Genomic DNA, 144,179 nt, shown 5'->3' with positions numbered 1-144,179 from the left:
GCTTTCTTCTTCCCTTACCTCTCCTCCACTCTTCCTCTTCCTTTCCTACCCTCTCTCCTTCTCTTTCTCTCCCTTCCACCCACCTCTCCTTACCTCTTTCTTCTTCCCTTACCTCTCCTCCACTCTCCCTCTTCCTTTCCTGCCCTCTCTCCTTCTCTTTCTCTCCCTTCCACCCACCTCTCCTTACCTCTTTCTTCTTCCCTTACCTCTCCTCCACTCTTCCTCTTCCTTTCCTACCCTCTCTCCTTCTCTTTCTCTCCCTTCCACCCACCTCTCCTTACCTCTTTCTTCTTCCCTTACCTCTCCTCCACTCTCCCTCTTCCTTTCCTACCCTCTCTCCTTCTCTTTCTCTCCCTTCCACCCACCTCTCCTTCTCTTTCTCTCCCTTCCACCCACCTCTCCTTACCGCTTTCTTCTTCCCTTACCTCTCCTCCACTCTCCCTCTTCCTTTCCTATTCTCTCTCCTTCTCTTTCTCTCCCTTCCACCCACCTCTCCTTACCTCTTTCTTCTTCCCTTACCTCTCCTCCACTCTCCCTCTTCCTTTCCTACCCTCTCTCCTTCTCTTTCTCTCCCTTCCACCCACCTCTCCTTACCTCTTTCTTCTTCCCTTACCTCTCCTCCACTCTCCCTCTTCCTTTCCTACTCTCTCTCCTTCTCTTTCTCTCCCTTCCACCCTCCTCTCCTTTCCCTTCCTTCTTCCCTCCCTTCTCTACTTCCTTCCTTCCTCCTCTCCTTCCCCTTCTTTCTTCCCTTACCTCTCCCCTACCCCTCTCTCTTCCCCTTTCCTGCCCTCTCTCCTTCTCTTTCTCTCCCTTCCACCCTCCTCTCCTTCTCCACGCCACCTTTCTCACACCACCCTTGGAAGAACAGCTCTCGAAAGCTGGGCCGGGTAGGGGGGGGGAAAGAGAGAGGAGCGGCGGGACTACGAATCCCACAATGCAGCGGGGCGCGGGGCGCGCGTGCGCGGGGACGGCGCTCTCTCGGGGGAGCGGGTGAGTTTGAAGCTGCAAGGCGAGCTCCATGGAAACCAGGCCGCGGGGGACACACCAAGGGTCTGCCGGGTGAGCTCCTGCGCTCCCGGGAAGGGGCTGAGGAGGGCGGCTTGCAGGCTCGGGCGGAAGAGCTTGAGGCTGTGAGGGAGAGAGCGAGCAATAAAGATGGACTCCAGGCGCCTTCTGACCCCCTCGGAGCTCCTTTAGCCCTGCTAAACTAATCCCCTTTTTTGGTCGATTTTTAGGACTGAAGATCCGAAGGGGCTTCCAGCTTGTCCGCTCTTATCGAGGCCGAAAGAGCTGCCTTTTTTTTTTCAGGGAAGATGACCGGCGCTGAATCCGGAGCCTCCAGCTGCAGGCGGGCTTGATGACTGAGATGCGGAACCCTCCCTGGGTAAATCAAGCTTTGAAGGGCGATAAGATCCCTGCACGGTGCACGGACGCTGCTCTAAAATTATAGCCGGTGGCCCGGAGGAAGACTTGTCACGATCCCGTTTAATGTCTAATATAATGGAAAGAAGGACTAGGGCAGTGTTTCTCAACCTTGGCGACTTTAAGACCTGTGGACTTCAACTCCCAGAATCCCCCAGCCAGCATAGCTGGCTGGGGAATTCTGGGAGTTGAAGTCCACAGGACTTAAAGTCGCCAAGGTTGAGAAACACTGGACTAGGGAAGACGTGACAGCAGTCTTCCAATATCTCAGGGGTTGCCACAAAGAAGAGGGAGTCAAGCTATCCTCCAAAGCACCTGGGAGTAGAGCAAGAAGCAATGGGTGGAAACTAATCAAGGAGAGAAGCACCTTAGAAATTCTCCGAATGTGAGAAAAATGAATCAGGGGAAATAGCAATAGCAGTTAGACTTATATACCGCTTCATAGGGCTTTCAGCCCTCTCTAAGCGGTTTACAGAGTCAGCATATTGCCCCCAACAATCCGGGTCCTCATTTTACCCACCTCGGAAGGATGGAAGGCTGAGTCAACCCTGAGCCGGTGAGATTTGAACAGCCGAACTGCAGTACTGCAATCAGCTGAAGTAGCCTGCAGTGCTGCATTTAAACACTGCGCCACCTCGGCTCCAGAATAACTTGCCTCCAGAAGTTGTGGGTCAGTGGTGGGTTCCGGATCCCATTGCAACCAGTACGGTTGCAACAGGGCCCAACATCCTCCACATTAACGCTCCATTAAAGAGTTTAGAAGATTGGATTGGATTGGATTTATTACATTTATATGCTGCCCTTTTCCCCCCGAAGGGGACTCAGGGCGGCTCACAATTCAATCAGGGAAGGGGGTACAAACAGGGGGATAAAAAAGACGAGACATAACAATACAAAATTTAAAAACGCACAACAACCATACCATTCGAGAAGCGGGGCAAAAACTCTTTAGCCCCAGGCCTGTCGGAACAGCCAGGTTTTATGGGCTTTGCAGAAGGCCTGGAGGGTGGTGAGGGTTTGAATCTCCACGGGGTTCCAGAGGGTCAGAGCAGCCACAGAGAAGGCTCTCCTCCGGGTAGTCGCCAGTCGGCATTGGCCGGCGGATGGAATTCGGAGGAGGCCTAATCTGTGGGATCTGATCGGTCTATTGGAGGTAAGATTGACCTTGCCACGCCTGCAATATTTTCACCAAGTTTCTTCTGTGCAGTAGAATGGGTTATTTTTAATCAGTTTTGGATTTTTACTTTTTTTAAGGGAAAAAAAAACAAAAAAACCTCAGAATTGACAGATATGTCAGTTTTTAAAACAAGCTGAATTGTGAGCGAATCCCACGGCTTTGATAGGGATTTAATATCAAATGAAATGTACACCAGAGAGTTAAAGTCAAAGCTGGATGGTTCAGTATATCAGACAAAAGGGATGAGTCGTCATGATGTTAGTGATAATATATCTTTGGAAATAATTCTCTGTGTTGTCAGTCTTCTCTTTCTGCTCCAAGACAAGGAAGGCTTCTAGTGAAATTATTCACTGCAAACAATAGTAATTTCACAAAAAGCCTTAGCTGCCTCTCCTTTTTTTCAGAAGTTTTGTTTGGAAAATCTCTATTGGCATTCATTGGCTTATATTACACTTATTGAATTATCCAAGAAAATTAGGAAAACTTATCCTTTTAACTCAGCTTCAAGAAAAGAGATACTCTATTCCCATATTACAGAGAGCCGAGGTGGCGCAGTGGTTAGAGTGCTGAACTGCAGCCACTTCAGCTGACTGTTATCTGCAGTTCAGCGGTTCAAATCTCACCGGCTCAAGGTTGATTCAGCCTTCCATCCTTCCGAGGTGGGTAAAATGAGGACCCGGATTGTTGGGGGCGATATGCTGACTCTGTAAACCGCTTAGAGAGGGCTGAAAGCCCTATGAAGCGGTATATAAGTCTAACTGCTATTACAGAATAAGAGTAGATAGCCTAAAGCTCTTGGGACACACGTAACCCCCAGACCTCGCTCTTGAAACTCCTTCTGACTGAAAAAGCTAAAACTTTATAGAAGTTTCTTGCTATTCTGAGTCGGGAAACATAAAAATATAGTGTCCTACAACTGACATTTAAATGAAAATGTCAGTTGAAAAAAAAATTAGAAATCTTAGTACTGTCTAATTTTTCTCACACCTATTTCATTTCCCAGACATGCAAAAAATATTGTGCGGCAGCCGACTATAAAAATTATCTATTTTCACTACTTTTAAAATACGTGAACATTATAGAAACCATTTTATTATTTCTCTCTGCAGTTATCACGTCTTTATTATTATTTTTTCAGTGATTAATGAGCTGGTTTGAAGAGCATTCATTACTACTACCTCTAAATGTAATTGTTTTTAAATCAGATACTAGTTGAAAACTGAGATTGGGATGGCAAGACCAGTGATTTCCCCAATGGATGTTCACCCAACGGCTCCCGAAACCTTTGTTGTGCTGGACCAAAGAATGAAAGTAGTTGAAGAGGAGACAAATGAACTGTTGAAAGATCTGCAGAAAATGGGAGTGAACGGACACAGGTATGATTGAAATGGATCTTGCACAATCTTGGATAGGTTTGCTTAGAAGTAAGTTCCGCAGTAATTTAGTGAGACTTTTTTTTTAGGAAAATTTATTTAAGAACGCTAGTTTAATTCTGAGTTTGCCTTCTTCCGTATCCGTTTCTCTTTCTCAGCTTCATGTTGCTTCTTCCCTTAGTATTTAATTATTAGCAGAGTTTTTCTATTCTAATTTAATCTGGTTGCTGAATTAATATAATTTGGGAAATGAGAAATAGATTTTGTGGCTTTGTTGTGTTCCAGATTGTAGCTAATTATATTAAATATTGATGAGATGCCAGTGATGATTCCAAACAAGTAGGTATTCCTTTTGTCTTTTCCTAGCATGGAACGCTTAGCTGCAAAATACCCGGTGAATTCTGAGGACCACCAATCCATCAGCCCTGTCCAAGTTCGAACAGCATTTGGTGAAGCAAATAACTCACTGTGGAGAACCTGCGAAACTCTGGTGAATCGAGTATGCCGGCTCGAGAGTGTCATCCAGACCATAAAACTGAACATGTTTCGATTACAAACAGAAAAGGAATTGAATCCAAAGCATGCAGGTATTATAGAAAGACAATGGAAAACTGTAGCAATATACATATCTGTTCTAACCCCACCCCGCCCCTTGGCCCACACCAAAGCACTCCGAGCCAAAGATACTTTACAGAATTTATTCACAGACAGGCAGGTCCTTGGCAGCAAACCAGTACAGACAGGCCTTGGTAGGAATCCAGCACAGATAAGCCTTGGCAGCAATCTAGCACACACAAGCCTTGGCAGCAATCCAGCCTGCCTAACACCACAGTTCTCCAACATTAGTTAATGCGTTGACTTCTGCAAAAGGGGCGTGTGCACAAGCATTCCTTTTATAGTCTGGAGAGGAGCCTAATTACCACCAGCTGAGTGCACTTACCTCCTGTAACTGTTCTTTACGCCTATTAGCTTTCCGGTGCCGGGCATCTAGGAACAACTCCCTTGGCTCCTCCCCACTGCTGACGTCTGGATCACACTCCCTTGTCTCCTCCCCACTGGTCCCAGGCTCAGGGGCCTCCTGGTGGCCAACCAGCCTCTCTGCGCCCTGCTCGGAGTCGGAACCGTGTCCAGGGTCCTCCACATCCTCCAAAGCTGACTCATAGGGTCCCTTGTTGTCAGAGTCTGGTGGCAGCTCCAACGGCTCCTGCTGGGCCACAACACATATCTATTGGAGGTAGTCCTCAACCTTAAACCATTCATTTAGTGACTGTTCAAAATTACAACAGCACTGAAAAAAGTGACTTATGACTATATTCACACTTTCGACCATTGTAGCATCCCCTTGGTCACGTGTTCAAAATTCAGATGCCTGGCAACTGGCATGTATTTAAAACAGTTGCAGTGTTCTTGGGTCATGTGATCACCTTTTTCACCTCATCAGCAAGTCAATGGGGGAACCAGATCCACTTGACAATCATGTTACTAACTCAGTGTTTCTCAACCTTGTCAACTTGAAGATGTCTGGACTTCAACTCCCAGAATTCCCCAGCCAGCTGGCTGGGGAATTCTGGGAGTTGAAGTCCAGACATCTTCAAGTTGACAAGGTTGAGAAACACTGTACTAACTTAATGACTGCCGTGATTCACTTAGCAACTGTGTCAAGAAAGGTTGTTACATAGAGGCAAAACTCACTTAACTGTCTTGCTTAGCAGTGGAAATTTTGGGCTCAGTTGTACAGGTAGTCTTCTACTTACAACCACAATTGAGCCCCAACTTTATGTTGCTAAGTGAGAAAATTGTTCAGTGAATTCCCCCCCCCCCCCCGTTTTAGGACTATTCTTGCCACATTTGCTAAGTAAATCAGTGCAGTTGTTAAATTAGTAACACGGTTGTTAAGTGAATCTGGTTTCCCCATTGACTTTGCTTGTCAGAAGGTTGCACAAGGGGATCCCATGATCCTGAGGCGCTGCAGCCGTCATAAATGTGAGTCAGCTGTCAAGCATCTGTATTTTGGGGATGCTGCAAAGGTCATAAGTGAAAAATGGTCATGTCACTTTTTTTGGCGTTCTAACTTTGGATGGTCACTAAGAAAACTGTTGTAAATCGAGGACTACCTGTATACCTTCTTTCCTTTGTGCCACGCCTATAGTCTCCACAGCAGCAATTCCCTTTGTAACTATGATCGGCTTACTTTAGGCCTAACTCCACATATATTTTTATATGGAACTTATAATTGTTTCCCATCATAATATGGGGAGAAAATGTGCTGTCAGCTTGTAGCAATCTTGAATTGAGGGATTTATGAGGACTATAATAAAGAGAGCTTGGATAGGCAATTTGAGAGCCCCAGTCAACAACTTTACTGCTGTTTTTATATGATTGGATATAGGAGAACTTATTACCATCCAAAATAGCACATCAGATAATAGCAATAGCAGTTAGACTTATATACCGCTTCATAGGGCTTTCAGCCCTCTCTAAGCGGTTTACAGAGTCAGCATATTGCCCCCAACAACAATCCGGGTCCTCATTTTACCCACCTCGGAAGGATGGAAGGCTGAGTCAACCCTGAGCCGGTGAGATTTGAACAGCCGAACTGCAGAACTGCAGTCAGCTGAGGTAGCCTGCAGTGCTGCATTTAACCACTGCGCCACCTCGGCTCATAATCTGTGATCTAGATCTCCAATTCAGGATAATGCTTCCTATCAAATCATGATAAGTGTTTTTTGGATAATGGGCAGCTTCTTTTCATCTTATAAACCTTTTTGAGTGCTTCTTATGGGAAGTTTGGGCAATTTTATTGAGTACGACTATGCCTCCATTCCTCCCTTGCTATTTTATAGCCAATTTAGAACAGCGCCTGAATACAATACAGGAGGAGCACATGGAAGAGCTAAAGGTGCTGCAAATGGAAGGGAGAATGCTGTGCCAGCAGCTGAAGGAGTCTCAAGAAGAGGAAGAAAAAGCCAGAGCACACGTGCAGAAGCTAAGCGCTGCCCTAGAAATTGCAACCACAACAAAGGTATCCTTTTTCTTTCTGTTGCTTCTTTAATCTCCAGTTCAATGTAAATCACTGCTACTACATTACTGGTCTTAAATTCTGAATTCACACCATGTCATAAGCCATGATTTCTTTCCTAAGGCATAATTGGCTCAATTCATTCATCTGCATTAATCTTTTTCTAACTACAGTACAATCACACACTAAACCAGTGCAAATAATTGTAGCTTGGTACTTGCATGGACCCAACTTAAAGGAAATAGCTCATAGTATTCTTCTAACAGAAGAGAATATGAGAAGTCTCCTTACCATGAGTCAGTGAGGATCCCCGCCGCCTGGAATCACCCAAAAATCCGACGCGTGGACCAGGTGAGCAGGCTACATTCGGAGTATAAGATGCATCTAGATTTTCACCCTCTTTTGTGGGGTAAAAAGGTGTGTCTTATACTCGGAAAAATATGGTAATTCCTGACAGATTTCCCTAATTCATTGTGTGAAGTTATAATACTATTAGGTTTAATGCTTTGTGGTACAATCTACCTGTTGTGTATGCACATACATCTATTTATTCACACTCATAAATATTAAAATCCATAAAGTTTGGCAATAGTGGCAAGGGGAAATCTGTTCAACAATTCAAAATAAGATATGGTATTATGAATCCAATGCTTAGGTGTTCCTAGTATGATTCTGTAGAAGCCCTTCTTAATCTTTGGGAATATGAAGGTAATGAAGTCTCATAGTAAGATAGCTCTTCTATTCAGTGATTGGGAGCAGCTCCTTGGCTTACTGAGAAACTTCACGTGAGAAACTGCCAAAAGATATTCTAGGGTAATACTGACAGAAAACTAAGAGCAAATCTGAGTGGGCAAGTGTGAGTCTACATTCAGGTTTGTGTCTTCACTGGTGGCAAAGGTGTTGAGTTCAATTATTTATCTGTCTTTCCTGGATTTGTGAAATACTGTCGGTCCACTGATGCTCTTTATAATGGTTCACCGACAGCGCGCCCGACAAAACCGCGGTGACAAAACCGCGAGTTCTAAACCGCGCCGACGAATGAGCGCTGAAGCGCGCCGACAACAGCGCACCGACAGAAGCACGCTCTAAACCTAACCCTAAACCTAACCCTTACCTTAACTTAAATTGAGCTTCTGTCGGCGCGCTGTTGTTGGTGCGTTGATGATGTCGTGGTTTTCGCACCGCGGTTTTGTCAGCGCGGTTTTGTCATGCGCGCATTTGTTGGGTCACGCTTTATAATGGCTTGGAATTGTTTGGAGAAGGATAGCCAGAGGAACTAGAAATGGGCTGCAGTGACCTGACAGCTAGTCATTGTGCAGCTAAAATTTGCTTGAATGTAAAAACCAGCTGGACAGAAGTCAAACAGTTAGGAAGGGGTGATGTTTTGTAATGTCAACTCAGAGGAATTTGAGCCTAAGGATCCTGATGAAGAAGATGATAAGAGGAACTCTTATCAGCTGTAGGCTGGATCCCTACCCTTTTTGGCTGGTGCACACAGCTAGGGAGAAGCTGGGCTCAGATTGTGATAAATATCTTCTTGTTGGAAGTAGAATTGCCATTGTCTTTACTTCCTTAAGTGACCGGCCCTACCTAGCCATATTAGCCAGGTCTCCAACATCCAGGGGGTGGTGGTGGGGATTGCTAAGAATGTGGGATGGTATCAGATTTAGCTTTAGATGAGGTCATGCTGTTCCAGAAAGAGCTGTTCTGCCGCTTTAAGGTCTTTCTCCTGTTTGGAGGAAGGTAGAGCAGGTAGAAGCCATGGCAATGAATTTTCTGTGCCAGCACTGCTGGCTGCCAGCCAACAAGAGAGCATGCTGGGGAAATTCAGGCAGAATTTTTAGAAGCAAACAGTCCTTTTTAACTATAAAGTTGGTCAAGGCTTGGCCTGGGTCATGACTTTGAATCCAATTTTAAAAAAAAGACAAATCCAAGGGAGAAGATAATAGACACCATGGGGTAGGATCCAGAGTTCAAACCATGGCAGAACAAGGCAAACATGACAGAGCTGAGGCTTGAAAAGTTATTCTCGGCATATTCCCTCAGGGATTGAGCCATGCTGAGCCATCACCCAGATGTACAGCTGAGGCACATTACTCATTCGATGCTAGCCTACTTCTTGGACGGTGTATCTGATGTTCGGTATCCTGCCCTGCAAATGGTGTCGCATTTTAAGTATATTTCTGCTCTCAGAATCCAAGAGGCTATGAATGAGTTCAAGCAGGTAGTCCTGGGGGTTTGCTGGATCCACCTCAGGCAGGGTGGAGTTACTGGCTTTGACTTTACTAAAATCACCCCTCCAGGACAGTTATCCTTAGAAGCCTCTGGTTGGATTTCCTTTTCCTTCTCATGAGAAGTATCCAGCAGGGCCACAACAATGAGAGCCTTTCTTCAGTTTTGTGCCAATTCCAGCCTTTCTTGGAATGGATGGTGCAATGGCCGCTATGTCACTTCATCCTTGGATTATCTATCTTGTCCTTCCATGGGACTGCCCTTGAGGGCCACTTAGAAACAGGAATGACCTGTTATTGTCATTGTACAGCGGTATTTCAAGAGCTGCATTGGTTACTGGTTTGCTTCCCAATACCATTGAGGTTGCTGATCATAACTATAAAGCCCTAAATGGCTGAGAGTCCAGTTAAATGGAAGTCTGCTTCCTCTTGGTAGACTCTGCCTGCCCAAAAGATTTGGGCAAAGAATGTAGCAGTTAGACTTAGCAACAGCAGTTAGACTTATATACCGCTTCATAGGGCTTTCAGCCCTCTCTAAGCGGTTTACAGAGTCAGCATATCGCCCCCAACAATCTGGGTCCTCATTTCACCCACCTCGGAAGGATGGAAGGCTGAGTCAACCTTGAGCCGATGAGATTTGAACTGTTGAACTGCAGATAGCAGTCAGCTGAAGTGGCCTGCAGTACTGCACCCTAACCACTGCGCCACCTCGGCTCTCATGTATGCTAAAAGTCCTCAGTCCCATGAGGGAAGAAAGCCTTCTTTGTTGGAGTTTCCCTGTGGTGGAATAAAATATCCCTAGAAAATAAGAGTAGCCCAGGGATATTGGCAATGAGTGGTCAAAAAAGTCAAGATGATGACGGCAGCGGTGTGATCAAGGTTCTGCCTGTTCTTTATGTGCCTTGCATAGGTTATGCATATTAAAAATAGGTGGTATTTCAGCTACACCTTTGCAGCCCCCACTTTTTTTTTTTGAAAACATCCCATGGATACTTGTGGAATACAGATAGTCCTTGTTGTGACCCGACAAATGCGCGCCCGACAACAGCGCACTGACAAAACCGCGGCGATAAAACCATGACGTCGACAGCGCGCCCACAAAGGCGCGCCGACAAAAGAGCGCCGACAGAAGCGCGATTACGGTTAAGGTAAGGGTAAGGGTTAGGGTTAGGTTCAGGGTTAGGTTCAGGGTTAGGTTTAGGGTTAGGCTTTAACGTTTTAACGAGTTGACAGCGTTGACATTTAAACATGTGTGTGCGATTGCGTTGGCACACAGATGTTGGCGCGCTACTATCGCATAATTAGCGCTTAAGATGGCACGGATTTGACCTCTGCGGTTCTGTCGGCGCGGAAAAGGCTTTCGCGCATTTGTCGGTGAACCAGTCCTTGTTTAATGAATATAATTAGGACTAGCAATTCCATCAATTAGCAAAGTAGCTGCTAAGCGAACTGACTATGCCAACTTACAATGGGCCGTTCTAGGAGTCCCAGTTGCAGTCATTAAAAAAATCACCCCTATTTGTTAAACAAGGTATCGTATGACTGCAATGTGTGACCTCCTACTGGCTTCCCCATTGACTTTGCTTGTCAGAGGCCAGCTGGAAAGGTCACAAATGGCCATCACATGATCCCAGGATCATGCTGCAAACGTGATTGCCAAGGGTCTGAATCACAGTCATGATCATGGAGATGCTACGATGAGCACAATTGTGAAGACTGGTTGTAAGTCACATTTTTCTGGACTGTTGTAACTTCAAACCATCACTAAACAAATGGTTGTTAACTGAGGATTACCTGTAGTCCAAAACATAACATTTTGATTTTTCTGAAGCAAGTAAAAAATCAATCAAGTAAATTAAGTAAAAAATCAAGTAAAAAAAAAAAGGTTTCAGGGAGCATTGTGGAATAAGTTATGAGTGAAGACTGCTGGCAATAGCCTTGTTTATTGATTATATACTTTGCAATTTATAGATACATTTTTAATTTTGTTCATATTCCTATACGATTCTATATTGGTGAAACCTGTATACTGTGTAGATTTCATTGATTTAAATGATATTGAAGTTGTAGGTTCAAGAATGAATTACTGTAATGGGAAAGATAGAGATTTGACTATTAAAAAGGACTTTAAGAAAGCTAAACTGTATCCCATAAATCCAAATGTCAGAGGTTTATTGGAACTGCAGACAAACATCACAGCTAAAAGCTATAAAAAGTACTTTGAAAAATGTTTGCGCATTCTGTTAGAGTTGCCTAAATGTGCTATTTTGATCTTTGTAGAGAGATATAACTATTTCAGCTGAAGAATTGAGAGCAGCAAAAGAAAAAATGAACAATAAACTCCAAGAGGTAAGAGCAGGAGAAAATCAGAGAGTAGTACATTTTAAAAAGTGCAGGGCTATAGGCATAAGGCAATGGATGAGTTGAAGATTCTTAGAATATTCTCCAAGTGATCGTGTATTGTTTGGGAAGAGGTTTTCAATCGAAAGGCCAGCATTATTTTTGCAGAAATAAGATAAAACCATGTCAGACTAAGAACATATGAAATCATGTCCATCAAGTGTTGTGGCCCGGCAGGAGCCGTTGGAGCTGCCGCCAGACTCCGACAGCGAGGGGTCTTATGAGTTGGCCCTGGAGGAGGTGGAGGACCCTGGACAGGGTGCCGACTCCGAGCAGGACGAGGAGAGACTGGTTGGCCACCAGGTGGTGGCGGAGCCTTGGATCAGAGGGAGTGTTCCGGAAAACACTTGTGAGTTGTTTCGGGATGCACGCCGTCGAAGGGCTACTCGGCGGCAAGAACTGAGTAATTGTAGGAGATGATTATGTTTAACTGATGCTTATTAAGATCCTCTCCTGATTATAAAAGAGACTGCTTGTGCCATGCCCTTTTGCAGAAGTCAACATTCGCGATTCAGAGAAACCAACTTGGAAAAGTGGTTTGCTGTGAGAGCTTGTTTGCATTGCCTAGTTTTGTAGGACTTGCTGCCAGAGTGCTTATCTCTTTGTTTATTTTGGGCTTGCAGCCAACGAGAGTCTGGACTGATTAAAAGTATTCTTACCGTATATACTCGAGTATAGGCCGACCCGAATATAAGCCGAGGCACCTAATTTTACCACAAAAAACTGGAAAAGTTATTGACTCGAGTATAAGCCTAGGGTGGGAAATGCAGCAGCTACCGGTAAATTTCAAAAATAAAAATAGATACCAATAATGTTTTTGAATATTTATTTCAAAGAAAAACAGTAAACTAGTGGTGTATTCAATGAAATACTTCACTCACCTCATGATGCTGATGTCCCGCTGTGATGATGATGTCCCGTGCAGCCGCGGGAGCGATGTCCCGCCTCCTATGACACACGGCACAGTGATTCCTATCATTGGATCACTGTACCAGAGGAGGTGGGACATAGCTATGTGGCTGCTTGCCATAACAAGGAGGAGGTGGGACATCGTTGCAGAGCGGCAGGAGGGGGAGGAAGGGGAATCGTAAGACAGCCCTGCATTACATTAGAACGTGAGGAGGGGGGATGGTGCGGTGCGCGCTGCGCGGCAAACTGACACAGAGGGAGGGGAAACTCACAGGGGCACTGGGCCATTCACGAGTGTCACCCAGCGGCATGGCCCCGCCCCTTTTTCTCCTCCATTTCGGGCAAATTTTTCACTGACTCGAATATAAGCCGAGGCGGCTTTTTTCAGCCCAAAAAGTGGGCTGAAAAACTAGGCTTATACTCGAGTATATACAGGATTTACTTTTGTTTGTGGCGTTCGTTCCTGGGTGGAGAAGGGTGGGGGGGGGTCAGAACAATCAAGTATATTGTGGAAGTCTCTGTATTGTGACTTGCAAAGTGAGACTCCCAGATTTGTTTTCTGTGTTGCCTTTCTGCTTTACATTTGTTTCTTTTTTCCAGATAACGGAGAAATTATCCAGAGAGTCCAGCTCAAGGGAGTCTTTGGAACAAGGCCAGGTTGTCCTTCTTTATCAAATACGTGACATGGAAGCAATGGTGGAAAAAGAACAGACGCAGGTAGTAGACGCCTTTCTGCTAGAATATGACCAAAGAATGTGCTTGCAGGATGCCGATGGACTGATATTGACATGTAAGGTTGCAACAGCATACCACTAAAGCAGAATATTAAATTACTATTGCTCTTACAACCAGCCTTATTAAGAGAATTTACTAATGCAAACATTGGTGTATATAAATGTTCATTTTCCCTCTATTAAGCAGAATGCTGGAAGGCTATCTGTAACGTGCACATGATTGCATGCCATTAAGAAAATATTCCTTTGCCAGCCCTTAATCACCTATATCTTACTCTTATTCATGCAGTTTATGAGAATAGTCGGCATGCTGCAATTTGGAAAATGTATGCTTTTTTTGACTAGCAAGAAGTAATCAGAGAATGTGAGTAATGGATGGTTGTCCAGAATTGTAGCTTACATTACCTGGCTAATATGCCAGATTTTGACAGAGGTTATATAGGCTGCCTCATGACAATCAACTCAATTCAATAATGAACAAATTCTATGTGTATATTTTATTCCATTAGTAATCCATCAGATACAGTGTTAGTGTCAGTCTAAATGATGGGTCAGCTGTCAATGGAAGTAGGTGTCCATATCCGAGGTGGATAACAAATTCCAGTCCCCATTTTGCAGTTTCCAAATGACTGTCAAAATTTGATGGCCACCCCAATGATTTTCAATAGCAAGGTATTCCTGCCACCCATCAAAATCTTCCAAAACTCCCCCCCCCCCAAAAATCTTTCTCTTCCCATGACATCAATACATACCTATTTGGACACTGTTTTTTTATTTTATTTTAAAAATGTAGCCATGAGCCAGCATTCAAATCTGCTCTTGAATTATTCTTCAAATTTGTTGGTATTCCCATCCTGATCCTCAAGGATAATAATCTACATGATAAGCTATTTGACTGAATAATTTAATTTCATTAAATTTAATTTCATTAAATTATTAGCTTGCTCACTTTTTGGTATTTCTTAATTGTTTTAAGAAAGGCCTGTATTTTACAAAATGCATGTTTCAAATGCCATTACAGGTTCAAATTCTGCAGCAGGATTGTAACATTCTACGGCACGATATTCAGCTATCTCAGGAGAGACTACAGGAAGAACAAGAGAAGTTCGTTCAATTAGAGGAGGAATGTCTACATCTTAAAGCTGATCTAGGTATTGGAATCAAAACCTTGGATGTTTTATATTTCTTAAACCAACTTTGGTTATCACTTGATGATCAATGATAGATAAGCTAATTAGAAATATCTTTAATTGTTTTTTTCTTCTTGATTTCTTTAAAACTGTAACTGTTTTTCAAGGGAACAAAGGACCAGTTTTGTTGAACAAAGAACGTATAGGTCAAAGGTCTAAGATAGTTGTATGAAGTTTATCTCTAGTCAGTGAAGTGGGAAATATATTTTATCAGGCATGAAATCCAAACATAGGAAGGCTTGTATATTTAACCAAAAATAAATGCTAGTCCACATTTAGAATGAAATGACTACAAGAGGAATATCTGAGTAAACGGAAAAATCACAGTTAATTGCTGCTTTTTGGAAAAAGAAAATTATAATATACTTGCAAAATCATTCATGAAATAAATGAGAAATTGATTATTAGCCACTCAATCATAAAGTCTACTGGAATTCCAGAGGTAGAGTATTGTCACAAAAATAATATCTAGTTTTCACTGGAAGGTCTTCATTGAGGCAAGCTATTGCTCCTCTTGTAAACTGATTGCATTGTACATCTGCTATTGCAATAATTTAAAAATGGTTTCATGATGGAACCAGCTATCTACGGTGTAGTGATCTATTGATGTAGGTCTTCAAAAAAATAATAATAATAACTACGCCACCTGTGGCAGATTGAAATAGGACAACATAATCATTCATATAAGTAGCTATAAATGTTACAGGAAATGCCTTAGAGATGCTCTCAACAAATCAGCTTGCAAGTTTAAATCTACATGCAGAAAAATGTTACTTTGGATTTCATAAATACATACAGTAATCTAGGCAAATCCTGAGTGTATTACTTAAAAATACAGCTTGCTCGGAGTGAACAAGCTTTACATCTGTTTTGTTGTTGTTATTGTTATTATTAGGGAAGAATATTAGTTAAACAGTTAATGTCTAATTAAAACAGCTGCATTTTGATTTTTTTGTAGAATCCCGAGACAAGATGATTTCCAAGCTACAGGAAGACATCCAAGTAAGTATAAAAAGAAAATCAGTGAGTCTAAAATATATTATAGAAATTCTTTTTATAAGTGTCTTGACTTTAACTACACAACAAAAGCTTTTTGTTAATACATAAAGAGCTGTGCCAAAGAGAATAATTATGTTTTAATACCTGTTTTAAAATATTTTTTTCCTAAAGACAATTAACCTTATTTTCATCTAGACTACACAGCTATGTTTGAACACGGCAGAAGAAAAGAATACAAAGTTTCGGTCAAAAATATTTACTTTACAAGAGGTAGCAAGTAAGGCACAGGTAGGAAATATTCAAACTAAATTACTGATAGTCCTCTTTTAATGTCTGTAACTGGGACTGGCAATTTGGTCATTAAGCAAAGCAATGAACAGTGCTTATGGTTCAGCTGTGCTTTGCTTTATAGACCAGTGAAGATGGTAAATGTACGAACTGGTTGTAATTTTATTTTTCATGGTAATTGCAAGTGGTTGCTAAGTGAGGCAATTGCTAAATGAAGACTACCTGTATATAGGACACAAGAGACAAATGTCTGTAAAATCTAGTTATTTTTTTCTTTGTGCTGTTCTAATGTGTTTCTGAGAAAGGAGATTAGATTAGATTAGAGGTTTATTTATATGCCGCCCTTTTCCCTGGGGGGACTCAGGGCGGCTCACAATCCAAAGGAAGGGGAAAAACAGACTTTTACATATAAGACAATACATGATTAAAACACAACATTCATACCATTCGGGCGGGTTACAATCTTTAGCCCCAGGAGCTTTCAGTTCTTAGGAAAATTGGAGATGTGAGGTTTAATGGTCAAATGATGGGAAATGGTCATCACAAAACATTGCTCCTGAAATGTTGGGAAACTACCAGCCAGGCAAGGGGGATGGGGACGGGGTGAGGGAAGACCAAGATCAAGCGGGGGTGGGGGGTTTGCACAGCTACTAGGGACCTAAGATTCACAAACACACACACATACACACACACACACACACCCTTCAATTCCATGGAATCATTTCTGCTTATTGTCAGAAGAAGGCAAGCAGCTTGGGAAGCTTCTTATAGGTAAAATACAAGAAACAATATCTATCAAAAACAATATCTGTTTGTTTGTTTTTTAAAGATGGAAGCCAAAACTAGTCATCTTGTCAGGGAACTTGTGTCTGTTGCTGCAGAAAATCTGTTTTCTTTTTCAGAAACTTAATGGGCAGTTGGCTCAACAGTGCACAGAACTAAGTGGTGCTCTTCAAAAAGCTACTGTGGAAAATGCTCAAGTTGCTTCAGATCATCAGGTTGCTCTTCAGGTATGGAGTACATATATATATATATATATATATATATATATATATATATATATATATATATATATATATATATATATATATATATATATATATATATGTGTGTGTGTGTGTGTGTTTTTATTTGTGCTGATAAATAAATAAAGGACTTTATATAATAAATGACTTTAAATATATATATATATATATATATATATATATATATATATATATATATATATATATATATATATATATATATATATATTCATTCTGAGGTTTTCGCGGGTGTTAGTATGTAGGTCTCTAGTTATTCGGGTTTTCTCCCGCGTAAAATTGGAGATGTCTTGGTGACGTTTCGACGAAGTCTCATTCGTCATCTTCAGGCTACTTCAGGCTTGGTGCTTCCAGGAGCAATTGTCACCAAGACATCTCCAATTTTACACGGGAGAAAACCCGAATAACTAGAGACCTACATATATACATATACATATACATAGCAATAGCAATAGCAGTAGACTTATATACCGCTTCATAGGCCTTTCAGGCCTCTCTAAGCGGTTTACAGAGAGTCAGCATATTGCCCCCAACAATCTGGGTCCTCATTTTACCCACCTCGGAAGGATGGAAGGCTGAGTCAACCCTGAGCCGGTGAGATTTGAACCGCTGACCTGCTGATCTAGCAGTAGCCTGCAGTGCTGCATTTAACCACTGCGCCACCTTGGCTCTACATATATACATATATACATATATACAACATATACAACATATACAACAACATCATATACAACATATATACATATATACATATACATATACATATACATATACATATACATACATACATACATACATACATACATACATACATACATACATACATACATATATATATATATATATATATATATATAAACTTTCATTCATATATATATATATGAATGAAAGTTGTTTGTTGAAAACAGTCAATGGTACACAGCCTACCCTTCCTTTTCATTTTATTTATTCATATGGCCACCCATCTTGCTAACGTGATTCTGGATGGCTGTATAGATAAGAATCCATCCATGTCTTGTAATAGATCAACTAGATGGAAACAATGTGGTAGACAAAGGAGAACCTGTGTATTTGTTTAAATAGCTGAGATTTCAAGAAGTCTGCATCAGTATATATTGTTAAAATCTGTGAAGGAGAAAAGGGAGAGCACAGATAAGGCTAATGTTTTACATCTGTCTTGTAGTGGTCTCACAAACATTGTATATTGCGCAGGATACCCTTTTTGAGGGAGATAGGCAGTTCAAAAAATTGAAAAATAATAATAAAGAAACTAAAAAACTTGCTGAAAGAAAAGTCAAGCAAAGAATTGCTGGCTCCTCATTTCTGCTAATGTCAGGCTTTGTTTATTCACTGTGAAGTCAGAACCAGAAGGGAAATTAGCTGGGCAGCCCTTACATTGACAAAGCTGTGGAATGTCAAGGGCTGATTTAGTTTGTTTTGAAAACTAGTTCATCATTTCATACCTTTATTTATTTTCTGTTTCCTTGCTTGCTTATCATTTGTTGCTCCAATGCAGAGGGATTCTGAATAGCTCCCATTCCTTTCCTTTAATAAGAAAATTAAACTAGCAAAACAATATTAGAAAGATCATCTGTCAGTTACCCAAAATTACCATGGCCACTCAATAGCCATAGCAATAGCAGTTAGACTTATATACCGCTTCATAGGGCTTTCAGCCCTCTCTAAGTGGTTTACAGAGTCAGCATATTGCCCCCACAGTCTGGGTCCTCATTTCACCCACCTCGGAAGGATGGAAGGCTGAGTCAACCTTGAGCCGGTGAGATCAGAACCGCTGAACTGCAGATAGCAGTCAGCTGAAGTGGCCTTCAGTACTGCACTCTAACCACTGCGCCACCTCGGCTCCTTGGAAGAACCATAAGCACCCAAACACAAGTGGGCCCCAAACTCATTCAAGTTTCCTTCCCAGAGCTTTTTATAAAAAAAGCAATTTCTTACACGTTTTGTAAAACTCAACAGGGTTGGGCTATTTTGATTTCAGGAAGTAAACTATTCCAGTGAAGAGGGCTGCAACTGAGAAGGCTCAACTTCTGGACCATGTAGAACATCTCTAAGAGAAGGGACCTGAAGGAAAGCTTGCTTTTCAGCCTTTTGGGATGGGCAGGTGGAACTGAGAGGAGCCAGGCCAAAGAAATCCATGTCCTGAACCATAAAAGGCTTTGAAGCATTCTAGACTTTGAATTGCACTTGAAGCTAACTTGCAATCAGTGCATTCTGGGCGTAGGAGTGTTAGACGTTAATTTGCTACTTCTGTTGGTTGAAGTAGGCTGTAACCTGTGCCAGTTCAAGCTTCTGGATGTTCAAAGCGGTTCACTGACAAAAGGGCGAACGACAAAACCGCGCCCGACTAAACCGCAGTGACAAAACCACGCGTTCTAAAGCGCTCCGACGAATGAGCACTGAATCAAGAGATTCAAAAGAGCCGAGGTGGCGCAGTGGTTAGGGTGCAGCACTGCAGGCCACTTCAGCTGACTGTTATCTGCAGTTCGGCGGTTCAAATCTCACCGGCTCAAGGTTGACTCAGCCTTCCATCTTTCCGAGGTGGGTGAAATGAGGACCCAGACTGTGGGGGCAATATGCTGACTCTGTAAACCGCTTAGAGAGGGCTGAAAGCCCTATGAAGCGGTATATAAGGCTAACTGCTGCTAAAAATCACACCGACAACAGTGCGGCGACAGAAACGCGCTGTAAAACTAAACCTAACCCTAAACGTAACGCTAACCCTAACCCTAAATGTAATGCTAACCCTAACCCTAACCCTAACCCTAAACCGTTTTAGCAACGCGCTTTTGTTGATGCGCTGTTGTCGTGCACACTTTTGTCAGGTCACGGTTCAAAGCAGCTCCTTGTAGAGGAAATTAAAGCATGACCTACTCTGAACAGAGTTTCCCAATTCAGAATGGTCATGGCTGATACAGCAGGTATAACTGATTGGTTGGTTGATTGATTTTTATCCTGCATTCATTATTTTATAAATCACAAAGTAGCAAACATACGTAATACTCCTTCTTCCTCTGATTTTCCCCACAGCAACAACAACAACCCTGTGAGGTGAGTTGGGGGGAGAGAGAAGGACCACACCGTAGTCAGCCAGCCGGCTTTCGTGGTTAAGGCAGGACTGGAACTCACAATCTCTCGGTTTCTAGCCGGGTGCCTTAACCACTAGACCGAACTGGCTCTCATTGTTACTTCCATGTTCATAAATTCTCCCCCTCCTTTTCTCCCCCCATTTAAGGTGGAACAAGAAAAAATGCATCAGAAACTGAAGGAACAAGCTTTGCTTTTGGATGCTGTTACGCGAGACCTTCAGGTTGTGCAGAAAGAAAAAGCTCAGCTCCAGAAAAAACTGTGAGAGGCAATTGAGATTTGTGTGATTGTTCCCCAAGTGTGACCCACTTCCTTTCCTGTTCTGTTTTCTGTATTTGTCTCTTAGTTTAGCACAAGCTCTACCTTATTCAGCTTCTTGCACTGTCTTCTGAATTTTTTGAAGAATGTAGAGGATAACAGGACTGCCACATAGTTATGTTTATTCTGCAGAGAAGACTTGCAAACTGAGCATGCTGAATGCAAGAAGAGGGACTGTAAAGAAGACACCATTGCCGCTGAAAAAGCCCGCCTGGAGTCTGTACTTTCCCAGACCCAAAAGGAATTGGAGACAATTATACAGGAGCGAAATTCTTTGCTAAATGAGAAAAAGATACTTGAAGAAGAGGTACAGTGGCTATTTATTGTGGTTTTACAGTAAAATCCGCATTTTTGTCGGAAGGACATTACATGTTCGTTAGAGAGAGGCAGATTTGTATTTGGAATCTTAGTTAAAAAAAAAAAAAACTCAAGAAGATGTTTGCTGCTTTGTGTAATATACCAGTACCAAAATGGCAAATACAAATCGTCCTTTACTTATAACTGCAAATGAGCCCAAAATTTCCATTGGTAATTAAGGCAATTATTAAGTTTATTTTGCCCCATTTTACGACCTTTCTTGACCCAATTGTTTAGTGAATCGTGACCCCTCAAAACCGCGGAGGACAAAATCGCGCTCGACGAAAGCGCGCATGTGACGTCATTACAGCACGACGAAAAAAATAAAAAATTGAAATAAAATTAAAATTAAAGCAAGCCAATTCACATAAAGGTAAGGGTTAGGTTTAGGGTTAGGGTTAGGTTAAGGGTTAGGGTTAGGTTTAGAGCGTTAGGGTTACGTTTAGCGTTAGGTTAAGGGTTAGCGTTACGTTAACGGTTAGGTTTAGGGTTAGATTTAGGGTTAGGTTAAGGGTTAGGTTTAGGGTTAGGTTTAGGGTTAGGTTTGGGGGGGTTAGGGTAAGGTTTTCGCTTTATTTTTACATTTTTGATCACAGCGCGATGTTTTCGTCACGCTGTGATGACGTCAAATGCGCGCTTTCGTCGAGCGCGATTTTGTCCTCCGCGGTTTTGTGGTGGAACCTAGTGAATCACTGTGATTAAGTGAATCATTCAGTTGATTAGTGAATCTGACTTCCTCCATTGATTTTGCAACTGTCAATGCCATAAATACAGTTGCCAGTTGCCAAGCATCTGAATTTTGATCATGTGACCATGGGGCTGCTGCAAAGTGTGAAAATTGGTCATAAGTCACTTTTTTCAGTGCTGTTGTAACTTTAAACGGTCACTAAGCAAATGATCGAGGACTATCTATGAGTGACCTTATATGCAAGATTTGAATTGACTCAAAATAATATTTCTGTGCCCAATTTTTTAAATAAAATTTGCCCCAGAAAATAGCATAGAAAACCAGTATATTCTGCAATAACCAATTTTGTTGTACACATGCTATACAATGGCAATAAAGGCTATACTATGGTATTTGAGGGGACGCGGTGGCTCAGTGGCTAAGATGCTGAGCTTGTCGATCAGAAAGGTCGGCAGTTCAGTGGTTCAAATCCCTAGCACTGTGTAACGGAGTAAGCTCCTGTTACTCGTCCCAGCTTCTGCCAACCTAGCAGTTCGAAAGCACGTAAAAAATGCAATAGAAAAATAGGGATCACCTTTGGTGGGAAGGAAACAGCATTCCGTGCGCCTTTGGCGTTTAGTCATGCCAGCCACATGACCACGGAGATGTCTTCAGACAGTGCTGGCTCTTCAGCTTTGAAACAGAGAAGAGCACCGCCCTCTAGAGTCAGAAACAACTAGCACATATGTGCGAGGGGAACCTTTACCATTACCTTTTATGGTATTTGATGAATTACTGCTAATCACTGCTGATTCAGATTTTTACAAAAGCAACCATTCCTAATGTATATGAAGAAAAAAAAATATATAATAGATTTTTCCTTGAAGTGTTTGGCAAAAAACTATTTTAATTCTTAATGACAGTCACAGCAAACAATACAAGAAACAAGAAAGACTGAAAAGTTGGAAGCCGAACTAACGGAAAAAAAGGTACAGCATTATATACAAGTGTTGAAAGTGTTGAGGTTCCCATTGGCCAACAGTTAAGTCTGTCAATTGATTTGCAATTCATTGGGTTGTAGATCCAGATTTGCTTGGAATAAACTTGGAAAAGCATAGGAGGCATCCCTAAACCTTTGCCTATTACTTTTAACCTCTGTTTAGTTCAAGATTTAGTTCAAACGCTTATTTGGTGAAATGATCCAGTAGGTTAAGGTTATTTTAAAATTCTTTGACAAGCAGTTCAAAACTGGGTCTTCTTTGTGTTACTAAGTTCCACAACCAGCAAATCATGATATAAAAAAAACCCCAGAATATATTTTCTAGATAAATGTGTGATAACCATAGCAAAGATATTCATTTTAAACTGATGTTTACAAATAGAAGACTAATTATTTGTCATTTTTAGTCATTTTAGATGTTAGCACCTGATGCTGTACATAACTAGCAATTTTCTGGCTCCCTCTGCTGCTAGAGAAATATCTAGATAGGTTTCATTTTCCAAATGGTTCAAACTATGAACAATTAACTATATTTTATGGCACCTGAAATGTGGTCTTTGTTTCTTTTTTTAAGTCGGAAATTAATTGTCTGCAAGAATCAGTGAAAGCACTAGAGAAAGAAAAAAGGGAATTTTTGGAGCAGGATGCTGCACTTAAGCACCAAAAGGTATGCAACTAAAATAGTACAACATGGCATAAAAGTAAAGTCATTTGATGATATCTCTTCTCCTCCAATAAAAAAAATAGCCTTCAACAAAAAGGAATGTTAAGGGGGTTGGAATCAATACTTTTTTGCAGTAGCATCGGAAGTAAAGGTTTATTTTAATCATATCTGCAGTTTTCACAGCATCTGGTTTAATTTTACTTAGTTTCTCATTTTACTTTTGCATTCAGGACTGGTCTTCTGTCTCAGGCAAAGAGAAGTTTAGTGATAACCTTTCCCCCGTTTCCTGTCAACTCTGCAGGTTCATTGTTGTTAGAGGACATTGCAGCCTGCTTGTTTTCCGCTTTATTGGGCATTATCCTGTGGTCAGCACTGAAATGAAATTCTGCAGTCAGGGTGTGACTTGAACGAAGGTGTTCTGGGCCATTATCCTCTCTTACTTCTGGTTCCCTTAATGAGTCTCCACGTAAATCCTTGAATTTCTTTTTATACTACAGGAAACCGATTCCCTTACTAACAAGGGAATGGGGCTGACTCAGTAACAGCGGTGACTTTTATGTGCAACCTATTCAGCTTTTCTTTTCAAAAAGCAACACAGTTGTCTATTTATGCAATAATACGAAGAGAATACAGAACCTTATTATCATCTCAGTTAAGATGGGTGGACTTCAACTCCCAGAATTCTCCAGCCGGTATCCCGACAAGAGAATTCTGGGACTCGAAGTACAAACATCTTAACATTGCTGTTTGTAGAATTTTAAAAGAATTCTAGAGACGAGGTTCGGAGTAGAAGAATAAAGTTCATTTTTATTATCCAAAAATCAGAGCTAATTTGAAAACGGTTTGCAAAGCGTTGGTGGGTCTCACCCTGACTTCACCTGAGGTGAAGTCAGGGTGAGACCCACCAATGAGGACCCAGATTGTTGGGGGCAATATGCTGACTCTCTGTAAACCGCTTAGAGAGGCCTGAAAGGCCTATGAAGCGGTATATAAGTCTACTGCTATATTCACCTGAGTCACAAAGGAGAGCCACACCAAATTCGAAAGTGAAACAGCAGTTATACCCTCCCTAACTCCTCCTACTCCTCGTCAGCTAGCCTGACGAGGGTGGTTACAGACCAATCAGAGACAATAATTACCCTATCTTTTACCTTATTTGGGAATACAATTTTTAACCAATTAGCCCTTGGCATCCTTCTGGCCAATCAAGCAATCACATTTTCCCGCTCAATTCATAGCCACTCCTCTTACAGTTCATTGTTCTCCTCTCAAGTATTTACATATTCCTTCTCTCCGCCATTACCACGTGGTATAGCTCCCCCTAGGGGACTATTTCAGTAAAATATAAACACTTTATATTATATTATTACTCCATTGCTGAGATTGAAAAATAATCTATACTATCTATACATAAGCCCCTCTGCAAATGACCAACCCTCAAAATGTAAAAAAAACAAACATGAAAAATGTGCCACCTAAGGATAAGTTGACATCTACATTTTTGTATTTTTTTTTATTTTTGCCATATCTGTGAGTCGCACATTTTTCATGTTTTTTTTAAACATTTTGAAGACTAATTTGTAAAAGCATTACTGCATATACAGTATTGTAGATAAGTGAAATACAATTTTTAAATATATTTTGGCATCTAAAACTCTTGCGAGTTTTAGGTTGAGGTATGGGAAGAAGATTATTTTTGAGCTTATGGGTAGTTTACACACCCTGAGATTCTTAGGGCAAACTATAAATACTTCAATGAATAAATTGAATCAATGTTTTGGAGAAAAGAAACATTTACTATAGATATCTCCAGGCCTAACTACCCAAACTGTAATTTCAATATCCTTGGTTTACAGAGAGCAGGCTCCTCTGTTTTCATCTTGCTAACCAGTGTTTTCTCTTTTATTATGCTTTGAGCTAATAATGAACATTTATGACTGCTTCATTTCTTTACAATTTGCTATGAATCACAGCTGAATGAAAGCAAAGAAAAAGAATGAGGAGAGAGAAATTTCTAAGCCACATGCTTTAGTTTAGGGAGCATAAGACAATGACTGGTCCATCAGCCACTAAAATAAGTTTGAAAAGTTAACAAAAGAAAAGATAACAAAAACGGGCATATGCTAAAAGGAAAATTCAGGTAGCTAAACTGTTGAAAGGAGGATCATTCTTGTGCTTCCTGTTCACCTCCTTTTACTTTCTCCTGATCATTAGATCTATACTGTTTTTCAGCATAATCCCTTTAGAGACACTTCTGCTGCTGCCCTCCTGAATAATCCTCTTTTTATTTCTGGAAATGAGTTGGAAGAATAAAATCTGATTTTTGAGAGTGCTTGAAACATCCTGTGTTTTCTATCATTGAATCCTGTTCTGCATGAAGACAACTCATAAACGTGTCCATAATTTTTCTTCAAGCTGAAGAATGATAGACTGTGCCTCTGGTGTCTTTTTAAAAAAAAATGTATTTTATCAAACTTCTTTAAAGGGAAAGAAGAGGCAAGCGAGTGAAAAGAGAAATAATAATTGCTTGTGATATCTTAGAATTTTTACTAGACTATTAGTAAATTTACTAGAACATGTTATGAAATGTTGTAAAAAGGAGAGAGTTGGCTTGAATGCTTAAAAATATTTTGGGGGCAGTTTGTTTTTAAACCCAGGAATGAGAAATCTGTATCTGATCCCCACTTTAAGGGTTATAGTTCATCCCATTGCTGCAGTGCTTAAGCCATTCTTCATATTAAGACAAGAGCAAGCACTTCCCCAATCTGATTCTCAGACTTTTAAAAAGTACACCTGTAGCATAGAAAGTGGCTTCTGTCTGTGGCACTTCTGGAGTACTTGAATATTATCTGAAATTTATCTTTCAGGTCCTTTCATTAATTTCCAACTGCTGTTTTTTATTTGAAACATATTATAAACAAAACAGCTTATAGGCCTGAACCAAGGTGGCGCAGTGGTTAAATGCAGCACTGCAGGCTACTGCTAGATCAGCAGTTCAGCAGTTCAAATCCCACCGGCTCAGGGTTGACTCAGCCTTCCATCCTTCCGAGGTGGGTAAAATGAGGACCCAGATTGTTGGGGGCAATATGCTGACTCTCTGTAAACCGCTTAGAGAGGGCTGAAAGCCCTATGAAGCGGTATATAAGTCTACTGCTATTGCTATTGCTATGAACACTAAACAAAGAATAGAAATTAAAAGATAGGTCTTTGCAGACACAAAGTCGATCATTCCTATGGCACAGAAATCTTTTTTTTAAAATGACTTGGTTGTGTTGTCTAGGAGTTGATGGATATTTTCGGATGACAGTGAAGAAGAGGAACAAGAAATAAATAAGAGTGAAGACAAACCTAGGAATAGTGACATTTTAGTCATTAAATTGATGTCACAATTGATACTCCAATTTTACTTAAAAATATCACCTTACAGGTAGTCAATACTGATTAGAACTGAAAACTCTTGTTAAGCAGAGTCGTCATAGGTTGAACAACTATGTGACTGCACCGCTTAGCAAAGGCAGTCCTAGTTATGTTTGTTAAGCTAGTCATTAAGTGAGGATCTCATGTGATGGTGGCTTTTGACTTCTTGCCAACTCCTCCATTGACTCTGCTTGTGGGAAGCTGGCAGGGAAAGTGACGAATCACAGTCACATGTCTGCGCGACACTATGGCAAATGGAAGTGAGGACCGGTGGCTGAAATGAAGCCTCGTGACTCTGGAGGTGCTATGATAACCAAAACTTCGAGGACTGGATGTGAGTGCCACTTGTTCAGCCCTGTCGTTAAGTCCAATCAGACTTTAAATGAGGACCGCCTGCAATTTTAATGGACTGTACTGAAATGAGTCTCTTTTAATACTGCAAGGACAGATAGAGAGGGTGCGCAGTAAAAAATAAGGCATGTGCCTAAGTGTGCAAAAGTATATGACATCATGAAGAAGAGATGTATTTAAATAACATGACAATTATATGCTGTTATATTTGAGACTATTTTGATTTCACCTGTCGGAATCTGACTTTTTATAATCTTACAACATAACCTTTTGTAATTTACCTGTAGATTCTGTGGGATTCTGTTCATAATAGTTTCTCCAGACATTTTAAAAATGCTTAAGCTGAAAGCCATCTTTCATTTTCTCTAGCTGAAAGTACAGCAACTGGAAGAAGAACTGCAGTCCCTCATATATGTGCAATCAGAGAATAATCAGCTTCGCACATTTTGTATCGCCCTGAAGGATAAATATGATCAGGTACTCCATAAATGTAATAAGACATTTGTAAACTAATAAATATCTTTTTTTTTCTATGAACATGAAACACTTTTGGAGCCAAGAAAGCGGAAGTAGCCTTTTGATTGCCACAAGGATAAATTTTTGGAAACAAGAAAAACTTGCGAGTGGTTTTGTTTTTTTATTTTATTTTATTTTTTTTGAGGAAAAATTGCTTGGAATTATATTTCTTTCTGGGTTTTTTTTTTTTTTGAGATTTTAAATGCTACATGATCAAATTGTAGATACAGCATACGTAGTTAAATAATCATTTTTATTAATATATATTTTTTCCTGTTGGAAAAATTTACAATACTAAATTAATACATATATTAAGAGTTTTGATTTACCAGAGATGTTTTTTGAATGGAGATAAGTCATAGTTTTAGAACATCAAAACACATTTTGGAGAAATAGATGGCGCAATCATATAGGAGTATGGAGACCCAGGTTCTAATGGGAAGGGAAGGTTTTCTGAGTTTATTTTAAACAAAATAATTAGCGTATTTTTCGGAATATAAGACGCACCAGAGTATAAGACGCACCAAGGTTTTGAAGAGGCAATTTTTAAAAAAAAGTAGGTAGGTAGATAGAGGAATAGAGAGGGAGAGAGAAATACAGTAGGGAGGGAGAGAGAGTAGGTAGGTAGGTAGAGGGGGAGGGGGAGAGAGAGAGAGAGAGAGGAAGGAGGGAGAGTAGGTAGGTAGGTAGGTAGGTAGGTAGAGGGAGAGAGGAAGAGAGAGAGAGAAATACAGTAGGTAGGTAGGGAGAGAGAGACAGAGTAGGTAGTAGGCAGAGGGATAGAGAGAGGGGGAGAGAGAGTAGGTAGGTAGGAGAGAGAGGGTAGGTAGGTAGGTAGATGTTTCCAGGTGTATTTATCCATGTGCTAGAGAAGGAAATCACTGACAATCTGCAGCACCTAAGACTTGTTTCTGCTGGCACAGCACTTGATCAATGTAATTCTCATCAATCACTCTAACTAAAGACCTCCCCAAAACGGCCCGTTTTTCACGAACTATAAGATGCACCCAGATTTTCAGCCTCTTTTTTATGAAAAAAGGTGCGTCTTATACTCTGGAAAATACGGTAACAAACACAAATTGATATCACAACTCAAAATAGGGTATGTCAAGTAATATCAGAGCATTTAACCTCCCAGGGCACACCATTGTAGATCTCAATGTTGCTATTTTGAAAAAGAAAAACAGAATAAGGAGTTAAATTTAATCCAACTTGTCAATCTGCACTATTTTTTCACTTAATTTTGTTCATGACAGAAAGTGGATTGTGAAATATTACACTGCTTAAATCACATTCTGACCAAAGAGGAGGAGTCTCATGACATCACAAATGGAACAGAGTGATGTCCCAGCATTTCTATGATATGGGAGAGAACATACAGCTTTACCTTTGAATAAGAAGGGCTGTTGAGTGTAGAACTTTTCAACAGCCATTGATGGGAAAAGGGAACAAAATCAGATTTAAAATGGCTCCCTTCAGACCTCATTAATGTAACAGCTTTTTAAAAACAATATGTAGTTGGGGATAAGAATCTGTATTTGAAAATGGACACCACTCTTTTCAAACTTGATCAGCCTTCTCCGGGATTTTTATTTCTCCTTAAGCCACAAAGTTTATAGCGAAAATGCCTCTTAAAAAAAGAAAGTCTTCCGAAAATTGCTGGCAGCAGAAGTCCAGTAACCATTATAGGTCATGCATGGCCTGTGACATAAAGTACAACCTGGAACTGAAGGAACAAACGTCTTCCCTATATTCTCCGACGCGTAGAGTTCGTTTCATGACTGATCTGCCTGGAAGGGAATCGGTCTCTGACTGTGGTGATAATCGCAGAGCCTCTTCTCGTGATTTATTCAAAGCTGCCATGGCTGTGGATGAAAAGCTGGAGCGTAGAAGAAAAATCAGGAGCCGCAAACGTTTAGAAACTGACAGAGATGTAGTTAGTGAGGGAACAGATCTCCAGAGGGTGAGTTTAAAACCGTGACATGCAGGAAGAGGATATCAGCAACCAATCATATATATATATAAGTATGGAGATTCAGGTTCTACTTTTTCCTTAGGCAGGGAAGCCAGATGGATATCATTGGGTCAGTCAATCTCTCTCATAGCTAGGAGGCCTAGCCTATACTAGACTTGTGCGTGTGTGTGCGCGCGCATGCGCATAACCATATCCATTCATATGTTCTTATTCACACCTGATTTTGAACAACAGCCTGGTTCATTTCAATCTCTGCCTCTTCCTCACTCCCCACACATACACAGAGTGTATGATTCAGAAATTGGATTTGAAATTTTTTATCGAAGGGACTAATGTAATAAAATAATCATAATATAGATAAAGATAGACGATTATATTATTCTGCTTGGAATTTGAGAAGTGAAACTGTTACATTAAGAGCCAAGAGTGTTAAGGAAACATATGTCATTCACCTGGGAATCTAGAGGGTAGTTTGACCGGTTAAAAGTTCATGCTTAACATAGGTGTTACATCCAACTCATCCTTAAGCTAGGGAGTTTGTAGCTTTAAAGAAATCTGGTTTTGTTTAAATTGAAATAGGAAGTTGGTTCCATTGCTAGTTTTTAATCCTTACTTTAAGCACGTTACTTTATTATTTAGCATTATGATTGTTTTATCCTACAGTTCGTTCTATAAGAGAAGATAATACCATTCCATGGGCAGTGGGTAGAAATAGTAGGACAGTTTATTATTATTACCACACACTGGTAATTGATAACCTGTCAACCTGCTTTTAATTGAAATATACAGTATTTTGTGTCAGCAATTAGTCTACCTCTCCTTTTGTGCTTTGGCGTCTTTTATGATTAAAAAAAATATGTTGAGTACTCTCTTTTGCGCTGGGCTTCCTTTTATGGCAACTTTAGGTGGGGGAATTCATTTCCTAATAATAACCATAAGATTAAATTGTCTTGAAAAATGATTGTCTCTAGGTTGCTAATTGTTGTTTTTCAAGTGATGCTTGTACGTATTCTGTAGCTCATGGATATATGTGGAATGGTAACCCGTTCTGAATATTCCAGTCTCTCTTTACTGTTTAGTTACTGATTTATTTGCACAAAATTGAGGGTAACATTTTCCCCACTAGAGATTAGTTCCTGGCATTTAGAAAAATAACATTTCTGTCTCTTTTTTCCCCCCCATAAAAGACACAGTCCCTCCTTGTCTGCAGAGACGAGGCTCTTTCTCTCTCAGTCAAATCCCACGAAGAAGCGTTAAGAGAGAACCAGAAGCTCAAAGGGCAAATAGATGCCATTGAAGAAAGAGAGAAGCGCAAGGTAACACCAGATAGGAAAAGACTCTTATCAGCTTTGTCTACCCTTCCCACCTAAGTAATTTCACCAAAACACCTTAATGTTTCTATTCATCATCTCCATAAGGACTTTGGTTAATTATGTGACCTATCAGATATTCTTTCAGCTGTTTCTAATTCTCTGGTCACTGTATGCAGTATTAGGTGGTGGGAGAAGTGAGGCACAACCTTTTGCTGCTCTGTTTTTCGGTTCCACCAGAAAACCGCGGAGGACAAAATCACGCTCGACGAAAGCGCGCATTTGACGTCATCACAGCGCGACGAAAACATCGCGCTGTGATCGAAAAATGTAAAAATAAAGCGAAAACCTTACCCTAACCCCCCCAAACCTAACCCTTAACCTAACCCTAAATCTAACCCTAAACCTAACCCTTAACCTAACGCTAACCCTTAACCTAACGCTAAACATAACCCTAACGCTCTAAACCTAACCCTAACCCTTAACCTAACCCTAACCCTAACCCTAACCCTTACCTTTATGTGAATTGGCTTGGTTTAATTTAATTTTTATTTCAATTTTTAATTTTTTTCGTCGCGCTGTGATGACATCAAATGCGCGCTTTCGTCGATCGCGATTTTGTCCTCCGCGGTTTTGACGGGTCACGTGTTTTTCACTCCAGCACCAGAAGGATAGGCAGTTGTTTGATAGTTGGGAGAGAAAACAGCCAGCAAGGTGATTTTTCAAAATGCTTTTTTGAATTATAACTTCCTCATAGGATGGAATAGATGGAATGATGGCATCTGATCAGAAAAGTTTTTCCTACTTCACAGCAGATTTTTCAACTGATTAAACTTCCTGAGATACTACCTTAATTTACCTGAATAGTTAGCAGTAGTTATTTTCCATGCACCACTGGTCTCTCTTAAATAATCAAGGAAAAAAAATCCTAAGTGGAATTTATTTATTTATTTATATTTATTCATTCATTCAATTTCTATAGAATATATAATTATACTTTTGCTACCTGTGCTGCCCCAACAGTATATAGCTAATGTAGGAATTAAGAACTGTCTCCTTTAAGAAACTACCTCATGGGAAATGCAGCCACCTTATGGGAAATATACGCAGGGATGCCTTGTGGGAAATGTAGTTCCATGACGTGACCACATCTGTGTTCCCTGATTGGACCCCCCTCTCTCCCGGAGAATTGATTTATGACCGGACGCTCTGTGAAGAGGTTTCTGTGTTAATTGAGAACAATGGGATAAACGCATGTTTCCTCACCCCCGCTTCATCAGAGGAATGGAAAAGCATAGTTTTTTCACATCGCGCAATGGACAGTTCAAGGTCAGATGTATTTTAATATTGAACTCTTATGTTTGCTACAAAGAATTCCTGTTAATAAATTGATCTGAAAGACACCAATCCTAAAGCGTGAAGCTTAAAGCTGACTGGCGCCTGGCATGGTTGCACGCCGGGTCCAGAACAGTGAAAAAACTGTGAATGAAAACCATCTCCTCTAGCAAAAGGGCTCTGTGTGGCTAAGATCCCCTGCAGGAAAGGGACAGAGTGATGTTAATTTCCTCTAGAACCAAGAGTGATGCTCCGTTCAGGGAGGCAATTAACATTCTGGAGGCAAAATGCTTTGTTGTGATTAAGAAGATGTGTTAAAGGAGGTTACTTGAAAAAAGGCAGATTCTGTAGAATTAAATAACAGCGTGTGTTAAAAATCTTTGCCTGCAGCAAAGCTGCCTTCACGGAACCACGTTGTCTGCGATAAATTGAGCTTCAGGGAAACATCTTGACGTCAGTGAGACGAGAGACTTTAGTTTGCATGACAAAGCAAGATCAATTTACCCTGAAAAGCCTATATGTCTTACTGAGGGTTTCCTACAGAATGAAGAACTGCGTGTTTGTTTGAAAACTCAAGTTTCGCTCTCTGTAATTCAGCTTCATCGCATTTGGAAAGGTTCCATATACACTGTATTTGAATGAGTGAGAGGTCAGCCAGACCAAATTCCCTTGAAATTTTATTGCATGTTGTCAAGGCAACGAAAGCCATAAAGGAGCCCATCACCTCCCAAGACAATTCAATTTGTGTGTGCAAGCAGTGACCTCCAGTGGGCCGTCTGCAAATTGCAGTCCAGCCAAAAATACAGTTTATCTTTGAGTACAAGCCGTAAGCAAGTGCAACTTCTGCTGAAGAGATTGAAGTATGTTTTTGTTATTTCGCTACCCTTTGTTTATGAGTTATTGAAAGAAGGTCAAGCCCTTTCAGAAGATTCACGTCCAGCCAGGTCACTAGACGGATTCCGAGTTTGGGTGAAAATCCCTTAGGAATACCAAAGCTGGAGAGGAGCTGGGTGAGCCTCAGAAGGGATAACGCCATTGGCAATAACTCCAAACAGTAGTATCGCAGCGCACCCTAGTGGTTAATAAGTGAATTGCATCTGCGTCTGCAAAGTATCGCAACACATTCTAACGGCTGACACGGGAATAGCCTTGAGTTTGCAAGCACAACAACGCACACACACCCCCAAGTGAATTGAACTCAAAGAATTTAAATAAATTCTCTGAATTAATCCTGGTCATAGAATTATTGAATCTTTCCAGTCATGGCGGAAGAATCAGACTCGCCAAACCCCATGCTTGAACCCAATACAGATTCAGTATTAGTCTACCAAAGCTCAGATTTAGATGTCCAGCTAGCAGAAAGGTTAGAGGCAACTCAGATATCCTATGACCTAAGGCAGTACAGAAAGCCTACACAGATTACGCAGTCAACCTCTTGGAGGAACAGGACAGCCTCTATCAAAAGGTACAAGAGTTGTTGGGAGAGGTTGCAACGCTTCTATGATGAACTCAAAGACGATCTACCACCTGAATGTCTCCAAACCTTAGGTGAGGACATGGACATATGCTACGCACCAGGGGCAATATATGGAGAACGCCTCTGCAACATCCAGAGTGAACTAAAGGATGATGAAGAAATCCAGGATAAAATGCTGTTCATTCAGAAGTTAAAAGAGGAACATGTAGAGCAGTTTCAACACGGCAAAGATCTTATCCAAACCAGCCTGAGGAGGGAGACCGCCCTGGGCAAGAAGGCTGAGTCAGATGTGCCTCATCTCAGCAGTCACACAAAGCCTCCTCTCACGTTTCTAAGAAAGTGTCCTCATCTAGTCACGCCGGGTCCAGAACACTACCATTTTTTTGTTTCTTTTAAAAATCACTGCATCTAATAGTTATATAGTGTGCTGCTTACATTTTTTGCACTATACAAATACCCATGCACACATTTCAGTCACAGTGCAATAGCCCAAATGCCCCAACAATAATCCTGCCTGGTTCCCTAGGCTCAACCACTAGCCAAATTCATCCCCCATGGCACATCAGGGGAAAAAATAATAAATATATGAAAACTTCAACCTCAAAAAAAATTCAGGAAAGAAATGAGGCCAGAATCGTAGGAGAGAAATGTCATAGAAACGGCAATTATAAGTATGCACTACACCCGTGATGGCAAACCTTCGGCACGTGTGCCACAGGTGGCATGCGGAGCCATTTGTCAGGGCACGCAAGGCGTTCCCTGTCAGCTGACCAGCGTGCATGCGCGCACTGGCCAGCTGACTTTGACCTTTTGAGGCAGCTACAGTTTTCCAGGTTTTCAAAAAATGATATTCTTCAATTAGAACCATTTGCTTGTAAAAACGGGTACTCTGCTCCTGGTCTATGCCCGGGACATGCAAAATAATTGTTAGATCAACTGCTCATTGCCTGCCATGTTGTTGTTCTACAGCTGGCAAATCTACAACACAAGCTGGAAGAATCAAAGGAAGACAACATCAAAATGACCACAATTCTACAAAATGTGTTGGCTTCTCATAACAAGATGCAGGCAGCTCTGGAAAAGGTACAGATTGAATTGGAGCACAAAGATTCGGATATTGCTGGCTTGAAGAAAGAGAGGTAAATGAGCTTTCCGTCCTTCCCCTTTGTATATTGTCTTTCCCTTTGTATATTTGAGATTTTGGCGGCGGGGGACGGGGCGGGACGACAAGCACATTCTCTCAGTATACCTATTCTTTGGGCTACTTCTATTCTCATATGTAGGGCTCAGAACGAGCAAAGAATTCAGGCGCTGGAAGAAGAGCTGGAAGAATATCAGAACAAGCTAGCTTTGGACTCCCAGCGCAATGCGAAGGTAAAAAGCAAAGCAACTTCCATTGACTAAAACAGACAGTCCATTCAATCTGGGAATTGGGGCATTGTTGGTAACAGAAATGACATTCTCTGTTGATGAAGTATTGATATAATTTGGTTGAAATGCAAGGCTCTTTTAGCCGTGCTTACTCTTTGTGTAGCCATTTACAATGTGAGGTTGATAGCAGGGTAAGTGGTTGACACTAATTGTAATAAAGACATTCCTAGCCCTCTTTTGGTTTTTTTTTTTTTTGGGGGGGGGGGTAGGGGAGTTGCAGAATTATATAAATCCTTTATTATTTTTACAAATAACTCAAGGTAGCGAACATATCCAGCACACCTTCCTCCTCCTATTTTCCCTACAACAAGAACCCTGTGAGGTGAGTTGGGCTGAGAGTGAGTGACTGGCCCAAAGTCACCCAGCTGGCTTTCATGGCTAAGGTGGGACTTGAAAACTCATAGTCTCCTACTTTCTAGCCTGGCATTTTGCAAACTGAGCAAATGCAGTTATGGCCACATGAAGCATCTTAAATATATGAAATATAGTTGGTGCAGGAAGCCTGGCAAATGCCAAGTGAAGCATCTTTGGGCACATTGGCTTTCTAGTAATTGGCTTCATTACACACAATTTTTGTCACCATATGCTTTCTTCCGTACTATGAAAGATGAACTCACTTCGTAAATCCCTGGAAACCTCCAAACTGGACAAGAAGAAACTGATCCAAAATTTAGAGCAAACTCTGCAGACCAATTGTGCCTTGGAAAGCAAACTCTCTCTTGTTCAAGATGAGCTGGAAAGCAAAGAAGCCGAATGCAAGCAATTAATGCAATGCAGGTCAGGTTTTGTTTACTTATATATGCATTTCCTGCTGCCTTACAGAACCTCTAGGTCAGGGGTGTCAAACTGAATTTCTTCGAGGGCCAGATCAGCATTGTAATCCTCTGCGGGCTGGCTGGTGGGGAGACAGGACGGACGCCTCCTACAGAGCCACATTTTCGGCCAGGACAAACGCCTGCAACATTTTGCCAGCCAAAGGGGGGCGCAGGGAGCCGCGTGAGGCCCTCGCACCCTGTTTTGGCTGGCAAAGTGCTGCAGGAGGCCATCCTTTGCCTTTGAGGGATTGACCAAAAAAAATGAAAAGAAGAGAAAATCTCATGTACATTTTGGAATAAGCTCTTTTGTCTGTTTGAGAACTGTATTTTCAAAACAGAAGAGATGGGACTGATGTCCTGTAAGAATTCCTTTTCCCTCCTCAAAGGGACCAGCTCATTGAAGAAACCAAGCGGGAGACAAAGTTCTATGCGGATCGCCTGGAGACCCTGAAGAAACAGTTCCAGACTGAACGAGAAGTAGCGAAGAAATCAGCCCAAAAAGAATCAGCCGAGGTGAGGAAAGGAAAAGGCTCTGAAGTGAGTTCTTGATAGAATCTACTCCAATAAGAAATAGAATAATGGTCCTATGTCTTCATTGCATGCTAGTTGCAATAGATAGTCCTTGAGTTAAGGCAAAAATTGAGACCAGGATTACCATCACTGAGTAATACAGTCATAAAGTACAATGCCATATGACCTCATCACTTAGCACTGACTAAGCGCAGGAAACCCCTGTTATTACAGTTGGACAGGTCATTAAGTGGAAAGCAGAGGGAATCCCAGGTAGGGAGCATGGGCATATCATGGGAGTGGGGAGGCCTGGCACAGTCTACGGGTCAGTGGTGGGTTTCAAAAATTGTTTGAACCTACTCTGTGGGTGTGTCCTCCTTTGTGGGAGTGGCTTGCCACCCATGTGACCGGATGGGAGTGGCTTGCCGCCCATGTGACCGGATATGAAGGTGCCGACGACACTTGTCAGAACCACCTTAAATTACCTCACACACCGCACTGGCATGCATAAGAATATGATGTCAACTTGTTTTTTAAAAGGCATCTTTGGTTTGCGTTAAAACAACTTCAACACACACAATGTTCCGATTGCACCACAAACGCAGTAGTCATCCTTACCTTTCACAGAGGCACTGAGTTTTATAAATAGGAGCATGATAGTGTAAAATAATCATATCCAAGGACCAGTGGTGGGTTTCAAACATTTTTGGAACCTCTTCTGTAGGTGTGGCCTGCTTTCCGGGTCCACTGGTGGAACCTCTTCTAACCGGTTCGGTAGATTTGACGAACCGGTTCTACCGAATAGGTGCAAACTGGTAGGAACCCACCTCTGGAATTGGAATTGGAATTGAATTGGAATTGATTTTATTTGTAGGCCGCCCTTTTCCCTGAGGGGACTCAGGGCGGCTCACAGAAACCAGGGAGAGGGGAATACAATACAATACAATGCTACGACAACAACACATAATAAAATAATACGCAACATGCATACAACATTCGGGCGGGGTAGTGGTCCTTATCCCCAGGCCTGACAGGCGAGCCAGTTCTTCAAGGCTGTGCGGAAGGCCTGGACGGTGGAGAGGGTACGAATCTCTACGGGGAGCTCGTTCCAAAGGGTCGGGAACGTCTGCTACGGGTGAACTGGGTGGGGGATGCTTGGTGTTGTAGAAACAGGCCACAGGGTAGGTGCAATTGCAGGAGGTAAGGTGGCTGCAGTGCAGGCAAGTGAAGAAAGGCCATGTGGGGGGGGGGGGAGGAGACGTACCTTAGTGACTTATGACCTTCCCTGCCAACTTCCCCAGTGACACTCTGCAGCAGCCAGTAGGGAAGGTTGTAAATGGCAATCATGTGATTTTCAGATGCTTGGCCACCTGGGTTCTGAACTTGGCAACCTGAACTTTGGGAATGGTCATAAGTTCCTTCAATGCTGTCGTAATTCTGAACAGTTGCTGAACAAATGATCCTAACTCAAGTGCTACCTCTAACATGCTTCCTTTGGGATTCATATCAGTGGTATTAAATAACTTAAGAAGATGCAGTTAAGCCTGGTTTATGTCACCCAGTCTATAATAAGGAGAGACCACAGACTGCTTCAAAATCTTCTACATGCCAGTTATGAGTGATAGATCCACTATCTCTAACAGAAAGAGTCTAAGATTTGAGCAGAGATTCCTAATACTTTAGAAAAGCTTTATATCACTAAACAGAAGCCGGACAAAAATTATTCTCCAAGTAGGAAACTTTTAGAGTGAAGGGACAAAGTAAGAATTCAGACATGGCCTTTATCTTCTGCAATTTTTTGCAGATGAATATGAATTGCCTCTGTCTCTACCCGAATAGGTTAAAAAAGCCCTTGAAGAGGCCTGCTCTAAGTCTAGCGAAATACTACGCTGCAACAAAGAACTGCGGGCAAAAGTGATAGACCTGGAAGCCGCATTGGCAAATCAGAAGGAGAAGGTAAAAAAGCAGAAAGTACTCATCACCCAGTACTTCAACTCCAAGACCAACAATACACACAATGCAGAAAAAATCAAGGTAAATTGATGGATTTGGTTTCCTTTCCTTTCCTTTGATCTGGGTACTTGAGAGACCGCCTCCTGCCAATTACCTCCTCACGACCGATTAGATCACACAGATTAGGCCTCCTCCGAGTTCCATCTGCCAGCCAGTGCCGACTGGCAACTACGCGGAGGAGAGCCTTTTCAGTAGTAGCTCCGACCCTATGGAACGATCTCCCCATGGAGATTCGTACCCTCACCACCCTCCAGACCTTCCGCACAGCCCTTAAGATCTGGCTATCCCGCCAGGCCTGGGGTTAAAGATTAGGATCCGTCCCCACCCGAATGATGAATGAATGTTGCTTCTATTTTTTAATTATGTACTGTCTGTATATGTCATTACGTGTATCCCCTCCCTATAGGTTGTAAGCCGCCCTGAGTCCCCTCAGGGAAAAGGGCGGCCTATAAATAAAAGCAATCTAAAATCTAAATCTTTGCCTTCTTTGAAAATAGTTTTTTTTTGTATGGCCTGTATCTATTTTTGCTGCAGCTGTTATCAGCGGGACATCATAGGTAAAGTTAAAATGGAAGTTTTAGAGCAGGCCATGCCCATCCCATCTCCGCAAAAGAAAAGTCACAAAACATTACGTGATAGCAACGTGACGCCGCAAATTCAACACCTGTGTTTTTAGAGAACACAATAGAATGTGGTCTGGATGCAAAATCTCTCTCCTTGTCAAATGCCTGGCTCTTTAGTGGTGCTGAGACAAAACTAAGTTTTTTTTAAAAAAAATCGAAGTGTGCATTTTCTCTGCAAAGAGGATTTAGATTAATAAAGCCAATCATAGTTTCCTGCAGAATGTGGGAAACCTAGCAGTACTGTGATAGCCAGAAAACGATAACTGAATAGGTGTGGCCTGTTTATCATGAGCAAAACTCATTTCATTAGAGTTAGGGTGAATGAGGCAAGAAATTCATATACCGCTTAGTTTTAATAGCTAAATTTTAATTGCAGCTTTCTATTGTTGTTGGTACTGCAACTGATTCAGGCAAAGTGAAGAGCAAAGCCTGTATTTGATGTTTCTACTTTCTCTGGGCAAGCCTGATCAGAATCACAACAATATTTGCAGCCTCTCTCTAATTTCCTGAAAAGGAGGAGCCTTCCCAATAGTCTGAGCCTAGTTTATGAACTGGTTTAAAGTCGCATAACTTACAAAACCTGTATTTTTGAGATTCCTATCATGGATTTCTTTTCAGAATTTCTGCTTGTTTTAAATACTTTAGGTGAAGTGGTAAATAGAAGCAAGTGGCAATGAGGAAATGTGCTTGGGGCCTCCAGCGGTATCACGAAAATTCTGGGCCTTTAGTATCTAGCATCTCATATTGGAAGGAGGGCTAGTGGGAAAAGTTCCAAGCTATGCTGCTAGTGGTTCCACCACAAATGCGCGCACAACAAAAGCGCGCCTGACTAAACCGCGGTGTCTAAAGCGCGGTGACAAAACCGCACGACGAATGAGCGACTAATTAGCCCTAAAGCGCGCCGACAAAAGCACGCCGACAGAAGCGCGCTGTAACGTAACCCTCAACCTAACCCTCAACCTGACCCTCAACCTAACTGTAAATCTTACCTTAAATGAAATCGCGCTTCTGTCGGCGCGCTGTTGTCGGCGCGCTTTTGAAATCGCGGTTTTAGCGCCCGGTGTTGTCGGCGCGCTTATGACGTTTGCGCTTTTGACGGGTCACGGCTGCTAGTAAGGCCTCTTATACTACAGAAAAGGTCTTGACATTCCTAGTTATGGTGGGGCCAATGCAAAGTAATGTGATTTTCTTCCTCCATATCTATCTGCTACTTTTTAAATGTATTTATTTCTGAGGACATTCTAGAAGACAGCCCTGGAGCAGTCTTTTATTTTTGGAATTTTTACTACTGGGTTCTTGACTGTGGAGCAGCCATTGTAAAATTGAAATAACTGCCTGCTTGCTTTATGCAGCAGCCTGAAAACAGGATGAGTACTTTGGAGTTTTGGTGTCTGCAGGAGAGAGGAGAGACTATCGTTTAGTATAGGTGTACTCTGACACAGTAGATTCCTGGATGCTTTCCTCTCATTGTGGTGAAATACTTTCAGGAGATTGAAATGGAATTGAGGCAAATGGAAGAACTGAAGGACTTATACCAGAAGAAAAACTACGAGCAGGTAGCACCAACTTTCTACAGCAAGTTAAGAATTGACTAAACTAAAATGCTTGATTTGATCACAGAATCTGATCCTTCTTTTTTTCTAGTCCCATAGTATTAAACAATTTGCCACCGAACTAACAAGCCTACAAAGTGAGATGCAGCAACTGGCCAAAAATCAGCAAGGGATGGAAAATCAGCTTGAGGATGAAAGGAAAAAGCGGAAACAACTTGAAGAAGAGTGCCGAGTAAGCCTCTTTTGAGCTCATAGTTTATTTCAACTATCTTAATATTTTTAGTGACAGCTAGTGACATGTCTAATGCTCCTATTTTCCTGTCCTTTTGGACAGGACAGGATGGAAAGCAAAATCTGTTAGCGTTAATCTTAAATCATGTTGAAATTACTGTAGAAGAATAAATAATTTTATTAGTTTGCCTGGAGTTTTGTTTTGTTTTTTGCTCCTTTAGACTTTGGAAGACACCATTAAGGAGCTCAAGAAATGCAAGGCAGTTACTGAAGAGAAACTAAAAGAAGCCAGCATTGAGTCTCAACAGGTAGATGCAGAGACAAAAAGGGGGGGAAACCCTGGGGCAGAGTTGCCATTTAGCTTGAAATTAATATGCTTGGAAAGGAATTAAGTTTTACAGATCAGAATAAAACTGGCTTGGCATTTCTGAACTTCTCATTAACTTCTCACACTGTCAAACTATTTACTAAGTCTGCATTACTATTACTATTAATCTTCTCATCGTTCCTATCACCCATCTCCTCCCACTTCTGACTGTATGCAGAGGTGCGTTGCCAATTTTTTTACTATCGGTTAGAGCGCTCTCCTACGCATTTTTGCGCCGCTTCTGCACATGTGCAGAAGCGTCTGGGCGGAGCCTCTTGCTGCCACTACCGATTTGGTGATCCGGGCCAAACCGGGAGCAACCCACCTCTGACTGTAACAATGTTGCTTGTATCCTTACAATTTATATTGTTTCCTAGTATGAGTTGATTGCTTGTTTGTATCCTACGACTATCATTAAGTGTTGTACTTTATGATTCGTGATGAATGTATCTTTTATTTTATGTACACTGAGAGCATATGCACCAAAGACAAATTCCTTGTTTGTCCAATCACACTTGGCCAATAAAGAATTCTATTCTTCTATTTTATTCTCATTACTGAAGTAAGAGCTAATTTTATGATTTGATTTAAATTTAGGAACTTATCAGTATTCCAATACTTTGTCTACTTTTATTATTTGTATTTTGTCTTTTTATGTTCCCCTTTTCCCCCCTTGAATTGTTCGCTGCCCTGAGTCCTCCCGGAGAAGGGCGGCATACAAATAATAAAATACAATACAATACAATTTATCATATATTATCAATTACTGATGTGAAGGCCTAGGAAAATGCCACTCCTTTTTTTATAATCAATACGCAGTATTTCATTTCTGATATCCTTTCTCTGCTTTAGATCTCTGCTAACCTAGAAGAAGCTCATCACTGGTTCAAATCCAAGTTTGATATTCTGCAGCGGGATCTAGTCAGAAACCGAAAACTAAAGCTGGATGAAGACAGTGAAGAAGAGGTCAGTATTGGAACAATGTCCACTTGTTGTGGGTCTCATGTCATAGTATATACCATGCCATTTAAGCAGCAGCTGACTTCACACATCAAGCTAAGCCATAGTATGGCTTGTTTGCTCTTAACTTCATGTTCTGTGAATTCAGCCATTTTAATGTGAAACTGATTCATGTGTAGGTATATTGTAGGAACTCATTAAGTACCATTTTTTCAGTCAACCACGAGGGAACAAACATTGGCACAGTATACAATCGGGTCTAGGATTGTTCCCAGAGGTGAACAGTAGACACCAGTATTAGTAGCTGTTAAAATTCAATTGCAAAGAAGACTGGAAAATATACCTTTACTAAAGAGATACACAGAATTTGACTAAAGGGAAGGTTAGAAAACACTGAAGTGTTCACCAAAGATAGAAATGAAAAAAGCAAGCTGAGTTGCATTTAACATGGGTCAAGTTCATTTCTTGGACTACCCTCCTCTTATCTGAGACTACTTCAAAAATCTAGAATTGAGGTTAGGGTCAACTTTTTACGGCTTGAGGAAAATGAGACATGATTTGCTGGGCTAGAGGAAAAAGTAGGCAAAATTGTGCTTTTATATCCGCCATGGTTCATTTGTTCATATTCGTTGGTTCTAATCAATTGCTTTCCCAGCTTAAAAAAAAATCTTAAGGTCAGTGACGTGCGGTGAGGTTTATGGCTGGTGAGGCAGCAATTTTTTTAGACTTGTGGACTTCAATTCCCAGAATTCCACAGCCAGGCATGCTCAGTTCCAATTTAAAGTGACAGCATTTGTTTTTCTCCTTTGCTAAATAAGTTTCCTTCTTTTTCTTTTTCTTCTCCCTTCCCCTCCTTTCTCCCTCTCTGCCTCCTCATCTATGTCAGGAATTTTTCGGCTTTTAACCCTTGCTTAACTCTGCTCGAGTGATCATAAAACGCCAGACTAGATGAGGCACATCGTTCTCTTGCCTCCTGTAGAGGGCACTTTTTAGAGGCTTTTTTAAACAGTTAAGCACTAAGCAGAGTCATCCATGGTGACTCTGGCAGCAACTAGCTCAGCCTGACCTCAGCTCTTGCCTTCTTCCCTTTTACATTTTTTTTTCTTTTCATGATGACAGTGTTGAGGCTCTGCTCCCCCTGACTGCACATCCCTGCTTAAGGTATAATTTAAATTTCACCTACTGCTGTTTTAAAGAAAAAAAAATATTCTGAAAATTAAGATTGATAACTCTGTTTCTTACTTTCTCCCAAGAATGTTCACTGCGGAGATCTACTAACCAGATTTTTGGATCCCAAATGCTTGTAAATGTTAGTTTTAGCAGATACATATTTCATCTTGGTCAGATTAGAATCAAAGTACGAGGTCCTCAATAGATTTGACATTTTCTGATCATTCTCATCTTTGAACAAATATTCTATCAACAGAATAAGCCAGTGAAGATCCCTAGCCAGGTCTGTCTGAAGCGGTGGGAGACCAAAAATCACCTGAAGCTCATCTCCAGGAAATATTTAGCAGAACAAAATAATTGATGACCTGCTTTCCCAGGAGGTTCCAGGATGTAAAAGATGACCCTGCACCTGTGAACATCATGTCTCAGATCTAGGGCCCCAGGAACAGTGGTGTACCTGGAAGGAGCCAAATGGTAGATCATTTCAGTGTGATCCTCCACATACTGATGTTAACAGAGGAGATCTTGAACTAGGAATGCTCTACACTAATGAAGAAAAGTCCTCTAAACTTTAGGCACTAGGTTTCAACTACCAAGTCTTTAAAATGCCTCTGTGGAACTTTTCAGACCGGAAAACTTCAAGTTTTATTCAAAATAAATTATGTGCCTCAATCTTAAACTCTTCCTGAGAAAATAACTTCTATTTTTAAAGTTACACATAGGATTCAAATCTACACAGTGGATAAGTGTATAGAATCAACCTTCTTATATTATATACACACACTATACACCGTGATATGATTTGTTTATCTTGTATATTAACAGTTGTGCTTTATTTGCAATTCAAGAAAGGAAAAATACTGGTATTTGGATGTCTTTCTTTTTAAGTGGCAGGTCTGAAGCCTTGACCAGGCTAAATTTTATAGAGTAAGGCTGGCATCCAAATACATTTTTTTTTACAAAGGATGGTCTTAATGTATTGAGATGGTCTCTCAATACAAGGTATAGTTTGAGTAAATGTATCTATCAATCACCTCCCGAGATAAACTGCCATGTATGACAGAAATACTTTCATAACTATTAAAATTATAGCAACAAAATTCATAATTCGGTCAAATATTTTTCACACAAAAATATTTTACTATCTGCTCTTACCTGCTTATCCTAATCCTCACCCATCATTATTTGGGAATTGAACTATTCTGTATGAGTTGAGAAAAAACAATATAAAAGCCAGAAAATTAGTAGCCTTTTATAACATTGGTGATTTTCATATCTAGGTATATGAAGTACAAAATCAGAATTTCATTAAAAAAAGTCTTAAACAGCTATGTCATTTGACAATTCACCGAACTATAAAATATTTGTTCAGACTTCCAAATAATAGTCTTACGTGGAATTGGTTCACAAATATCAAAACAACTGGTCTTTCCAAATATTTAAATCCTTACCTCAGTGTCCTCCAGACTTCAACTCCCAGAATTTTCATTGAACTGGTAACTTGGTATTCAGAAGTAGAGTTGACAAGGGAATCCAGATTGAGGAAGATTACCATAAATCATGGATAACAATTATATATTTCTGAACTTTCTGTTCTAGATAACGACTGTATAGTATATAAGCTTGCTATATAACTTGTAGGGGTGTGGGATTTGTTTTTAAGAATAAAACATCCACTTTTTTTATAACAGTTGCAGTTTGTATTTTGTTCTAAAAAAAAAGAGGAGAGTTGTTCCTCTTCTTAAACTATAAAATTTATTACAAGTCAGTATAGTTTATTTGTCTTAGGAAATACTATGACATAGAGAATAGTTACTTTAGATCGCTACATCTTTATAATGAATTAATTTTCAATAGGTTGTTAAATGTAAATAAATAGAACTTGGTCTAAAGAACCTGATTTTGGCCTTTGTTTTATTATCATATCCTGAAATTAATGAACAGTAAAACAGTTTCTCTTCTGTCTCCTTTTTAAATAAGAAAAACATGCATAACAATTTGAGTCTTCATTTCTTCCAAATGAAGAAGAAGTTGCTAAGAATTCATAATTCTTTGTAAATGTGTTTTTTTTATTTTCCATTTTCATTTTCGTAAGAATTCATAATTCTTATAAACAATCATGTACTGTAATAGAACAAGAGGCATGACAATCCCAACCTTGGCCTAAACATTGGTATTGTAAAGGTAAGTAAGAGTCAGTACTCTTCTGGAATAAGGTTTGTGTATCAAAAAGCTGAGAATGTTCTTGATTCCTGTACAGATTCAAATTGGTCATTGGTTAGACGGTTAGGATTAAGTTTCCCAAAGGAAAACAGCTCAACCTTCAACTCTATCAAGTTCTCAGACTTCTTCTATTGAGGAAGTTTTAAGTCTTCTTGTATTTCTCATTCAGTTTTAAGGAGAATCAGAGTGTTGAATTATATAATTCAAAGGCTGGAGTCCATTCATGATGTCTCAGTCTTGACCATTCTTCCATCAGTCTCTTCCAAGTCTCCCCATAGAATCAAGGAAAGGAATTCATCTCAGTGACCGTGTATAACTTTGTCCTCATACAGTTCCATATGTATACAACAGTTTGCGAGCCATTCGAATATTTCCGCTGCTCTGATAAATGAGCGACAAATTGAAAGCGATATCATTTCGTAAGTCTGTCTGGTCAGCTTCTATTCCCTAGTTTAAAGGAGAAAAATCTCTTTTAACTTGTCACAAAATAACTTTTCCCCAGAATTCATATACATAAATTCATATATATATGAATTTAAAATTTATTTTTAAACATTTTAAAGAAAGTTTAAAAACTAATACAAACTAAGAAAAATAAAAATACAGAGAAAGCTAAAAGTGCAAGAAAGGAAAAAAGGAGACAAATAGAAAAGAAAAAGAAGTTGCCAATCTGCTTTACAGCAGTTATACACAGAATTATAACTCTACTCTTATTAATCTATCTAATCATCAAAACTATAAATTATAAGTTGATTTTTTTCTAATTATGGGCAAAGCAGTTTCCAGTCAGCAATAAACATAGACACTGTCTTTCCCTGAATCCAAATCTTTAGAATAGTTTAATTTTGGAAAAAATCCTGCACATGGAAATGTAATGTGGCAATTACATTTTCTGGAATCTTCTAAAACAACTATAAATAAGGGATAAATCTCTTACTTCAGCACATTGCAAAATTGACTATATTCTGCTTGGCCTTTTCAAAGGATTTAAATGGCATGCGACTATGCTTGGAACAGTAATAAAACGGTTTTAATAACAATTTTCTTAAATTTCAGGGCAGAGTTTGAATCATAAATGCTTTGTGAGATAGGTCGGAGAATGCAAAACAGGCTCCCTCTAAACATTTTGAAGAATTGAAACAGCATTATCAGGAAAACCATAAATACTTAAGTCATAAAAGGGAAGAAATTTGGCACTGGATATGAATGGCCAAATTGAAACTGTGGATGGTTGGGGGGGAGAGGGGGTGTTCCAAATGAAATGGCAGCTTGTCAAATGCTGATTTGTTATTGCTTTTCATCAAGAAGGCCATGAGGCAGTTGACATTCACTTTATAATATATCTATGGTTTTCTCACGTTTAAATTAACAACACACATGAGAGTTAAAACCATAAATATTTTATAAACACCTTTGTATAACTATCCAAAGATGCCAACATGGATATGCATGTTCTGTTTTTTACTGGTGATGAAAACAGAATTGGAAAGGGGGGATATAGGAACACGTGAGCCTATAGAGGTTGGCACTTCGTGAGAATGTTCACACGTCTTAACATTCAAATCCTAATCAAATGCTGTTCCACACAGTACCTCTAGGACCAATGGAGGTAATTCCAGGGCCTTTTTGTAATAGTGAATAGCAAGATGTACTAATCCCAGTTGATGAAGGGCACGTCCTAAGTTGTAATAAGATTCTTGACAAGAACCACGAAGGCTCAGGTACCGTTGCAGGAATGAAAACCCCTAAATACAAAAGGAAAACTTCACTATTGCAAAAATTAAAAATTACAAGTTAACAATCGAAACATCAGAAGTAATACTGTCAGACTTAAATTTACATATGGCCACCATTAAATACAGTAAAATATATTATTCCTTATGATGCACTATGGAAGCAAAAGCTGGACTAGGAAGAGAATTGATGCTTTGGAAATTTAGTGTTGGAGGAGACTTCTGAGGAACCAAAGACAGCCAAGAAAGCAAATAGATTATCGAACAATCAACCCAGAATTGTCTTTTGAGGCACAAATGATGAAGCTCAAATTACCTTACTTTGAACATACTATGTGAAGATCTAGCTCTCTGGAAAAGGGTTTTGGGAAGGATGGAAGGAAGGAAAGAGGAGAACCCGCAGTATCGAGAAAGTCTATGTGCTCACTAAGGAGTTGACACCAACTTGATAGCATTTAATCAGTCCCCATAAATATTCCACAAAACATTTTGCAGTAGTAAATCTCCCACCAATAAGACTATTAAACTGCACTAGTTTATAAGTCTTGGAAAATGTGGATAATAAAACATTAATGGGATTAATTGACAGAGATTGTTGGTGTCAGCGTTCCAAATATCCTCCAGATTAATTAAATCAGAGTTCAAGGCAGAGCTTTCCTCAAAGTTCCAATTTATTAAGAGAGACATGTTGGTACATCTGCGATAAACCCGAATCTGAAAGCTTCCCGGGAAAGTTCATGATCTTGTCCCCACACCCACAAGCCCATCACATGGTCCAACCTTCCTATGCTACGCTGGCATTTCCACCCATCCACTTCCGGTCAGGTGCAGAGACAAAAGATGACCTTGATATTTAGAAAGGATTTTTTTTTTATTTTGAAAACAACACATTCTACACCTTACTATTCCCCCTCCCATTTTCCCACTAATGAAACAGCGTAGTAAAGAGTGTGTGGCAGGCCAAAGATCTTAAATGGAACTGGCTGCAGGCCTGATAGTTGGTTAATTATCTTTTCTTCTGAAAAACAAATTACACATTCCCAGTACGACTGGTAATACTGATTAACCTGCTTACAACCCAGCGCCACATAAAAGATATTTCATGCAAGATAACTTTTACAAGAATATATGGATTATTTTTACGGTCAATTCTTGAAGACTTGCCTAAATAAATTTTAAAGGAATTTTATACCATTTAAGATGAGGTAAGGGTTTGTACACGAAAGTTGTGAGAGAAAGACAACACACCTGTATTATGAGGGCATGTCTTTTTAAAACATATTTCTGAGATGCCATGTGGATGAAAATCAAGCCTATGCAAAGACTGTACAGGGGTTCATCTGGGTTAGTACGGAATGCTTGTACATATTGCCCTGCAAAGAAATAAGCAGCGAAGATTTTTGGAATGTCACGTATGACTGGATATATTTTACTGAAAAAGCTTTCAAAACAATTAAAAGCAGCAATACATCTATGGACCATTTTATTTTTTGAAGTTAAAAAAAACAACAGCTGTTTTGGGCCAGTGGGCATGTCTGAAATTTTGACAGAACGGCTGTAGTTGTGTTTGCCTATTGTTAATGAGTAGGAAAACTACATATGGGCAAGATGGGAATGATAAATCACAAAGTCCTTGTTTATCACAAGGCATGTTGATGCGGTTGTTGTTCATTACTTATGCCCAAGGATGCCCTCTGCTGTTTCATCATAGTTTGGCCCTCGCTCGGGTGAAATGGTTTAATCCAAAGCATTGGTTGCAGCTATTCTCCAATTTTGTTTTTGCAAAATAGTAAAACCACAGCTTATAATATTCCAGTTTTATATGGCCTATCTCCAAATACACAAGACATAATTCTACGTACATCTCCACACACTGCAATTGCAATTTTTAAATTAATAACAGTAAGAAACATACCAAGGGCATGCTTGAAACAACCGGATACAAAAGCATTGTGGCCATTTAAAACACACAGTGCATGATTGTCTGGGTTCTTCAACAGTAATCGTAGACAGAAGCGATGGTGCCGGACGTCTTGGGAATGCATGGTGATTTGGTTAAAGATATTCCAAAGCTGAGGCTTACTGACATGTTCCATTACCATTATCCTACAAAAGAAACAGGTGCTTTTCAGACTGCTTGTAAATGATAGAAAAAAAATCAGTCTATAATCACGGAGGATAACCGTGTGATCCAGTAACAACATGGCAATAGCAGTTAGCAATAGCAGTTAGACTTATATACCGCTTCATAGGGCTTTCAGCCCTCTCTAAGCGGTTTACAGAGTCAGCATATTGCCCCCAACAATCCGGGTCCTCATTTTACCCACCTCAGAAGGATGGAAGGCTGAGTCAACCTTCAGCCGGTGAGATTTGAACAGCCGAACTGCAGAACTGCAGTTAGCTGAAGTAGCCTGCAGTGCTGCATTTAACCACTGCGCCACCTCGGCTCTTCCATCCCTTTTGTATATTTCCTATAATGAGCATGTTCCACACGGAGGCTCAATTCACAGAATTACACTCAAAATAAGCCAGCCCAGACCACTCACCACTATATTACTTGACCTAGAACTAGTCTCTTTCAACAGACAAAATGCATCACTAGACCCTTCAACTAAAATGATTATTTCACCAACACTAAATTTATTTAACTCTGCAGGAGGAGATGAAAATATGGTATTCTGAAGATATGGCACATAGGTAGGTGCTTTGCTTGAGTTCTCGGTAGAAACAAAAGATCTAAATTATCTAGAAAAATACCATATCAGTAACAAGGTTTTAATTTAAAGAGATATTGAAATGATTTTGCCTTAACCCAGTGGTTCCCAAACTTGGCAACTTTAAGACTTGTGGACTTCAACTCCCAGAATTCTCCAGCTGGAGAATTCTGGGAGTTGAAGTCCACAAGTCTTAAAGTTGCCAAGTTTGGGAACCACTGCCTTAACCCAATGTGATTGTTGGAATGACCTACCTGATATAATTATAAGCTTTTCTAAAATTCTTGTCTAAAACTGCTGCCGAGAGACCAAAGTATTCCAGTTCTTTGCGCTTCTGCCGATCATCATAGAATGAATAATATTCCAGAGAGGAATCCACAAGCAGTTCTGCCTCCTTGTATCGCGTAAGGTCACACAATGCATAGATTGCCTTAAGGAGAAGGTTCCACCAATCCTCTTTTGTCAGAACACTTGTAAGCACCAAAAATATAGCTAGAGTCAACCATAAACTACAGTTAATTTTTACACAGACAGAACATAAAACGAAAACATAATTGAAAACATTAATAAAAGTCTGAAGTAGAGGTTAACGTGTGGATTCAATAAAACTGAAGGAATATCAAAAAGCCTATTATCACTGAAAAATTGGCTCAAAGCGTATTTAACAAAGGCCAGTTTATCAACAACTGCAGTAGACAACTGTTTCCACAATTTGAACAATTTAAATTGTCTTACCTTTTTTTGTTGTTTCTTGGTCATCATTATCAGAGATTTTATCTCTTGAAACTTTTATAAGATAGAGATGTCTTTCTCCCGATTTTGAGCTAGATATTAAACACACCTGAGCTCTGTTCATGGCTACCTGCAAGTTGAACATTTAAAACACATCTGAAAAAAGAAAGACCTTACAGTAGCCCATTCTTTGCTTTCAAATAGTTTATTGATTTTTTTCAGTTTGTAACTGCATCCCAGACTTAACAAAGTGAACAATAAAAAGTGCCAAAGATCTATGATACAGTTGGCTTGATCCAATTACAAAGCCGATTAAAATTGATTAGAAACCATAAATTTTCGTTGTCTGAAGTCACCCATAGATACAACTGTTACAGTTCAATACAGAAAGACCCACATCTGTAAAAAACAAAACTGCACACGTTACCTTTTAAATGTATAATACTTTTTCTCGTATTCTGCCACATGTACTAAATACCACACATTTATTTAATGTATACTTTTATGCTATTTCCTATACAATCTCATATTGAAGAGAGTTACATAAAAGCTATTAAAATAATTACAAAACAATTACACAAAACAATATTAAACATTTGTATTAAAATAGGTGGGAGGGGAAAAAAGACAAAAATACTTTTTCAAAATTCATAGTCTTTATCAGATACCTAAAAAGGGGAAAACAGGGACCTCACACACTTCAGACAGAGTACCTGTTGGCACCCTCAAAGGAGTCCTTTCATTAAATCTATAGTGATGAAAGAATTCTTGGCTTCAAATTGTTTGCAATCTTATATACCAAATTAAATCCTTAACCTGAAACAATAACTACACTTATAACAACAGCAATCTTATATGCATGTTCCAATCAGCAATCTGACGCCTACCCTCTTCCATAACTCTAAATTCTGGAGTGAGCACTATAGTAATTTGTATAGTATAGATTACAATCATCTAAAGTCTATGATGACTAGGGTATGAACTATGATTAGACATTTGCTTCCAGAAAAGGGCATAATTGGTATACAAAGTAATCAAGGAGAAAACCGACCAAGAATTAAGAATACGTTTTCTGACAGTTAGAATAATTAAACAGTGGAACAACTTGCTTCCAAAAATTGTAGGGGCTACAATACTGGAGATTTTAAAGAAGAGATTGGACAACTTCTTTGTCTGAAATGCTGTAGTGTTTCCTGCTTGAGCAGGGTGTTGGACTAGAACACCTCCAAGGTCCCTCCCAAGTCTGCTATTCTGTATGCTACAGACAGTAATATCAAAAGTTGCATTCCTTTAAAGCAAAACATTAGAATGGCTATAGCTGATTCTGTCTTGACACCAGGACTGAACCTGGATGAAAAGAACTGAGATAATAACTATTCTCTAAGAAATCTGCGTGACCCATCAAAACCGCTCTCGACTAAGCCGCGCCCGATTAAACCGCGTCGCTGATGTCATCAACAGGGCGACAACACCCAGCGCGGAGAAAGAAGGGCGCTTTAAATAGCGCTTTAAAAGCAAGCCGATTCAACTTAAGGTAAGGGTTAGGTTTAGGGTTAGGTTTAGGTTTAGGTTTAGGATTAGGTTTAGGGTTAGGTTAAGGGTTAGGTTTAGGGAGGTTAGGTTTAGGTTTAGCGGTTAATTTTAGGTTTAGGGTTTACAGCGTGCTTCTGTCTCTGCGCTGTTGTCGCCCTGTTGACGTCAGCGACGCGGTTTAGTCGGGCGCGGTTTTGTGGTGGAACCAAAAATCTGCAGCTATTTTGACAGATCTTTGCCTAAAAAAACAGGGTACTTGTATCTGGTAATCTATTAGCCTAATCTTATAGATCTATAATAGCTTCTTCAGAAGAAAACAGATCATTGTCTTATCTAGAGTAAAATGGCTTTACTCCAGCTCCTAACCAATTAAACTCTTTTGACCAGCTTGAATAAATCAAGCAAGGTAACTATAACCCCCACTAATATTATGTCGCTCCCTCCATATCTTAAAGCAAAAAGTAGACTTGAGGGTATGCCCTGCTTTATAAATTAGTGTGATGACAGTATGAAACTTATAGCTATCATAGATGACATGAAATCACAGATCTTCTCTAATAGAACAGCGTTAGCTTGAATAATGGCATCTCCTGTAACCACTTAAGAAGGATTCTGAAATACTACATTGGGGACCAAGTAATCAGGGAAATTGTTGGGCATTAAGAATCCTAGTCTTTATCATTAAAGTAGATGAGAAAGAAAAACATGAGCAGGGGGAGAGAAGAGATATAAAAATTAACTTACCTTTAACAGCATGGCTAACATGGTGAGCAAAGAATCTACATAGCCATACATGTTGCCCTGAGAGAACAGCAATGTTGATCGGTGAAGCAGCAATTTTAATTCCTAAATACAGAAAATTGGGTTACAAAGGCAAGAACTTTAGCTGCTTTCTATCTGGATCCCAGATCTTGGGAAAAGGCGACTGTTCCCTCCTGACATTTTTTTTTTCATTCCAGCATCTTGTTTCATTCTTTGAGCGATTTAGCCCTCCCACCTCAAGACGGTTCCACCACAAAACCGCGGTAGACTAAAGCACGTGTGACTAAAGCGCGGTGACAAAACCGCACCGTCAAAACCGCGTGAAAACAGCGCGCCGACAACAGTGCGCCGACAGAAGCGCGCTGTAACATAACCCTAAAAATAACCCTAAACCTAACCCTAAACCTAACCCTAAACCTACCCCTAAACCTAACCCTAAACCTAACCCTAAACCTTACCTTAAGTTAAATCGCGCTTCTGTCGGCGCGCTGTTGTGGGCGCGCTGTTGTGGGCGCGCTTTTGACATCTCACGGTTTTAGCGCCGCGGTGTTGTCGGCACGCTTTTGACGTTCGCGGTTATGTCGTGCCACGCCTCAAGACTTCAGAATAGAGTTCACACCATAAGATACATGCTTACTTGCTGAGCAGCGTTGGCATCCTGTGCCAGGGTATCCGGATCATACATGGGCTCAAGTGCTTCTAGAGCTTTCTCAGGCCGGCCCAATTGCTGTTGTAGGGTAGAAAGAGAGATCCTTGCATCCAGATGCAAAGGGGTAAGGTCAACCACTTTGGCATAACTCTCTGCAGCACGATCTATATAGCCCAGCGCTTTCAAGCATTCTAGCAAGGAAAGGACATTTTTTTAAAAATATGTTGAATGTTTGAATGTTTATTTAATTTGTATGCCGCCCCACTCCCAAGGGACTCGGGGCGGCTAACAACCAAAGGGGGGAAGGGGATACAAATAGGACAAAAGACAGACAGAGTAAAAACAACAACAGTCATAACATTTCAAGTGGGGCTGGAAATTCATCAGCCCGAGGCCTGCCGGAACCACCAGGTCTTCGTGGCTTTGCGGAAAGCCTGGAGGGTGGTGAGCGTCCGGATCTCTACAGGGAGATCGTTCCAGAGGGCCGGAGCAGTCACAGAGAAGGCCCTCCCCCGGGGATTTGCCAGTCGGCACTGGCTGGCGGATGGAATTCGGAGGAGGCCTAATCTGTGGGATCTGATCGGTCGTAGGGAGGTAATTGGCAGGAGGCGGTCTCTCAAGTACCCAGGTCCGATACCATGTAGGGCTTTAAAAGTAACGACTAGCACCTTGAAGCATGTACAAAATAGTTTGTGTTCTGAAGAGGTAGAACAGAATTTTTAATTTAATTTGTCATACAAGAATTTCTTTAAATCCTGTCTATAACTTTCAGTTTCCACAGTTAAAGTGGTCACAAATATAATTAACACCTATGATTCTACACATGGACACTGCTACTGAATGCCTCTCTCTTATCTTAGAAGAAGGGAGCCAGACAAAACATGGGCACCATAGGGAAGATGTTAGTGGGAGTTAGGGATTGTAATAATTAAGAAACATGAGTATAGGTAGGTAGCGGGGGTGGGGGAGCTATGCCCATCGATCTTGTTTATTAAAAAATACCATACAGGAGAATGATGAGACTCCAAAACATTATCATTAAGGAACAGCAGTTTGCTGATACAGCTTCATGCACATTACTTAAAGAGAACAAGTGATGTTCGTTAATATGACACAGCAGCAATCAAAAAGTTATAGGTTCTAAGCACTTTATGGTACCTCAGTATATCTTCCACTATTTTGTAAAATAAGTTAGCATTATTATATACTAATAAATAGAAAGAATGACTACGGTCACCTGCTAGATTTATGAACCTGAAAAAATCTGAACCTGGGCAGCTTGTTTTTAGACATTAATTTGAACTTAATTCAATAATCAGGTACATTAATTACTAATTACATATAATAACAGACAGACATACTTCAATTATTTTGTTCAAGAAATAGCTAACAGGCCAAAAATCAAGCCAACAGATAATAGAATTTAAGATGTGGGACTTTCAGGGTTAAGTCAGAGCTTTTAAGGGCACATATTGCTGAGAAGCCAATTGTGATCATTTTATTAAGTAATTAAGGGCTACATAACATGCTACTGTAATGCCCCATTCAGCCAAATTGTAGATACAACTATTATGGCTGGGCTGATGTGCCCTTAATGAAAGCAACTTCATAATAAGCCACCCGATATTGTAATACAAAAAGCAGTGTATTCACAGCCATCTTTTTTGCTTTCTTTATCTGCTTTTAAACTTTGCCCGTGTTTCTTCCCTCCTTTCAGTCTTTGTCAATAAATCACGTTATCTTTATTTAGCTTTATTCATCTCAACCCAGCTACTGTAATCTGAGATCCGGCTCCGCTGATGCTCTGCATGGAATGCCAACATAGAAAGTTGACATCAGGCTTTTTTGATATCATGGACAACAATTTACAGAACAGGCAGATAGAAGTTTTTAACAAGGCTATTTTGCTAGGGGAAAGCAGAGGGAAGTACATGGGACGCATTTATTCTTTAGTTTTAACTAACATTTAGTTTGGGGTGTGTGTATTTTAGTACACTTAGGAATAATATTTTGTTAAAAAATTGCAGCTATTCTCCAATATTATGTTTTAAATAAATGGTCTTTCAAAATTGATTGATGCATACATCTAAAAATCTTGTCCATAATCAAGTCATAAATAATATGCAAACGTACAACATATGAACAAAAATGCATATGAATGTTTAGTGCCAAGAAAAATCTAACATCCCTTTGAAAACTCACGAATAGAGTCCCATTCGATGTCCCCTTGGGGTAGTTCCCAGCAAAGTGCCCACTCAACTGCAACTTTAAATTATGAAATGCAACACGTGTTACTGAGCCAGAAAATAACTTATCACATACTAGGAGGAAGCAGTTACCTGCATGTCGGAGCCAAACAACAGCTAAATTGTATCTTTCAGAGCACACCAGGGAACTCAGGAGGGGGAGGGCCGAATCGTATTCTCCAACATCAAGAAATGCTTCTGCAACATCAAGATACAAATCTCCCATATCCTCAGGATTCTGCTCCACTAAGATAGTCAAAAGGAACTTGCAAAGAAGAGCAAAATTAAGAATACAACTAAAGAAACAGATTTGTTGCTTCTTAAGTCGGGAACACTAAGCAGAAGATTTAAGCTTGTATCTCCTTGAAACATTAGAAAAAAACATGCATGTATCTATGTATGTATGATAAACACCAGAGAATTTGGAAGACATTAAGCTTGGAAGGCTGCAGATTTGCCCTAACAATTTCAAAGCCAAATATTACTATTAAAGTATCCTAGCTTTAAAGATACTTTGAAAAATGCACAACATATGAATTATTCCTACAGTGCCTCTAAGGCACAAATACTTCGATCAAATCAATCTAAAAAGGGAAATTCTGGTTCACTTTTTACTAGTCAAGTCTTTAGACTCTGCTTACAGGGACTGCCTACTGAGCTAGACGTAGTTACTTTTATAAATAATAGTACTGTAACGGGAACATAAAATGTTTTTCTATGGAATTACACTATGTTGGATTTGATGAGATGCATAAGCATGTTTTTTTTTGCTTAAGAGACCCACTGAGGATGATTCTGGTTTTGCAAATATTAACCCAACTCACAAATTTCATAAACTGATCCCCTCCCAAGCCCATGCTAACTCATACTTCCACTCTTAATATTTTTAACTGCAAACTAATCGAGGTAATAAGTTTAGAGATATTGAAAATTAGAAGCGAACATACTTCAACTTTTAGATTTGTATAGCCAGATGGAATACCAACGCAGTATCAAAAGTGAAATGCCCCAGATTTTTACTGTAATAAAATATATACAAATATGGGCATATACAAATTACTAGCCTTAGACAACTCCTGTGGGCTCTCCATGTGTGTGTTTCTAAGTTGCTCCAATTATCCAATTCTCCATTTCTAATGGAGAAAGAAAAGGTTCAAGAAAAGTCATCCTAGTGGATCTAGCTCTCCCTATGGATTTCATCCTTCCTTGCCCACCAGATCCCTTTGGAGAGTCTGGTCTTTCCCACACCAGCTCCAAACCTGAAACAAAGTCTGTGTAAGTGTATCCTACAGCTTGTAGCAATTGGATCTTGAATTCCCACTCATTCCAGAGAGTTCACTACAAGAACTCCCTGGAATTGCCCAACTTTTTTCTATGTAAAATTATAGTTTACCACTAGAATATTTTAAAAAAGAAAAGGTAGCTTAGGGTTTACTTAAATGTCTGCTTTTTCAAGAGCAATTCCATAAAGGCACGTAGCAAACTGAGGTGTTTTCAAAACGGAAAATTCCTTAGTTTAATTAAAATTCTAAATTAACTAGTACAGACTTTCGAGTTCATTCAGTTTTTGCTTCAACAGAATACAAATTAGATTGCGTATTAAATTATTTATATTTTTCTTTATTTGGTTCTTTACTTACATTGAGAGGCTCCAAGATATTCAGGTGAATCAAACACACCATGAGTTTCACAGTGATATCAATGGGAACACCATCAGGTATAGAGCATGTAATTTTTTCTGAAGCTAGAAAATAACAGCATAATTACATTTTCTAAATATTTTACAATATATCATGTATATTTTTCAACTACATTCTCCAAATAAATACAGACAGTCCTTATTTAATGACAATTCAGCTGTCAAGTGAAGCAGTCACTAAGTGAAACTATGACCGTGGTTATAATTTTACTACAGCTTTCCCTTGCTCTACAGACCTGTGACGAACATAAATGTGAAGATTAGTCACAAAATTACTTTTTTGTCACCAGCGTAACTGGAAACAAGTCACTAGAATGAGGACTACCTGTAATCCACAATTTCAAAGGGGGAGTTTTGAACCATTAATAGATTTTATTTCTGCACACAAAAATATGTTTTTCATCAGATACATTTGTCTCAGAATAAATGTGAAAGAATTCAATCTGTAGCAAGAATAAATATTCAAACACAGGAATGCATTAGACTTAGTACTCTTTATTTTATTCGTTTCTCTTTTATGTGTATTTATCCAATTTTTATTTATTTACTCGTTTTCCCAATATAAGGTGATGTGAAGAGGAAAGGAAAACAAACCACATTCACAAAGCCTATTCCATACAGTTAATAGGATTAGACACACTGACATACAGTATTTGCAATGTCCTTTTCTGAGCCTTGAAGCAGGTGTTCCTATGTTGTCTAAGCCTTAATATATAATTTGCCCATATCCTCTGATTTTGTTAATATTGGAACAAACCTATAAAATATCTCAGTGCTTATTTTCAGGCTGGATGACAGTGTCTGGAGGATTATAATCCAGCAATTTTTAAACAATTCAGTGCAGCTTTTTCTAACTTTCATGGGGCACAGCGGAAGGAACCAGCTGGCAGGACTGCATGTGGACAGCTAACCTTAATAAATGTATTACAGAAGTGAATTTATGGAAAGAAAGAGGGCTGAAAAATGAAAATAAAACAATCTGCTTACAGCAACAAGAACCAGCTGCATTTATTTATACAGTGCCACTATTATGTCCTATTTATTTATATCCTGAAAGATACGCAAATTGCTCATCTCAGCAATTTTTAAGATGCAGAATTGCATACTCACATGCGGAATTGGTTCCAGGCACATATTCTTGCTGATTAATTGTTGTTCCTGGATCTTCCTGACTTTCCATTGCCTCTACCATGGAACAAGGGGGAAGAACAGGAAAAATAAAGCATATACTGAGCTTATGAAAATCATTCAATAAATATAAAATTACGCCATATAAAATTACTCATCAATAGTCTTTTATCAATGGACACATAAAGGAAGAGGGGAAGAAACCTATTTACCAAACCACCTGAAGGTAAGACAAGAAACAATGGATATAAACTAATAAAGGAAAGAAGCAACTAGAACTAAGAGAAAATTGCTAACGAGTGAGAACAATCAACCAATGGAACAAATTCCCTTTGGAAGTTGCAGGTGCCCCATTACCGAAGGCTTTTAAGAAAAGACTATTTCATTTATCAAAAATAGTATAAGTTTCCTGCATGCGCAGAAGGTTGGACAAGATGACCTCCAAGGTCCCTTCCAACTCTGTTACTGTTATTTATAAAGACTATGTGTATTTATTATTAACTACTATATTGGCAGGAAAGAGTTAATAGCACATCTCTAATAACATCAGAAAACCTGACTATTTCAGAAGATTAACTGTTCCACATAGAGTTCAACGCATGGTCCTCAATCACTCTAATACCGTTTTTATCTGCTGAAGAATCTTTTTCTGCTTCTTGCTTTTCGAGTACAATTCCTGAACAGTCTGTAATAACCTAAAAGGAGGAGAAATGATTTTGGTTGTCAAGGAATAAAATGAATGAACCTAGAAAAGGGCAATTTAAGAAGAAAAGTAGTGAGAACTAAGAGGTAATTTAATGATTCAAAGCAGCAACTGACACAGAGTCACTACAGGGATGAAATAACTCAGAAAGTATGGGGAAGGTCACTGAATAATGCCTAACAGGGAAAAAATTAAAAGAAGATGTAAGAAATATGAAGTCTCGCCACTTCCTCTCTAGCAATAGCCTAAATGCAACATAGTTGTATAGAGATCACTAGCACAAGTTCACTTCAGCATAAAATATGGCTCTGGCATGCTCAATTAACCTCCAAAGAAAAGTTAATCCTGACCCATAACTTTGGACAAGAGGACAAAGACAAGAGCTTTAGAGCAACACAGAATGTTCTAATTCCAGAAAACGACAACTCATCCAAAAGCAGAACAAAAGATCTTCTCCGTTTCTCTCTACGTACTGAGACTCTCTGGTCCAGAGAGCTGGGAGAAGCTGATATTCTGCGTGCAACTTGGGGAGACATACTCTTTTCAACAACTATTCCTCTGGAATCCTCATAGTAAGAGGCAACTCAACTGGTAGAAGGGCAATCTTAATTCCTTGAATAACAGTATTAGAAAGTGCACCTCTTTATGCATATGCATTTATATACTCATTATATTATAAACAGACAGCAAATAGATTAATTTAATATGCTTACTGCTAATGCTTTATCATACTGCTTGTTGGAAATATACAGCTCAGCAGCTATATTAACGTCTTCCATGGATACAAGGCTTTGATGTTTCATAAAAGCTTCTTCCATTATCTCAATAGCAGCAGTGATATCATTTGCTTCATAATAACTTCTGTGGAATACATTAGTAATTGGGTAATAGTAAATGTAAATAGTAATACATCTTCTGCATTAAACATACACAAATTATTACAATATTTTCTGGGCAAGAAAAACAATAATCCTCATTGAAAAACACTATTTATTATTGTGAATATCAAAATCATGGTACTTTTGTGTTTGTAAACTTAAAAGCAAGTCATGATTCTTCAACTCATAGTTTATAAGTTTTATCCAAAATCAGGTTCAGCAAGAAAATTAATGTAATTTCACCAATATACAACCCATTCAAGAAGCTGTGATTGATCACAGGAGAAGATCTGATTGATGATACCCTATTATGCTGGTGAAACCCAAAATTCTAAATCATGATAATTAGCCTAAAGCCACAAATTTGTAAACCTTTGCAAAATGTAATTATCAAAAGTGAAAGCAAAAACTTTTAGCATTCTTTCTTACAGCCAATACCAAAGAAGGAGAGATAGTGATAATAGACCAGCCTAGAGCAAAGCTAGCTGAATTCATACCTCTCTAAACCATGACTTAAGATAAGGGGTGATCACAATCCATGGGCTTGGCACCCACTTTGTGATGTCGCAACATCCTGCGGTCATGTGATTGCCATCTGCAATCAATTTCAAACAAGCAAGCCAATGGGGAATCTGGCAGAAGTCACAAAAGCAACTATGGGATCTCTCACTTAACTCAGGATGATTTCTTTAACAATGGCAATTGGGAATGACAGAATTTCAGTTCACCAACAAATGCGCGATCGTCAAATCCGCGCTGATGAAACCGTGCCCGCCATCAACAAACAACATAATGGGACGCGAAAACGTTATAACCCTAGCCCTTTATAATGTTGTTTTCGCGTCCCATTATGTTGTTTGTTGATGGCGGGCGCGGTTTTGTCGGCGCGGGTTTGACGATCGCGCATTTGTCGGGTCACGCAGAATTTCCACTGCTAGGAAATGGAATCACATGATGTTGCATTCTTTTACTGTCTGTTTAGCAATGGACATTCTAGTCTCATTGCTGTTAAGTGAGGACTGTCTGCATTCCAAAGCATCCAACCAATCATAACATATCATTTCTGTATCCTGCAATTATTAACTATACCAACAACAAGTAGAAGAAAAAAAAGCTACTCCATTAGAAGCTGATGTTTCAGTTCAGTTCAGCATGACTAAGTGTTCCACTCTACTTACTTGGCCATATCTCTTGCCAAAAGCATAAATCGTTCACCATCAAAAGGAGTCAGAAGATTTAAAATGCGTCTGTAGCCATCCATTGCCAGTTTGTGCTCCCCTAACTGTTTGTAGAGATTTGATCTCTCCCACAAATAACGCACATTAGTAGCATCATACTTCAGAGCTATAAAAATGGAAGTGGTATGATAAATCATTTTGATATTTGTAATTATTGGAAGCAATATGCAAATATATACAATAGAATAAATAAAATAATAAACGTCTCATCCTGAAAGTGGATGAAATAAATAAAAAAATTCTGAACACTGCATAGACTGTTATCGTTACATACATTTTCAAGATTTTATTATATAAAGATAAGATGGAGGGAATAACTTAAATTTAACAAGTTAGTAAATTAAATGAAATTAGGATTGATTTTCTATTGGTTTGGCCTATGTAGTTTTAAACATAGTTCCAGTGCATTGTTTTGTTTATATAAAGTGGGTTTGAAAATGGATCTTTTTCCATTTTTTTTATTTTTAAAGATTGAGTAATTCTTAAAGCTTACAAAATATTATTGAAAGTGAATTTGAAAGTATGTACTTATATATTAAAGGAAAATTTTAAAAGATGTATTAGAATTTATTTCAGTTGTAAAGATGAATTTTTAAAGAAATATTTAGTGTGTTAAAATGAATATAAAACTTCATTTTAAGGTTAAAAATTTGAAAGGAGTATAGTCGTTATTGTTAATATAAACAATGATAGTAGAATGATTAATATGTTTAAAAATAAATATATATCATTTTTCACAACAGGAGAAAAAATGGATGAGATAAACGAAGAGATTTTATTTAGTCTTGTTTCTATTGGAATATTGCTTCTGGTTCTTAGATTTGGAATAGAAAAAAAATGAATTTCAGAATTTAGACTGAAGACTTTATAACAGTGTAGTTATAAGATTGGCTTATAATAATTATACGTAATGTAAACAGTTGAGTTCTAACCATATTAATATTTTACTATTGGAAAGAGTCCACACTTTTTTCTTTTTTTCCACTCTGCATTCACCCCTTTATTATTTTTATTGAATTTTATTCTGTAATAAATCTTAATAAATCTTAATAACACTTTTTTTAAAAAAAATGATTTTAAAATATACTTCACTTGCGCTATGCTATAAACAGAATGCTAGATGGCCATGATAAATTGGTATTATTCCTCAAGTCAATTGTTATATTTCATTTCATATTACCTGCCACATCTTTGTGACATTATAATTTAATATTCTCCCATATAATTTCAATCAGAGTACTTGAAAAGCTTTCTAGCAAAATACTGGCAAGCTATCATATAGCTTTTGAAAACTGTATACATTTTATCTGCCATATCAGGGTCATCTATCACTTTCGTACAAAATCAATTTCCCATCTTGATTTGGTATGTTATAACAAAAGACAAGGAGATTGTAAATATACTATGTCTAAATATCTCAACAAATTAACTTATGAGATGCCCATCAAAATCAGCTGAATGAAATTAGGTTGAGTAAATACAAAGACTAATCTGTAATGAAAACAATATCTTGACACTTGCTGCAAAATGAACAGTAAAGCAAGTATCATTAAATGATCTACTATGACATTAATTTGTTTACCTTTCGAATAGCAAAAGACAGCCTGTTTAATATTGTCTTGCTCAAGTGACATTTCAGCTAGCCTGACCCACTCCTCTGTGTCACTGGGATTTAAGTGAGCAGCAATCAGTTCAAACTGCAAGGATTTTTCCATATCTCCTTGGTCTTCATAAATCATAGCAAGAGTGGAGAACGGCTCATAAGCAAGTGGAGCTGTTGAGTGTCAAAAGAAAAATGGGTTACAATTCATAATCATTTCAATAAAAATGCCTACATTTGTACATGCTGTACCTAGCAACAATAATCATTTGAAAGTGTTTAAAGGCAGATTAGCAGCTCATTTCTGAATATAATGCAAAATACTGTTTTCGACCTGTAAAACTGTAGCAGTTTAGACTGGAAGGAGCATGAGAAGGATTTCCTGCATAGACCCACCCAACTGTTAAGTTCTTAGTGTGAGACCCTGCTTTGGATGCTGTAGTCTAGAGAGAAGATAGTTACAGAGATTGGGATCTTTTCCAAACTTTCTTCCATGACACAAACACAGCAGCATTTGAATTGGCTTTCTCCCGTTTTATCAAATTTTAAATTATTTGACTGCCATTGTTGATATTATGTTGGGCAGCTTTTAATTTAAAAAAGCAAACAAAAGCATAATTCAAATATGGGAAGTTTTTAAAGAAAAAGAAGCAGTTTATTTATTACAAATATCTGAAGGCTTAGGGGGAAATGTGACCTTTTCCCATTTTTCCCCTAAGCCTTTTTTCCCCTCCGAAAAAAGGAAAAGACTAAAAAAACAACCTTCCGTTATTTGAGAATTGTAACGGGAAAGCTTTTATCTAGCACTATAGTTTCTATATTAAAGAGAACAAACAGTGCAATACAGCATGATGCACTAAAGTAGGAAAGAAAGGATTCAGTTGTCTATATCTGACTTTTTATCTAAAGATCAGTGGGTCTGCTCTTAATAAGGCTTCAAATAAAACTGTTTTATTATCAGGTTGACGGTTTTCTATTTCAACTTCTTTTTCTAATTTACAATCTGGCAAAATTAAGAGAATCTAGATCTTTTGGTGTTTCATAGATTGTAGATCTCCTTATAGCAAATATTCAAAACGTTTGAACAAAACACAATTAGTACATGTAGTTACAGTATTGTCTGGCTTAATTCTTCTTTTACATTTAATTGCTATGCCAAATACAGTTAATGTAAAACTAGCTTAGGCTGTTCATATTGTACAGCAGATTGTTAAAACAGCAAAGTGAACTTAAATCAGTAGAGGCTAATATAAAAAATAAATACAATATATATTTTAGTTTTCTCCAAAATTTTCATTAAAAAAAAAAGCAAAACATTTTCCGTGCTTTAAAAATGTCCAGCAATGTAACATTTCCACACAAGCATAGCCAAAGCAAAAAGTGGTCATACATCAAATTTAAAGAATACGTTTTTAAAACCATATATCTATTTATTTCCTTATGGGTTTATTTCTCCTATTCCTGAAAAGTAATGTTAAAAGTAAACTTTTGAAAGCTTGGCAATAGCAGATTGAGAGTCCAAAGTGTTCAGAAACTATGAATGGGTTAAGTTTGTGCATCTATGCTACCATACAACACTAATGTAAGCAAAAGATCAATGCTAGAGCAAAGTGGTTTTGAATCACATATTTTCTACATTGGGAAAATTTAAGAAGTTGCAAAGAAATCAGGAGAAAGTATAGTTTAAATAAAAACACAGAAGAGATGCAAGGTCAGCTCTATAATGACACACTGAACTGTTTTGTATTAATGTTATGTGTCTCTTCTATTTATTCTCACCCTGTTTTTCCAAAAACAAGACCTCCCCAGATAATAAGCCCAATCGGGCTTTTGAGCGCATGCGCTAAAATAATCCCTCCACCAAAAATAAGCCCTCCCCGAAAATACTGCAACACAGCAGCAGCCCTGAGGTGACCACACTCGCCGCCTCTTGCAGCTCAAAAACAATAAGACCTCCTCAAAAATAAGGCCAAGCGCTTATTTCAAGGGTAAAAAGAAAATAAGACCGTGTCTTATTTTCAGGAAACATGGTCAATAAGAAATCTCACCCATAGAAGCATCCAAAGATACCTTGTCTTATGATCTCCATGCACATTAGAATGGCTTCTTCATGTTCCCCTCGAGCAAATCGAATGTTAGCTTCACCCATGAGGCCTCTCAGGGCACGAGGCAATTTACTGCGTGGACGTTTTTCCTAGAAAACAGATTGGTAATATATTTCAATAAATTCAGTTTTTATTACTACTTACAAGGAATATTTTTAGTAAGAAATATATTTGAATTGAGGGCGTTTATTGAGCTGTTGATTTAAACTGTTGTTTGTGCAATAGCTATGTACATTATTTAATATTAAGTTTATATCAGACATCCACACAGAACCCACTTAATCAAATTCTATCATAAATATTTTCAATTAAGCAGCAAGGATGTGGATGCTTCAAAAAGGGTTCATAAGAGATGGTTCAGAATGCACAGGAATGAGAATCCTTCTTTGGGGCAATTAGATCTTTTTTGCTTTAATGACTTTTATATTGCTTGCCTTCATCATTTTCTTAGTCTCTCTATTAAGCACCATCTCTAGTGCAAAAACATCGCCAGCTGTAGGTTGCTCAGAGATCTCCTCATCTTCCTCCTCTTCTTCTTCATCATCATCATTCTCTCCCATCATGGAAGCAAAAACTCGATGGACAGATTTACTGATACCATCTGATATCTCTTCTGCTCAGAGAGAAAAAGATTAATAATAATGATTAATCACGTAAAAAAAGGGAGGTCATAAAATCATAAAAGTTATCCTCAAAGAAAGAGAGAAGGAATTCCAGTTCAAATAAGAGAAATAACAAGAAGCAAAAGAAAACTGAAGGAAAATTGTAAGTACAATCATTAGTCATATAATTTTCACTTAGCAACTGCTTCATTTAATACCATCTTGTCAGTATCAAAACAAGGAGTACTTGTATTAAAACATAAATGTAATCAAATACTCACAGAATCAATAAGAGTAATTTAAGTCTTTAAAGTAAAGAGGCAAGATTTTGGGGGAGATAACAGGAATTAGCAAGAATCTACAATATTTCATCTTTACCAGTCCTCACCCCAAAAACATGACAGCAAAAATAAAGACAACTATTATTTTGCTTTCATTTCATGTTTGTGTAGTCATATGTTTTAACTTGAGTTTTATATTTCCCAGAGAATTGGTATTAGTTGGTTGTCCAGAAATGCAATAAATTATAATAACTAATATCAGTTAAACAATAAATTAATGAAAAAATACATTGAAAAATTAATGAAAATAATAAAAAAATATAAATCATTTGAACATGTATAAATAAGTAAATTCAAAAACTCCTTGCATTTGACTTATAGCTATTACTTACTGCTAATTACCTACTGAGCCCACAGTGGCACAGTGGTAAGAGTGCAGTACTGCAGACTACTTCTGCCGACTGCCAGCTGCCTGCAATTTGGCAGTTCAAATCTCACCAGGCTCAAGGTTGACTCAGACTTCCATCCTTCCGAGATGGGTAAAATGAGGACCCAAGTTGTTGGGGGCAAAATGCTGATTCTGTAAATCGCTTAGAGAGGGTTGTAAAGAACTGTGAAGCAGTATATAAGTCTAAGTCTCCCAAAAATCCCTGTTTCTATAGATCATTTTCAGCTACAGAACAATTAGTCAAGATTTCTCTGCCTATAACTATTGGCAACCTGACAGTGGGAAAAAAAGTCCTCCAAATCAATCCCATTCCCATTTTTAAGTTTTTTAATGGAACTACTGAATATTCTAAGGGCATTGTTTCAGCATTAGGAAAGCAAAGGCTTTGCAAAAAGATCCAAGTACTCCAAGAATGGAGCAGTAATGTAATACAATGAAAAACTATAAAATGATGTTTTCCTACTAACAAGGAATTTGAAGTGAGGGAGGACTAGTTTGGCCTTATGGTTAAAGAACCAGACTAGAAATCAGAAGACTAGTCCCAACTTCGGTTCAAAGCCAACTGGGTAACTTTGGTCAAGTCACTCTCTTTTAACCTATAATCTTGTTGGCAAACTTGAGCAACAAGCGAGTCAGACAAATCCTGTTGCAACTAATACATCAACACACAGTGCATCTGGGGGTGGGGTTGGAAAGGATCCAAAAAAAAAAGCAGAGCATCCTTCAAAGCACTAGAAACTAGGGGAGGGGGATTTGAAATGGGTAGGAGACAACTTTGATTCAGTACGTCCCAAACTATTAGGATTATATCTCCTACCATCAGTTATCATTGGCCACAATAACTAAGGCTGATGAGAGCTGAAGGACAGAAGGTTTCCTTCTCTTTCTATTAATAAAGTGATAAGCTTGAAAAATAATATAATAGAAAATCATATTATTAGATCATCACATTTTTTGTATTTCTACACCAACTAGCAGAAAACCTCAAAAATTTTAAATCAAAACCAGAAGAAAGTCCAGTTGCCTCGTGAAAAAGCACCTTTGGGACCTCAAAAATTTCCTACTCTGCGCCAAGATGCTGTAGACTGATCACAAAGGATATACCGTACATATATGTTTGAATTAAGGCCAACAAATAATAATTAGTATTAGATACAGATTTCTGAAACTGGGGAAATTTTGATTTATTTTCACTGCAAAGTGGCAGTAAACCCCCATTTTCTAACTTATAAATGTGACAACAAAGCAAAGTTCAGGATAAATGTAAATGAAACAATAAGCCTAAAATATACCTTCTGCTTCCACATGTCCTTGTATTTCAGTACACATCCCTTGCCCAGAAGTAGAGGGTCCATCAAAGTCTTCTGCATTTTCTTCAATGAGTACGTTTTGTCCCTGTAAAGATTAAAAAGGAAATAACATTAATTTTATAATGTTACAGGTAGTCCTTTTATTTAATGACTGTTCGAAGTTAAAACAATACTGAAAAAGTGCCTTATGACCATTTTTCACATACAACCATTGCAGAATCCCCATGGTCATGTGATTAAAATTTGGAATCTTGACAACTGGTGAGTATTTATGCAGTTGCAGTGTTCCAAGGTCATGTGATCACCTTTTGTGCTAGTCTGGCAAGCAATGTATATGGGATGGCCAGATTCACTTAACAACCATGTTACTAACTTAACAACAGCAGTGATTCACAGTGAATAACTGTGACAAAAAGGGTCATTAAATGGGACAAAACTTACTTAACAACTGTGTTACTTAGGAACAAAAATTTGGGTTCAATTGTGGTCGTAAATCAAGGACTGCCTGTTTGGGAATAGAATATTCTGTACTAAAATTCAGATCTGCTTAAGAAAAATGATATATGAAACCTGAGGTTTCATTGTATGACTTATTTTGGAAGGGTTTAACTTTTATGAAAGTTAAATGGTCAACTTAAAAAAAAAACTTTAATTAGTCAGTAGACAACAAAGCTAAGTAATGTAAAACAGGCTACGTGTATATGGATATTATATCATTAACAGGACATATTCCTCAATTGACTGCACATTTTGAAAATGATTTAACAAAATTTGGCTACACTTTGGATAACAGAATCATGTGTATCTTACTGGGGGAAGTTATCATCCAGCCCTCTCCCAGAAAAATGAAATATCCTAGGAAATATTGAAAAGGCAGAATATTTCTCTGGATGTGAAAAAGGAAGAAACATGTTTTAAAAGACAGAATAGCTGCCTGCAGCTTCCTGCCCATCCCCCTTTGTCAATGAGCCATTAACGCCTGAGCTAGCCACTTTACATAATAAAGAGTTTTCCCGTTCAGCTCCAGAGTGATGGGATTAAGGCATGATAATATTGGCCTTCTAGTCAACTCATATGGCATCTGAGAACTCATACCTGGATTCAAAACAGCCTAGAGAGTAGCTCCCTGCATGGCATCATGGGAGTCTGACAATCAATCAGAATACATTTCTTACACAGGAACGGAAACAGAGAGGTGGGACTAAACTGGTTATAAAAAGCCTAGCAAGCCCCTCCCTCATCCCTTCTCTTCTTCTCCATCAACATTGAAGCATGTGATCACCTTTTGTGTTCAGGGCTCAAGCCATGTGGCCCTGTCCAACAATAAACCATCTTTCCAAGCAGTCTCCATGTCTCCAGTGTCTTTCCCCCCACTTGGAGCTGAACCCAGAAGGACATTTCTTTCAACATTACATTAAACAATCTTCTTTGAGAGACCGCCTCCTGCCAATTACCTCCTCGCGACCTATTAGATCGCACAGATTAGGCCTCCTCCGAGTTCCATCTGCCAGTCAGTGCCGACTGGCAACCACGCGGAGGAGAGCCTTTTCAGTAGTAGCTCCGACCCTTTGGAACGATCTCCCCGTGGAGATTCATACCCTCACCACCCTCCAGACCTTCCGCACAGCCCTCAAGATCTGGCTATCCCGTCAGGCCTGGGGTTAAAGACTGTAATCCGTCCCCACCCGAATGATGAATGTTGTTTCTATTTTTAATTATGTATTGTTTTTATATGTCATTGTTTGTACTCCCTTTCCCCATAAGTTGTAAGCCGCCCTGAGTCCCCTTAGGGAAAAGGGCGGCCTATAAATAAACTTTTCACAATTTTCACAATTTCACAATCTAAACGGAATTGGTCAGAATGGAACAACAATTTAAATAAATTGAACCAGTTGAATAAGGGCCAGCACAAACTTATAATGTAACACAATGTGTTTTACTGCTATAATAATCCCTTTGTTGTCCCTTTGCTCAAATGTGATTTCCTTGTATTTCGCATTAACCAAGTGCCCAAAAGCAAAACAATCACAACCTAAACCTTGCTTTTATGTCCCCAACATAAGCAATAATATTGATAATTATGTCTTCAAATTCACCTGGACTGGGCTGCAAAAATCCGAATTAAACAGCCAGCACGCACACCGAAAATCCTACTAGTAGTCAGGGGGATTTTTGGGTCCGAAAACGAGCCCTAGGTCCAGCATTTGTTTTTAATTAAAACGAACGAACACCAAGAAAGGATGGATAAGACGTATGCCATCACGTCCCTTCTTGCGTGTCCTACTAAACTTATTTTTAGGATTTTATGACCCAACATCCTTATTTAAAATGCAAGCAAGATATCGGTTACCTGAGTACATTACACACTACTGAAAATGAGGGGAGTGCAGGCGATAAGACCCCTGACAGTCATCCTTTTAGACCAGTGTTTCTCCACCTTGGCAACTTGAAGATATCTGGACTTCAACTCCCAGAATTCCCCAGCCAGCGTTCGCTGGCTGGGGAATTCTGGGAGTTGAAGTCCAGTCATCTTCAAGTTGCCAAGGTGGAGAAACACTGTTTTAGACAAGAGCGCGAATATCCGCGAGGCAAAAGAGGCCTCACCTTTCTTTCGCAGCTTTTACGCTCCTCCCGGCGACGCTCGAACTCCTCGAAAGAGATTTTCCCTTCCAGGTACTCAATTAATTCGGGACTAAACCCCGACATTTTATGCCGCACTGATGGAGCAACGGTAAGCCGATTATCAACAGCCGCTCCGGCGAACGACGGGGAACCTATTTTGTAAAGGACCGCAATTCCCTCGCCGAAAAGAGTCCGACTACGAACGAAGAGAAGGGGGGGGGGCGCGCTGACATCGCTGCCTACCGCGCATGCGTTCGTGGCTGAGGTTGCTCTACGGCAGTGTTTCTCAACCTTGGCCACTTGAAGATGTCCGGACTTCAACTCCCAGAATTCCCCAGCCAGCATTCGCTGGCTGGGGAATTCTGGGAGTTGAAGTCCGGACATCTTCAAGTAGCCAAGGTTGAGAAACACTGCTCTACGGGAGGGAGCGCTGAGAATTTTCCCCTTTCTTGCGTTCAAGCGCTTAAAATCGGAGGAGGGATTTTTTATCTCTTTAAAGGGGAAAGACCTTCAATCAAGTGTTGTAATAAATGGTCATTTTCTGCCATACTATTGCCAGGCAGCTCTGTTGTAACCATGCATTAGTAGTGCCATCTTTGGATCCACCTCTATAACTTTCTTTATCAAGAATAGGCGACCTGTACTCGTCTTTGTACTTCATCCGCCTCGCTCAACTCGGTTGACTACCGGGAGTTCTGGGAGATGTAGTCCAAAAATTGAAGGATAGGGGCAAGTCACCAAAGTCGTAATACAACAGCAGCAGCAATTTCCTAAATCAGCCCTGTCTCTTCTCTGAGTCCCTTTCGGACTCCTGACTTCCCTACAATAGGTAACTGCTAACAAGAGTTTAATTACTTTTATATATCTGTGGTGGAAAAAGAATAAAGATAAGAGCCAGGTCATAGAAATGCTAATGTACATTCTGGGTGATTGTCAAGTAGAAATGTTAATATCTCTTAGATTGTCTTAGATGTCTAATGCTTATTTTCTTAGCACGAAATTAACTAATTTGGGATTGAGGGAAAAGTCCTATAAATCTTATTAATAAATCATTGTTTAAAGACGGTTATAAAGTTATAATATTGTGTGGGCCTGGAGAGAAGAGGTGAGATAATTAGTAGCTAACTACAATAATAACAATGAAATGTTAATGGACAATATTTAATGATACATACAGGTGTGTTGGGGGGGACACGCTTAGATATCTTACTTAACCGAATTAATTTTAGAACATGTCATAAAGGTGCAATGTTATTGGAGATCTATTGAAATAGCAAATGAATGCCAGTAGGTGGTTGTGTCTTCTAATATAAATGATTCTAGATAAAAAACATGTTTAAGCAATGGTAGCCAAATGAGAATTATGGTACAGGGATAGTAAAATACATAACTTTTCTTTCTTGACTTAAAATATACAACATGATTTGAATGAAGTATATGTAAGGATTGTGGAAGAAACGCACGGAATATATTTGTAAGCAATCGATAACCTTTCAACAAGATGTAACGAAAGATGGGTTTTTTTTCCTTGTTTTTTGTTTTTGTTTAACTAAAACAATAAAAAAAAATTCTCCCCCCCCCCCAAAAAAAAAGAATAAAGATAAGAGGACAAAGTGAGATGCTGGATGAAGTTTGTCAGAGGTGGAAAAGGAACGAAACTTTAGTAGAGGCAAAAAACCCTGATTTTTTGGGTGGGAAGGTTTTCACTACTTTTCTGGCAAAAGAAATGCAAAACGCTTTCTGGCATCTGGTTTTCAACTTTCACTTGTGGATAACTAATACAGAACCTTTTTTTTTTAAAAGACGCGCAAAGTTGCATCAAAGAATCGAGAAGAGAACATTATCATCCAAACTACAGGAATACTGTTTTCCATCAGGATTATGGATGATCTGCCTTTTTTTCACTTTGCTTCTGTGTTGGCTACTACAAAAATGCCAGTGATTTGCTCTTAGTTGCATCTGACTTATCTTTTTTTAATGTTTTATTTATTTTGTTTATATAACATATAAAAATCAATTTCCATAAAACAGTGGGCAATCTGGGTCCAGTTGTTTTTAAGCGGTCATAATCCACATATTTGCTATAGTATTCATCACAATAATTTTGATAATAACCATATAATAACAATAATACTGAACATTATCTTCTTCAACAACTCTACACTTAACATTTCCTCTTTTTATGTCTCCTGCTTTCTAACTTCTGTTTCTATTGTCTAGCCGTTGATAAAATATGTCCCATATCAAAAAATATTCAGTTTCTTCTTTATCCTTAATAGTAAGTGTTAGTCTATCTGTTTCTGCGCATTCTAGTATTTTCTTAATTACATTCTCATTTGCTGGAGTCCCATCATTGTTCCATTGCTGTGCAAATACAATTCTGGCTGCAGTTAGTATATGTAAAACCAGATATATATCCTTTTATCATATTTTTCTGGTAGAATTCCCAACAAAAATGTCTTGATTTCAATTTATATTCTGCTTTATCATTTTTTCCAACCAGGTATGTATTTTCGTCCAATATTTTTTAGCTTTTGGGCAGGTCCACCACATATGGTAATATGAACCAGATGATTGATTACACTTCCAACATTTAGTAGATCTATCTTTATACATTTTTGCTAGTCTTGCCGGTACAAAATGCCATCTATAAAACATTTTATACAAATTTTATTTATATGTAGTTGACATAGTCAATTTAATATTTCTATCCCATTCTAATTTATCTAATTCTATGGCATATCCAAAATTTTTAGCTCAAGCAATGACTGTCTCCTTTACTTGCTTGCTTTCAATCAAGTGACTTATTTTTATGAGTCTTTCTGCAATACTGAATTTAAGTACTATCCACTTATATTTAGGGGTATAGAAAATATTCTAGAATAAAACTTGCTGTTCCTGTTACCATTCACTAAACTATCTCTATTGCAGTGTTTCTCAACCTTGGCAACTTGAAGATGCCCGGACTTCAACTCCCAGAATTCCCCAGCCAGCTGGCTGGGGAATTCTGGGAGTTGAAGTCCGGACATCTTCAAGTTGCCAAGGTTGAGAAACACTGCTCTATTGCCTTTGTTTCAAATCCAAAATGCTAACAGATTTTATATAGTTTGAAGCTGCCCTTGGATGACTGTAAATAAGGGGAATGAGAGTTATTGTAGCAAAGCCAATTTGGTATAGAGGTTAAGGGCCCTAGGCTAGGCTGTGAGCTAGGCACAAAACCAGTTGTGTGACTTTGACCAATCACTGCAAACTACTACTGATAATCTTGCCAGAAAAACTGCAGGAATCCTATAATCTCTCCAGTCTATTGGAAAGGTCATTTCCAGTTTTTTTCTGCCTCACATCAAAAGTAGTGTTTTCCCACTTGTGCTGGCACAAACAATGATGTTTCATTTGCTGCATTTCGTTCCATTGCACATATATGTTAATGGTCCAATAGGTACAATGTATGCCCTTCCTTCTAGTCATTGGTTGCCATCGATGTAGTCCATGGTATTATGGTTACTCAATTGTTGGTCCTCCTCTGAATCCATGAACTCTGGGACTATATGGTGATGATGGTTTCTTTTCTTCTTTTCTTTTCTTCTTTTCTTTTTTCTTCTTCTTTTCTTTGGGGGAGAAAGACTTTTTATGCATGGGATAATTTTCTAGATTTGTAATGCATGGGACGAGACTTTTTAGGCATGGGAGTAAAACTGGAGTAAAGACTGTTGTATTTATTTATTTATTTATTTATTTATTTATGTTGTATGCCGCCCACTCCCGGAGGACTCCGGGCGGCTCACAAAAGACAAGGGAAAGGGGGGAATGAGACAAAGACAACATATTAAAAACAAAACCAACATTCACAATTTCCGTGGAGGTAGATGCTTCTCAGCTCCCCCCAGCCTGCTGGAACAGCCAGGACTTGGTGGCTTTGCGGAAGGCCGGGAGGGTAGTAAGGATCCGGATCTCAACAGGGAGCTCGTTCCAGTGGGCCGGAGCTGCAACAGAGAAGGCTCTCCCCCGGGGAGTCGCCAGCCGACATTGGCTGGCAGATGGAATCCAGAGGAGACCCAACCTGTGTGATCTAATTGGTCTGAGAGAGGTAATCGGCAGGAGGCGGTCTCTCAGGTACCCAGGTCCAATGCCATGAAGGGCAATGTTGTAAACATTGTCCATTCTTTATTAGAATAAGACTGGATGGAGCCAGGACTAAGAAGTATAAAAACTTTTCTGCCAGAGCATGGCCATTATGAGGAATACTTCCCACTATTCCTTAACAAATTCATTTTTCAGTTTTAGTGCCTTGATCTTTGCCAGCCTGAATCATAAATGTACAATAATAATAAAACTACTAGTAATAAAACTAGTAGTAAAAATGTTTTGTTTTGTTTATTTTGAATTGACATTTCTAAGAAATATAATCTACCCTTGAAGTGGTAAAACATATCTACACACAAAAATACCCATTTTGTATTGAAAAATTGACATGGAATTCAAAGTTTTTGTATGTTTGTGACCGCTGAACCAAATCACGCTGTTTTTAATATTCCATCGTTATATCATTTTGAAGCATGACCAACTACAAAAGCCTGAATCATAAATGTACAATAATAATCAAACTACTAGTAATAAAACTAGTAATAAAAATGTTTTGTTTTGTTTATTTTGAATTGACGTTTCTAAAAAATACAATCTACCCTTGAAGTGATAAAACATATCTACACATAGACATGCCCATTTTGTACTGAAAAATTGACATGGAATTCAAAGTTTTTGTATGTTTGTGACCGCTGAACCAAATCACGCTGTTTTTAATATTCCATCGTTATATCATTTTGAAGCATGACCAACTACAAAATTTGGTTACAGATATTTGATGTTGATATTTCATGGCATACTTAATTTTGAAAGGAATCGGAATTGTAAGGGAACCAAATAATTGTGCGCAAATGTATATGGTTAAAAAAAAACTAAAATCAATTCATTTAGCAATTTTATACATTGTTATAAAAACTGTTTTCCTGAGAGTCTCAATAGGTATACCTGGGTATAATTTGAATTTCTTTCTGTTTTTCTTTAAGCAAATGCAAGATTGTGAACACAGAGCAGGTTTCAGATATCTATCTGTATGCACCCAGCATCTGACATGAAAGAAAATTGTTGGAGAATGATTTATAAACACTTTTTTCTAGCTGCTTCTGAATAATTGCGCATGCTTAAGCAGCCACCTATAAAAATAGGGAAGAAAGGAAGAGTATAATAAACAAGAGTTTTAGAAAGATTAAAAACGGGTGTCATAAACCATGACTGCTAATTTATCTTCCTTTTCCTTCTCTTTACTTTGAACTTCTGGAACTTCTGTTTTAATTAATATAAGAGAAGTTCTAATATTTGAAACTTAAAAACTATTTCATGCTCACACTAGACATACTCTCAGTTTTATTTTATTGATTGTCCTTCTGCTCCTTTCACTCTGGAGTGACAATGCTACAATATAATTAGCAATGTAGGTTTAGACCACATTGGTGGGCTATGAATTTCATAGAAAATTCCATCCCAGGCCCGGGATAGCTCAGGCTGGTTCGAAATGAACTTACTTCCAATTAGAGATATTCTACCCATCCCATTAATGAAGCTAAAATGGAGGAAAAGATGGAGATGAATACATCAATATAGATTGTGGAACCTCGTGACCCGTCAAAACCGTGGAGGACAAAATCGCACTCGATGAAAGCGCGCATGTGACGTCATCACAGCGCGATGAAAAAAATTAAAAATTGAAATAAAATTAAAATTAAAGCAAGCCGATTCACATAAAGGTAAGGGTTAGGTTTAGGGTTAGGTTAAGGGTTAGGGTTAGGTTTAGAGCGTTAGGGTTACGTTTAGCGTTAGGTTAAGGGTTAGCGTTAGGTTTAGCGTTACGTTAACGGTTAGGTTTAGGGTTAGATTTAGGGTTAGGTTAAGGGTTAGGGTTAGGGTTAGGTTTGGAGGGGTTAGGGTAAGGTTTTCGCTTTATTTTTACATTTTTCGATCACAGCGCGATGTTTTCGTCGCGCTGTGATGACGTCAAATGCGCGCTTTCGTCGAGCGCGATTTTGTACTCCGCGGTTTTGTGGTGGAACCGTGGAACCTAAGTCCTGTATGGTCCTTCATACATTCCTGAAACTTTCCTAGTGTCTTGGAAAACATGCAACATAAGTACACCAACAACAGTCATGGTTACTAGGACATTATTGTATTTGACTACAGGTGCATTGCAGAACATTAATTTTGAGGTGCTCCTGATATTATTAGATCCTTTTTTTGTCACGCAATCCCTCATTCTGTAATCAATATTCTCCACTACATTGTTGAACGTAAAAGGAAAACTGTCAGGTTTTAAGCAAATATTTAGTGAATCTTCAGTTCCAGAATAATATGAGTTCAACAGTATAATATTAAAACAATTTGTTACTCATGCAAAACCCATTTATGTAAAGACAGATACTCATAAAATGACTTGTGTTTTATGTGAGACGAAGCCTGGGAGAGGGGTTCTAAATGAATTTCATTCATGGAATAATGTATCATAGCTCTGGATATGAACCAAATTCTGAACAGGAACTGATCCAGATTGAACACGTAATGTGGGCGTGATTTATAAGGAAAACAATGTATCTTGATCCATCTTTTTCAGCTTCTGAGATAGTTTCCAAAGGGGTTTTTCTTTTCTTTATTATCTGTAGTTTGAAGTTTGAAGTTTAATTTTATTTATATGCCGCCCAATCCCGGAGGACTCCAGGTGGCTTACAGAGAGGGGAAATAAAATAAAATAAAAATAAAATAGACAAGTTAAAAAACAACACAGATACATTCATTTCAGTCGGGGCTGGACCTCAACAATGAAGTCAACAGCACTAGGCCTGCCGGAAAAGCCAGGTCTTGACAGCTTTTCTGAAGGCCATGAGAGTGGGTGAGGTCCGGATTTCTGGGGATAGCTCATTCCAAAGGGTCGGAGCAGCCACAGAGAAGGCTCTCCTCCGGGGAGCTGCCAGCCGACATTGTCTGGTTGACGGCATCTGAAGGAGGCCCACCCTGTGGGATCTTACCAGCCGTTGGGAGGAATGTGGCAGTAGGCGGTCTCGCAGGTACACTGGCCCTAAGCCATGCAGGGCTTTAAAGGTAATAACCAACACCTTGAATTGCGTCCAGAGACCAATAGGTAGCCAGTGCAGCTCACGGAGGATAGGTGTAACATGGGTGTATCTAGGTACACCCAGTATCGCTCGCGCGGCTGCATTCTGGACTAGTTGCAGTCTCCGAACGCTTTCCAAGGGTAGCCCCATGTAGAGCGCGTTGCAGTAATCCAGCCTTGAGGTGACTAGGGCATGAGTGACAGTCTGGAGTGCCTCCCGATCCAAGTAGGGCCGCAATTGATGCACCAGGAGAACCTGGGCAAAGGCTGTAAATGCAGAAGCAACCTGTTCCGTGTAAAAAGAAACTGGATTTGATTTGTCATTGTTCACTGGGAAGGTATTAGGGAACTTTCCAAGTGCAAACTCTCTCTCAGAAAAGTAAGTTCCATAAAAGTTCCGAAAAACTATATGACATTTATGATTTTAGAAGAATGAAATGGTAACATTCAAGCACCATTTTTTTGTTTTTGTTGACTCAGAACTTTCACACAATGCAGTATGTACAAGAAACACTTGTTTTGTTTCTAAATGTGCACATGTATTATTTCCAAATACTGGATAGTCAGACACAGATTGAGAGTGTATCTACAGAAGACAAATAAATTTTATTTCCATCCACACATTGGGTTTTATCATAAATTAATATTTGATTTGATTTGATTTGATTATATTTATATGCTGCCCTTTCCCCCCGAAGGGGACTCAGGGCGGCTCACAATTCAAATCAGGGAAGGGGGGGTACAGACAAAAAATAAAAGACGAGACATAACAATACATAATTTAAAAACACACAACAGTCATACCATTCGAGACGGGGGCAACAGCTCTTTAGCCCCAGGCCTGTCGGAACAGCCAGGTTTTAACGGCTTTGCGGAAGGCCTGGAGGGTGGTGAGGGTTCGAATCTCCACGGGGAGTTCGTTCCAGAGGGTCGGAGCAGCCACAAAGAAGGCTCTCCTTCGGGTAGTCGCCAGTCGGCACTGGCCGGCGGATGGAATTCGGAGGAGGCCTAATCTGTGGGATCTAATCGGTCTAGTGGAGGTGATAGAGTAACTGAATAAAAGAATCGCAATTAAAATTGCATCTTACTTAGAATAGCCATTAATTAACTGCTTGTTACTTAATATGTTCTAAGGTTATTTCAGGTCATTTGCCACTTTTCATCAGGCAACTGTTAGACATTAATTAAAGAAAAATATGGTAAAATAAATGTCATATTTAACATCTGAATTGTGATTCTTACTAGCATAGATGATTTGAAAATTACTTATAGTATACCTATAGATAAATGCACACAAGCAAACACAAGTTAAGACCAATCTTTATCAACCAACCTTATTCCAGATGTCCTGGAGTTCTCAAACACCCAAAACCATTGCACCTTTAAGAATGAGAATTTGGTGGTTGTAATCCCAATCCATCTGGAACATACCATATTGAGAAAAACTGATATAACAGATTGTTCCAAAGTTTTATTTACTAGATCTCTGTTCCTGGGATTATCCAAAGATTTCCATACTTCCTCTGGCTTTAATAGAGGACCCTGAGGCAATTCTGTTGCCATGAGGATGGTACACTCAACCAAGATCAACAGCTTCCACATGCCAGAAAGATTGGAAGACTGCGGGCAAGTAACAACAGCTCAAAAGATTCTATGCATGAATGTTCAGGACACATTTGAAGCAATTATGTAAGCTGGTTCATGAATTTATATAATTTGTCTCAAGCAATAATTAAAAGAAACTTTGTCCTGCAATATTCATTTGTAAGCAAATGAATATTAGAGCAGAGTTCAACTCTTAATTTGCTTGTTCAGGCTTTTGTTCTTAAATTACCCATGCTATCCATAAACTGAGTAGAATGAATCATGTACAAATCTATTGTTTAAAAATAGTCTCTTAGAAATAAAGCTTACCAGTAAGTATTGGCTTTCCCTTCTCTGTTCAGCAGTTTACAAAGTTTCAAGGTAAGTCATATTTCCTGCTTATAGATTTAGAAAAAATAACGGTCATTAATTGATAGTGACTTGCAAGTGGGGTTTCAGATAAGCAAGATTAATGAGAGAAAGGAAGTCTTGTAAAAATGAAACTAATTAAAAAGTTTCTGCTGGCCGATTGTGAGGCAGGGTGATAAATCACTCCTTTGAAGTTTTAAAATTCTGTAGCGTTTAACAAGGAGATTAAGAAAATAATCATTGTTACAGGAGAATCTAGCCAGCTCGGCGCCATTTTAAAAGCCTCTAAGTAAATAGATTTTCAGAAGAAGATCTTGTAAAAAAAAAGAAGCTAGGATCTTGGTAAACAATTAATGTCCTCGTAAACGGATTCAGCTCGCATTAAAATCAAATAAATCAAAACTGTGAACTGAGTGGGAGAGATCTTACTTTGTACTGCGCAAGGCAGTTTGAAGTTCCCAGCACGGACGCCGTTCTGCCTTGGGCTGGTCCCCCTCTCTCTGCAGACACAAAAGCTGCAAAAATCGAAGGGCATTTGCCAGCAAAACTATATCTTCTTCTTCAAGAGCCGAGGTGGCGCAGTGGTTAAATGCAGCACTGCAGGCTGCTTCAGCTGACTGCAGTTCTGCAGTTCGGCTGTTCAAATCTCACCGGCTCAGGGTTGACTCAGCCTTCCATCCTTCCGAGGTGGGTAAAATGAGGACCCGGATTGTTGTTGGGGGCAATATGCTGACTCTGTAAACCACTTAGAGAGGGCTGAAAGCCCTATGAAGTGGTATATAAGTCTAACTGCTATTGCTATTGCTATTCCCTTCTTGCCTGAAGGATAAGAAACCTGTTAGACGTCAGATAGATGATCATCTAAACAGATACGTGACCAGGAATTCGGGGGCAGCTATTTTAAGCTGCCACCATCAGTAAGCTCCGCCCAGGAAGTCGCAAGTGGGGTTTCAAAAGGTAGTAACAGATTTGTATACACTTCCTATACTTACTGACTCATTATCCAAAGTGCCCTGAAATAGTGATTGAGCTCAAAATGAGGAAACGCTACTGCCTCATCCATTATATCATTGAATAAAAATCTCTTACATAAAAGAATAGGGGTAAGACATTTTGTTTTTTAACGTCAAATACGGCTTTTTTCCAGCTGATTCTTCTGACAAAGTTTTGAACTTCAAATCCCAGACTTCGTTCACAATCAGTGTAGTGACCATAATGATTTGGCTAGATGTTTTTTTGTGTACCTTCCCAGTCATTACCCATTTTTCATCTGAAAATTTGAAAGAAAGAGCTTTAGTGCTGTCATTAACCAGCCCAAGGGAATCAGTGTTCAAATAACCAAATTTAAATTGACCATATTAAGATATGTAGGAAAGGTAGATACCAAGAATTTTGGCTAAAAGACAACGGTAAATGAAAAATGCTAAAATGCTTGCTCATCTTACACATGTACAACAAAAGAGGAAAGGGATTAAAATTAGCAATCCAGGTAGTATAACTTTAAAATAGCAACATAAGATGCAAATACAAAAAAAAAAAAATCATAGATAAAATATTCAAGTTTTCCATAAGGGATTGAGAATTATAAACATATATATTTACAGACCTCTGTCAAACCTGAGTATATGCAGATAGTCCTTGATTTACAACTATTTAACAACTATTCAAAGTTATGACAGTACTGAAAAAGTACAATCACACTTACAAACATTGCAGTTGTCACATGATCAAAATTCAGGCAGTTCGCAACCAGCCAGAGGTGGGTTCTTACCAGTTCGCACCTATTCGGTAGAATCGGTTCGTCAAATCTACCGAACCGGTTAGAAGAGGTTCCACCAGTGGACCCGGAAAGCAGGCCACACCTACAGAAGAGGTTCTAAAATTTTTTGAAACCCACCACTGGTCCTTGGATATGATTATTCTACACTATCATGCTCATATTTATAAACCTCAGTGCCTCTGTGAAAGGTAAGGATGACTACTGCGTTTGTGGTGCAATCAGAACATTGCGTGTGTTGAAGTTGTTTTAACGCAAACCAAAGATGCCTTTAAAAAAAACAAGTTTACATCCTATTCTTATGCATGCCAGTGCTGTGTGTGAGGTAATTTAAGGTGGTTCTGACAAGTGTCGTCAGCATCTTCATATCCGGTCACATGGGTGGCAAGCCACTCCCACAAAGGAGGCCACAGAGTAGGTTCGAAATTTTTTTGAAACCCACCGCTGCAACCAGCTTGTATTTATGAAAATTGCAGAGTCACATGATTGCCATTTGCAACTTCCCCATGGGACTTCCAGCAAATCAAAATACACCTCGGAAGTCAGATTCACTTAAAGACAGCATGATTCAATGAGGGGCCCTTTGAGTCGGCTCTGGAGGATGTGGAGGACCCTGGACAGGGTTCCGACTCCGAGCAGGGTGCAGAGAGGCTGGTTGGCCACCAGGAGGCGCCTGAGCCTTGGACCAGTGGGGAGGAGACAAGGGAGTGTGATCCTGAAGTCATGCATTGGAGCAGTGGGGAGGAGTCAAGGGAGTTGTTCCTGGATGCCCAACACCGAAGAGCTAATAGGCGTAAGGAACAGTTGCGCAGTTACAGGAGATAATTGCACTCAGTTGGTGGTAATTAGGCTCCTCTCAAGACTATAAAAGGAATGATTGTGCACACGCCCTTTTGCAGGAGTTAACATATGCATTAAAGTGGGAGAACCTTTGGGGCTAGCTTGGCAGGCTGGATTGCTGCCAAGGTTAGTCTGTGCTGGATTGCTGCCACGTCTTGTTTGTGCTGGATTGCTGGCAAGGGCCTGTCTGTGTGTTAATAAAGTCCTTGAAGTATCTTTGTCTTGGCGTGCTTTGGTGTAGGACGAGGCCTATGAAAACAGAGGGATTCTGATTAATCCATTCTATCATACTATATTTCTTATCAGGAAAGGTATTGGTGAAAAGTATTGATGTAAACTTGATTTAGTTTCCTTATTTCCTGCTTTTAATTTTTTTCGCTTTCAGTATATGTTGTATAACACTGCTTATCCCATAATGGAATAGTTTGATGGATATATAACTGTTGTGACTCAGCAGTTCTGCTGTGAGTTTTTTGGGGATACAAGATTCAGTATGCAGCTGGGGCTTGTGGGAGGAAGTTTGGAGATAAAAGGACGGATGCTGCCACGCCCCAGTCGCTGGATTCAACGTCGTTCCTTCGTGTGTTCCTTGTTTGGTACAACATTGCTTGATTATTAATCGTGATTTATGCTTGTTACACTTGGATAAGTGCTTTGGTGTTTCATGTAAACCTGATCCGTGGAGACTGTGGAAGAACTGCAGTGCTTGTAAGAGTCTTTTGTTTTGCATTCTTGTCGGAGACTTGTATTTATGTTGTTTTTGGGCTCGAAGCCAGTTTGAGCTGAAAACTAATAAAGACTTCCTTTTAAGTTGCCTGCCTGCGTTTGTTAACGAGCCGTGAAGGGGGGGACAGAACATATAACTATGTGGAAATAGTTCAACGTTGCCATTATTATTCCCTTAAAATAACAGTGGTGGGTTTCAATTTATTTTACTACCGGTTTTCTCGTGCGTGCGCACACATGCACAAAAGCTTCTGCGCATGCACAGAAGCATCTGGGCAGAGGCTCCCACCACCTCCACTACTGTTCTCCTGATCCGGGGTAAACCGGCAGAAACCCACCTCTGTTGGGCATATTCCCATTGTGATAAGTTAGGCACATTTAAAACTATTTAATTGCTGTCACACCTACTGAACAATATAAAAGCAGTGTGATTTTGGCCTCAAAATCTTTAAAGGAGCATCTCTCTTTTCATGAGTAATAATTGTAGAGACATAAATACCAAACAGGATAATTATGTTTAATTAAAACAAGGACATGCGTCATTGGAGAGTGCTAATCTACCATATGATTTTCTAGTCATACAGAAGAGGTGCTTGTAGCAAAATGATGATATGCCAAATTAATTTTAACAGAAGTAATTTTCTACAAAATGGGAGAATATATATCATTTCATTTTTACCGTTCACATCAGTCAACAAAATTAAGTACTCTCCTCCCATAGACAGCTCATAGAAAAATATGAAATTAAAACTCTCCAGTTCAAAAAATATTCCTTCCATCACCCCTCATTTTTTGGAAAATAGCACACAGTAAATTAATATTATTAAGCTTAGCTCTCCCCACTCCCCAAAGAAAAAAATTGAGTTTGATTTCATGGATATAGCCATGGAGCTTTCTGAACAACAATATGGAATGGCTGCTCATCTTTGCTCCTTCACTCTTGTTAGCCGAGGTGTCGCAGTGGGTAGAGTACAGTACTGCAGGCTACTTCAGCTGACTGCTATCTGCAGTTCGACGGTTCAAATCTCACCAGCTCAAGGTTGACTCAGCCTTCCATCCTTCTGAGGTGGGTAAAATGAGGACCCGGATTGTTGTTGGGGGCAATATGCTGACTCTGTAAACCGCTTAGAGAGGGCTGAAAGCCCTATGAAGCGGTATATAAGTCTAACTGCTATTGCTATTGCTATTAGCTGTTTTTTTTTCTAATCGTTGGTCAGTTAACAATCCAAGTAATTTCAAGCTAAAAACCCTTACTATTCTTTCCTATATCAATGTTTGTAATACAACATATTCAGTGGTGGGATTCAATTTTTTTTTACTACAGGTTCTGTGGGTGTGGCTAGGTGGGTGTGGCTAGGTGGTCATGTGACTGAGTGGGTGTGGCTAGGTGGCCATGTGACTGGGCCGAGTGGCTACATGGTCGAGGCAAGGGAGCCAAAGAATAGCTGCATCTAGGCCGCATTGTGTCTCGAAGGCACCAGCCAAGGCGTGCAAGGCCATAAGTAGGGGCACGGCGTGGCGTGGCCAGCCAGAATTTTTACTACTGGTTCACCCGAACCGGCTGAATACCACCACTGAACATGTTACTGCTGAACAAAAGTGAACAAATAATTTAGCAATAAAATGCTTTTAGAGCTAGTTCTACCCATTGCTTAAAAGACTTCATGTGAAAATTGAAGCTAGCTTTATATTGCTGAAGAACACGGTAAACATGATTTAATTTTTTTTCCTTTTATTTAATACACAAAATATTAAAACTGAAAAAATACACCCAAATATTCTAACATAAAATACCTGAGCCGACTGAAGGCAGAAACACGCATCATTACATTCAAAAGCATTTGAGCAAAATAGAAATGCAGGTAACAATATTCACAGACTGCAGTAAATGGTCTCTTGAGTGGCACTTTTCATAAATCTCATGTATTCCATGGAAAAAGTACTAAGAGATTCAATACTATGATTTGTAATGGAACTTGATGTATAAAATATTGGAAAATTATGCACACTTACAATTGACTGCTTAAAGTATTATTTGGACATATAGAAGAGTAAGCATTTTTTGAAACAAAACAAAAGCATTCTGTGATTGCTGGCTTGATTGGAGCAAAATTGTTCTCAAGGAGCAAGTGCAGCTCTCCTTTCTGCAGGATGAAATGTTTTTTTCAGTCTTAGGACTCCATCTTCTTCTGGGAGATCACATGTTGGCAATTACTGGTGGAGGAGCTGAAAGTCTCCAACTAAGCATGTTTGGTACATTTAACTGCTCCCCCCAAATTTCCAGAATTTCCATAACTGTAATTCATATTTGAATTGTATAATGTATAAACCACATTCAACACAGCTAAAGCAAGCCCTATTCACCACTGTCTACAAATCTAAATCTGAGGTAAAGAGCCTATCACATCAACGTTTGATTTTGCAGATCTGTAATTGAAAACTAAAATATAAGTATAAATTACACTGTTCAATAGTGCTTACAACCGTCAAATCCTATGTTTTACTTTCAAGTGGATATCATGCTCATTTTTACTGTATAAAATAGAAAAAGCCCAGCCAAACTAATTATGTTTTTTTATGAAAAAAAGTTTTACGGTAAACTTTATTTTCACAAATGTAATCGTTTCCAGAATAGTACATCAACCCATTGCAGAAACGGATATTTATAATCTAGGAATGACCAGTGCAAAAAGACTTGAGCAGAATTCTTATGCAACAGAACAGTCCTGCTCTTTCTTCTAAAAACTGTTTCTGAAATCTGCAGAATGTGCAATGTGACATTTGTAGAATGGAAGCTGTGGCTGAAAGAAGGGATAGGCAGACATTGGGAAGACAAGTCCACACTTCTTTCATCCTTGCATAATCCTACAATCAAGCCAGTGATTGTCTTAAGAAGTTAATAAAAAAAGTCAGATACAAAGAGAAACTAGTTATCAAAAAAGAATTATGTTAAGCACATTACTTCCAGATGCCAAATTTCTCTAGAGAGCCATATTTTAATTTTCACATTTGAAATAGAGTTAAATTGAATAGTGTATGTTCTTTAGCATGCGCGCGCACACATATACACACACTTCAGAAGTGAAAATATATTCAAATGCTGACAGAAATGCGATACCCTTGAATCATTTAAGTGATGATTGATAGTAACTATCTTTGATTCAAATGTGCAATATTGCCTCAGGGAATGGAATGGTTCCATTCAGAGATCCATGCAGGCTCAAAAATATGCACAGATCTACCTGTGGCAAGATTCAATAAGAAGAACGTAGTGAGAATTAGTAATCCATAAAAGGAGCAGATTTATGAGACTATAATTCTATTTTGTGCACTATAACATCTGTATCTACAAGTAAGCATTTGGCCATAGTAACAAGATTATTTAAAAACTGATCTTTATATTGTTAATTAGCACCAAAAATGAATTCATCTAATAAAAATGAAAAATAACTGTTTTTAAAAACTGAAAAATACATTTAATTCAGCTAATCATCAGCTTCACAAACTTTAATCATGGATATCTCTAAAAGACAACAAATCTTATTTTAGCTTATAAGATGACCATAACCCAGTGATGGCAAACCTTTTTCTTATGGTGCGCCAAAATTGTGCGCATGTGGCTGGAGGCTTTCCTAAAGCCTGGGAGGGTGAAAATGGCCTCCCCAGCCCACCTCCCCACACGTGCCATAGTTTCACCGTCACAGCCCTAACCAAACCACTAAGAATCAGTCAAAACTGCTTAGTGTAATACTTTGTAGAATAACCGGACTTTGCATATCGAGCTTCCCCAAAATGAAGAGAACCTTGCGTAACAGGAACACTAAGATATTGGCCATTCCATCAGTACACTATTTTATAACAGAAATGCCTATTGTAATTTACACACGGTTTTAGTAAAATGAAGGTGCCAGTGAAATTAAAAGGTTCTAAGATTAAACTCCACTAGAACTGAATGAAGAGAACTACATTTCTTTCTTCTATGGCTTTTTTGGCATCCCCCCCCCAATAATAGTATCCAGCACAGCACTCTGCTTGTCAACATGTCTTCCTAGCTAACAAATTTCCTCCCCAATTTACTTGTAGTCTTTTATTTTTTTAAAGTAAGCTAGCATGCTGGAAGAACCAAGACCAACCTATATTTCCAATGATGACTCTGGGCCCTATATTAGGGATGAACCTGAAAAATAGTGTGTGTGGTGTGTGTGTGTGTGTGTGTGTCCGACTATGGCAAACATTTAGTGGGAATGCCTATTAATAGACATTGAAAATTCTAAGTATGCCCACTGGCCACAAAAGACTAAGGAATTCTGACTTCAAGTAATTAGGAACATATAGTTTGCAAGTGTCCCTGGGACAGAATTTTTTTTATTTATGTATTTATTTACTTATTAAATGTATATGCTGCCCATCTTACTAAGGAGCAATAATACAACTAAAATTTATTGTAAGGAAAATTACATTTTTGGTTTGTTTTTATACACTGCTGTAAAAAATGCTTTGAAGTTTATTGTCTCCAATATCTGGAAATTCTTTGGAGATACAATGTAACACTTTTATCTATTTGTGATCTACATTTTAAACCTTTTTTTAGTGGATGGAAATCCTTATACATTTGTTTTAATCAATTGCTTATTTCATTTATGATGAATCCTTTCTACATGTAGAAATTTTACTTTCAAAATGTAGATATAATTAATTATAATAAATAAATGTTTAAATGTATAGTTATAAAAATGTGAAGTAACGTCATTGTTTGATAAAGGATAGTAGTCCTTGTGTAATCCCTTCCTTTCTATGCTGTAGTATTGCAGAATTCATACAGCATTGTTTATTTAAAAGTACCCACTTCGCTTTTTTTCACTAAAAAAAAATCCCAATCAAATCAAATTATGAAGAGGATATGAGCCTTTGTGGGTATGTATATCAAGGGCTTCAAGAGACAATCTCTCTCTCTCTCTCTCTCTCTTTTGGTGATGGAATCCTTTGCAACAGGATTTTTTGCAAATTTTTGGGAAGGAAAAGAGTAGAAAATATTTTAAACAATGGATAGACTTAGAAAAGATTTTTAAAATCCCCAAAAGAACAGGGGAGCAGAGGGCATTAAACATCTCTCTTCCTCTTGAACCTTAATTATATTAAGTGTAATATATCAGATTTTACCCTTTTACTATTTTTAAAATTCTCATGGCAACTTACTTTATGATAGTATGCCAATAAAGTTTGATTTAATCCAGTGGACTACAGCAAATAGATAATATAGGTCAGGGCTGTCAAACTCTTAGCCCGTGGGCTGGAAATGTCACATGCTGACCACACCCACACCTGGTTTAACGAAGGGGGGGGGAGTCCCAATATGTCAAATGACGCTGCTGTGACAACGCAAGTTTGACATCCCTGATATAGGTAGTCCTTGACTTACAACCAGTTGCTTAACAGGGCAGGGCAGGAGCCAGATTCACTTAACAACTGTTTTACTAACTTAACCACTGCATGCCACTGCACGACAACAGAGGTCATAAAATGGGCAAAACTCACTTAACCAATGTCTCACTTAGCCACATAAATTTGGGCTCAATTGTGGTCGCAAGTTGAGGACTACGTGTAGCAAAATTGGGGATGGTCTCATGGTGACATGGTTAATGACTAGCCCAACGTATGACTTGTAATTCTGGGGTCATAAGTCAAGGACTTCCTGTAGACTATATTTTAGAAACTGAAATCACAAATCTAGTTGCATTCCAGAGCTTATTCTGGTCACAATTTTGACTTCCCTTCATCCCTTGAAATATCATAGCCTGCATTTTTTTTAAAAAAAGTTAAAACAAAATGTCATGCACAGAAAGGAGATTTATTATTAAAATTCAGGAAGCATATCTAGATGTTCAAGTTTAATGGTCGGTTCTTTGAAACAGGATTTATACTCCTGGACTTTCAAATAGTATTCATTATGAAAATATTACACCATATGCTCTTGTGTGAACAATTGTTCATGAGAAGATGGAAACCACTAGAACTGTGGATTTAACTATAAAGTTTTACAAGTTGGTTCACTAAAATGCCACTACTGAATAATCAAACTACGCTTTTTTTTAATGAATGAAAATATTTCAAGTATGTTTCTCACCTTAAATATTTATCACACAGATTAGCATCAAGTTTCAAAAATCTATCAAAATGAACTAAAAATGTAATCTTCACCCGTTCTAAAGCGCGGGTAAGTTGTTCAATCATACTTCCTTGGCATAAATATCCGGAAATATATTAACAATTACAAATACTTTTAATAAACATCATGTATTTCTAAAATAGTTAATATGAATGTTGATCTAGCTACATTATCTTATTTTCTAGAAAAAGGAAGCAAAAGATTAATACTGCAACTGAAGAAGGATCTCGCAGGTTACAAAATTAACTCTAAAATCTAGGCTACTTAGGGACTAAAATATTTCATATTGTTCAGAATATATTGCAGTGGACAGAAACATACTTTACTGCATGAACAGTAAGAGCCCATGCGGATGTTAAGAGCTATGAGTTATGAAATGAATCAATTCTATCAACCGTATTGCACAAGATGAGTGTGAGATCCAACTGTGCAAACAGGTCATCCTTTACTGTAAATTATTTCTTTGCTAGTTAATTTTTTTGGCAGCTACTCATTTGTTTACAGCGGGGGTGTCCAAACTTGGAAACTTTAAGACTTGTGCCAGAATTCCCTGGGAGTTGAAGCCCACAAGTCTTAAAGTTCCCAAGTTTGGACACCTCTGGTTTACAGGCACTAGAGATCAGAAATGGTGATTGAAAGCTTAAGGATACATCTAGCATTTCTGAATAGAGGTATTTATAAATAAATGTTTGAGGCATGTGCAGCCCACTGGCTAAGCAATATTAAAAAATCTAGCAGGTTCGAAAATCAAAGTTGCGCAATATATCAATGCTTAATGCATAATTCCAAGAGCTGAAGGATTGGAACATGCCCTCCTTTCAACTGCCACCCACCAGGCCCTTCTGAAATTTTTGAAACTCTGCTCAGTTTCTCATGTTTTTAATATAGTAGTTACATAAGAAAGTTGCTCTTTATGAACTAGAACTAGAAGTCAGATGGACCTAGGCATGGATGTTTTGAATATGGTCCGTCCTCTTATTAGTTTTTCCAATAGTTCTCATTATTGTTTAATCCTCCATGCCAATTGCACAAGTAAGAATTCAAAATAAAAAGTTAACACTTGCAGAGTTTTATTCTTAAACTGTTCCGATCTCCAAATTGGATTCTGATCCTGAAGATATACAGAAGTCAATTTGAATTTCTAGGAAAAAGCATTTTCCCAAAGGCTAATTGAGATGCGGTGGCTCAGTGGCTTCGTGAAACTGGAGATGGTCTCTGTTACAGTGGTTCAAGCCCTAGCACTGCATGGTGGGGTGAACTTCCATCACTTGCCTCAGCTTCTGCCCATCTAACCGTTTGAAAATGTGTTCTATGAAAGCAGATAAACAGATACTGCTTTGGTGGGGAGATGAAACTGATACTTCATGCAGGTGGTCAGATTCCTGCCAGCTCTGAACCTTCCCAGTTGTGACACCTGTTTGTGAGGTGGTTCCGGTGGAAGGAGGGGGCCTTGGATGAGGAAGAGCTGCAGGAAGAGCTGCTCGTCTTTCTTTCTAGTGCAAACCTAGCTCACTTTCCTGTGGTACACCTGAATGTGTACTACAACAGAACTAGTAAATTGGCAGCCAAGCTGCTACTCTACATGGTTCCACCACAAAACCGTGGTAGACTAAAGCGCGCTCGACGAAAGCCCGTACGTGACGTCATCACAGCGCAACGAAAACAGCACGCTGAGCGGTAAACTTAAAATTAACGGGTAAATCTAAACCTAACCCCCCCAAACCTAACCCTAAACCTAACCCTAAGCCTAACCCTTAACCTAACCCTATACCTAACCCTTAACCTAACGCTAAACCTAACGCTAACCCTTAACCTAACCCTATACCTAACCCTTAACCTAACGCTAAACCTAACGCTAACCCTTAACCTAACCCTAAACCTAATCCTAACGCTTAACGTAACCCTAAACCTAACCCTAACCCTTAACCTAACCCTAACCCTAACCCGTACCTTTATGTGAATCGGCTTGCTTTAAAAGCGCTTTTTAAAGCGCCCTTTTTTCTCTGCGGTCGTATTTGTCGCGCTGCTGATGACGTCAGGCTTTAATCGGGCGCGCTTTAGTGGACCGCGGTTTTGACGGGTCACGCTCTACATTAGCACTGTTTTTTCCTGGCTAATGTAACACTGCCATCTACTACTACTGATAATGATGATGTTTAATTAAGCTGTAGAAATTTAATATAGCTGCTCTTGTTAATTCCTGGAGATTGCCTAGATCAGTGTTTCTCAACCTTGGCAACTTGAAGATGTCTGGACTTCAACTCCCAGAATTCCCCAGCCAGCATTCGCTGGCTGGGGAATTCTGGGAGTTGAAGTCCAGACATCTTCAAGTTGCCAAGGTTGAGAAACACTGGCCTAGATGAATGGATGCTAAACTCGATCGCGTGATGTGACATATCACAACATTTTTTCCCCCTGTGGAGCCGGGGTGGGCGTGGCTGCACAGGATGCATCCAACCCGCGAGCCACCAGTTTGACACCTCTGGCAAGACGCTATTAAAAAGTAGGGATGTTTTCATTTTAAAATTTCCTTAGACTACTTTCCTGAAATACCTACAGTTCTACACCTAGTCGCATGCTTAACTGAAGAAAATCTCAATGCACTCAAATTGACTTTCTTGTGAGTAGCCTGGCTACGATTACACTGCTTGTTTTTTTTTTTAATGGACACTCTAAATCCAAATTAAAAGCAAAAAGAGAAGGGGATCCAAAATAGGAAAAAAGCAAAACATTTCAGATAAAAGTGTAAAACTACTTTCAATATACAATCTAAAACTATAAATTATTAATTTCTAGGCAGGTACAAAAATATGTAAAAAGTATAATAAAAGTGCTATACATCCTAAGTATGCACAATTCACATAGAGTGTAAAATAGCATCATTTACCTAAGAATATGATTATAGAGATTTCTCAATTCACCCGCTTCTCATATACAGGTATGAGACCACATTCAGCAGCTTTGATTTTCTAGTAATACATGAATCCATAATAGATTGTCCAGAGCTGTCTTACAGATTCTAAAGTGTATTGGATAGCTCCTTAACTTCTAATGCTTTCAGTCTGAATAGCCATAGATTATGAGCTGGTATGCAATAAGCTACCACAATGTTAATAAATATTAGATGCTATGACACACACATACCCACACCATATGCATTGCAAAATAGGTAAAGGTTATACAGTCAAACAGAGCCTTTAATAAAACCTATTATGACCTTTAACAAATTGAGGTTCTCATTGGCATCTGATTAGAAGGACAAGCTTCCCAGGAGGTTCCAATGCATGAATTTGAAGAGAACTTTTGTGCCCTTAGCTTCTGCTTGAGAACGAATAATTTGGCAAGTACCATTTCCCTTGCTGTAGCGCTGACCAGAGACAAAAGGTCACTGCCAAAATTCTATTTAGCATACAGCTATGAGAGGCATAGAAATGCTTTCCAAGGTCAGTCTTCATTGAACGAGGTCTGAGAATAGATTGCATTACTTTGTGCTCTGCCAGCTGTTGGCAAAAAGCCCAGTATAGCAGTAAAAAAGAAACTCATTGCGGATGTTGTAAGTCATCCATTAAGTAGGTCACAGAGTACACTGATAGCTCAGTTTAGTGCCATAAAATCAGTTGAAAATTAGATATTGGAGGACTTTTTTCCAGAGACTTGCCTAAGAATATTTTAATATCCTATTAAAAGTATGCCTGAATACCAAGACTGGCTTGACCTTGAAGCATTCCATGTAAAGATGGTAACATTAACACGTGTGATGATTCACACATAGCACAATATACTAAATTGTTAATATTACAGAACAATTCTATAAATATTTGTTTAATAAATTAGAAAAAAAATGATAAACAAGAGACAAATAACTAACCAAAGGCACTTTAGGCAGGAATTATAGTGGATACAAGTAAGGAAAATATGTATTATAACTTTGTTTAGAGGAAGAATCTCTCTAGGAAGAGGAAATTAGCCATTATGTAAAAGAGCTGCTAAGAAATACAATGAAGTTTTAAGCTCATGGTGATATGCAAAAGCAGCAAAAATCCCTTATACATTTTATTTAAAGAACCAAAATATTTGCTGCTTTTTAAATGGTTATATGTAACATTAACATAGTTCTGCCTAAAGGCAGCTTCTTTTAAAACTCCTTTGTGCACAGATAAGTATTGATATCTTTGATGCCTACATTTTATCAATCCAAATAATATTGGATCTAAGAGGTGCTGAATGACATTAGCAAAATGTTATTCTAATAAAATACTTCCAGGATGCATTTTTAAAATCTCTGTGTATAGCTCTAGGGAAGTTTTCTGAATTGTCTTGTTTGTCTGTCTTTAACCTAGTCTTTCCAACATGGTTGGAACTATAAGAATTGTCCAGTGAAGTATCTAAAAAGGAACATATTAGAGAAATGAGCATTTACACAATGCAGGGTTTCACTGCCCTTGAATAAAATGGCTTCTATGCAGAAAATACTCTGTTAACGTTCCATTTCACAATACAAACTGTTATCTTATTTACTCCAACAGTAATATTGCCAAAATAAATATGGGAGTGGTGATTCAATGAAATAAGTACACAGAAGTATCTTGGACATGTAAACTTTCAATTCTAAAATAAATAAGTATAAGCCATTTGCTTCAATACAAGGAACCGATGCAACCATGTTTTCTCTCAGTGTCGAGAACAAAGTGCTTACTGAGTAACAGATTTATGCATTTCTTTTAAAAATTAGTAAGTAAAATATTGTTTTCTTTGGAAACCTATAACCTTTCCATTTTCTACCATTGATAGAAGATGCAGCGTAGGTTTTCCTATATTATCTATACTTCCCCATCTCTTACTGTTTTGGCCAGCTAAAGTATTTTAAACAATGCTGCATAATGAATGTAAAAAAAGAGGAATTATTACAAAGTATGGCATTTGATATAAATAAACAGGTGCAAAAACTACAGCAGCAACAGAGAAAAGAAGTGGAAAATATGCTGCAATCTTCAATAATTTACTGTAGGAAGAGAAAGAAAAAGAATAAAATAAAATTATTCAAGCAGTAAGATGTATGAGTACTTTTGTTAATCTTAGTCTTTCCTAATCTCATGTGATATTTGATTTCAACTCCCAAGCCAACATGGTTATGCTGACTGGAGACACAGGTACAATTTATTGGTGGACAGGGTAATCAAGCTGGAAAGGCTAATGTAGCAAATAAACAACAGATATTATTGAAGCAATACTATGGAGTAATGTTCAACATATAATTTATTTGCAGTAAAACATCCTAGAATATGCTAAAATGGGAAATTGGAATTTTAGCACCTCAGCTTGTAAGAGAACCATCTACCCCATGGCTTTTAAAAGAAAAAAAAATGTATAAAGTCCACATAGACTTCCATTTCCTTCCCTCAGGGGGTTTATAAGAGAACAATTCATACAATTTCTTTATTTTCTGTAATAATTACTATGAAAGTTGTCAGTTAGCAGAATTACAAAATGATCTGGAAAATTCAGTTTATTTTTTGTGTAGGAAAAGAAAAAAATAAGCTTGGAACAAGATGAAAATAAACAAATCTCATTTCCATCCTTTTGCTGCTATTGTTGGATCTAAAGCAGTTCAGAAAGCTAAAAAAATCTTTTTGTCAGGCCTGCAATTATATTCTTTTTACAATTTTGGCCTGTCACACTTTCTCTTATTTCAATATGCTGTTTCATTAGTATAGTTGATGGGAGGGGGGAATGGACAGAAGTAGGATTGTGGAATGTATTGTTTTCATTCTTTTCTAGAAGCCAAGGTCATCTTTTGTCTCCGCACTTTTACACCTGACCGGAAGCAGCTGGGTGGAGACGCCAGCGTGGAAGAAGAAGATTGGACTATGTGATGGATTGTGGGTATGAGGACAAGATCATGAACTTTGAACTGGGTGGGATTCTGAGGTAATTTCCAGAATTGGGATTAACACAGATGTGCTAAGATGTCTGCTTTATTAAATTGGAACTTTAAGGATCGTTTTGCCTTGGACTCTGATTTAATTCTACATACTTAGAACGCCGACATTATCCCAATTCTGGAAATGACATCAGAATCCCACCCAGTTCAAAGCTCATGATCTTGTCCCCACATCCACAATCCATCACATGGTCCAATCTTCTTCTTCCACGCTGGCATACACACCCAGCTTCTTCCAGTCAGGTGTGAAAGTACGGAGAGAAAAGATGACCTTGGTCTTTGAGAAAATAATGACAACAATACATTCTACAATCCTACTCCTGTCTATTTCCCCCTCCCATCAACTATACTAATGAAACAACATATTGAAATAAGAGAAAGTGTGGCAGGGCAAAATTCTAAAAGGAATATAATTGCAGGCCTGACATTTTTTTTGTTTTGATCCAATTCCTAATAATGTACTATAAGAAGGGAGAATATGTGATACAAGAGTGATTCAATGTACTGTAGTACAATTTATAATATATTATATAATTATATATATTATAAGATAATTAAAGTACCTTGATTTAAGTTTTGTAGTACTTGTATTCATGAGTATACCCAAAATGACTATCAGAATAACAGCAACAAATCTGCATGGATCAGGATCAAGTCTGATATTGTATCTAATTTAAAAAGAAAGAAAATACAAAGGACTATTGCAATTTGTATTACTCACATGCAAAATTATTTTTCTAGTAGCAACAACAAAATACTGTAAAGGAGTTGAAAAGATTCTTGAAAATAAAACAAGCAGAGAAATAGGGAAAACAATACAATGTCATTAGATGGCCCAAATGCAATTTTTTCCCTCAATTAAAGCTACTTTAACAATAAAAAATATTGAATTTCTGTGAACTATTTATTTCAGAAACTGTAAAGAAAACAATGCCAATTTTAAGATAATGAAAAAATACTTATAATTTATTTTTCATTTCAAGATAGGTTCCTAGTATGCTAAAAATTAAAACATTTGTGGTTCTACATTTTCTTGCAGCCGTTTTATCTTTTAACTTTTAAATATTTTTTTCTTTAGTTCTCTGCCTGCTAATGTACTGTGACTGCCTCTCACAGTCATAACTCATCTGGACTAATTTCACCTACACACCCAAATACCATATTTTTTAGAGTATAAGGCACACCTTTTTCCCTCAAAAAAGAGGCTGAAAATCTGGATGCCTCTTATACACTGAAAACAGCATTTTTGGCCTCCTGAAACCCCACCCGCTTCACCAAAATGGTCGTGCATAGCCTTTAGGCGGCTTATAGAGTGCTCCTGGGGGCTGGGGAGGGCAAAATTAGCAAAAAACTGGCTGTTTTTCCCCCCCTGCCCCAGGAGCACTCTATAAGCCTCCTAAAGGCTATGCATGCCCCCCCTTTTTTTGACAAAAAACGGGGCCATTTTTGCAAAAAACAGGCCGTTTTTGGGAGGTGTGAAGAGTGCAAAAACTTTTTTTTAAAATCTACCTCTTCAAAATCTTGGTGCGTCTTATAGTTTGAAAAATACGGTACTTCATAAAGTCTTCTAATGAGCTCATAGGACCATCTCATAATAGTTTTTTAAAAATAAAACCTGCAAATTGGGGATGATTACCTGATATTTTTTAGCCAATAAATTAAGGATGGACAACTAAGAAGCACAATCCATGTCATTAAGTTGATGACAGTGACATGCATCTTAAGGCTATCTATAATGCTGTCATTGGCGATTGTGGTGCTAAATGAGTTTCTTGCTTCTGAAGGGCAATCCTCCGATCTGCAGCTATTCCACTTTTCGTTTTTTGAATCTTCTGATTTAGGTTCTGGGTTCTTTATGGGCTATAAAAATATAAATATATTTCAGTTTTTTCAGCATTAGTTAATATAAGTATAAAGAGTAATTTGAAATGTTCATAAAATAATTTAATAATAGCATACCATAATTCAGTTATTTAAATTTATGAGGTTATATATTATTATTTTATTTTAAATCAGATTCCTTCCTGATGAAGGATTATTGCTATTTTTTAAGATTTGTCTTAAAGTTGCCAGCTTTCGAGAACCCTATTTTAGTTTGATAATTATACCTTATTTTTTGGAGTATAAGACACATCTCCCTCCCCCCTAAATGAGCGTGGAAATGTTGGTGCATCTTATACATTGAATACAGCCATTTTTGGCTTCCCGAAGCCCCATCCCCACATCCCATTTTTGTGAAAAATGGGCCGGTTTTTTTGTAAAAATGGGGGCATTTTTGCCTTCCCCCACCCCCCAGAAGCACTCTGCAGGCTTCAGCAGGGCTGGGAGAAGGAAAAATGCCCCCAGTTTGGTGAAAAACAGGCAAAAGAATGGGCCATTTTCCCCCCAAACAAGGGCGTTTTTGCCTTCCCCCACCCCCCAGAAGCACTCTGTAGGCTTCAGCAGGGCTTTTGATGAAAAATGGGGGCATTGTTGCCTTCCCCCAGCCCTGCTGAAGCCTGCAGAGTGCTCCTTGGGGCCGGGGAGGACAAAACTTTTTTTTTTTTTACTTCCCTCTTTGAAATTTTGGTGCGTCTTATAGTCCAAAAAATACAGTAATTATTGTTTCTTCTGTAAAATATTCTGAGAAGAATGGAACATAAGCTCTGAATTACATACAAAGAGCTGGAGAGCCAACAGTGGCATAACCAATGCAGTAGTCCTCATTTGAACCTATTTTCTGCCCCACTTCCTGTTATGGTGTTCAGTTGCTCAAATGCTTGGATTTCCTCTCAAGGTGCTATCTTGACACTGCATTGTTATGAAGAATTATTCAAGCACTGGAAACACTAAAATAAAACAGTAATCTATTTATTCTTTAAAAAAGAAGCTAGGAGTTCGGAAACCCAAGATTTTTCAGCCTTTCACCATGGGGGTGGGTATAGTAAATCCCCATGAAAAAATGCGGAGTAATGATATTCTGCAAGCAGTAGGCAAGAACAGGAACTCTGCATATATTAAGACATGAATGTTCTTAAGCCAACCACAAAAAGTATACACAATAAACAGACTTACCGCATTACAAACACTTAGTTCAGATCTTAAATTTGAATGGAAATTAACAACCTGTAACAACAAGCATATATTTTAGTTCTGCCACAACATTATATGCCTATGATCATAGCTTCCTAAAGTTAATGGTTGTGCTTTACTATTCTGCGCTTCTTTGTTCTACAGTTCCCCCTTTAAATATTTTTAAAGCTCTTATCTGGCATCTTTGTGGTTTCCTTATATTGCATGAGCACTTTGCGTTATTACCATATTATACTGAATTCATATATAATCCCTGCATATCTGGAAGTTCTTTGGGATTTTACTGCTACATTATTTACCATCCATTTAAAAAAAATATTTCAGTCTGCTTTCTTCCTTGGATAGAAAGAATAATGAGCAAGGAGCATAAACCTATTTCAGGGGCAAAGGGACAAATTATATAACCTGGTTAAGAATTATCCAATAGCTCTCCCTCCTACTGACTTTTCCCTAGAGGCACTTCTGTATTGATTACCAGAAACAGCAGCAGTAAATTTTTACACATAGGTTGTACATAGACACATATACGGGCAGGATAGATGATCTCAAGGCCAAACTAGCAAAAGCCTATAATCTTCCATGCTTAACATAAGCTAGTGGGAAATTAACTAGCCAACCTGTAGCCCAAAAAATGTCAAAACTATGTTTGTATTATATCACACAACTTTTATTGTTTAAATACCTTGAATATGTAATGAAAATAAGTCATCATTATTGCCAGCGCTCCACAGGTAGTCCAACAAAGAAAAAACATTGAAACCGCAACACAAAATCTTAACCGGGTAATCAGACGGTTGTGAGATGGAGGTCCAGAGGGTCTAACAAATACAAAATAAACACTTTTTATGAAATAAAATATTAATTATATTACAAAACAAGATGTCAGAGTTCAAACTTCACATCAAACTATGGTTTATGATAAGTATTTTTGTGACTCAAGCTGCAGACTGACTTTTTAGCGGTCTAATGTTCAAATGTTGGTTGAAAGTCACTTGGCTGTTTTCCATTATTTTATTACTCAATATTAAATTGAGATTCAGTAGACTCAGTAGGAATCAACATTCTAAATGATTTTCTATTTAATTTCAAGCTTGGTTTTGCCAAATCAGAAATGCTAAGTTTCTTAATCATAGTTTGCCATGATACCTAAATGCATAGGGACACAGGTTATGCATAATGAGCTTTCCCCCCTACAGTTAACTCTCTCATGATTTTGTTGCACAATTTACCACTATATGGGTAGATTTTCAACATTTTGGCTTATTTTCTTTTGAGAACTTGATTTTTAAATGTGAGGCAATATGTTGATAGAAAAAAGTGACAATAAAGGCTATCTCATCTCATCTCATCTCATCCCATCTTATGCTTTTTCCACTTCGTATGTAATATCAAACCATTATTTGTAACAATACACGGAGGGAAATAATAGAACACACACAAAAAAGATACAATGAACAGCTAGTTGTTCTACTTAGCATAAAATTACTGTTTAAAAGTACCCTTTAATTAAACTACAAATTTGTTTATAGCAAGCAGTAAGCAAGTACTTGAAACGTCAATACTCCTAACAAATTGGCAACCTACACCTATACTTTGATAACCTACACTAATAGGAATGAAATCTAAAACATCTGGAGGCTGCTATATTTCTTATCCTTGGTCTATGACCGTGATGGTGAACCTATGTCACGCGTGCCACAGGTGGCACGCGGAGTCATTTGTTAGGGCACACGAAGAGTTGCCCTGTCAGCTCCAGGGTGCACATGAGCGCTGGCCAGCCGACTTTGGCCTTCTTTTGAGGACATTTTTTTGCCCTCCGGAGGCTTCAAGGAAAAACTGGCCCTAAGGGCAAAACGGAAGTTCGGGAATGGACTTCTGGTTTGCTTGTAGGGCCATTTTTCACCCTCCGGAGCCTTCACGAAGTCACTTTCGGTTTGGCCATAGTGTTGTTTTTTACCCTACAGAGCCTTCAGTGAAGCTCCTGAAGACTCCGGAGGTCCTCCCTTGGGGCAGGGGAGGCTGTTTTTGTCCTCCCCAGGCTCCTAGAAAGCTTCTGGACCCTGGGGAGAGGAAAAAGTCTGCCAAAGGTGTGGGGGGAGAGTGCTGGTCACACGCGCATGCGCTTATGGGTGTGGCACGCCCACGCACGATTCCACTACGCTCCTGCTTTTGGCACATGAGCCAAAAAAGGTTCGCGGTCACTGGTCTATGGTATACAGGTGGGAGGATTTTATCCATTAGTATAATATTTTACTTATAATATATATTGTTATAGTTCTTCCAAACCAGATTAAAATTTAAATAGAATACATTCTATTCATAACATATCCTGCCTTGCTTAAAAGACTATTTCTGAATTCAGAAGTACATTTCAGGAAGATCAATAACTTTCTTGATAAAAATAACAACAAAGCTTGAAAAATCACAACTTTTCAATTTCACAAAATTCCCAACACAATCCATAGTGTTTTGGAACTATGGTAGAATCCCAGTAGATTATTTGGAGGGAATTAGCTACTTATCTTTTCTCCTTTTTGCCCTAATCCAATTAACAACTCTAGAGAATTCAAAAGTTTGCACATAATTTTGTGATCTTTTCATTGGCCTAGCCAAAAAATTACTAGGTGTTATGAATTTTAGACAGCTAAATCATTTAGAAAAGAAAACCAATTAGTTTTGTTTTTGTATCTCCAATGGAGAGAGTAAGATCTCAACAGAGAGGGAGAGAGATTTTTTCTTCCTAATTTTCTTATTGTTTTATTAAAAGATAAAAGTTCTATTCTTGGGGATCTCTTTACACACATCCAAATAGTTTACTTTGCAAGAACACTTCTGTGAGGTGTGGGTGTGGGTGTGAGTGGGTGTGCACGTATGTTGTTAACTTTCCATTCTAGGAAAAGAGGATGAAGCCACTTAGAGTAAATATGATCCATTTCCAATCTGTCAAATTGCTAGAGTCATTTTACCTTTTGTGCAAGTGTTGCCTGAAAAGTACAGAAGTGTAGTAAATAATTAACTCCTGTTGCCTTTTAAGGGATACAGTAGCTAGTGTGTAATACTAGTAACTATAGGTTCAAGGAGTGTTGCTTATGCTCTAGTTAGCTTATGCTAACACCAGAACGTAGGGCTACATCCTGCAACATTATGCAACACTAGGACTAGGGCTACATCAGAAGCCTTTGCGTTGTGCTTGTGATATTTACAGGTGTTTCAGTTTTAAGATTATTTTTAAAATATCAATTCAGAAAATATTCTTGCATGGTTGAATACGGCAGAGAGAATATACTTCTCAGCAAGTTTACCAAATATTGTTTCCAGCAATACCACTAAACATTTGCATTTATTTATGGGTTTTTACCTGGTCAAAGCTAAGTGCAATGAAGATAAGAGCCTTATAGACGAGTCAAGAAGTATGCCACCCCAATAGGCTATGCCAGTCCCAAACATAAAGAGAATCAGGGATACAAAAGGAAACCACAAGTCCTGGTTGTTCACTGTGACACGATCCAGGTCTGGATTTCTGAGTCCTTTAAACCAGTTAAGTCTAAAAAAATTAAAAAAATAAACAGCATGATAGTTATTTGGTTTGATTACCTGTATTTCCCAAAACTAGTAATTAATCTTAGCTGCAAAATTAATGTTATAAATAGTTATAAAAATGCTCATGTTTGAGAAAAATTCTGTAATTATAAGATAAAAATATATTAAATATATTAAAAAGGAACATACCCCAAGAAGAACCTAATCATGTATGCTACGGGTTCTACTTTATAAGGCTTAGCTGCTTTAGTAAGTGCAGGAACGAAATCTGAACACTGACCTGGAACAAAAGAAAAAAATATCTGAAACCACATGTTCACAAATTAAATGATAAAGTTAACGTTTATCTTTTTAGAATACATTTGAAAATGTTTAAAAATTATGCTATCAAAATCAATTACATCTCAGACTCTCTTTTTACTTGAGCACAAAGAGAGAAAAAATTAAAACTCAAGATATTTAAATATCTATATTTAAATTAAAATAATGTTTAGTTCCATGCATACATTTCCATGTCCAGTTTGCGTGTCTTATTAAAAAGCCCAGTATAATGCAATTCTTTAGAAATATGCTTTTCAAAATCTTTATTCCTTCGATTTATGATAATTCATCCAGTGACCATTTGAAATTACGGAGGCACTGAACAAATGTACTTTAGCACAGTCCCTAAAGTTATGGCCATATGATTAACCACAGGGGTGCTTTCACTCCTCTAACTTGCCTATTTCTTCCCCATTTCTGCTCTTTTGGCCCCCTGCACTCCCAGTCCCCTGCTTCCCTATGCTCTCCCCACCCTAGATGATCTAAAGGCAGTTGGGGGGGGCACTGTAAGAGAGATAATCCCTTACATTGGAAGAACTGGAGCTCGAGGCTGGGAGGGATCTAGACAGGAATGGCTTGGATCAGGATAGGTCCTTGGCTGATGACTGGCGGGATTCAAAAACAACAAATACCAGGATTGATGTCACTAAGGGATGCAGTCAAGTGGAATTTACTACTGCATTGCTTAATGACAGACAGTCTGGTCCCATTTGTCGTAACTTGAGGGCTACCTGTGTTGTAAACACCTTGTTTTAAAATATGATCCTGTTGAAGTCAATAAGCTATGAGATAATCATAATTCACTAATTACTAGTAATGTAAACATTTTATCTCTTTACATTCTAAAAGGGATTTGTTTGATTATAAATAGTTTCAAACAAATGTCAGCCTTGTTTTAAAAGTGATGACACAGAACATAAAATTAAATGCAATGTGAACTAGTTTTTTAGCGATAAACAAACCTTGCTTAAAAATCTTTTCATGTAATGTTACCTGTTGACACTAGGGACCTTAACTGTCTTCTGTAGGCAAGAAGAATATTAGAAATAATGTACATAGGAAGAGTGCCACCATGGAATCTCATCACCTACAAAACAAAGGTGTTTTTTTTGGAAAACAAGAACATGGAAAATTCATTTTACCTTTCCCTTTATTCCTATACTAACTACCACAGTCATTCTTACAATTTTGTACAGATATAACAAAGTGTCTTGCTTGAGAGCATCCTGAATAGTCATGGAAAAAGCAAGGCTTGCATAAAAAAATTCCAATCCTAACTAATTCACTCTCAAAAATCTATTAAGGGAAAAAGATTAGAAAGTGAATCTATTTTCTCACTGATGTGTAGGAAGATCATATGTTCCAATGTAAATATTAAAGAATAGCAAGACAACATGAGTTGTAGAAAACCATATGCCTATGAGTTTTAGTAAGTGCTTTAAGCCCAAAAACGGCACAGTGAAATCCAATTGAGTCCAATCCTTTGTTTGCTTACACCTAATGGACAGAATCTTGCCAAGCTAAAGCTATAAACCTCTAGCCTATTAGATGTATCCTGAGAGATTCTAGTTCAGTTTCTTAATTTGAGCTTCTCTCTGGAATATACTGCCTCCTTCCTGAGAAAGCTCTGTGCTGCCAAGATTTGCTTCCACTGCTTCTTCAGGTGGATATTCCATCATAATATGTATGAGATCAGATCAGCATAAATATTAATATCAAAGTGAGGTTAGCAATTTACAAAAAAGTTTGGAAATGTTCAGATTACTTTGGGGCTCATTAGAGCCACGTGTCCTGGTGAGTGATCAGAATCTAACCTTCATTTATTTTTTTTAAAAAAGCATGGACTGTGATATGTGTACAGTGGTGGGTTGCTTATCCCGTTCCAACCGGTTCGGTTGAAACGGGGCCGGTGGCGTCCTCGTGCATGCGTGCACTTCACGCATGCATCTTAGCACTTGTGCGATGCTCCAGCTGCTCGCGGAGAATCGCGCAGGCGCTGTATGTTTGCGGGGACCGCTGCAAACCGGTTGAAACCCACCCCTGTATGTGTACCTAAAGAATTTAGAATGTGACCCCTTATGTGGAAAATGTTTAAATTAAGGCAAGATGGATTTAAACAAAACTAATCTGGGAATTTTAATACACTAACAGACAATATCAGCTGCCATTTTATTGCTGTCCCATCCTGCTCCAAAATAGCTAATTGGATTTTTTCCAATTAGAAAAACTGTTTAGAACGTTATTATCTGGAATATTGGAGTGTTCTCTACAAAACTGGTTTTAAATAATTTACAGTAAATTTCACTGTAGCAATGACAATACTATTTTACAAGCTTACTGAAACTTTCTGAAATGTGTTTTTCACTTTATGCTTTTCACTTTAAAAAGCAACATTGCTTTACTCAATGTCAAAATTTCTACTTCAACAAGTGTGTGTGTGTAAATGTATGTATGTATGTATTTCATTTCAATGTTTCCTGTAAACAAGTAACAGATTTATAATTAAACTATAGGAACCATCTCATATTATACTATACCTAATGATCCTAGACACACTAACTCAGAATTCAATCATACTCAATTTAGTGCAATTGTTCAATTATATACATTAGTTGCATTAAACATAGCTCAAATATTTTTCAATATGCAAAATTTTTCTCCTATGAGAGAAGGTGCAGCAGATGTTTATATATCCACTGGCAAAGGTAACTACTACACTTGCTCAGAAAAATTTGCCATTTTAAATTATTTTCCTAGTGCACTTCCCTCCCATAGTATTTTTTACAGCAATTATACAACTACTTTAAATTCTGCCTTAAAAGAGGCAGGCACACATTATTTATTTTAATAGAAAATGAGGATTCTATGAATTCATGATTGCTTATTTGTAATATAGCAAGGCAATTATGTCCCAACCTGCTGATACATTTTGTTGGGAAAAGATAGTATGTGCATATTCAAAAGCAGCTGGAGGCATCAGTTATTCACACTATTTCCTCAATCAGTCTATTATGACCCCAAGGGCGTAATACAATAAAATATCTAATAGACAACAATGATAGGATCTAAATAATTAAGAAGATATATACTCAAATAAAACAGGATATAGGGAGCAGCATAGTAGCATGAGAGTTAAGAGTTTCTATTGCACTGCATGGAGCTAACCATAGGTGCATAGGAGTACCCTTACACATCCCAAAAGGACTCTGAGGGCCATGCATGCAACCTGGGTAAAATGAGGGCCTAACGAAATGTCAGAATTGTAATGAATAATAAATAGGAGGCTGGAATGAACCCTTTAGGAATATTGGGGTATGACACCTTGCTTAAATTTGCTTGGAGATCCATACGCCAAATTCATTGTTTGAAGGTAATTTTAATGTTATCCAAATCTATTGAGCACAAACCTTCCATAGAGAAACCTAGTAAATACGTTTTATTTATGGCTTTATAAAGCCATGATTACATTGAAAGCCACAATTAAGCCTTAAATAACACGGGCTGCTGTAACAGTAACTGGTCAATTAAAATATATCAAATTGCATTAAGTTGAAAAATCTTGCTTCTCTTAATCTACTTAAACATAATTGTGTATAAGCTATTAAATAAAACCTTACCTGACCAAGGACCTGCAGAAAAGAGGTCTTGACAGTAACCTAGTTTAACACATACAAGAACGAGTTATTATTTAAAAACAAATCTTTGAGATAAAAGAATAAAAACTTTTACTGGAAAGAAAATACAGTAAGTGCCCATTGTACCAAAATGCCTTCTAGTTTAGACTGTACATCCACCCCAGTCTCCTAGATGAAGACTCCTTGTCCACACTGATCCACGTTTTAAGTGATATAAGGTTACTAAAAAGCTTTACAAAAATAAACATTACTTCTGAAGGTTGAATTTCATAGCTTCTCTCTCCTATACAGCTACTTTAAGCTTACAGTCTCTTGCAAAGTGCATATTGAAGTCTTTCTGTTAATACTAATCAGATATTCTTTGGGTTTTTTTTTTAACTTCCATGTCAGATCTTCCAAAGATCAAGTGTTTCCGATCAAACATCGTCCAGAGAACCTGTTACCTCATATGAACACTGATGCTTTTACCATTAGGTTGAAACTATTTCACCTACCATATTTTTTGGAGTATAAGATGCACCAGAATATAAGATGCACCTTAATTTGGGGGGAGGAAATAGGGAAAAAAATCTTTCTGCCTCTTTCCCAGCATCTTTGCTGCCTCTCTCCCGAAGCGTTACTCCCAAAGCGGCCTGGGAACTGTGATGAAAACCGAAGCAGCCTGGGCAACTGCCATGGGGATGGCAGGTGGGGCAGGGGATGGGACAGGGTGGGGCGCGCATCTTACTTGAGTCTGACAGCTCCACTGCTTCTCTCTCTTGGCCACTCTGTGCAAGGAAACATCTTGCACAGTAAAGAAAAACTTCTCATGAAGTTTTTCTTTACTCTGCAAGGTTTTCCCTGCAAAGACCGGACGAGTGATGCAACGGAGCTGCCAGACTCTATTAAGATGCGCATTTCGTGGTGAGACACAATTTGTGGGTGGCAGGTGGGGCAGGGGATGGGGTGCCCAGCATCCCTGACAGCAGCAAAGAAGTGCCCCGGGAACTGCCGGACTCTCCCGTTCCCTCGCTCGTTGGGGTGGGGATGGTGAAGGCGCATTCCAGACCTGAGGCCCAGCAGGAGAAACTTTGCCCAGCATGCTGCCTCTGCTCTCCTGGTGGCTGTTATCCGGGAGGGGGGCACGAAACTGTTGTTGCTAGCAGTGACACTTAGGGCGTGGGCAGTGGGCCCCAAGAAGCGGCTGCCTGGGACCCTCCCAGCCCCATATTGACAGTCGAGTTCTGCTATGCCCCTTCCCCAGCAGGACTAGGCCCGGGCCATGCGCTGCTGAGCTCACTTTGGCCTGCAGTCCCTGAATGGGCATGCCAAGTTAGCGAGTCATCCCAGGTGACCATGGCTTGCTGGCTGAAGCGGCACCCACACCAGCATCGCTACTTTCTCTGGGGACCAGAGGGGAGGAAGGACCTGAAAGACACAGGTCTTTGGGAGAAGTCCATGGTCTCCAGGCCATCTCTCCACACTTTGGGTCATCCTGGAAAACCAAGCTGGGATACTTTGGCTGCCCCCGCTTGATCTCTGCCCACGGACTCCCTTAAAGTGGTAGAAAGGAGGAGGAGGAGGGCGCGCGGCTCTTTCATCCTCTGCAGACTCGCAGTCTCTTTTCAGTTAGCCAGATCTGTTTCAGTGGGAAGATCGAGCCAGCTGAAAACAGAATGTGAGTCTGCGGTGGGAGGAGGCTTGACAGGTGTCAGAGGGGCAGCGAGTGCTTGGCAGCTCCTGAGGGGGCCGAGCCCTCCCCGCTCATAATGTCTTTGCCCTGAGGGCATCGATGGCAGCTGCTTCCTGCAGCTCAGGAGGTCTGCACTCTCCTTGCTGCTGTTGCTCGGCCTCCTCAATGCAAGTAGGCAGCAGAGGCCACGGCATGGGTTTCCTTTGATGGTTGCGCACTCTGGGTTGCCAGCACCAAAGCTGGCAAGCCAGCAATCGGTCGGCTGCCTCTCATCTGCATGCCCTGTGTCCGTGCCCAGCTCCTGCACCCTCACCCGACTGCGCTGTCCTCTCGCTTTTCTCCCTGCCTCCCCTGGCCGACAACGCTGGCCAGGAGAAAACAGAAGGCAAGTCTGTAGAGGAGGAGAAGGGTGTGTGGCTCTGCGATATGCACCAGGGAACTGGGAAGGAAAGCATTTTTAGGTGGCAGTGCATGCTGGAACCGCCTGCCACCTGAAATATGCTGCACTTTTTTGGCCTCTGCATGTCCTTTTTGGAATCGGGAAGGGTATCGTTGCACTACAGTCCAAAAACGCTTTCATTGAAAAGGCTTTGAACGCAATTCCCTGGGCTACTTCGGAAATCAGGCTCCTTGTGAAAGTGAGGATCCCCAACACATGGAACCACCCAAAAATGTGACGTGCAGAGCGGGTGGGTTTAGCTACATTCAGAGTATAAGACGCATCCAGATTTTCACCCTCTTTGTGGGGGGGAGGTGTGTCTTATACTCCGAAAAATACGGTATTTCACAATTAGGTTGAAACTATCCCTCCCCCCCACCCAAAAAATCAGCAGTAGCATTAATACTTTCCCAGAAGGTCAACTAGAACTAGAAGGTCATTATCTTGGTTTCATGGCTTCAGCTGTGCCATTTATACAGTGATAGATGTACTTCATTCTTGCTACTTTTATCATTTCATCACACAGAGAGTAGTATAGATATCTTTTAAGAAATGCAATATAAATAGTCGTCCAGTCACAAAGACATTGGGACCAGGTTTGCCATCACTAAGCAACGTGGTTGCAAAGTGATATGTCATGTAATTGTATCGCTTAGCAATGACAATCTCAGCAACCTAGTTCCCATCGTAACCCCAAGGCATGCAGATTGTTAAAACAGTATCAGTGGCATAAAGACTGGGGGGGGGGGGCTTACCAGTGCAACTTGCAACCTTCCCTGCCAGCTTCCTCATTGGCTTTGCTTGTGAGAAGCATGCAGGGGAGGTCACAAGCAGCCATCACATGAGTACAGGATGTCATAAGTGTTGGACTGACGCAGAATTTCTGCAGTCCAGAATTTCAAGGACAACTCATTCAACAAGCAACTTTGTATGGTCACTGGACCCTATACATTTAAAATGAGCCCGTAAGTCACAAATACATTGAAGATGAAAGCAAAGATCATTCAGCCTTAGTTTTTCAAAAGAGTTTCATTATTTTGGGATACAATCCACAGAAATACTTGGTGACTAAGGTGTTATACAAATTTATAAAATAAATAAACAAATATAGGCTACCTTATTCTGAAGAAAAACAGAAGGAATTGAACATTTTTATAGTTTTTACTTACTTCATATTGACAATCTGAAGATGAATACATTTTCAACAAAGAAACTGTAGAGTCATTTTCAGGCTGTGCAATGTGCAATTTTGCAGAAATCTCAGTCAAAGAATCTCTAAAATGGTTAATTTTAAAAACTATTAATCTGCAAAGTAAGGCATCACATCTAAACAGAAATCAAACTTAAGATGGACATACATGCTACAGTCACAAGGGAGCAACAACATGAAACATTAACACTTAATTTAAAAAAGCATACCCTAAATATTTTTGTGCAATCCCATCTTTATTTATTATATCTTAATCAAATGTATACCCTACTGCAATCACAAAAAATTCTTGGCAGCTCACAAGAAATAAGCAAAAATAATAACAATACATTTTATGACAAAAACCTCTAGAATGGTCCAATTTCATATTTTGATAAGTGGCCCCTTAGTTTCATTCAACTGCAAAAGAAACTTAAAAAGATAATACAATCTAATTAAAAACTCTATTGAATCCTGCTTAATGTTAGTCAGAAATAAAAATAATCAGACTAGGATTGAAAACAGCAAATGGAAGATGGAAAGTATTTGGAAAAATAAGAGTTAAAGGGAGAGATACAGGCTGTCAGGCCTGCAATTATATTCCTTTTAGAATTTTGGCCTGCCACACTTTCTCTTATTTTATTATGCTGTTTCATTAGTATAGTTGATGGGAGGGGGGAATAGAAAGGAGTAGGATTGTGGAATGTATTGTTATCATTCTTTTCTAGAAGCCAAGGTCATTTTTTGTCTCCGCACTTTTACACCTGACTGGAAGCAGCTGGGTGTGGATGCCAGCGTGGAAGAAGAAGATTGGACCATGTGATGGATTGTGGGTGTGGGGACAAGATCATGAACTTTTAACTGGGTGGAATTCTGATGTCATTTCCAGAATTGGGATTAACCCAGATGTGCTAAGATGTCTGCTTTATTAAATTGGAACTTTAAGGATTGCTTTGCCTTGGACTCTAATTTAATTCTACATGATACTTGGAACACTGGCACAAGCTGTTCTTAGACTGCTGTCATTTTTGGAATTATTCCATAACATACAAATGAGAAGTATCATGACCTCATAGGGAAATTTCACCATGGTGTGTGTATGTGTGTGTGTGTTTATCTGCATGTATACATTTGAACATTTTCAGGAGAATTTCCATGAAGAAAAAAAATTACAGGAAATATTCAACATCACATGCATGTATTTGTGCACCAATGTGCACACATGCCTACAAATATATTCAATAGGCTATAACTCTGAAATTCTGATAAAAACTGGTAAAACAAGAACCTACAGTGCCTTTGTTATTTTGTAATACATTTATAACTGCTCTAGATGGAACAATAAAAGGTGTTGCAAATTAAAAAGAAACAAAAAAGGTGCAGGAAAGCAAAAACTCTCCCCCCTAAGAAAGCAACTTCCCATCTGCACCATGACAAGTATAAACAATTTCATAATCTCTTCACCTCTTCCTTGTTTACCTATTTGTTAACTAGGAAAAGGTGACAAATAGTTCTTCATCCCATAACCTATCTCTTAACACGCAAATCAAATAATTAATGTTTTCTCCAATCCAATTCAGCCATAAGCTCAAGGTAAAAGTTCGCCTCGCACATATGTGCTAGTCGTTCCTGACTCTAGGGGGTGGTGCTCATCTCCATTTCAAAGCCAAAGACCAGCGCTGTCTGAAGACATCTCCGTGGTCATGTGGCCAGCATGACTAAATGCACTAGGGATTTGAACCACCAAACTGCCGATCTTTCTGACTGACAAGCTCAGCATCTTAGCCACTGAGCCATCACAACAGGCTCAAAGAGAACTTTAAAACAAATAAATGACTTCCCTCAGAAAATCCAAAGCAGTTTCTTTAGTAAATATCTCTTCTACCTATCACTGAAATAGTCATCTAATATCAAAAGGGGTTTACGAGCAATATTTAACCTTTAAACAATAGCTTAAAAATTAGTTAAATTTTACTTCCACTCTTAACAAAGGACTACATTTGAGACACAGTATAAAACATATAACATTCATATGAACATATAAGAGCTGGAAGGGCTCATTGGTAGAAAAGTAATGCCCTACTCCCAATCAGAATATTCCAGTTGCCAAAGTTAATATTTGAAGATTCTGAATGACATAGTACTTCTCTTACTGGAAGTCTGAAAAAATAAGTCTAAGATACTGAAAAGCCTCGATTTGCTCAATTACATGGCCATTTAATTGCCACCTAGGACATTTAGCAAATATTAGGATTTTCATTTTTTATTTTTTTCAAAATGTATTACTAATTCTTTGTCCTTGCAATAAAAGGCAAAGGCTCTCAAAGCACACTTTAATCCAGTTAAGGTCTCGGATAGGGAAAATACATCATCAGTACACAAAAGTTGTGGTAAGTCTATAAGCTACCTTAGGGGGAAGAAAATTAGGACTGTTTTGATGGTAAACCAAATAAATTATTTAAACAGTACACAACTTATGACTATTCAAAATTACAAGAGTAATTTTGTAATTACTCTTGTAAGAGTAAAAACACTTTTAGCCATCATAAAATATTGTGCCACCCACCCACCCCCGGCAGTCACATAAATGCATTTCAGGTGTGTTACAACCAGCTCACCTTTACAACTGGTTGCATTGCAATTTGCGATGTTTTTTTGCCTGTTTCAGTGTTTTTGCCTGTTTCCAGTTTGGCATTTTTGAATGGGTCCCATTTATGGCCATGATTAACCACCATAGATTTGCTTAATGATCCTGGTGATTTTGCTTAACAAGTGCCACAACGAGTGTCTCAAAATTGGGTCTAGATGCCTCAACTTACTACCATAATGACCAGAAATCCGATCCCAATTTCTGTCAGAAGCCAAGATTACTTGTATACAATTTAAAAGATAATGGCACCAGTATGTAGCCCTGCCCGATTCCCCTTGCTTACTTGGTTAGGCAAATGACTGTGTGCGTAAATTAGATTTTTTACTTACAACTTTCATGAAGCTTATCTATCAGAAGGAAAAGATATCAGTTTTGTAAAATAGGCAGAAAATACTTTATAGCCTATTATATTTAAACAATGTAAATAAAGAATGAGAAATCCTTACTGTGACAAAGTTAAGAAATCTTCATGTGACCATGGTATATGAAGTTGATACACATTGGGTTTTCTTTCTTAAGGGACAAATGAAAGCACAGAATGAATCATTTTTAAGTACTTCAAGTTTAACAAATCGTAAGGATAATTGGGTAATAGCCAATCAGTTTCTATCAAAAGAACAATTTTGAACAGTAGCAATTTATTCTTAAAATCTCCTTTTGGAGTTGCAGGAGTTGCAGAATATTCCCAATCCAAAAAATAGAGTGTTGAGGTCCCATTACAGGTAATCCTTGTAATCCTGAAGTTACGGTGGACCCCCCCAAAAGTTTCTGACAACCCGATCCCAAAATTACAGGCACTGCAGTACCCTTGTGGGTACATTTAGTAAATAGGACTGCAGCAATGGTGTAGAGCCCCTCCCCCGCCTATCTTCCCCCTTCCCCTGCACTGGCTCACCGCAAGCACTTACCTTTTAAAGAGTCCTGGAACTCTGGTGCTTAGGTGGGGAAGAAGGGCAGGCTGCTCCATTGTTGGATTGCGTGGTGTGATCTTGGAAGTGGCCACCATTTTCCAGCAATGCAGTGGCCTGTCCTTCTTCCCTAATCTAAGCTCCAGAGATTTTCAGTATGGGATAAGAGACACGGGATAAGGAGGAGGATGTCAGGCCCAGTGGAATGAGAAGCAGGCCCAAGGCATGCTGAAGAGTGGGAAGTGGAACACAGGATGCTTCAAGGGGTGGGGAAGGTCTTAGGAGGCCCTGGACAGGCCTCTGAGTCTCTCCATGCTTCACTGAAAATCTGCATTTTCATTTAATGACTGTATTGGGAAGAGCAGGGATGTAAATGAGGTGATCATATGGGCACTTAACAGTTGTCAAAACTTCTGACTGTATTGGGCAATATATTCCTACATCTTGAGAATGAGAGTATGCATCATTTTTATATTAAAAAAATATAAGCATTTCTTCCTTATCTATGAGTTGCCTGAACTCTGGTATCAACTGTAGTAGTCTTGATGATAAGCCCTCTTCTAACATAGGCAGGCAAAATAATTAAAACTTTCTCAGTGGTTGGTCCTCTACTGGTGGGATTCCCTGCTGACTGACTAATTTATGGCTCCTAAGTACACACTTTCAGATTAAATCTAAAATAGAACTAAGGAGAAATTCTCCCACAGTTACAACAATTAATCAGTGGAACAGTTTGCCTTCAGAAGTTGTTGATGCTCCAACACTGGAGGTTTTTAAGAAGGGACTGGACAATGATTTGTCTGAAATGTTACATGGTTTCCTGTTTGAGCAGGGGATCAAATTAGAAGACCTCCAAGATTCCTTCCAACTTTATTATTTTGTTATTCTGTTACTGATTTCAGTAATTTCTCACTTTGTTTTGTTTTGATACGACTAGTCTGATTTAAGAAATGATAACAATGCAATAAAATGTGCAAGTAACAAACAAAAAGCATTTTTACATATGAAATGATATTTAGGAAATAAATTTACCTTTGAGAATCTGGCATTTACTCTCTATAAAGATATTAAAAGCCTGGTATATCTAAAGAAAGATAACATACTATATTAGTATTACTTCCCAAAACTAATCCATATTAGATTCTACTAAACAAATAATGTATACACTTCAAAAATTAATACCTGACCAAAATGTTGTAGCTGAACAATGTGAATAAGGCCAGTTGAATTTAGTATGATTTTGCTTGAAGAAAATCCTGCAGAAATTATGGCTTTGTTAGTTAGAATTAACAAAAGATAAAAATTAAAATGGGTTTTAGAAGAAATATTGAATGTTAGCTGTATAGAGACGCACAAATTCCTTATTAATAAAACATAAATAATAAGATGGAAAAAATTAACCATTTTGTAAACATGTTTTGTTAAAAGACAAGAACATAGTCTTATTTATATCTATCTAGAAACAAGCCTGTTTAGTGAGAGTAATTTTCAGAGAAGTCTGTATAGGATTACAGATTTAAAATCACAATTGCAGGAGAAGGAAGAAGGAAAATTAATCCATATGTCAAACCCAATGAATTGAACCTACCAAAAGTAAAAAGATGGGTTACAGGGAGTTGCACTGTTCTTGAAACTTCATTAAAGAACTCACAGTCCAAAGTAAACTGCAAAACAAACAAAATTATTTATTGTCATATTAAAACTAATATGTGGATTTCTATCCATTCCAAATGTAGTATATCATTTAGAACTTGTGGTTGTTTAACTCAGATACTGAAGAAGAAAAACTCTGAAAGCTTAATCAATTATGTACCCACATCAGAGGTTCACCCACATCAGGCGAACCAGTAGTAGCGGCAGTGGGAGGATCCATCCACCCACCCGGATGCTTCTGCGCATGCACAGAAGCGTTGCACATGCTCAAGCATGCGGGGAGTGCACCTGAACCGGTAGTAATTGACCATTGACCCACATAGAAAGATTTCTTCAACCTTTAGATCTTCCAATGGCATCCTTTACCATTGTAACTGAAACTAAGGGAAGGCTTCATCCATTATAACTATAAGATAGCAACTCTCTGCATTTATTGCAGCCATTGTCAAACAGAATAAGATTATTGCTGTGGCAATTTTGCCATGATATAATATGTAATTCATTTAGGATACTCATGTTTCATTTCTGAAAATTGAAAAATAAATTTTACCTTAATACCATTAACTACTGGAATATGAAGCACAATATGAGTCAAAGATGGATAATCTTGAAGTTTCAAAGTCACAATCTGAAAAACAATGCAAATAATAATAATGCTTGAATATGTTTTTTAAAATTAAGGTTAAAGATTATCTAATATTTAATTGTGCAATCTATAATAACATTAGAACAATTGAATTGAATTGAATTGAATTTATTGCACTTATATGCCGCCCTTTTCCCCAGAGGGGACTCAGGGCGGCTCACAATCCAAGTCAGGGAAGGGGATACAGATAAGGGATAAAAAGACAAACAAAACAATACACAATTTAAAAGCACACAACAACCATACCATTCGAGAGTGGGGGCAAAAGCTCTTTAGCCCCAGGCCTGTCAGAACAGCCAGGTTTTAAGGGCTTTGCAGAAGGCCTGGAGGGTGGTGAGGGTTCGAATCTCCACGGGGAGCTCGTTCCAGAGGGTCGGAGCAGCCACAGAGAAGGCTCTCCTCCGGGTAGTCGCCAGCCGGCATTGGCCGGCGGATGGAATTCGGAGGAGGCCTAATCTGTGGGATCTAATCGGTCTATTGGAGGTAATTGGCAGCAGGCGGTCTCTCAAGTACCCAGGTCCAATATCATGAAGAAGCATACTAAGTCTGAGATGATACTTTTCATAATAAGTCACAGACCTATTAATTCACATACCTAGTGAATTTGTTTTTGAGGTTCAGAATAAATACCTTGACTGTTGGTAGTAACTCAGCATTCCAAGACAAGTCAATTGCTTGCTGACTGAAATGTATATTAAAATGAAAATATTAGAGCTGTTATACAAAATATTCATGAATATGTATTCAGAAAGAAATGCACAATAATCCATTTAAAACTAGTGCTTTTCTTCATTTGAGCAACAAATTTAGAAAATAAATTTAATTCCACTATTATTAATACTCAATACAGCAGCTGACATAGTAAAAACAGTGTCCACAGGAAGCAGTTTCTCAGAAAGCATTTATAATGCTATTTTTAAAAGGGACAGGAGTATTTTGTGGTATTAATTTGCAAAGAGACAAAGACACATGAAGTAGACTGTATTTCCTAATAAACAGTTGGACAACTCTGATGTATAATGAAAAAGATTCAAAGACATTGCAAAACACAATTGCAATTTTTTTGGGGGAAATAAACATAGGATGAAGCTAGGAAAAAAAAGAAGCAAGGAATCACTATAGCAGGTACATTTTGGAGATGACAGCAGATAAAGAGGCCTAGAAGTAATTAAAGTTAGTTAGTCTAACTAAGGACTGAGAGGGCTACGACTAAATTTATAGAGTGAGTAGAAGCAGTTTCGAGAGCCGAGTAAGCTGAAAATGACCCACCAGAGAAGGACCAGAGAGATCTTGGGAGATAGATATTTGTGACAGTGGGGTGTGGACTGATCTGTCATGGAAAAAGAACTGTAGAACAGATGAGAAGGCTAGGAAAGTTTATGGGATAACCTACTGTGTTTCCCTGAAAATAAGACCTGGTCTTATATTTGGGGGAGGGCTCCAAAATAAGCATTAGGGTTGATTTTCGGGAAAACATGATTTCAGGGTGATCAGCCCAGCTGGGTGCCCCACCCCTCCAGCACACACACAAAAGGCAGTGAGCATGCAGAGGCTGATATTGTCTGACAGCAGCTACAGTCCGCTGGCCCCTTGGTAGGCGCACTCTGGGGTTGCGTAGCCTGCACAGCCAAGGTGAATGGATTACCTGTCCAAGTAGCAGACAGCAGCAGAAGCACGGGGGGGGGGGGAGGCATGCAATCCAGCCCCACCATAAATGGGGCAGGGGAGGACATAATAAACAATGCCTTCCACTTGACCAACACCACAAGGGCATAGACATTCTTCAACGGGGCACTTGCAAAATCTCCCTGGACTTCTACCAATTGAGCAATAATTTTGTCAACTCATCCCCAGATCTTAGCTCCATATAGCATCTGGGCTATCACCTTGCTCTGGAATATTTTAAATTCAGCTGCCCTCCTGTAGAATATAAAAACTTCTGGGCAGTTGATAGTAATTAAACATATTTTCAACATAAGGAACTTATGAAAAGTGATGCCTAGTTATTTAAAAATGTAGCATTTCTCTATTTGTTGGCAGTAATTGTCCAGCTGTGTTCAATATTTCTTCTGCTAGACACTCCCTTTGTTTTAATATAAGTTATCCTCAGTTTTTCTCCTTTCACAACAGTGACCAATAACCGTCAAAGATCAATCCTGATACAGGAAATAAGAACCATGTGATCAACATACATTAACAATGACTGTGGAGAAGAACAATTCATTTCACATATGCTATGGAACATACAATGTCTTTCAATATGTATGGAGAAAAACTTCATGCTGGCAAGAGAAAATGCTGTCGATGTGGCCCAATACTGGGTGAATGTTATTTAATTTTAGTTCAATTTAATTTTACATACTTTTATGACCTATTTTACATCTATTTTATTTGCTCAATATTGAAGGTTGTATATCTAGAATTTGAAGGGGCTTCTGACATGAGTAAAAAAAGAACAGTGAAATTTTCCATCCATTAAGTGAGGGGTAGAAACATATTTGTGACTTAATGGCTGCTACAATATCATTAATATGAAGTAAGAAAGGAGCAAATAAACACCCTTGTTTTAGCTCCTCTTTCCAATAAAATAGGATCTGACAAAGACCTTTGTAGGCCCATTTTTACTCTGGCTCTAATTATTATTAGTCTGAGAAGGCATCTATCAATATCTGCCCTTACTAGTTTATCCCATAGTCAAGATTTGTCAACTGAATAAAAGGCAGAGGTAAAACCTGAGGTTGTTTTGTGTATGTTAGTATATTTCTGAGTGAGAATCTTCAAAGTGGTGCAGTGATCTTAATGTGCTATATCCTTTTTGAAAAATCTGCCTGTTCTGGATGGAAGAATTTTGTTTCTTCTTTCCAACCTTTTAACTTATTCAGAAGATATCTGGCATAAAGTGTCTGCTGAGGCTGCCCTTCCACTTGTTCAAACAAATTAACTTCATCAGATAAGAATCTGAGTCCTGAGGCTGGATCATGGCATAAACATAAACAAAATATCTAGCAGGCTAACTGGATGATGATTAACAGGTTTTTGCCAATTTCCCCTTTTGAAGAATGGTTAGGTTTCAATAAGCCCGCACAACAATACCTTATCTACTTCTGACAAAAGTCTAGTCATATACCTGTGGAGGTATCATATCTTCTGCAGGGGGGTTTCATTCAGTTACATAAATACTTCTTTAAAAAGGAAATTATTTTCATAATCTCATAAAAATAAAATACGCTTACCACTTTGATGAAGTACTGTTTGCACAACCAAATATCCAGCTATTTGTATCCTTTTGTTTAAGAAGAGAAGAGAAGAAAACAATAAAGAGAAAATTAAAATGTATGTAGATTCCTACTGTATTTTTTTAACTTAACCTGTCAATAATTTACTTTAAATTTTCCTAAAAATATTTATCAAAAGCAGCACTGGCTGCTGGCATTGGGGCAAACTGCTTTTGTAAATATACCAATAGGTAGTCCTCAACCTATGATGACAATTGAGCCCAAAATCTCTGTTGCTAAGTGAGACGATTATTAAATGGGTTTTGCCTCATTTTACGATCTTTCTTGCCACACTTGCTAAGTGAATCACTGCAGTTGTTAAGTTAGTGACATAATTATTAAGTAACTCAGGCTTCCCCATTGACTTTACTTGTCAGAAGGTCACAAAAGATGAACACATGACCCCAAGATAAAGCAACCATCATAAATGAGACATTTGCAAGTGCCTGAATGTTGATTACATGCCCATGTGGATGCTGCAATGATTGTGTGAAAAATTGTTAGCATAAATCACTTTTTTTCAGTGTCATTGTAATGTCACTTCATGAATTGCTGTAAGTCAAGGACTGTTGAAGTGCTGCTAGGATAGTGATAGTTTTTTCTAAGAATGAAAAGAACAGAACAATTGAAGATTCTGTTGAAGCAGGCATTAAAAACATTTCCTAATACTTCCAAGTGCTCCTAATACTTTGAAATAACACCCCAAAATTTAAAAAAGATGATGTCATGGAAAGTTTGTGATCTAGTTTCCCATTATGACATCATCCATCTTACGTAGAGATTAAGAGACGCTGTTGTCTTAAAATATTAAAACAGATGCATCATAATATAACAATGAAAATGAATGTTAGGAAGGAAATAATTTCTCACCAATATACTGTTTTGGCAGTAAATATGAGTGAATGATTTTCTTTGGCTTGAGAGAGAAAAGCTGAAATATTTTCCATCTGATTCCTATTTAGAAAAAGAGAGAAATGCTTAGTTGAACATAATAAAACTATTACACTGATAAATTGTGCTATAATATTCTAAATGATGGGATAAAATATTGAAACATTGAAATTATTCTATCATAGAGAACAATGAGAAATTGAAGGATGTTATCTGTTTTGTTCTCCATGCAAAAGCCACAAATATAAATATAGTGATAACTCATGGAAACAATGATTAAGCAAGCTTGCCTTGAAACTAAACTAAGGTAAAATTTGATACTGGTAGCAATAGATTTGTTTCAACCTAGGCCACAAACAATGTAACAGTTGCACTTTTGACAAGTGGCTTGAGGCATCTTTTCCATCAATACGCACAGAGAACTTCAATATTTGCTTGCAAAATTCAATAAAGCAAAATATTTTTATTTGTATCCCAAAGTTCAAGAGGGCACCAACAACATCTGTGAGGCATGTGCCTATTACATGCTTTTACATTTTGAAACAAGCCTGAAAAAGACAATTTAATATAAAAGGAATGTATAGAGGGACAATAATGTACTTTAACAACTCATGAATTCTATAGCAAAGAATTTAAATTCACCAGTAAACCTACCTACCAATACTATGATGATGTAACATAATTCTCCCTCAAGCTTTCTCTGCTGTTTTTATTGTTTTTATTCACTAATCCACTCGCCAAATCTCCATGGCTTGGAGTTTTTTAAAAAACATCCAGGCAGATGTGAAATATAAAATGAGACAAGTGATTTGTCATCAATAGTTTGTTCTGAGCTCGAAACATTTGGTTGTCTTTTTGACTTGTAAACTTTTCAAACCTGCAAAGGTTTTGCACATCTCAACAGTTAGATTAGATATGGGGAAACCTTGGTTCAATAATTATAATACTATTTTCAATTCTAGATTTTCAATCAGAAAAAAAGCTGCAAGTGGTAGAGCAAATATTTTTCATAGGGAAGATGCTAAATTCAAACACCTCTAGCACTACTAGAGATGGAAAATAAACCTGCCTAAACTTAAAAAAGACTTCATTTTTTTTTAAAGTAGCTTTTACATAACCTAATAAGTAATTCTGTTTTAAATGAAAAGTATTACTTACATTGTATCCTTTGTAGGACCATTTTGAAGTTTTTATATTAATCCAAATGGATGCTTCTGGGGGAAAAAAAAACATACTGTGTTACTTTTTTTCTGCTGTCCTGCAGTACCACACCACAATAATTTTGTTGTATAATCTAAAATAGCATGTCTCTTTTTGACATAGAAAAACAAATATTTTTGAAATGATAAAAACTAAATTCTTCTCCTCTGATTTTAGTTCGGAGCAGGCAAATTAGCATCAGTATCATTACCAAATATTCTTTTTCAAGCTTTTTAAAAATACTTAAGGCATTTACATCTTCATATTTAATAGTTTAGTTGGAATAACAAACATTAAATCATGAAACACTGGTGGTTGCAATGATGAAAACAACATAGGAACCTACTTCAAAAGGGTTTTTATTTTGGGGGGGGGTCACACCATCATGCTGTCTGCTTAGAACATTATGACATGGAACAGGAACACTTATTTAACCTACGCATTTGCGCAGGCCCAGACATCATATAGAGAAGGAATAAGCATAGATATAGATAAATATTCCTAGCAAACACTCCAGCATTTACAGAAAGGAAACAAAAAGTTACCTTAAGATTAGTTCACGTTGTCTTTTTTTTTTAAAGGTGTATTCATACTGGAAAACTGCAGTTATAAACTTTAATGTCTGATCTTGAAATAAATTGCTTGGGTTTTCTGTAATAATATTCCCTGCCTTTGGGCTTTGCAATGCTACAATGTTAGGCCAGAATTGCACATGAGATCCTTAGCAAAAAAAGAAGCAGCTATCTAACAAGTTCAGAGCTGAGACAAGGTCTAATCTATGATATCCTGCAGGTAGTCTCATTTAGTGACCATTATTGAAACTGACAACTTGGTCACTAAGTAAAGCAGTTGCTAAATGAAACCAGTGGTACGCTTATGGTCGTATTTCAGCTTTACTTTGCTTTATAGGCTTGCAAAGTTAATAAATGTGAGGATTGGTTACTTTTTTATCACTGTTGTAACTGTAAATGATCACTAAACAAGATGATCTGAGTGTTGTAATTCAGTCTCCTATTCTTTTTTTCAATTAGTTTTTAAATTAGCAATAGTGATTTTGAATATAAGATTTTAAATCATTTGAATGGCTTCATGATTTGAGCTTTGCAGCAGAAAATGTTCCTATGCTACTTCCCAGAATTTAAGAGGAAAAAACTGAATGAAATATATTGATTCAATTCCTTTGGATTTAATATTACCCTTAATCATCAAAGGAAGTAATACACACCCACACAGTAACATCGGACACACTAACCTGTTAACTCAGTAAGTGATTCAGGTCTTTCTTCAAAGAGTTTTCCTGGATACCTTAAAAAGTGGTGATTCAGGACCAGAATTTTTCTTTGGGGATTTTCTGTTATCTATCAATTAACAAGCATGTAAATAAAAACTTTAAATAAAAATTTTCTGTTATCTATCAATTAACAAGCATGTAAATAAAAACTTTAACAAGCTTTTGAGGTCTAATGTGAGGCTAACCATTAGTGATAATATTGGGAGATAATACTTCCCAGACACAAAATTAACAACTTTTCAGCTTCAAGCAGAATCACATGGGTTTGGGCACATTTGCAAAAAGCAACCACAATTCCCCAACCCCTTTCCTTTCTAAGCTAGACAGAAAACAGTTTCTCCTTTTGAAAAAAAACAAAACCAAATGTTTTGGACACAGAGGTAGATTATTTCCAAGGCTGTTCTATTCTCTAAAGGAACAGAGAAAAGGTAACTAATTTTGTACGAATTTTAATTTCTGTTACCTGGTCAATTTTTCCCCCGGTGTTTATGTTCTCCATGCATATTTGGAATATTACATATTTTAATGTAATTTGGAAGCTCTTTTACAGTAGAGTTATCCTAAATGAAAAGCAAATCTATAACCTGTGGCATCTGCCCAGAGCCTTATAGTGTCTTTCATAATTTTTCCATGTGATTTCCTTTTCAGTAAAAATCTGTGATTTGAATAAATTTACTTCTATTTCCCCTACTGATGGGTATTTTGAATATGAAAGGGAAGTTGAAAAAGGATTTTTACTTTTTTTTAATTGTTAATTTTGTCTATATCTTGTTAGATGGAAAAATATTTATGCCAAGGCTGGAAGGGAAGTTAGATATGAAGTGAGCTTCTTAGAAAGCACATTGAGATTCTTACACTTTCATTTTAGGAGCTCGGCCCTGCCATTACAATGGCAGTAACAGCCTGGTTAATGAAAAATGTATTCATAATTCTAATGAGATCTGTAATGTAGGTACCATTCCTAACACTATTATCTTCATTTACTTGCAGGAATGTAAAAACAAACAAACAAACAATACATGCTTTTTTCCACAAAGCATGCACAGATCTTCAAGGAATGCAAACCTGTTTAGTATTATCGTCAATAAGGTCAAAAAATGCTCTGACGGTAGCCAAGTTCAATTCCTTACACCTGAAAAAGAATGTAAGGGGAAAATGCTTGTAAAAAAACAGACAGATTAAAAGTCAAATAATAGCCAAATAAAAATATTTGAACAGCAGTATATCAGTCTTTGTACCAAAAAGCCTTTAACTACTCACCAAACAATGGAAAGATGGTCTGTGGAAGCCCAGACTCGAGGAACTGCTGAACTCTGATTAAAAGAAGATATGTATTATTCATTTTAAAACTGAACATCCAAACATTTATTTATTTACTAGAAGCTAATATCTTGCTGAAAAAAATACAGTTGAAATCCTGCTAACATTGTTATGACTAAAATCCAAAAACCGAGCATGTCATATGCTCCCTCTTTGAACAGCAGACAATTCTGCCTTATTATACTTTGAAATATCTGCCCATTTTGCCATTTGGATGCTGCTGTACTGTTGTTTGAGAAGCACCAGGAAAATATGGTCTTACACACTTCACATAAGAGTTCTGTATTATTAATTTAAACTGTGTGCAGATTCATATTTCTTTATTGATGCAATGAATTTGTGAGATGCCTCATTCACTGAAGCAATAAAGATTAAAAACTGAAGTACAATTATATAAATTGGATACCAACTAATGCTTAGCATGAGCAACAGCTTAGTTACAGCTAATATGTTTTAGACACCCTCTTTTAAACAGGTTCTTTGTTCAAGGGATTTGAAGTAAAATCCAAGCTAGACATGGCAAACAAATAAGAACATTGTGGAGTCTTTGTTCTCTGAGTTTGATTGTTTGCTTGCAAACATTTCCTTACCCAATTAGATAATAATCACCAGTGCTAGTGAAGGTGCATTTTACTCCCTGTTTATATATAGTAGTTTCACTTTACTAATTTAGTAATTAAATGTCTGTAAAAAAAACGATCAAGTTCAACCCTGAGCTACATATATTTTCTTCTACAGAGAAAATTCTAAATAAAATATAACGTGCTATTTCTTGAGGATGGAAGAATCTCCAAATAAATGTAGCAATGAATGCTACTGCTTCCACTCAAATTGAGATTTCAATTTAGAATGTCATATTCAATTAGGACAGATGTTAGGGCAAGAAAGAACGAAACTATTCAGGAATGTTAACAGTAATATTTAATGATCTTCAAAAGCCAAGGCTTAAAAGCAACAATTAAAGAATTTACCACAACAGATAAAGCACAATTTTGACTATTTGAACTGGGCAGAAAAGCCAATCCAGAGCGAACTTGATAATCTCGGAATCCTCCTGCTACAGAAAGGGTTGTTAGATTCTTTATTTCTTGAGCCTTCTGAATCCAGTTATGGTTCACGGTTGAGTAAAAATCTATAAAAAGAACATTCGTTTAAATATCATTTCAGCAGTTTTGTTTCCCGAGGTTCGGCAATATCTTTAGTATAGATCATTTTGTAGCACATATCAGCATATATTATAATTCCTCATTTCTCCACTAAGCAATTTCAAACAAGAAAAAAATAAGCCAACTCAGCATGCCAATAAATCAAAATAATAAATCTCATTCCGGAAAAATGTAGAATTAAGATAATTTAAATCTGGCAGGTTAAAGCCTCTATTCTACATAAGGTAATTTACAAGTTGGTCAAAGATATTCTAAAGAGTTTTGCTTGCCATAAACATTTTACTATCTATATGTAAGAAATATTGAATGAAAACTCATATCGATATGCATTAATTTCAAAGTTCAATCATTTTAACAGTAGTAATCTTATCCCAATGTGATATTTGACCGTATCCATTCAAATTACTTCCATACATTTAAGAATATTTCAACATGTAAATCCATGTATTTTTCCATGTAAATCCATGAATGAAGCTTATTCAGTTACTCAAAAGTGACAAAGCAAAAGCAAAATAGAGGGGGAAGGCAAAACAAAACTTGACCAATCCAAAGATTCTTAGGGGTGGACTTACCAGCAAGATATTGATCTAAAGGCAACACAGGTGCAACATGAGGGGTCGCTTGAGTAATAAGAATATTGAGAAGTTCGGGTTTAAAATGTTTAAGAATCACTAGTGCTCTTGCAACAAGACCACCCATGGAATGACCTACTACTGCAACACTGCGGGGAGCAAATTCATGACCCTTCAAAAAAATAAAGAAAAATAATCTCATATCAGGCACAATGAAAACATGTAAAAGCACAAATTCTTTCCCACTTAATGGTTAACATGTCAATCCTTTAAGGTAAACCAGACTAAGAAACAGACACTGTTGTTTAAATCTATCTTTATTAGAATATCTATCATACACGGGTGTCAAACCTGCCGCGTCACGTTGTCGTCATGTGACGTTTCACAATGTTTTTCCCATTTGCGGAGCTGGTGTGATCATGGCCTGCACATGATGCATCTTGCCCATGGGCCGCCAGTTTGACACCCCTACTATAATAACAGAATCTTGCAAGTTTGAATCTGCTTCCCATGCTCCCTCTTTTATCTTCAGGTGAATTGGGGGGGGGGGAGGAACTGTCTGAGGTGTCTTCTTAAATCACTTTCTTGGTATGGGCTCAAGTCACATATATCTGATCACTGCATGGTAATGGAGATCTTCTCTCATCTTCCACATTTTCTGCATCACAGAGATAATAGCACAAAACACTAAAAAGTTAATATATATTGTGTTTATCTTCATACCTTATATAATTTAAGAATTATTTTAATACACTCATGCACAAATCTTGTCTGCCTTTGTAGACTTCCACCATATAGTGCAACAAGTTCCTCGTTGAAATTCACACTGAAGACATCAAAATGATATTTGAAATCCATATCTTCTGCCTTTCTCAGTGCTATTGATCCAAGGGAACGTACTGAAAAAAAAAAGCATATATTAGAAGCAGAGATAATTAAAATTCTGGATTTGGATGGTGAAGTAGATCCCTAAAAGAGATAGGGAGGAGGCAGAAAACAAAACTATGAGGATTTGTTTTTAAAATCCTCATTCTAATTTTTATGTCTTCAAGACTCCAAGTTCAAAAACCCATGCTTACTATGCAGTGTAATTTGAAAACAACAGTATTATTTTGAAATAGAACCTTAGAAAAGTTGAAATATTCTCAGCAATTTTAGTGAGCTCCATGGATTCAGAGACGTTAAATAATTAACACCAGGGAAAGGCAGTTGAGACAATGGTGGGGATTCAACGTAGGGTACTAAAAAAAATGGATTATCTGACCCTTGTAGTCAGGATTCAGGCCTAGCTGTGGAACACAGATAGCAATTATAGTAGTAATTTATTTTTGCCATGCCCACGATGAAGATAGTGTATCTATGCCATATTAGATTTCTCCATGGCCTTCGATATTGTAATTCATGGTATACTTTTGGACTGCCTATGGGAAATTGAGGATAATATGTTGTAGTGGTACCAGTTAGAGAAGGGGGAGGACAGGGAAGGACTGGCCTGGTGGCTACTACTTTGTGTAAGTTAGAGATCAGCCTTCTCCCATGCAGCCTCTGGAAAAGGTCATCTAATAGTTTGGGATTGGGCATCATTAATGATTCACAACTGTATATTGATACTCCAGATCAGACTAGAATTTATTGAGGCCCTATCCTGATGCTTGGAGGCTTAAATTGAGAATCCTAACAAGACACTTGTTGTCCAACAGAGATATTTGTCTGCTCGTGGTCTCTTGACAGGGACTAGTAGCCCCTAATGAGCAAGACTGTGACCTTTGGGTCCTTCTGGATTGTGGCCCCATTTAAAACAGAAAGTGAAAACTGCAAGCAATGCTGACTTCTCCCAGTTTTGGGTGGTGTTTTGGACTCTACCTTGAAAAGGAGGACCTTACTATAATGACTCATCCCCTTGCTACCATCCATTTAACTTACTGCAAAAACCTCTACATGGGTATCTTTTGAAGACTATTCAGATACTTCAGTTGATTCACAATGCAGTAGCCCATCTGCTAACCAGAATTTGCCAGAGGGAACATGATGATGATACATCAGTGCTATGGATGCTACGTTAGTTACAGACAGATTTCTCAATGCCATTTACAGTGCTCCTGATAATTTATATAATGTATGTGGCTTGGCTCCAAATTATTTGCAGGACTGTATTTTCTCAATGGGATTTGCCCAGCTAACTCAAGCTGTCCAGGAGAAACTACAAATGGATCCCTGCTTTAAGGATGTAGCAGTATTTATTTATTTATTTAAAACTTTTATATGCCGCCCAATCCCAAAGGACTCCGGGCGGCTTACAAATGAAATATAAAAAACATAAAAACAATACAATTTAAAACAACAATCATCCATCAAATTCATTCTAGTCGGGCTGGACCTCAACAGTGAGGTCAACAGCCCCAGGCCTGCCAGAACAGCCAAGTTTTTACGGCTTTCCTGAAGGCCATCAGAGTGGGTATGGTCCGGATTTCCGGAGGGAGCTGGTTCCAAAGAGTCGGAGCAGCCACCGAGAAGGTTCTCCCCTGAGGGCCCGCTAACCGACATTGTATGGCCGACGGCACCCGAAGGAGGCCCAATCTATGGGATCTTACTGGTCGCTGGGAGGTATGCGTCAGCAGGCGGTCTCGAAAGTATCCTGGCCCTAAGCCATGTAGGGCTTTAAAGGTGATAACCAACACCTTGAATTGAGTCCGGAGACCAATAGGCAGCCAGTGCGGCTCACGGAGGATAGGTGTAACGTGGGTGTACCTCAGCGCACCCACTATCACCCGTGCGGCCGCATTCTGAACTAACTGCAGTCTCTGAACGCTTTTCAAGGGTAGTAGGGAGGCTCCCTAGCATTGCTTTCTGAATGGTTTCCAGTAAACTACTCATCTGGCTACCACCTGGAAATATTTCAAAAGTGATCTCTTTTGGTTGGCATTTGGTCCTTGATTCCATCTTGGTATGGTCATAATCTGGCTTTGTTACTTCATTTTATTCTGCATTTTTTATTGTTTTAATTATGGTATTTTTAAAATGTAATTAATAAATGTAATAAAATACTGCAAATGCAAACCATTTATTATCCAGGTAAACACAGATTCGTGGAAAGATTATTATTCCTAAACTATTTCCTCTTTAGGTATTCTACAGAGATATTTCTATTACTTCAGAGATACCTTACCTTGCTTAAAACTTCCAGCGTTGCCAGGAAGAAAAAGGATAGGAATCCCTGTTAAGATTAGATTTCTGTTTTCTTCTGCAGAAATTCCTTCCCCGTAGAGATACAGTTCATAGGCTGGGTAACGTCTGGATATTTTCTTAGGTAATTTTATTCTCTGAAACAAAACATGCATTTCAGCAGAAGAAAGGTAACAATTTTGGTATTAATAGGAAGAATCTAAGCAATTGCAATGTAAATAAAATTTACACAATAAAATACACTGTGCTATTAATATGAAGCCAATATACTTTTAAAAAGCCTGAAACAATATGACAGCTTTTTGAATATTTCACTATCTTCTATATGTAATTAAAGAATTGCAAATCTGAAACATCTGCATTCCTTCTGACAGTAACTTTGGAGAAGATCCTGAAATGGAGAACCAAAACTTGTATTTGTTTACACAGGTAACCTTGCAACTATGTATATAAACTTGATGGCACTAGCATGAGAAAAGTGCTACTTTCCACATCCAACAGATTTAAACACATAGTTCAGCTTTCCCCAAGCTAATATTTTTTTGGGCATTCTCACTAGCTACAGACAGCATGTTGAACTGGAATGGGCCAACTCATCACAGTCAAATTCACTGTGGTCAATTTGTCATAGCCAACTCATCATGGATCAACTCGCCATGGCCAACTCACCATGAGACAATTCACCACAGGGCAATTTAACAATTCAATTTAATTATTTAAAATAAATACAAAATATTTTTGTCATCTCTTTTTGCATCCTTTATATAAAGATTCTATTCCACCCTTGCTTTGAAATTAGTGTAACTCTTGTCCCACAATGAGTTGTCACATGGCAAATTGGCTGTGGCAAGTTAGCTGCAGCAAGATGGCTATGGCAAGTTTACTGTGTGATTAGCTGGCCGCGGCAAATTGTCATAGACTCATGCTGAACAGCCAGAAATAATGGGATGTGTAACACAAACCTTAGCAGTGAAAGCTGCCCTAATATTTATACAGATCCAGTCCTTACTATTTTCTGTTCTTAGCAATCATGCTATTAGATGAAGCCTACTGGCAGATTATTACAGCAAAAGAAATGTAAAGATAGTCCTCAACTTATGACCACAATTGAACAGAAAATTTCTGTTGCTAAGCAACACAGTTGTTAAATTAGTTTAGCCTCATTTTGACTTTTTCTGCCAGCATTAAGTGAATCATTGCCATTGTTAATTGAATCATGTGGTTGTTAAGTGAATCTGGACCTTGCCACTGACCTTACTTGTTGGAAGCCAGGTGGGAAATTTACAAATGGGGATTACATGAGTCTGGAACAGTGCAACTATCATAAATACATGCCCGTTGCCAACTGGTTGAATTCTGATAATGTGACCCATGGGGATGCTGCAATGGTGGTGTGAAAAAAAGTCGTAACTTTTTTTCAATTCCATTGTAACTTTGGACGATCCCTGAATGAACAGTTGTAAGTCAAGGACTACTTGTATTTGCCCTTTCACTTCTCCTTAGATAACTAGCAAAAAACCTGTAGAAATGCCAAGTCCTTCAAGCTATCAGACTCAGGAATCAAGGAATACTTGAATTGCTGGAATGCTCCTTATTACTGGTAGGGTTGTGTAACAGAATCTGCTTGCCAAAGCAGTTTTCCAGATACATCTATAACTAATATAATTAAGATGAGTTACTCTGAATCCCATTTACGTATCACCCCTTTCCTGGGGGTATGTAATCTTCTCTATAATGGTTCTGCTTGTTTCCCCAGAGTCTCTTAGACACTCCATCACACAGGTTTAAAATTCTGCTATTAAAATAATACTGTTCCAGTTAATTAGAGTTGTTTTGTGGGATTCTTATTTAGCTTTTGTGTGCAAGCTATACATTGCACAATATTTAATAACTCTATGTTGTTATGTTATGGTTCTAATCCATTTTGAAAATGCCTGTAGAAATACAGGGTAGAAATATACAAAACGCAAAATAGAAAACAAAAGTGCAAAGAGGAAATTCCAAAAGACGGTAAAATAACTTGAGAAAGCCAACAGAAACTATTTGAATTATATATTGTACTAGAGGATAGCCTGGTATTGCCCGGATATTTATTTATAAGGGGGAAATGTCTGGACCAAACGTAATTTCTAATGTTGGATTTTCCCCTTTACCAGAGGGAGACCCCTTTTGGAGTACTGGTGAAGCCGTTACCACAACTCCACTGCGCTGCCCAGTAGAAGCCATTTTAAGGCACAACAGGTTGAATCTTAGCAGAACACACACCCTAACGGATGTTGGTGGTGTCTTACCGCCACAGTATTTGTTTCCAGACAGTAAGTCACCTGTGTACGAAGTTTGGTTGAAAATTGCTTGAGTCTTTCCAGAGTTATGCTGGAACACACACACACACTTACACACACATACTACACACACGCATGTGCACGCGCGCGCACACACACACACACACACACACACAGAGTACTTTTTTTAATGGCAAAAAGAAAAGAAAAAAGAGGATGACTAGCAAGAAAGTGGATGAACACAGTTATAAAGCCAAAGGGTGTGTCGCTGTAAGACAAAGTACCAGATTGGGAAAAGAAAATCTGTTATGTGGTTGGCATATAATCATTAAATATTTTTTTAAAATAAATTTATTTTCTATATTTCTGAAAAGGAGCAATAGCTGTTATGCTAACTCTTGTTAATTTCTGGGATCCCCAAGTCACCATACTAAAACTCCCCCCACCACATATAGTAAATGTATACACATATTTGTATACAATCATATAAATATCATACACTGCTCTATGTAAAATGTGATTTTCAAGATATTCATGAGAAAGGAACAATTCTTTATAAAAATTATTTCTTGCTAAACAACATTGAGCTAACAAGGCAATAAGACCGTAGTATGTTTCAGAATCTAATGTGGATTAATGGGAATTTACTCTCTGGAGGTACATAATCTACCTATTCCAACTTGGTTATTAACTAGATTAGGCAGTTTTACCAAATCTGAGCCTTAACTATTACAACTAGCTTCTTTTTGTTTTATCAATCCAACATAAAATGAAGATGATCTATAAAAGGCTCTAACTTAATATTGTAATGCTTTTGTGTAATTAAATTTTGTAATGTTTTTCAACTTTATTTTAGTTTTAAGCATAGTTTGGTTAAAACCTTTACTGATTCTTTTTCATATTTCTTTAGATATTCCACCAATTCTCTATAATTTTGCGACTTAGTAATGATCATAGTGCTGATCTAATTTCATCTTCTTATATTAGATGTCCTTGTTAAGTAACAGGACTTTTCTAAGCTATCTTGCTTATCTTCTCTACTACACCAAATTTCAGAATTCTCCTTCCATCTTTGTTGGATTTCTTGGTTATTAACTATACATTGATATCCTTTTCTTCACCAGCATGAGGTTGGTATTTCCTGAGTTTGAAACTCTTTCAAAGTTTTTCCCTATATTCCCATGTCTGTTTTCAATTTCATTATCTTCATATAATATTGTTTCTCTTGCTTCTAACAAACATATAGTTAAGAATTATTAATAATTCTTTGTTAAGTTTCTTCCTGAAATCCTGATTGCATTTTTGGCAATTTCCAACATTTATTTCATAGTCAATTTGCTTTCTTTTCTTTCTTGATCGTTGTCAGCATCGTTTGATATTCATCCTTAATTTATTTGATTTCATTCCATAATTATTCTAGTTCCTCATTAATGAGGCTTAGGACTTCAAAATAATTCTTGATAGTCTCCTTCAAAATGGTGGGCATATGCTCAAGATTATATACTGGAAACTGTCTGGTTTTCTTTTTCCAATTTAGCTTATTTTATTTGATGTATTTGATTTCATTCCATAATTATTCTAGTTCCTCATTAATGAGGCTTAGGACTTCAAAATAATTCTTGATAGTCTCCTTCAAAATGGTGGGCATATGCTCAAGATTATATACTGGAAACTGTCTGGTTTTCTTTTTCCAATTTAGCTTAACTTGTAACTTGCATCTTATCTATTCTACAGTCAACCCTGGTCACCTGTTTGCTATTATAACTGAACAATTTTTCTACCAATCAGGAATGAGATCATAAGAATTGGCATAGAACCCATCTGAAACTACATACAAAAAGAGCAAATAAAATGGTTTCCTTGCCTTGAGATTCCATATCTTACAAAGTATATATAAAAAGAGTTCTGGCAATTTTCTTAGCAATTTTCCTCAAATTTGTATTACCACATAGCTCTGTTAACTCTTAATATTTAAATGTCTTATGCCTTTTATTTAATTTCACACAAAGTATTTTAAACAACACAATCATTTTTTTTAAGATGACAGAAATCAGATAAACAAATCATAAAGTTAACCAGTACTTGTCTTTCCTGTTGAATTTGCTGTAAAAGCCCTAGTAGTTATACTGACATTCCCACACCCACCATACGTTAAGCTAGCTATTTATTATACTTAACAAATTTAGCCCACAGCAGCTTCCAACTACCAATTTAAGTCATGAGTACATCTGCAGAACTCTTCTCTAAAGTCTTTTAATAGTCTCCATTTCATTGTATTTTAAAAAAATCTGTTGTTTTGGGTAATAACACTGTAGATATATATTACCAGGAGGCTGTACTACAAAATATATCATTTATTTATTTATTTATTTCCTAAATTTGTTTTCCACTGATCTGTCGGGCTACTCTAGCTGGCTTACAACAATAAAAGAAAGAAATGAAAAGAATGTGAAAAGAAGTAACATCAAAGAGCATTAAAATAAACAATGAAAAAGACCATAACAAGAAATACAACGATATGATTACCAAAAGTTGTGTTGGGTGTGTGTGTGCAAGGGCCTATAGACCTATATCCATTTGCCTGGAATAAACCTCACTGAAACTATTACTATTGACTACTTTAATAGCGTAGAATTGTTTCCTATATAAGTTTTACAGTTGGACGTGTGTTAAATATTTACTTTGTTAACCAAACTTTTGTTTGACAAATTGAATCAAACAAATTGAGTCCTGGTCAAAATTGTGGCATCAATCCCATGTATTACTCTGGAGATAACATATTTTAAATACTTTCCACAAAAAATTCATTAAAAAAAACCCCAAAGTATAATTGTTTTATTACAGGAATCCATGTGAAGCATATATCTCAAGGTCCTTTTCCATTAGAGGCATCAGTAAGAAACAGCATGTGAAACATCAAATACAAAGTAACCTGCGCTTTAAAGCTAAGTATCAAAGTTCTTAAGGCATCTCAGAAAGAACATGCTTTTAGAAAAGCAACATTGTGTATTCTGTAGTAGCTCAGTGAAGACCAACTTGGGATCCAAAAAGCTTATGTACCACTTCTTCTCTCATTAACCTGCCTATTTATTATGAACACTGGATAAGGGCCAGATCTGAGATCCTTTTGCCAGAAAAATTAATTATAAAATCAGGATGCTATCCAAGGCATATTTCTGGGAGACAAATCTGTGTTCTTCTGGGGAAAGTATTACAGTATTAGGTGTGGCTCTGCATTCTCAAATTAGGATTTATTACATAGTTGTTTGCTTTAATATTTTACTCTATGTGTTAATGTTCACCATACTTTCATTCCCTACATTAAAATCATTGTTTGTAGATGAGAGATATTTTAAACAACTTGGGAAGAAAAAAAACCACCTCCAGCTTTTTGCTTGCTGAATATGCTATATAAGGAACATCACTATAAGCAGACAAAAATAATTTTTGAATAACACATAATGTAATTATAAAGGCAAATTAATTGCTTCACTTCCCATGCCTAAAACAACCACATGAAAAGAAAATGATGCCGTAGAAAAAGAGTTTCAGGAGCTCCTGCTTTTGATTTCCTATCATACCATCATACCAATTACCTGTGATACATGTCTACACTGGTTTTGGTCTGTAAATAGTGCATGGCATTATTAGGGGAAAACTGTTGACATTATAGCCATCTTTAAAAGGAAGATGGGAAAAGCTGACAGAAAGGAAAAGGTCCAGCACAAATCATTTCTGGATAAAATTGACCTATTCTGCTTTCGAAAAAACTGAACACTACTGCATTTTTAAAATCATAGCTATCAACAGAAAAAGATAGGAGAATGCTTTGAGAACTAGGAAGCCACAAGACAAAATACATTTAGTAAATGTTCAAGCTTACAATGGCACCGCAAAAAGTGATTTATGACCGCTTTTCATAGTTACAACCTTCACAGCATCCCCATAATCATGTGATCAAAATTCAGATGCTTGGCAACTGGTTCAGATTTACGACCATTGCTTTGTCCCAAGAGCATGTGTCCACCTTTTACAAACTTCCAACAAACCAAGCCAGATTCACTTACCAATTGAGTTACTAACTTATCAATGGCAGTGATTCACTTAACACCTAAGCAAGGTTGTAAAATGGGGCAAAACTCACTTAAATGTCTCCCTGAACAACATAAATGCTGGGCTCAATTGTGGTTGTAGGTCAAGGACCACCTGTCGTACTCAATTCAAAGAAAAATAAAAGTCGTATCAACATTCACCGAGAAAATACCATGACTGCAGTGAAAGGTTACTTGTTCAACACCCTTGTTCTCTCACTATTAAACAATTGCTCAACCGCAAACAAACTGGCAACTTTCTAGCGGGTTAACAAGGGTCAATGCCGCTTTGACTTTTGGCTAATTGCAGGGAAATAGAAAGCTTGATTCCTGAGATCCAAGTCTCAAGCCAACTTGAAAAGCATGTTCTCCAGGAAAGTGAGCTGGGCTGTTTTTTTCACAGTTAAGCAATTTACTGAAGGCTTTGTTTCTCTAGGGCAGTGGGTCTCCAACCTTGGCAACTTTAAGGCTTGTGGACTTCAACTCCCAGAGTTCCTCAGCCAGCAAATGCTTGTCTTGCATGCTTGGAAAACATTCCACAATAAATAAGTTGTTTTCCCAATGTATATTCAAGTCAAAGCTGGCTGAGGAACTCTAGGAGTTGAAGTCCACAAGTCTTAAAGTTGCCAAGGTTCTCCAGGAAGGTGAGCTGGGCTGTTTTTTCACAGTTAAGTAATTTACTGAAGGCTTTGCTGGCTGAGGAACTCTAGAAGTTGAAGTCCACAAGTCTTAAAGTTGCCAAGGTTGGAGACCCACTGCTCTAGGGCAGTGGGTCTCAGACTGGTCTCTTTTCATCCCAAAGGTGCTTTTTTCAAGAGCCAACTGGACTTTTCCCACAAAGTCCAGATGCCTCTTGAAAAGGCCCTTTCGGGACAACCATGATCTGGACCTGTGTTTCCCAACATTCCCAGCATTCGCTGGCTGGGGAATTCTGGGAGTTGAGGTCCAGACATCTTCAAGTTGCCAAGGTTGGGGAATTCTGGGCGTTGAAGTCCAGACATCTTCAAGTTGCCAAGGTTGGGGAATTCTGGGAGTTGAAGTCCAGACATCTTCAAGTTGCCAAGGTTGGGGAATTCTGGGAGTTGAAGTCCAGACATCTTCAAGTTGCCAAGGTTGGGGAATTCTGGGAGTTGAAGTCCAGACATCTTCAAGTTGCCAAGGTTGGGGAATTCTGGGAGTTGAAGTCCAGACATCTTCAAGTTGCCAAGGTTGGGGAATTCTGGGAGTTGAAGTCCAGACATCTTCAAGTTGCCAAGGTTGGGGAATTCTGGGAGTTGAAGTCCAGACATCTTCAAGTTGCCAAGGTTGGGGAATTCTGGGAGTTGAAGTCCAGACATCTTCAAGTTGCCAAGGTTGGGGAATTCTGGGAGTTGAAGTCCAGACATCTTCAAGTGGCCAAGGTTGGGGAATTCTGGGAGTTGAAGTCCAGACATCTTCAAGTTGCCAAGGTTGGGAAATACTGATCTGGACGACTGAGAAAGCTCCATACATACCTTCTTTGCATTTTTTTTTAAATGAGTCAGGACCCTCAAAGAGTTTTGCTTTAAGTAATTATGTCTTATCAATATTTACCCTATTAGGAATCAAAAGCAAAACCTTTGAAAGTATTTATTTATTTTTCACTTCATGGAACCCCCCCCCCTGAAACCGTGTCAGGGACCCCCAGGAGTCCCCAGTGACCCCTTGGGGGAACCCCTGCTTTATAGGGCACCCGATAGAGGTGCTTGAACCCCCCATTGAACCAGCGGGGAGACCACACACACAGACACACACACACACCAGACAGACAGGCGCCCACGAAGGTGAGAAGGGGCTGAAAAGGGACCGCTCCTAAGTGCGGATGAAGGGCGTGAGGCAAAGGCGCCTCTTCCTCCGAAGGAGCTGTCCCCGAGACCGGGGTGATGCTTTGCCCTCGGGCTGCGGAGAGGAGCCTTCGCGGGCTCTCGTCTCGCCGGAGACCAAGTTGCTCGGGACCTCCATTATTATAGAGAAAGCGGGTCTTTCTCTGTAGGAAAGCGGGGGGGACGGGGAACGCCGCCAGCCTCTCAGGGAGAACTCGCGGAGACACCTCACAGGATGCTGCCGCCTGTCCGCCCCCAGCCACTCACCAGGTACTCCGGGTAGTCGAACATGTAGGTCATGCTGCACCGGTTCTCCTCATACTGGAAGAAGACGTCGCGGGCTCCCAGCAGCACCAGAGCCGCCAAGACCCCGTGAAACAAAATCCCGGTCACCCTTCCCGCCGTCCACATGTCGTTCTCATCGGCGGCGGCCGCCCGGCTCTTCTCGCCGCCAGGGCCGCCTCTGCCCTCTCGCCGGCGGGCCACACCCGCCAAGAGGCGGGGAACCGCCCCGAGTGCCTCCCTCGCCGGGCGGGGCGAAGCGGTGGAAAAAGCTCCCGCCATGTTTGGAAGGTCGACCGAAAAAACTGCCTCAGGATTCCCGGGCGGGGTTCAAGGGAGCCTTTCCGCCCGCCATCTTGGGAAGGTCCCTCGGATCGGGTGGGCGGGGCGTGTAGGCCGTTTAGACGGCCGGTTTCTTTTAAAGCACCTTTGAGGCAACCGTGACTTGGATGGCTGCGAATCTCCATAGACCAGGGTTTCTCAACCTTGGCAACTTGAAGGTGTCTGGACTTCAACTCCCAGAATTCCCCAACCTTGGCAACTTGAAGATGTCTGGACTTCAACTCCCAGAATTCCCCAACCTTGGCAACTTGAAGGTGTCTGGACTTCAACTCCCAGAATTCCCCAACCTTGGCAACTTGAAGATGTCTGGACTTCAACTCCCAGAATTCCCCAACCTTGGCAACTTGAAGATGTCTGGACTTCAACTCCCAGAATTCCCCAACCTTGGCAACTTGAAGATGTCTGGACTTCAACTCCCAGAATTCCCCAACCTTGGCAACTTGAAGATGTCTGGACTTCAACTCCCAGAATTCCCCAGCCAGCGTTCGCTGGCTGGGGAATTCTGGGAGTTGAGGTCCAGACATCTTCAACTTGCCAAGGTTGAGAAACACTGCCATAGACTTTCAGCGGGGAAGATTTCCCCGGGGTCGCTAACGGGGAATCGGGAGGTCGGGGGGCCCCATTAGCAGCTGCGGAGGCTTGCATCTAATACCAATTTAAGCCCGTCTCATAAACGAGCCCGAACATGAAAAACGGGAAGGAGGAAGAGTTCCGACTATCGTTGGGAAATGAAGCCACATCTTTAAAAGATGACGTGAGCGGCTTGTTGGACGAAACGTGTATAATTGGATCATAACACTTATTTAACAATAAAATAATTAACACACACACACGAAAGAGTAACTCTTTGAACATCACACCCCCGAGCGAAGCTATTTGCTTTGTGGCTGCTAGATCCGGATTGCAAAGAATTCGGACAACCTGCTGGAGTTATCAAACTCTCAACTTCTCCCTGTCATCTCTTGGTCGTCTGGATTCAATCAAACCTGTTTTCCTCCTAATCTCTTACCGTCCAATCCTTCACCTGGCTATATAAAGCCACGTGTTATGTAGAAACTAAATTTAGTGGAGTTTAACCCAAATTAATCCTGGTGGTTTGCAACTTGTTGGCAGTAATATGAACAATGATCAATAGCAAAATCAAAGTTGAGGAAATGATAGGGGGAAAAAAGGACACAGGCTCACTGAAGAGATGCTGAGTCGCATCTGGAATAGATTAGTTGCTACATCATACTATGCTCGGCTAATAATCCTCAATTTACCACAAGTTAAATAATCCTCAACTTAAAAATGAGCCCAAAATTTCTATTGCTGAGCAAAACAGTTAAGTGAATTTTGCCCCATTTTATGATCTTTTCTGCCACAGTTAACTGAATCACTGCACTTGTAAGTTACTAATTAATTAATTAATTAATTAATTAGAATTATATACCGCTTCATAGGGCTTTCAGCCCTCTCTAAGCAGTTTACAATTTTTTTTTAGCAAATTGAGTCAGCAACTTGCCCCCACAGTCCGTGTCCTCATTTCACCCATCTCGGAAGGATGGAAGGCTGAGTCGACCTTGAGCCGGTGAGATTTGAACCGCTGAACTGCAGATCAGTCAGCTAAAGTGGCCTGCAGTACTGCACCCTAACCACTGCGCCACCTCGGCTCTAACTCGACACAGTTGTTAAGTGAATCTAGCTTCCCTATTGAACTTGCTTCTATCTCAAAAAGTGATTATATGACCCCAGGACACTGCAACTATCATAAATACGTGACAGTTGCCAAGTTTTCTAATTTTGATCACGTGACCATGGGGTTACTGCAACGGTATAAGCATGAAAATCGGTCATAAGTCACTTTTTTCAGTGCTTTTGTAAGTTTGAATAGTCACTAAGCAAATTGTTGCAAGTCATATGCAATGCATAATCAGATTTCATTTGCAACCTAAGTATATCTGTGTTCATACTATGCTGCATAATAAGACCAATTAAAAAAAATTACTCTAAATGCTCTCAAAGTAAGAACTGTTTGGATTTCATCAGATTAAAAGGAAATTGTGTATATGTTTCTACTTGAATTCTGCCCCCTCTTTTTTTTTTTCAAAAGATGCTTGAAGACATTCCACATTTTTCTTGAAACCTGTAAAACTTGAAATGCAAGTATCATGATGCAAAAATCTCTGCCCATCCCTTAGTTAACATTAGGACTGTTTAATAAATAAATGAAACACACATTCTCTGCTCATGTTCTTTATTTATACTGGATGCAACACACTCTCACTTACTGCAAGGGCAGGCGTCCTTTCTCTTTTGACATATGTGAAAGTTCAGGAATCAGGGTGAGGCAGAATATTTTGTAATTGAGAAAATGTCAAAAGATCATTGTTGTGCTGAAAAGTCAGATATTTATGATTTAGAAATACATTGATTCAGTCCCTGAATGAGCCAACCTCATGGCATTAAGAAAGGTTTGACTTTTTTTTCTCAAACCAGTATAGAAACATTATGTGAAAATGCTCTGTCTAAAAGAGCACTGGTGGTGCAATGCTTAGAAACAGTATTGCAGGCTAACTCTGCCCACAGCCTGGAGTTTGATCCTGAAGGACTCATAGTTGACTCAGCCGTCCATCCTTCCGACTTCAGTAACATGAGGATCCAGACTGTTGGGGACAACATGCTGACTCTCTAAACCACTCAGAGTGCGCTGTAAAGCACTATTGGGCAGTATATAAGTTTAAGTGCTATTGCTAAATTTGCATTGAATTATTTTGTTGTAAAAATCAAATACCCATGCTTCACATTTACAGGAAGAAATGAAGAAATCGGGCAATATAGGATGATAAAAAATTAATCTTAAGAGTTTAATGATACATAAAATTCCAATCATGAAAGTTAGAGACCGTAAATATAAAATTGTTTCTTACAAACAGTAAGTTTCTGTACAATTGGCTTATGTACCAAACGATTTGGTAATGCAAAACCATCCAACATTTCGCTTCTGGTAGCAGTCAGCTTGATGTCTTCTGGAAGCTTGCAAATAGTTTCCCTATTATTTACAGTATGTTTATCCCACCTCCAGTAAGCAAAGATGAGGCAAACTCGGTTAAAGTACTTTCTGACCAGGATGACAGGGGTTTCAATCAGACGTTTTTTTAGTTAAAGTCAAAGATGACAGTTAAAAATAGAAATCATATTTCAACAGATGATTTAAAAGAAAAAAACAACACCAAATAATAGAAGAAATTTTCCAGCAAATTATTCCTTTTTGGAAATGGTAGCTGTAACTTCCTTTCTTACATATTGACAATCCAATAATTAATTCATTATCGGCTTCAAGCAACTAAAAGATAGATTCCTATTCTTAATCTCTGACTTTCTCTGAATATAGCAATGATTTTATTAAATTATTTCAAAGACCTGTATAAAAGTGACTCAAAGTAGAATGTGGTCTATCCTTTTTATTTCCTGCAATTTACATGGGCATATTAGTTTTTGGAATACTGTAACAATTAGACTACAGCAACTTTGTCCACAACGGACCTTTAAGGACCAGACTGAAGGCCCAGTTTGTGCAAAATGCAGGGACCTCAGTGCTCATGGGTGTTTAGGGGTCCTTGTTACACCTTTCCTGAAGGCTTTGCACTGGCCTCTTATCAGTTTTGGCTTGTAATTTAAAGTAGTCTTAATTAATTAAAAAAAAACAGTTTCAACTTTGAATGGTTGTATGATCACAATGAGTTACAACCACAATTTTGGGCACAATTACAGTTGTAAATTGGTGGGCACATTGGCATCAGAAGTGAGAAGACATTAGGAAGATGGGGAGGGTACATATGAAGTGGTTGTTAGATAAAACTTCCCATCCAGTGTGGTAGCGTGGTTACAGAGTTGGACTAGCAGTGAGAAGGTCATTAGGTGACTTTAAGCCAGCCCAAATCCCAAGGTAATGGTTGTAGGGGAAACAGAAAGGAGTCTATGTAAGTCACATTGAGTTCCAGTACAAAATGTGGGATAAAAAGGAAACAAACAGAGGAGCAGCTGGATGGATCCTTTTGATTTTTGGAAACCATCTGGCAATGATGGAAGAGATCCATTGTCTGTCTCACCATTAGGCAATCAGTTTTATAATGGAGGACCCTGCAGACTTCTACAATGATTTTATAATTGTCAGTTGTTAATCTTTTCACTTGAGACTTATTTCTGGATAACACTACAATACTCAACTCTGGTTTCTGTACAGTTTACTACCTTTGCATAGTTATTGGAAATGGAAATGAGCAACAGGACAGAGCCATATAAATGCCTTTCTCCAACGATATTTAATTCCTCTCTAAAAATCCTTTCTCCCTTCATGCCTGCTCCTTCGAGAATAAGGAACAGGCCTTTAAAACTTTTACTGTACACCTCTAAGCAACTGAACTTAGTATGATAATTGATAGAAGTTTATAGAAAATGCTATTTTTTCAAGATCTCCAGAGTCATATTTGTTAAACCTGTGCTATAGAAGAAGACATTTTTATTTTTCAGGTAATTAATATCTGGATAGATAACTTTTGGACTACCATTTTATTATTTTGCAAAGTTTTTCATGAGTGATTTTGGGATATATCAGTCTCATTTATGCTATTCATAACAATTGCATTGCTTCATGTTTTTACAGTTTTAGATACATATTTTTATAATGTATTTTAAGCACTGTTCAGAAAGCTGTACTGACTAGTATTTTTCAGCAGTTATATATTTCTTATTTTTTACAGGCATTCAAAAACCTGTACAATGTAAAAGTACTGATGAATGAATTTGGGGTTGCCATGATATTTGTACTATTTATTTATAAAAATATTCATCTGAATGCATTTTAATATTACTGTAATTTTCAGATAAAAAAGTCCATTACAGTTAATACAACATTCAGTAGTTGAAAGGATATTAAACTTGAGTACACCCAGCCTATGGTTGAAAGTAATATTTCATATCCATTTTTAAAAGCACATAACGTAACATATTGGTTAATTTAAATTCAATATATTTTTAAATTTTAAAAAATTAGCAACAAACCATTCAACAATATTTCATACTGTTTATTACAAATATTTCATACAAAATGTAACACTGGCACCAGATTCATGACACCATGGTTTGTAAAGATATATTGCACATGCTAAAAGCATAAAATATACAGACAAAACTACAAAACATTAGATATTGGCTTTTTAAAATGTATGTCACTGCATTACAAACACGGATAGTTGCATTTAATACACACCCAAGATTGTCACCATTTTAAAACATCCTTCTCAATAACACTGACTTAAGGTTTGCTTTGTGTAATAAGAAAATGTATAAATTCCTATACAAATTTAGCATATTAATTTTATGTCAACGCAAATGTTTTTTTTTTAAAAAAACGACAAAGTCATAAAGCTTTGAAACGAAAACATATAGGTATTATATTGCTTCAGTATGACTCAAATGAAGGAAAAACATGTTCACAATAGTAGATATCCAGCATACACAAATATAAAAAGGCACTCTAAAAGTTTCTTACATTAGGAAACTCAGGTGCATTATCAAGTTTCTAAACAGAGAAGACAAGAAATTGAATGTACTCAATTCATAGTTAAATACAAAGGTTTGCTATAATAGTACCAAAACACAACATGGTGCCCTTTTAGTAGTGATACAGATATCCCCTGAGCTAGTTTATCTTAACACTTGAAACAATACAGATCAGCAAGGGGGTAAGTGCCATGCATTGTAACCTGGCAGCTGAAGTTTCACATGAATGGAGAACAAGCTGCTAACAGAGAACCATAACTATAGAGAAGTGCATGCGTTATTACTCACCTTCTAGATCATGCTTCTCAATCTTTATCAAATCAACACCACGGATGTCAGTAGAATAGAGTGCTTATCTTTTGACAAAAGCTAATCAAACAAATCAAAACAGGCCATAACTGACATTTATTACTATCGTTAAAATACAGTACCTTATCTGCTACTAAACCGTATTGCCATTTAGAGAAGAAAGCGATTGGAATGGAATCCATAGTCCAGTGACACTTACTGCAAATTTCCCATTTTAATTAAGATGGTTTTATTACTCTTTTACATGAAAGTAATACATATAAAAGAGATAGATAAGCATATATTTGGAAAAGATGGCCCTACAAATGAATATAGGTCTATTCAGAAACAAATTATTTTAAGTTCAAAAGATTGTATAGCCGGGGATTTTAGCCATATTGTCTTTTCAAGGCAGTAGGCTGGGATTGTTGATAGGACAGAAAGGCATAATGTAGTCTAAACTCAGGAACTCAGAACTATATTCTATTATATTTCTATATAGCTGTGCAGAGGATTTTAGCATAAAGTGTTGAAAAATGTATTTATAGAAGTCACTATCAAATTATTTGGGTGAGGAGATTATTGTACTGTGAATGATTCCAATGCTGTAGAAGATTTCTGTTTGTGTGGTGGATTGTCCTTTGACCTCTGTTCCCCAAATTTACTTTCCCCCTACCCTCCTGATGTTTTGTGGAGGCTGCGGTGGTGTGTGTATGTGTGTATTTATTGGTGACTAGCTTGATATGATCAGCCAAGAAGAAGGAAGAAGAAAATGAGACTTTTTACTCAATTCTACATGGAACATTGGCGTTTTGTTTCAAGTGATGTTTAATAATATTTAGTACTGTTCTAGAGAACTCACTTCAGTTATAAAACATTGCAGTACTAAGAAAGAAAACGTATAGATTTGTAAGTGTAGTTTGATTTCCCTGACTGTTTGGTGATCCTTTTTTTATTTTTGGTCATTCTGTTTATTTCATGTCTTCCTTCATAGCTATACCATTATAATCAAATGCACTGCTTTTCTTTTTTTGAAAAAAAAAAAAACATAACAGCAAACTATTGTTAATAGATGATAAGTAGGCTCCAGATGACTCACAACTATGAGGGCATCTCCATGCAACCACTGTTGTCATTCTATAAACTCAGAATTATTCGGCATCAACCTGTTATAGTCCTGACCTCAGCTGCTGAAAACCCCACATGAGTTGATTAACTTTCTTTCTAATGGACCAACAGGAAAGTACCAAAAATGACATTCAGATTGTTTCCCCACCTCCTCAATTTCCTTCCATGCTTTCCTTTTCTAGAAAAGCAGAAAAAGAGAAAAAATGAGAGACAGTGGAAAAAAAACATGCACAAGAATGTAAGGCCTTATAGCTGGAGCTGCAAAGCCACATTTCTACAACACTAAAGCCTGGCAAAAGGACATGATATGATAGTGCTATGGAAGCTTAGGAGTTATGGGAAAATGTGAGGTGAGAGTTCCCACCCACAAGAATACAGCCTGTTCCCAAGCTCTAATGTGAAAAGTGGAAAATTAGGGAATTCTCTGGGGCTACAGCTGAGCTCTGCTACCTAATAAAAATCATAATGTGAAATTATAGAGTGTGGGTCCAATGCATGAAACCTCTCGGTTCTTCTATATCAGAATTTATTAAAGTGTGGTCTTAGGGGCCTTGAGTGGGGGGTGTCCCCTCAAGTCTATAAAATCAAAATTATTTGCCCACCTGGATTGAAAAACAATACAGTATTAAAATCCCATCAACAATCATGAGAAGCAAGAGTGTCAATTTTAATTCTTAATATAGTAAAGATAGATAAATATAGTCCATTCAGCCAAAAGTTCTTTTGGAGTCTTCCATGATTTTCAAAAGAGGGAAGAGATCCTGAGATATTTAAAAAAAAAAAAAACCACTGTTCTATGCCAAAAGATTTTAACACAGAGAAATTACTCAACATTAGCCTTTTCTTCTTAAAGCACATTTAGAACATACAGTAATCTCTCACTTCCTGAAATGCTGTATAATTGGGCTACTATGCTCTATAAAGTATTCTAATTATTGGTTCATTAATAAAGTTTGTGACTTGTTCAGCCCTGGGTGATATCCAAGTGAAATTTTTGCTGAACAGTCAAGAAAATAAAGTGATCTTTCTACATTTTC

The 144,179-nt window shown here is 38.4% G+C and overlaps 5 protein-coding genes across 13 annotated transcripts in view; 1 reads left to right on the top strand and 4 right to left on the bottom strand.

The window, feature by feature from the left end:
- Window positions 1-973: 973 nt before the first annotated feature.
- Window positions 974-43,632, top strand: CCDC150 (coiled-coil domain containing 150). Of its 4 annotated transcripts, XM_087707616.1 has the most exons (28): window positions 974-1,062; window positions 1,239-1,387; window positions 3,808-3,978; window positions 4,342-4,562; window positions 6,819-6,997; window positions 11,506-11,574; window positions 13,135-13,251; window positions 14,290-14,419; window positions 15,417-15,460; window positions 15,653-15,745; window positions 16,648-16,755; window positions 19,837-19,857; window positions 20,042-20,154; window positions 20,344-20,518; window positions 22,159-22,224; window positions 22,810-22,902; window positions 27,037-27,144; window positions 30,346-30,474; window positions 34,250-34,419; window positions 34,564-34,654; window positions 35,319-35,488; window positions 35,913-36,039; window positions 37,876-38,070; window positions 40,160-40,228; window positions 40,317-40,457; window positions 40,678-40,764; window positions 41,676-41,789; window positions 43,210-43,632. In XM_087707616.1, the coding sequence occupies exons 3-28, from the start codon at window positions 3,833-3,835 to the stop codon at window positions 43,312-43,314; spliced, it is 3,081 nt and encodes a 1,026-aa protein (XP_087563742.1). In that variant the 5' UTR covers window positions 974-1,062; window positions 1,239-1,387; window positions 3,808-3,832; the 3' UTR covers window positions 43,315-43,632. The 4 variants fall into 4 exon arrangements, with proteins under 4 accessions (XP_087563742.1, XP_087563755.1, XP_087563748.1 ...); XM_087707629.1 differs by lacking the exon at window positions 11,506-11,574; XM_087707622.1 differs by lacking the exon at window positions 19,837-19,857.
- Window positions 43,633-44,850: 1,218 nt separating this feature from the next.
- GTF3C3 (general transcription factor IIIC subunit 3) lies at window positions 44,851-70,362 on the bottom strand. The gene is made up of 19 exons (XM_087707608.1): window positions 70,142-70,362; window positions 67,520-67,622; window positions 65,331-65,509; window positions 64,862-64,985; window positions 62,774-62,965; window positions 61,132-61,297; window positions 59,789-59,936; window positions 58,995-59,067; window positions 58,355-58,429; window positions 57,186-57,289; window positions 55,639-55,810; window positions 53,288-53,490; window positions 52,633-52,734; window positions 50,359-50,485; window positions 49,878-50,115; window positions 48,825-49,015; window positions 48,158-48,282; window positions 46,769-46,921; window positions 44,851-45,623 (listed from the first exon to the last, which is right to left on the bottom strand). Exons 1-19 carry the CDS (start codon window positions 70,241-70,243, stop codon window positions 45,501-45,503), a joined length of 2,700 nt encoding a protein of 899 aa, XP_087563734.1. The 5' UTR covers window positions 70,244-70,362; the 3' UTR covers window positions 44,851-45,500.
- A 6,176-nt stretch (window positions 70,363-76,538) lies between these two features.
- CUNH2orf66 (chromosome unknown C2orf66 homolog) lies at window positions 76,539-80,700 on the bottom strand. Its single transcript, XM_087709616.1, has 2 exons — window positions 78,778-80,700; window positions 76,539-77,701 (listed from the first exon to the last, which is right to left on the bottom strand). Exons 1-2 carry the CDS (start codon window positions 78,918-78,920, stop codon window positions 77,041-77,043), a joined length of 804 nt encoding a protein of 267 aa, XP_087565742.1. The 5' UTR covers window positions 78,921-80,700; the 3' UTR covers window positions 76,539-77,040.
- A 10,455-nt stretch (window positions 80,701-91,155) lies between these two features.
- PGAP1 (post-GPI attachment to proteins inositol deacylase 1) lies at window positions 91,156-136,005 on the bottom strand. The gene is made up of 27 exons (XM_087707599.1): window positions 135,826-136,005; window positions 127,328-127,481; window positions 124,885-125,060; window positions 124,162-124,333; window positions 123,395-123,555; window positions 122,364-122,416; window positions 122,169-122,235; window positions 121,065-121,170; window positions 119,771-119,826; window positions 118,592-118,675; window positions 117,680-117,729; window positions 115,077-115,128; window positions 114,351-114,428; window positions 113,736-113,811; window positions 113,330-113,403; window positions 113,180-113,231; window positions 111,686-111,752; window positions 108,570-108,675; window positions 105,272-105,310; window positions 102,648-102,741; window positions 101,523-101,613; window positions 101,152-101,337; window positions 98,476-98,611; window positions 97,776-97,826; window positions 96,358-96,581; window positions 95,285-95,389; window positions 91,156-93,782 (listed from the first exon to the last, which is right to left on the bottom strand). The coding sequence occupies exons 1-27, from the start codon at window positions 135,967-135,969 to the stop codon at window positions 93,644-93,646; spliced, it is 2,793 nt and encodes a 930-aa protein (XP_087563725.1). The 5' UTR covers window positions 135,970-136,005; the 3' UTR covers window positions 91,156-93,643.
- A 5,222-nt stretch (window positions 136,006-141,227) lies between these two features.
- The window catches only part of ANKRD44 (ankyrin repeat domain 44), a 170,232-nt gene continuing 167,280 nt past the window's right edge, over window positions 141,228-144,179 (bottom strand). For all 6 annotated transcript variants that reach the window (XM_087707555.1, XM_087707561.1, XM_087707588.1 and 3 more), the window contains one exon: window positions 141,228-144,179. This exon is cut by the window's right edge. The gene's annotated coding sequence lies outside the window, so the exon portion shown is untranslated.

This window comes from Thamnophis sirtalis, unplaced genomic scaffold, assembly GCF_051295495.1.
Source record: "Thamnophis sirtalis isolate CommonGarterSnake01/CBP01778 unplaced genomic scaffold, rThaSir2_p1.2 scaffold_1, whole genome shotgun sequence".
Classification (NCBI taxonomy): domain Eukaryota; kingdom Metazoa; phylum Chordata; class Lepidosauria; order Squamata; family Natricidae; genus Thamnophis; species Thamnophis sirtalis.
Note: the sequence above shows the minus strand (reverse complement) of the source record. Positions and strands in the feature narration are given on the sequence as shown.

Coding starts and splice junctions, on each gene's coding strand:
- CUNH2orf66 (XM_087709616.1), bottom strand. CDS start 78,920: ATGTGGAAGCTGTTGATCTTGGTTGAGTGTACCATCCTCATGGCAACA. Junction 77,702..78,777: donor GTAAATAAAACTTTGGAACA/ATCTGTTATATC, acceptor CTTTTATGGAAC/TTACTTTTCTGAGAGAGAGT.
- CCDC150 (XM_087707616.1), top strand. CDS start 3,833: ATGGCAAGACCAGTGATTTCCCCAATGGATGTTCACCCAACGGCTCCC. Junction 6,998..11,505: donor AAATTGCAACCACAACAAAG/GTATCCTTTTTC, acceptor TGATCTTTGTAG/AGAGATATAACTATTTCAGC. Junction 30,475..34,249: donor AAGAAAGAGAGAAGCGCAAG/GTAACACCAGAT, acceptor GTTGTTCTACAG/CTGGCAAATCTACAACACAA.
- GTF3C3 (XM_087707608.1), bottom strand. CDS start 70,243: ATGTCGGGGTTTAGTCCCGAATTAATTGAGTACCTGGAAGGGAAAATC. Junction 64,986..65,330: donor AGACTAAGAAAATGATGAAG/GCAAGCAATATA, acceptor TCTGTTTTCTAG/GAAAAACGTCCACGCAGTAA. Junction 57,290..58,354: donor GCCTGGAACCAATTCCGCAT/GTGAGTATGCAA, acceptor GTTATTTTCTAG/CTTCAGAAAAAATTACATGC.
- PGAP1 (XM_087707599.1), bottom strand. CDS start 135,969: ATGTGGACGGCGGGAAGGGTGACCGGGATTTTGTTTCACGGGGTCTTG. Junction 124,334..124,884: donor TAATTCTTAAATTATATAAG/GTATGAAGATAA, acceptor ATTTTTTTGAAG/GGTCATGAATTTGCTCCCCG. Junction 105,311..108,569: donor CTTCAGATTGTCAATATGAA/GTAAGTAAAAAC, acceptor GTGTTAAACTAG/GTTACTGTCAAGACCTCTTT.